Raw genomic sequence first — 141258 nt, forward strand, 5'->3', positions numbered from 1 at the left:
CTCTTCTTCTTGATTTGAGTCTCAATTTGCACCGAGAGATGTAATAACTCTTCAAAGGTTTGATAGGGCTGGCGCATTGCGCTCTTGCAATCCATCCAAGAACTGAGCCATGAGTGACTCTTCGGAGTCATCGACTTGCACTCGGTTGCGCAAGTGTTCAAATTCTTCGTTATACTCCTCCATGTTTCGTGCGCCTTGCGTGAGTCACCGAAACTTCTTCTGGAGCTCGCGGTGGTAGTATGGAGGCACGTAGCGCCTTCGCATTTCCGCCTTCAAGACCTCCCAAACAGTGATAGGTCGGTCGTGGTTGCGTCGTTGCTCGGCTTCGAGTCGATCCCACCAGGTAATAGCATGATCAGTGAATTGTGCCACCGCGTATTGGACCTTTCGCAGCTCCGGATAGGCGTGACATGAGTATAAGTGATCCATACGGCTCTCCCATTCAAGATAGGCCTCGGGGTCTGATTTGCCCGCGAACGTAGGTGGAATCATCTTGTGATTCGGCTCGTGACGTCTTGGAGCTTCGTCGTCTTGATCATCATAGCGGTGTCGTCGTCTAGGCCTCGGTTCAAAATCCTCATCGGACTGATCACTCGCCGGCTCTCGTCGTGGTCGCCTTGCGGGCAACGGATCTTCGCGGGGAGGATTCATAAGTTCAATCCTCGTGAGACAGTCGACAAGTTGCTCTAAACCGGTACGTAATGCGGCGAGGGTGACGCCAATCTCTGGAGGCGCTGGTGGAGCTTCTTCGGCCATCGTACGGACTGGTCGTTGATGACGTGGTGCGGCTTTGCGGTGAAACTTTGAATTTAAACCTCGCAAGAGAGTAAACACAAAAATAAACGCACGTGAGTCTCACTCGTTCAAGAGGACCACACAAAACTTTGTTTCACCAACAATGATTGAGGACAGCTATGACACATTCAAATCCTAAGACCAAAACAAATAAAGCAAAAGCAAAAGTAAAAGTGCAAGACGACAAGACTACTTTATGGCGGGAAGCAAAAACGCGTAAACAAGAAATCTTCCCTAACTTTATCGATCTAAAAGTAGACTCACAAGAACAGGAAAGAACAGAGATATGAACACGAAGAACAAAAACACAGACTAACAACCTAATGAAACAAAGAACAACCGCAAACATACACCAATTTAAACCAAACGAACAAACGAGTCCTAAGGAACAAAAAGGCGCGAACTTTGCTACTAAAAACTCAAAGATAGAAACTTTAAACGAAAAGAAAGTTCTGGAAAGAAACAACCTCGTAGGAGCTTTGAAGCTCTGATACCAAGCTGATGTGACCCGGAGACGCGGTCATGATACGGTTGCGGTACGGTCGCGGCTTGAGCTCTCAGTCCACTTTCAAACGGTAGAACTTTCCTTGGCCGAGGTTCTGGACTTCGGATCTAGGAGAGAATCAAACGAGGGAAACGGAGTTTAAAGGAATTCAAACGAGCCGTTTGGGAGATACGTCGAGAAGCCACGAACGGATCGGTCGGATGGTACGGATGCGGAACGAACGAACGGTCGACTACGGTGGAAACGATGGTGGAGACGATTTGAAGCGATTTAGTGGAGAACTCGAGAACTTATGAAAGAGAACTCGAGGTTGCGAAGGGGAAAGATGGAAACGAAGTGAAGAGGGAAAATACGAATGGATCGAGAGACGACACAAGAGGTTTGGCTCTCCTCTTGATACGGTCTCTAACAAGGTCGAACCCGGTTCGAGGCTTGTTAGGGTTTTCTCAAGGTTCAATCCCGGATTGAAGAAAGAGAAGAGTGAGACGAGTTTCAAGAATCTCTCTTGAAGAAAAGTTTTATTTTCATACAAGTCTAAGGAGGAACAAGGGCTTAAGGAGAGTTTAAATAGATAGGCCTAGATAGGAGCTTAAGGACACGCGGATTCATCTTGATCCGCACATCGTCCTTTTGACGTGTCCCCTTTACAAAGAGAACACATCGCCACCTTTTGACTAAAAACGCTTAGCCACAAACACTCTCCAACGTTCACAAACATAAGGATCAAAAGAGAATATTCTCAAGTTCAAAATTAAACCAAAAATAAGAGGGAAAGAGAGATAACCGCCTTCGCCTTGCGCGTGAAGCAACTTAGCCTTTAGGCGTTATGTGTTTAGCTCCATGCCTCGTTAAAACCTTCTCCGGTAAACCCATTTGGAAAAACCCGGAGGGAGGAAAAAGAGTACACTTCCTCGCTTAACGACTTGACCGTCTTCACTCTTGGGTAAGAGTGAAGACTAAGCGGACTGAGCCTTCGGAGTCTTCATGGGAGGGCTGGCTTCGGACGAATGTTCGGACAAATAGGTTCAGTCGCTGCTTGGCCGCCTTTGCTGAGCTCTTGGAACGTGTGGTGGCTCCAGGATTGATTGTTGGAGCCTTGGACGCGTCTGAAGAGGTTGCCCTGGTCGCGTCTGATGCGTCTTGGTTAGGCGTCGCGGTTGCGTCCGGCGTTTCTTGGTCTTCTTGGCCGAGGTCGCGTCCTGCGATCACATCACCTACACTCCTCAACAAAATGGTGTGGCCGAAAGAAAGAACAGACACTTGATGGAAGTTGCAAGGTCAATGATGTTTCACACCAATATCCGACGAATATATTGGGGAGATGCGGTGATGACGGCCTGCTATCTAATCAACCGGACTCCGACTAAGATCTTGGAAGATCGATCACCGTTCGAGGTACTAAACCAAATTAAACCATCACTTAATCACCTAAAAGTGTTTGGTAGTGTTTGTTTTGTTTTAGTACCAGGTGAACTAAGGAATAAACTAGAAGCCAAGAGCACCAAGTGTATGTTTCTAGGCTAATCCATCACTCAAAAAGGCTACAAATGCTTTGATCCGGCCAACAACCGCACTTTTATCTCTCGCGATGTTAAGTTCCTTGAAGATGAAGGTTACTTTGACAAGAAAGATTGGGCAGGCTTGAGAGACTTAGCGACACCTATGGATCAGTCTGCTGGTCTCAAGTTCTTACTTGATCATCGTGGCGTCTCGACCACTCAACCCTCGCCATTGTCCCAGGATACTACACCTGACTCACTTACCGGCCCCTCGACACCATTGACCGATCAGCATTCCATCCCGGCTGATGTTGTGGCTCCGGACCTGGAGGGGGAGAACAATAGGCTAGAAGAACAAGTCACTGAAGAACCAGCTTCTGTAGACCATACACAGCTTGAGCCAGCTCCAGAACCACAACCAGCTCCACAGCCAGCTCCACAACCGCGTCGGAGCACACGTGTCCGGTCACATCCGTCTACATGGAAAGACAAGCGTGTCTACTATAACAACAATGCTATAGCACATCCCATACAAGCGGTGTGTTCTCTTGCGCATTTACCAGCCGATCATCAAGTGTTCCTTGGGAAGCTAGACGCACAGCCAATACCAAACACTTATAACGAAGCGAAAGAAAGCAAAGAGTGGCTTGGAGCGATAGATGATGAGGTTGATGCTATGATACGCAATCACACTTGGGACGAGGCAGACCTACCACCAGGGAAAAAGGCGGTGAGCTCAAAATGGGTTTTCACGATCAAACACTTAAGCAATGGGGACATCGAGAGATACAAGGCACGACTTGTGGCTCGCGGCTTTACTCAAACGTATGGTCAGGATTACAAAGACACGTTTGCACCAGTGGCTAAGCTTCATACGGTGAGAGTAATCTTATCCCTAGCTACAAATCTATCTTGGGAGTTATGGCAGATGGATGTCAAGAATGCCTTCCTACAAGGAGAATTAAAGGAAGAAGTTTACATGACACCACCACCTGGCCTTGAAGACATGATTGCTCCCGGGAGAGTATTGAGACTAAGGAAAGCTATATATGGTTTAAAGCAATCACCGCGAGCCTGGTATCACAAGTTGAGCACCACACTCATAGGATACGGCTTCAAGAAGTCTCACTCCGATAACTCTCTCTTTAGTCTTCAAAGCGACAAAGGTATAGTGGTTGTTCTCATCTATGTAGATGATCTTATCATCTCGGGAGACAACCAGGAAGGTATTAAAGACATTAAAGCTCACCTAAATTCTGTGTTTGATATCAAAGATCTTGGTGAGCTTAAGTACTTTCTTGGGATTGAAGTGTGTCGTTCTCCGGAGGGCTTATTTCTTTCACAAAGAAAGTACACCCTTGATTTGCTTTGTGAAACAGAAAAGCTAGGAGCCAAACCAGTTGACACACCACTCCCTGATGGTTACCAAGTTGAACGAAAGGGGGAGAGGAACGATCCTCCATACGAGAACCCTTCTCGCTATCGCCGTCTTGTGGGTAAGTTGATCTATTTGACACTTACTCGACCTGATATTTGCTATGCTGTGAATCAGGTGAGTCAATACATGAAAGCTCCAACAACCTATCATTGGAGTATCTTGGAGAGAATCCTTCACTACCTCAAGAAGAGCCCAGGCCAAGGCATATGGATGGGAAAGAATGACAACACCGAACTTGTAGGATATTGTGACGCGGATTGGGGTGGTGATAGGACGGATAGACGGTCTACAACGGGCTACTGCACTTTCATAGGAGGAAATCTTGTGACTTGGAAGACTAAGAAGCAAAAAGTGGTGTCGATGTCAAGTGCCGAGTCCGAATATAGGGCGATGCGGAAGATGACTACTGAACTCACATGGCTTAAGGCGTTGCTAGAAGAACTAGGCATCAAGTCGTCAACACCAATTCCTATGCACTGCGACTATGAGGCCGCAATACACATAGCCACAAACTCGGTGTTCCATGAAAGAACCAAACACATCGAGTTGGACTGCCACAAGGTTCGAGAGAAGATTGAAGAGGGCGTTACACTACCATACCATACACCAAGTGTAGACCAACTCGCCGATATCTTCACCAAGGCCGCCAGTCGTCAAGTTTGTGATCACATCCACAACAAATTTGGGCTGGTGGACTTGACTCATCCTTGATCACAAGTCTCCTACCCGTGACCACCACACTCTTTTTCCCTCAAGGTAGTTTTGTCCCACGTGGTTTTCTACTTTGAGGTTTTTAATGAGGTGATGGCTTACGGGGTTCCAAGCTTAACCGTTTCACTTGGTTAAGCTTGAGGGGGAGTATTGGTCTAGGACATGAGATCAAGGTTGTCCGTACGCATGTCCGTACAAGCGTCCGTACGGTCTCGATCCTTAGGCCATAGTTCGGTCCGAGTAATAAGAAGGAGAGGCCTTAATGATATTGAAGCCCAATGAGAAGAAGGATTGAGAAGATAGCAGATTATATCTTGTCAAGAGAAGAGTCACATGTTCACCTTCGGTATGCGAGTGTTAAGCCAGTCAACCAAGGGAAGGGCACGTCGCTTTCATCATTAAGAATGATCACGACATGCCCAAGCAAGTGGCTATCTCCTTCCTTTTGTATCTAACGGCAATGTGCCTCTTTGTCTTTCTATATTAAGCCTTGTAACAACATAAGAAATAATCTAATTAAGTCTTTTGTTCTATATTCTCTCTTCTCACTTGTTTTCTCTTGATTCTCTTCATTCTCTATTATACATTCCGCAATTCTAACAGAAGGCTTCTAAGGGTTGGATTCGTCGTTGTTGGGTCAGAAATTTTTGTAAAAGAGGTGAGTGTATGACCATGGCTGATATAAGCCTGAGAATCCTTTGTTTCGCTTAATTTGTTGTGGTTTGTGGTGTTTTCTTGTATGCTTGTGGTTGGTTATTGGTTTCCATGAGTTTCCAGGGCTTTTGGGTGAGTTTCGGACGATTTGGAGGATTTGGGAAGCGGTTCTTCGACTTTCGGCTTCGAGCAGATCGTGTCTGCGGAGTCGGTGTCGATCGACACCAAGTAGGTGTCGGTTGACATTAAGGAGAAGTGTCGATCGACACTGAGGTAGTGTCGGTCGACACTGAGGTAGAGTCGGTCGACACTGAGGTAGTGTCGGTCGACACCAATCTTTTCATCAGCGGTTGATGCTTCTTTTTCCTGGTTTGTTTGTGTTTGGTTGTTAATTGTTAAACATTGGTTTTTCAGTTGCTTGTGTGTATAGCCCAGTAGATGGGAAGATTGCCTCAATAAGTATTTGTGATAATACTTACTGATGTAGCGGACTTCACAACCTTGATGGGCTTTACTAGTTGCTTGCGTGCCCATCAAGAAAGAGTCGGTGTTTGGTTTTTATCTTTTCGATTTCGTTTCTCGTTAGGATAAACTTTGGCTTTATTTGGTTTTATCTTCTTAGATTTGGATCAAGTTTTGTGAGTCGTTACACATCTCTATAAGTAGAGCTTGTGATCACCTATGTATTCCATCTTTGATTTTGAATAAGAAGACCCAAAAAAAGAGGCAATTTAAAATTGCCCAAACGATCTTGCTTGCGTAAGACCTGAGAGGAGGACTCTCACACTGCTCCAATCCACCTCTCATTCACACTTCACCGATTGCTCTGTTTTCCCATCTCGCAAAACAGAGTCTCGTTTCTCATCTCCGCTTTCCCCTCTGTCTCACCACCTTCGCTCTGCTCCTCAGAGACCCAATAGATCTGTGTGTGCGTCTCGATGGCTCCTCCACCCAAACCTACCACTACCAATAGCGAGGATAAACCTCTGCTCCTCAGCGACCCAACAGATCTCGCTTCGTTGCAAAAGAACCTGTCCTTGATGCACATCAACCTGCAACATGCGTTTCGTACCTCTATTCAGGAACTAGGCACAGTGATAGTTAACGCTATCAAGGGTACTGATACCGATCTCGTCAATCGTCAACAGCCTCAAAAACAATTGGCACACATCCCTGAGAATCAACACCTACAGTTACAGGCTCCTCGTGACAACCGTGTTCTTGACGCAAATAACACTCGACCTCGACATAACGACACACGCTGGGAGACAGGCTTCAAGATCAAACTCCCTGAGTTTCATGGGGGCATTCGGGGTGATTCCCTCCTTGACTGGATTGTTACAGTCGAAGAAATCCTGGACTTTAAAGGTGTGCCTAATGGTCGACGTGTTCCTTTAATTGCTACACGGTTTCGCGGTCATGCCGCTTCTTGGTGGCAACAACTTAAGACAACAAGATCTCGTAGTGGCAAATACCCTATTGTTACATGGGAGAAGTTGAAACACAAGCTGAAAGCCACTTTTCTTCCCCACAACTACGATCGTACGGTGTTTACTCGCCTCCAGAATCTGAAGCAGGGTTCACGAACAGTGGATGACTATGCAGAAGAGTTTTACCTACTCTTGACCCGTACAGAGATTCATGACAATGACATTCAGCGAACTTCTCGGTTCATCGGCAGTCTTCGACCACAGTTGCAGAATGCATTATCGCAGTTTGACCCCGCAACGGTCTCTGAAGCCCATCGTCGTGCTGCTTCCTTTGAACAGCAACTCAAGTCCACCACTTGTAATTCCTCCTATCGATCTAGTTCTGCGGACGTTAGTTCCCTACCGGGTGGTTCTACTCAAACAGAGAGCGTCAAACAGAGCAGTGATTGGCTGAGCAAACCAGCTGAGGATCCGACTTTACGTCGGTCGGTTCGTAATGCCCTTTATTGTTACACTTGTGGAGAACCGGGTCATCGGCAGACGGCTTGTCCTAACCAACCTAAGTGCGGTCTCTTGGCTGATACGGAAATACTAGATGATGAGGATGAGGACTTTTCTCCTGATATCTCAAGTCACGTTTCTCCTACCGACTCTAAACCTACTGTCCGGGATCAAGGCAAGATGTTAGTTTCTCGACATGTTTGCCTCACGCCTCAACAGCGTGAATCTCATTGGTTGCGTACCAATATCTTTCGCAAAAAAGAGTCTCGTTTCTCATCTCCGCTTTCCCCTCCGTCTCACCACCTTCGCTCCGCATCACTTACGCATCTTAATTGTTGTTTGTGTTGTACATATATGTGACGTGGAATCATGACGATAAGGAGGAGGATGATCTAGGTCTCGGTGGTTGTGTTATGGTTATGTTATTAATGTTGGAACCTTGGATAGAGTTATGCTAGGTTGTTGGATAGAATGGTTAGGAATGTTATTGTATTGATGATACGTTGGTTTTGTATTGTTGGTATGTTTCCGCTGTGCATATTGGTTGTTGTTAGTTATTAATGAATTGTTGTTTGGGTTGTTTAATTAAGTAGTATGGGATGTTTAATTATATATTATTATTAAAGAAAAAAACAGGTCAGGTTCTTTCAAAATCTATAAAACTTACTTTTTTTTGTTACTCTTTAATGATGTTTCATATCTTTATATCTTCATTCACAGAGATCAGACTAGCAAATTCGTGTAAAAAAACATGAGAATCTAAAAGCAAAAGGGAGTTCAGGATGAACAAATTGACTTCTAGATATTTAATAATAAGGTACCATAAATCTTATTCACCTTTTTATTTTTACATCTATATTAAGTGACTTCTGTTTTTATTTATTTTACATTCAAATTACTAATGGAGATGATTGTTTTCAACTTATCTTTCATATAGAAATTCCAGTGTTTACAAGATCATACTAATGTAAGCTAATTCCAACCTTCCTTATGATTATTTTAATTAGCCCTAGGCATTCGGGTACTCGGGTCGGGTTCGGGTAGGAACCAATCGGGTTCGGGTCTTTCGGGTAGAGGAGGTTAGGACCCATTAGGGTAAATAGAAAATATCGGTTCGGGTTCCGCTCGGATCTTACCGGTTTCTGGTCGCTTCGGGTCTAAAATTTCAGAACCTATAAATACCCGAAAAACATCGGGTATCATTCAGATTCGGGTATTTTATACCCGATTACCCAAAATTTTACCCGAAATACCCAATAAGAAAGAATCGGTATGAAATGGGAACAAGTAATTCAAAAATAATGACATTATCTAAACTATTTCTCATAAAAAGTTGGACAGGATATTGAGGTAAAGAGATGAGACTATAAAATTTGGATGGTTAAATTTAATTGTGGCTTTCAATTATCAAATAACTAAATTCAAATTCAATGCTCTATATATTTCAAAAATCGGGACATTAATTAATGGGTACCGGAAAGAAACCTGTATTTCAGAAAATAAAAATTACTAGGTACCAACCCGCACATAGTGCAGGATAAATCAATTTAAATAAAATTTTATGAGTAAAATTATTATTTGAGATTTAAGATTTATTTTGTATAAAACAAAATATGTAAGTAAATTTTTTTTTTATTGAAATTTGCGTTTACGTTCGGTAAAATACGTTTTACCCATGAAATATGTGAACTTGGAAATTTTTTTTAAGGTGGTGTAGAAATTTTGGATGTGTTTTGTGTTTCTAAAAATCAAATTCACATATTTTGGGTTTCACATCACTATACCATTAAATAGATTAAAAAATACTTTTTAAGACTAATTGATTTAATTTAAACTAATCATAAGCTTAAAAAATGCAATGAGAAAAATGTATAAAAGTGGTAAATAAATGAATATATTTTTTTATTGTTTGTGAAATGTAATTCATTTCTAATAATTAAATATGTTATAAAATTGATAATTAAATACATTTCTGGATTTTAATTGTTGATTAAATTTTTCATTTTTAAAAACTTATAGAAAAGAACATTGTCTTATATATGTCAATGATATATTTATGTAAATAATAATAAAGTGAGAGGAGAAAATTATAGATTTGTTTTTTTTATATAATAAATACAATGGCAGAGAATTGTAAATAAGTAGATGTTTTGAGGCTTATTTAATAAAAAGTGTCATGGGCTCTGTAACGCTGACACATCAGCTTTTTCTCAATTGTGCTTCTCTATTAGTATATAAAGGATTATCTAAACTATTCCTGACAAAATATGTTATTATCAGAACATATGCCGACATACTATTTACTCATGTGAATTGCGAGGAATTGGTTTTTTCAGGTAAAAAAAAATTTAAATGTTGCAATCAGACATATTAGTCACTTGATAATTATATTTAGGTCATCTGGAAATTCTATGATATGCAACAGGATGGGTGTGGACAAGTAGGTATGAACACATGTACATTTACAGTTTATTAACTATCGATTATGGTTATATACGGTTGTGGTTATTTGACGATATGATACAATTGATATTATTTGATGATATAATATGATTGATATTATTTATTTTCAATTGATATGCTCTTTTAGTGTAATCATATATCTATATATCATACTATTCATATTAAAAAATAATTATTAGTATATTTATTATATCTTAAAAATAGTTATGGTAAAAAATGTATAGTTTAACTATCCGGTTGACCAACGGTTTTGATATGATTACGGTAACTTAAGGGTTACAATTAATATAAACTTAACCATATATATATGATTAACAGTTAAAGTTTCTAAATGTTATATACGGCTACGGTCTAAAATACGGTTATGGTTTAGTTTTTATCATGCATAAGGACAATATCACTTTCTCTCATTGTCTTTTTATTTAGTTGTCTTCTTTATTGATATTTTAAAAAATAATCATTCATTTGTGTCTGTTCAAAAGTGAAACTAAACCAAATATCAAATTGCTATGCATCCAGATAAATATTTAAAGTTAATAAAAATTAAATTTATAAACAGAGAATATGGGTATTCTGTCTAAATCTATTATAATAAATATAGTTGAACATGTAATTATTTAAAAGAGAAGAGTTATGGAACGAAATTTTTTTACACATACAGAACAAGAGTAGTATCCCATTCCAAAATATATACATCTAGGTTAACTACATGAAATAAATGAAACTGAAACCAAATCCAAAATTGATTTAACACCCTCTAAACAAACCGTTAGAAATGTTTGGATTAGTTTAGAATAATATATACCTAATATTACTTATCTAAGTTATACTTTAATTTTTTCTTATATATATCACTTATGAAGGTTTGTGTAGAGGCTTACGTGAAAATTTTCTAATTTAAAAAAATTACGCAAAATAACCCTGCACCTAGTGATGTTGTAGAAGGCAGGAAAAAAAATTATTTTAAAAAATTATCTTATTATGCGTTCTTTGGCTAAAACATCTTATATTTTGAAACGGAAGGAGTATATATTTATAAATATTAGTACAACAAATAATGAGAAAAATGCACACTTTTTTTTGCTTCGGACCACCAATTCCATTGGACCGGCCCTGACTCGGTTGATCCGTCTCTGTATGCACTCGGTTCTTGATATTCTTCTTCTTTTTCTCGGTTGATCCCTTTCCGTAAGTACTCGGTTGTTGTTGTTCTTCTTTTTTTTTGTTCTTGATAGACAAGTTGAATATACCCAACAGAGCACCAACTAATGAATCAGCACCAATCTGAAAAACAATTACTTCTGGCTGATAGATTCCCATAGCCCCGTGGGTAACAGGTATGAAACAAACTCCGAAGACTGAAAAGGAGAAAATCTCTGATTTGATTTTAGTGGCAATGCTACTCGTTTTTTTTAGGGCAATTGACAAAAATGGCACAAATTTAGGTTTTTGTTCCAAAGTTAGCACTGACTCTTAAAAATGACAAAATTAGCACAACAACTAATTTATTCTGTAATATTTAATAATAATAGGAATTAGAAAAGAAATTGGGAGAACCGAAGACTCTATCTTCCTCTGGCGAGAGAGAATCGGGGAAATGTGAATCCGGCGAGAGAGAATCGGAAAAATATCCGGCGAACAAAATTGAATTTGAAGTGGAGATAAATCGTAACCTGAAATGAAGGAATCAAAGGTGACATCGAATGAAGAGCTATGGTTCAGATCTCGTCAAAGATCTTCGAGCTCTGGTTCAAGGACCAGAGAGATCTTCGAGCTCTAGTTCAGAAAAACAAGCTAGCCAAAGCTTCGCAACTCCTACTCTCTATCTCCAATTTGAATTTGGACTGTCTTCATCTCTTGTTGTTACCTATTGTTGATGATGGTATTTAGATTTTCATTCATTACTGTAGGAAAATTATTTTACAATTTAAGCTTAGTCGCAACAATTTTAGAAAACGGTAGTGATGATTTTGATTCATGAAAATGATTTTTTTTGTTTATTTTGTGGTTGATCGAGCTGCTCTGTAGCTTTTCGTTATCTAATTTGTTATATAAGATCATATCCTGCAGTTGATCAATAGAATAACTAGTTACATTTGTGGAGGAAGCTTAGATTTTCAATATGGTGCTCTCTGTTTTTAGCAATGAGGTTACTGACATGTTGATGAAACTGCTATTGAAATGGGGATAAACTTGTCTTTGATATTTGCAGGACGAGCAAGCCATGAGAGAATGGTGATGGAGAATTGTCTAAACATTTACGAGAGCTAGGTTCTTGTCTTTTGTCAATGAACCCTCATCAGATGTGACAAGGACATTAATGATTTTGTAAGTTAACAACACATGTCATTCTAAGTGCAAACACTATTTTTTTCTCTTTGTTGTATCCAAAAAGGATCACAAGACTAATAAGGACCGTAGTGGGTTTATATCTTTAGCTGCCTTCTCAATGATCTGTCCTCATGTTTTATATGATTAAAGCATCAATGAACGTGACAGCTTGTAGACTTTTCTGCTACTTTAACTTCATTAACATTGAAATGTTTCAACCATCTTGTTTTTGTATGTGTCTTTTGTGTTTACTACAAAGCATGTTAGTGTCAAATATCTATTATTCTCTCTGTGGAAATTACAGGCTTTAGCACAAGAGCTTGGACAAGGTATGGAAAGAAAGGGACCGGAGAGACTTACGAGCTATGGTTCAAAAAGACGAGCTAGCCACAGCTTCGCAACTCCCAATCTCTATATGGTGTACTTTTGATCTGCACATGTTCTGTTTTAACACATGGATTCATGACTTTTAAAAATAAAATATTCAGGAAGGACTATTTGTAATTTATGATGGTCTTCATGAAATACTTAAAAAGAAATTCAGGAGAGCTGATATATCATGGTTTTTGTGGTTTTTAACCATGATATAAGGAGTCTTTTAGTGTCTTTTCATTTGTTTCTAGATTGTTTTTTGAGTCTTTACAGGTTTTTAGCATGGAAGGAGCAAAATGGAGCAATTTGGATGTTTTGGAGCATAAATCTTGAAGAATCAATTTGGTCTCGGATGAAAGCAGGAGCATCGATCGACACCAAGATAGGAGGCATCGATCGACACTCATCTCTGCCGACTCAAGACCCAAGTTTTGGAAGTTTTACAATTCTGCCCCAAAGTCTTCCATAATTGCAACATAAGTCTCTGACGTGTTTTAGGACATATATATATATAGTTTTTAGGTTTTCCAAACCCTTAAGTTGTATTCTAGCAAGTTTTATTTTTGCTGCAACCCTGTGAGATTTTTGAGAGCTATTGGAGAGAGAGATCTGAACTGCTTTGAGAGAAGAATTCTTAAACTCCTTTCTTACTCTTTTAATCTCTATTGCTTATTATTCAGAATTATGTTTTGTTCTTCATTGAATATGTCTGAGTAGTTTGCTTGTTAGGTTTAGGGTTTTTCACAGGGATTTTATGAATTATTAGATCTGATTATTTAGGATTCTTTATCTATCTAGATCTTCATCTTAGGTTGTTCTTCATATTAATCCTTGATTGGCCATCTAGAATTAATACCCTAGGAAAATAAAATTGATATGAGAATATAATTGATTTTCCTGACAAAAACCTTTTGATGAGCAAAATTATTTCTTGCAAAGAGATTTGATTTAATAATTTTGTGAACAATCTAAACCTGTTTTAAAGCTGATTTATTACCTAGAATTTTGCAAAGAGATTTGGATTTTCTGGTTTTAAATTTAGATATTATTTGCAGTGAGAACTGATTTAATTTACAAAAGTGTTTAGAGTTCTAGATATGTTCTTAATTGCTTGAATCCTATTTATTTCCTGATTTAATATTTCATAATTTCCTGAGAAATTCCCTAGGCCTAGCTTTTTGATCTTCTGAATTTACAACAGCTTTTATTTAATATTTTGCATTGTTTATCTTAATCCAATTTAATTTGTTTAGCATAATTGGAAAACTCTATAATTTATGGTGTAGTCTTGAGTCCTTGTGGAATTCGACCCCTAAGTACTGCATTGACCTCTTAATTTGAGAGAGTAGCTCTAGGGTAAATTTGAGCATATCAAGAGCCTTCATGAAAAGGTTTAAAATGATAGAAAACGTAAAAAACGAGCTGTTAAAACTGTTAACTGGAAATGTGCTCTGATTTTAGTCTTTCTTGATGATTTGCCAGTAGTTGTGGAATTGTTCTCATAATCACTGCATCTAATGCAATACATGATGTGTTTGGCTCTTATTATTGTGGTAACAATGGTAGTTTATGTGGTAATTAACTTTGTAGAGACACATATATGGTCAGAAAGAATTGGAGCTGAAATAACACTCAGAATCAAAGACGAACGGTGCTCATACAAGATTGAAGGCTTGAGTTGCCATATGAGATTGAAGTATTTATAGTTTGAGTCTTTGTATTCACATGGTCTTTGTTTTAGCATTAGGATTTTGGTTATGAAAGATAGTTCGAATGGTTTTCACCACAAAACTTGTTTTAAAACATATTCAGGAAGGTTTTGTATTAATTATCTCGACATTTTGTTAGATAGCTATGTTTTCACCGGTAAACATATAAGAAGGATTTGAATGTAACATTCAGGAAGGATTATCATATATTTATGAATGATTTCTTGAATTTCAGGAAGACCGTCATGAAAAAAAAAACATTAGGAAGGAGTCATTGACGTTTAGGAAGAACTCCTCGAAATTTAGGAAGAATTCATTGACGTTTAGGAAGATCTTCCTAGAACATCATGTTGGATATTTCTATTTGCTACATTTATTGTAAACCACCAATATGTGCACATAATCAAATCATTATACATCACTAATGAAGTAATATGTGATACAATAAAGCAAAACACATATAAAGAGATTTAAAAGCATATTTTTAAAAAATTTAGGAAGGATTCCATAGCTTTTAGGAAGCTGTTCTTGAATTTTAGGAAGACCTTCCATAATGACGAACTCAAACTTCCACTCAAGTGCCAATTTTCCCATCTTCATCATCAACTCTCTGCTTTGTTCTTGAAATGTTTCTCATCATGTATATCATCAATCACTTGAGTTAGACCTGAAAACCTTATTCAACAACATGATCAGTCCATGAATTCAATTTTTGTTTTAACATTACTTCAAGAGATATCTTATATATCACCCCACATTTAAACTAGTTCTGCAACATTACCAGATTGATTAACCTTAAAACCCCAAGAAACACTAATTACTTTGATGAATATAGTCATAAACAATAAGTTCTGCAACTTTTTAGATCTTGAGTAAGTCCTATTTATAGACCTATTCATCTAGGTATTGAACACATAAATCTCAAATAACTTACCATACTAGTCTTTTATACTTTCAAATCCGAATACATATCCGAATATGCCCAATATATAATTACATAGTAATAATATCTTAGTAATATTTATACTTGTAATAAATTAGGTGGCTAAAAGTTTAAATTTTTGGATATTTTAAATATTCATGTATTACAACTTTTTTGAGTACATTTAGGTAAAAAAAATTTGTAATTTTTAGATATTTTAGTTTTTTTCAAATAGTTTGAATAGATCTGGACACAAAATTTTGGATTTTTGAATACTTTGGATAACCGAATCCAAACCCAAAAAATCCAATCCAAATCCGACATTTGAAAATATCAGAACGGATTTTAGAATTATAAATTCAAACCCGAAATATCCGATCCAAATCTGATCCGAATGCCCAGGCCTAATATTACCGTTACTTGTATATATATAAAATCAAGTTCTAAGTAGTTTAAAAATATAAAAAATAAGAAAATCATGTTAATAAAAAATTATGAAGAAGATATGAAGTAGATGTTTTTACATTTTTATATCAATGATTTTGTTTTCAGAAAAGTTTAGAATATGTTTTCTAACTTTATTATAAATTCTAAAAAAACTATAGAATGCATAATCTAATTTTTTTCAAAACATGTACAATGGAAGGTACAAATAGACAAACATTAAAAAAAATAAAAATCTTTTACAACTTTCCCTTATCAATTTTATTCTTACACTTACTTACTTAATAAACACATATAAAATTCGATTATGTATTTTAAAAAAGTAAATACGATTAGGATATAACGCCATAGGTCGTTAGTATTTGGATTTGATAACACTAGAGTTTGTATCACATAACATATGACTTGTAAGTCAATCTTCCAAACTGTAGTTCATGTTTAGTTGTTTTACGTTGTTGACCCAATTATTACAAGAACTAGATTATGAGCACGGGTTGAAATTTTTTTAATTTATATTATAATTTTAGAATAAAATATAATTTATATGATTATTTTTAAAAGTTTTTTGGATAAAATACTATGCAATAAATCATATGCTAAATATGAAGGTTTGAGAAAAATACTTATTTTGTAATTTTATTATTATTAATTTTGTAATTTTATGTATGAGAAATGATTATGTTTATTGTTTGTTTTTATTTTAATTTTTGAACATGCTCGGTGAAAGTTTTTTAATATGATCTGTGCTTAGGTAAGATTTTATTTTCAACTGTACAATAAGATCTCGGAAATCTTGATTAAGTGTGATAACCAAGATTTTTTTTTTAAAGCATAACAGTATATTTTTCTGTCTAACCATATATTTTTTTTTTGTCAACAACTTTAATTGATTAGCTTAAAACAGTCAATGTGAAGGAACAGCGTTTAACCGGCAAAAAAAAAAAAAAAGAAGGAACAGCGTTTACAAATAAACTCAATAGCAGTTCGGCCCGTACTTTACGAGACACCTTCTTCACCAAATCTGAGCAGTCGGTTACGAACACCACATCTCTCTTGTTTGCTTCTATCATACACTTCATTGCCCACACCAAGGCTTCCACCTCTGCGTGTAGAGCTGACAAGCTACGACGGAGGTTTGCAGCCCCCATAGTTGGCGAGGGGTCTTCATAGCGGGAACAAAACCACCCTATACCTGCAAAAAAAAAATCACTTTCCTTCCAAGAACCATCAATGAAACACCTGAAACCCGAATAACTCGTGGTGTGTACAGGACCGAGAGGGAGTGGTTGCGGCTCATGTAGAATTTCTAATTGAGCTGAAGTCCAAGCCTTTTCCTCACTCTCTGCAAGTTGTATAACATCTCTGAGATCTTTGTCCAAAGCCTCAAAAAACTTTTCGTTCCTTTCTTTCCAGATGTACCATAACAACCAAGGAAACATGGAAGTATTAGCAACCTTCGGCGTGCGCCAGAAAAGATAATCCATATTTGCATATAACGACTTCGATTGGAAAACGCCCGGAGCTGTTGGAACCTGAGAAAGTGCCCAAGTTTGGAGAGCAGGCGGGCATAGGAAAATGGCATGATTTATAGATTCCTGCGGATCGCCACACCGACTGCACCCTGGGTCACACCCTATACCTCGATTGTGTAAATTCCTCGTGACAGCTACACAACCAGAAAGGAATTGCCACATAAAATGTTTTACCTTAGGTGGACACTTGACTTTCCAAACATAAGCTTCAACGACCGAATATCCGGGCCACAAACCCCCACCAGCGGATCCTTATGAATTGTCTGGTAACCCGATTAAACCGTATATTTGCCAGTTTTGGTAAAATGCCAACCTAGAGAATCCATAGAATGAGGGGTCCTCAACAGCATAGCGCTTATCAAAGAGACATCTTCCGAGACAAAGGTAGTAGTGAGCAAGTCAATCTTCCACGAATTTGTCCCTGTGTCAATGAAGTGGTCCACTGTAAGTGACGCGTCAACATTAGAGTCTTGTTGTAAAGCTGGCCTCGGGATTAAGCTGGTATCCAGGGATCTTTTCACACTGAAATGGAAGCCCCAGACCCATCTCTTTTAATAAGCCCTTTATTTACCAGAGGTCGTGCGGAGATAATACTCCTCCATCCATAAGATGGGGAATATGATTTGATAGGTTCCAAAGGATCTGATTTACGGAAATACTGACCTATAAATACTCTCGAGAAAAGCGAGTCCGGCACCGATATTAGCCGCCATAATTGTTTGGCAAGGAGAGCAGTATTAAAATCATCTACGCTCCAAAAACTCAAACCACCATTCGTTTTGCTAGAGCAAAGCTTATTCCAGGCCATCCAATGCATTCTCCCCAAGTGACCGTTAGTATTACACCAAATGTTTGATACAGCACTTGTTAGTTTTGCCATGACTGATTTTGGGAGACGAAAACAAGACATCATGTGGGTAGGTAAAGCGGTAGCAACAGATTTAAAACTTTTATCTGACAAAAGAACACATAAAGGCTTCATACCATGGTTAATGGGTGGTCTTCAAAACTTTTATCTAAGGGGCCAAAGAGGTAATGATAAAATCTGTTGCTACCGTTTTAACTACCCACGTGATGTCTTGTCTAACCGTATGTATTTTGTAACAATACATGAAATACTAAAGATTTTATTTTGGAAATTGTATAAATCATTGGAATATTTTATTTAAGAGGATTTTTTGGGATATTCTTAAGTGTATTCATACAGCCCACAGATTGACCAATTAATCTATAACTTTTTTTTTGTAACCAACCTATATTTAATTTATAACCTATTTTGTAACCAACTTATAAAAATTATATAGCCTACAAGTGTTCTTCCATTTTATGATACATGGGATATATAAAACCACGGACGCCAATAAATCAAATTGAGGTTGTGATTTAAATTAAAATATGATTTTTATTTCATGGCATTTTGATTACAAAGAGAAACTACATGCCTTTTCATAGTCATAGGAAAAACATATAAGTAAATCAATGGATCAACAATTTTAATTAATAGCAACAACATTTTTGAGGTTGAGAGGGAGACAGTGTGGTACATCCTCCTGCCGCATACCCCGATGTCATGCAGTCCACATGGCATTTATAATCATCATATGAAGGCGTACATGTATCAAAGCACTTTAGGCCGTTGATCTTTGCTTTGATCTCTGCACATATATACACAAACTCCATATTAATCTAAGTATAACATATAACTATGACATGCCACATAACATTTTCAGAAATACATATCATTTGATCATTTCTCAAAACTATTGTATATTGCTTTAAAGATTTTATATGATCAAATTTTAACTAATAACTACTGTAATTGCAATAATTATTATACATATATCAAATTTAAAAATACCTGATGCCATAGCCTTTTGTGGAGACGACGAGATAGCCAATATAACTACAAGAAAAAGAGTCAATAAGATTTTTGTGTAACCCATTTTTATTTTGTTGAATAAACAATGGTCTGCAACTTTTTAGATCTTGAGTAAGTCCTATTTATAGACCTATTCATTTAGGTATTGAACACATAAATCCCAAATAACTTACCATACTAGTGTTTTATATTTTTATTACCATTAAGAGTTTTTTCCATATTTGTCAACATCATATATATTTTGAGTCAAAAGTTTGAATAAGCAATTAAGAAAAAATCTTGGAATTGAACACATTATTTATTATTTACTTCCAGAACAACCTCAAATTTTTTTTAAAAAAATATTTATTATCTTGCTGTCATTAGCCTTTCATTTTTGTGGATAATATATATCCCCTATATAATAAAACAGAACTACACAACCTTTTTTGTAGACTATATAATATGGGTTATAAAATTAATTATTTGATATTTGATAGGTTATACGTTATATGAGTTGTAAGTTGTAACCATTAATTAAATCTCAATTTAGAAGTCCTTTTAAAAAGTATATTCGAAAGAATATCATCAAATCTCCAAATAATATTTAATTAACTATATATAAGTAACAAAATCTCAAAACTTAATCACTCTTCCGCGGACTAAGAGTGATTTCCGATTATACTTTTTTTTATAGAATAACAAAATCCAAGCGGGGATGAAGGAGGATGTTACGAAATTTAAGAAAGTTCTCACAAAATGAAATTGGGAAATCATTGAGAAATTTTCAGTCACCAAGGTGTTAGAGCATGGGCATTTGCCTATTTTTCAGGAGTTTATGGATCCGGAAGATATTTTGGTTATTCAGAATTTGACGATTAGTAAAACTTTCAAGCTGATCTGTTGGTATGGTGAAACAATCCTTCCCTTTTTCTAATAATAATAATAATAATAATAATAATAATAATTCTCTAGTGATCTCATACCCACTAACAACCTAGCAAAATTCAACAACAGCGGATAACCAAACAATTCCATTAAACCAATAAAAATTCTAACAACAAATAATCCATTAAACCAACAAAGTCAATAACTAAATTCCAACATCCTACAATATTCTATCAACTCGATTCTAGTAACCTAACAATAGCTAGACCACAATCAATCAAGCCTCTAGAACATCCTCCTCCTCAAAGCCTTGATTCAACGATCACACTTTACCTTTACCTTCACCACAAACACAAATTGAGATGCATGAGTATTGTCATAAACACTCAGTGAGGCAATCCTCACATCTACTAGGCTATACACACAAGCAACTGAGACACCAATGTAATCAAACAACAAGCAAACACAAACAAACCGGGAAAACAAGTGTCAGATAAGGTTGGTGTCGACCGACACCAAAATGATGTCGACCGACACCAAAATGATGTCGACCGTCACTGACTGCTGGTGTCGACCGACACTGTCCATTAATGTCGATCGACACCAGCTCCGCACACACGTTCTGCTTGAAGCCGATCATCGATTCTCCATTTCTACAGACTATAACCTTTCCCTACTGCATCAGAACACAACCCAACCCAACTCGAGAAGGATCTGTATACACAACGTAAGGCTCGTTCTGCTCTGGCAGTGCTAACACCGGCGTGGTAGTCAGCATCTGCTTAAGGCTTGCAAAACTTGCATCACACTCCAGCGACCACACAAATGGAACCTCCTTCCCTGTAAGCTTGGTCATCGGATAGCCAGACTCACAAAACCCAAATGAATCTCTTGTAGTAACCCGCCAACCCCAGGAAACTCCTAATCTTAGTGGCACTCTGCGGCCTTGGCCACTCCCTGATGGCATGAATCTTCTTGGGATCCACTGAAACTCCGTCTGCAGAAACAATGTGACCCAAGAATCCCGTCTCCCGCTGCCTGAAACTGCACGTACTCAGCTTAGCAAACAACTTCTGCACCCACAGCTTCTCCAGAACTGCTCTCAAATGTATTGCATGCCCTTCAGGACTCTTGTAATATACTAGGATATCGTCGATGAAAATGATGACAGACACATCCAGAAACTTCTGAAACATGTTGTTCATAAATCTTATAAACGCTGCTAGCGCGTTCGTCAAACCGAACGGCATCACCACAAACTCGTAATGCCCATATTTGGTCATGAATGCAGTCTTCCTCACATCTGCGTCATGTATTAGGATCTGATGGTAACCCGATGCCAAGTCAATCTTGGAGAACCAAGTAGCACCCCTCAATGGATCCAGTAACTAATCAATCCTCGGGAGAATGTACTTGTTCTTCACAGTGACTCGGTTCAGACCCTAATAGTCGATACACAAGCGAAATTTCCCGTCCTTCTTCTTGACGAACAACACCGGTGCTCCCCGCAGTGAAAAACTAAGACGGATGAAACCCTTCCCAACAAATCCTCCAGCTGCTTCTTCAGCTCTGCCATGTCTTCTAGAGCCATCATGTAGGGCGCCTTAGACAATGGCGTTGTCTCTGCTTCCAACTATATTGTGAAGGGATAAGACCGAGATGGTGGTAACCCCTGCATCAACTGGAACACATCCTCAAACTCCTCCACAACCCGAATGCCTCAAACTGTAGACTGCCCTACTGACTCCAACATCGAAATCGTAACCAGGTAGGCCTCACGCCCCTTCTCGATCATCTTCCTGGCCTGCACGGCCGAGATCACGAGACTCCCCAAAGTTGGTCTCACCTCCTTGAAAACCAACTTCCCTTCTCGATGCTCGAAGACCACTCTGCCCATGTAACACTCCAAATGTACCATGTGACGATTCAACCAATCCATCCCCAAGATGACATCATACAACTCCACAAGACTGATAATCAAATTGGCTGGCCTTGACTCCCCTACAATCTGAATATCCACATCCCTTACCCGGCCAAGGACTCTCACAAGCTTGCTTCCCGTAACTCTGACAACTCCTGATCTCTCACCGGGTTTTCCTCTTATAATGGCGCTCTCAGCGCACACTCTGGGGTAATGAAGCAATGGGTTGCTCCAGAATAAAAAAAACCTGGGACGTTATCCCGCCCACCAACAAGGTCCCTACACAAACCTCATGTGCTGAGAACCTAACATTCTATCAGAGGCAAAGAAAACATAACAATCTGTACTATTGAATTTACCAAGTCTGAGTCTTAGAAGTTATACATGTGATCGCTCTTGCACTGGTGCCACCGGTCTCCACAGTCAAGTACACCCTCAGCAATGACTAGATCCGCCCCACCAACTGCACACCCAGATGCACTCCTAGCTGCCCTCTAGCCTGCACCACTGCTACTACCATCTGCTCCAACTTGGGACAACGAGGCTTGATATGCCCCGTCTCTCTTCAGTGAAAGCACACTCGGGTATCCGCTCTCTGCTCCATCACTGCCCGCTGCTCTCCCCTCAGCGGATAGTTGGCCACCTTGTGATCCGTGCTACCGCACACGTAGCATCCTGCACTCGGTCTCTGAGTAGCCTCCCACTTGCTCTTGGTTCCCTGCGCAAGCTTGCCGCCCTTGCCGGAACCGCCAAGAAGCTGAGCCTACTTTGGCTGAACCGCCTGGCTAGCTGTCCCCACATGAGCTCTCATGTCCTCCTCTATCTAAGTTGCAGCCTCAACTAAATCCGCCCAAGAGACATAACTCTGTCCTCTGCAATGGACCCGCAGGTCATCCCGAAGCACCCTCAGAAACCTCCGATCTGCGACTCCTCGGACTCCATCGCTCGACCCCCATACATCAGAATCTGACTGAACTCCACATCCAGCTCCCGCACAGTCTGAGTCCCCTGAGATAACTATATAAACTGCACCTCCAACTGTTCTAGTGCCTCACGGGGAAAAGACTTGCGGTTGAACTCCTCCACAAAATCAACCCAAGACATCTCTCACTGCACTCTCCTGGCAACCACTGACCTTCACCACAAGTGGGCATCATCTGCCAAGTAGTGGACCCCTATGTCCACCCAATAGTCCTGAGGACACCTGAAAGATTGGAAGTTGCATTTCTCTCGTCCTCCAAGCATCAGCCACTGTAGGGTCAGTACCTCCCAAGAACCACGTTGTACCGATCCTACCCATCTCCTGCAGCATAACGACATACTGTGAATGTGTCCCTCCACCCGCAGCCACTGGCTGCTGCACCCTCGCCACCATAGGCGGCACCACCTGAACCTGTGCTGGTACAACTCTCGGCAACCGCTCTAACAGTTGTGCCAACAGCTGTGCCAACAAGCCCGCCAGGTCAACACCTCTACCAGGGGCTCCACCTACTGGAACTCCCGCACCCGGAACTCCAGCAAAACCGGTCAACCTGACACCAATACCGCCCACACCAACTCCATCAGTGCCTACGGTCCTATCGGCACCACCACCGGCCTTACTCACGGACCCCACCTGGAAGTCCTGCGAGTCGCCGACGCCCTCAGCTGTCACACTCTGATCCACGGTATCACTAACCGCTGGGCCTCTGCCCCTACCACGACCATGAACATGTCCACGAACACGTCGGCGTCCACGACCAGCAACAGCTCCCCTTCTAACCATATGTATCACCAAGAGAAGAAGGCTAAGCAAACAAGAACGATCCTAGCTACACAAGGAATACAACTTACCATGGAATCACTTGCAGGCTCGAAGAGGATGTTCTAGGACCTCATGCCACACACAATTGACTAAGTCACATAATAACCTCTAGCATGAAACCCTAAACATCAACAGAAAAAGCTACAGTGAACCCTAGACCTTGAACCGTAAGGGCTCTGATACCAAAATGATTCAACTCTTTCCCTTTTTTTTAATAATGATAATGATAATAATAATAATAATTCTCTAGTGGTCTCATACCTACTAACAACCTAGCAACATTCAATAACAGCGGATAACCAAACAATTTCATTAAACCAATAAAGATTCCAATAACAAATAATCCATTAAATCAACAAAGTCAATAACCAAATTCCAACATCCTACAATGTTCTACCAACTCAATTATAGCAACCTAACAATATCTAGACCAAAATCAATCAAGCCTCTAGAACATCCTCCTCCTCATCGCCTTGATTCCACGATCACAGTTTGCCTTTACCTGCACCACAAAGACAAATTGAGATGCATGAGTATTGTCATATACACTCAGTGAGGCAATCCTCCCATTTACTGGACTATACACACAAGCATCTGAAACTTCAATGTGATCAAGCAACAAGCAACAAGCAAACACAAACAAACCTGAAAAATAAGTGTCGGATAAGGTTGGTGTTGACCGACACCAAAATGATGTCGACCGTCACTGATTTTTGTTGTGGACCGACACTGTCCATTTGTGTCAATCGACACACCTCCTTGGTGTCGACCGACACCCACCTGGTATCAGTCGACACCATGTCCACCGACACGTTCTGCTCGAAGCCGATCATCGATTCTCCGTTTCTGATCGTCTTCAATCCATCCAAAACTCGCCCAAAGGCCACATAAAACAATTGAAACCTTAAAGCATTCAAAACAAACAAGAAAAATACCAAAAACAACACCAAACAAGCAAAACAGAAGAGATCTCAGGCTTAGATCAGCCATGGTCATGCACTCACCTCTTTTGCAGAAAGATCTGACCCAAAAACGCTAAATCCACTCCTTATGAAGCTTTTCCTTTGTTCCCAGCAATAATACTCCCTTCCACAGCAACAGATCTCTCCAAACAAGCCAAGAATCTCCCCCAAAAACCATCAAACTCTCAAGCGCTTCTCTTTTCTCTCTTTTTATCTCTAAAAGTGGTGACCAACAACCCAAACTCACGACTTAGGTCGAATTTTCCATAAAATACTCGGTTTGGGGATTCCACTTAAACCAAACTGATCCAAATTGACAATTTATTTTAACCCGATCGAACCAGAAATTGCAGGTGTTGATCGATACCCACCATCAAAACACATTATTTGGTTTGCGGATGTTACATATGGTACTATTTAAAATCAGGGAAATATTCGATTAAGTCAGGATATAGACTTGCACAGGAATTGGTTGCGGATGTTGAGTATGGTCTGACATGTACAGCTCTTAGAGCTCATGCTTGAAAACTTAAGGTCGCACCAAAGGTTAAACATTTTTTTTGGCAAATTGCATATGGTTCTCTCCCTGTGTTGGATCAGTTGGCTCAACATGGTGTTTAGTGCGATACAAGTTGTAAAAGATGTGATTCGGCAGTCAAATCTATTAATCATGCGCTCTTTGAGTGTCCTCGCTCTAGGGCTGTTTGGGATTTAACTCCGGCTTGGATTACGCATGGGAGTTTTTCCTATGATTCGGTTTTGTCGAATTTGGATTTTATCTTCGGGTGTGGGTCCTCTCATCAGGGGGATCCGGACATGAACAAAAAAAATTCTAAAGAATATAGGCAGAGCCATCAGATATTATTGATCAGGCCATATGTAACAAGTTATTATGGAAAGAGGCGTTATTAGAAATTCATATTGTAAAGTCTATTTTCAAGACATACTTGTCCCAACTCGTTACAGAATGAAGGTGGAAGTGTGGAACTCTGTTTTCTTCTCCACCAGCATTAAGGAATACACTCATGCTTAAATGAAGATGATCGTCTGATCGATGATAATGTTTTCGAGACTTTTAATAACAAACTGCTAAATGAATTTCTTATAATATTTGACTGCTTTTATAATCACGCTTACGTACAATGTTGATTTCTTTACTGGTGTAGGTGTTATATGCTTATACAACCATCGTTCTTCGTTATCTACATGTATGTAAAACAACTCACAAAAAGGTGAAACTAAGTATAAATAATCCTTCACTTATAACATATTACCCTGCATTAGTTTTTTGATGGTACTTTTTATTACAAGAGAAACCACATGCTTCTCATAATTATAGACACCCATGGCAAATTAAGGGATCATCAGTTATAATTTATAACAACAACAATATGGAGGTTCAGAAGGATATAGAGTACGACATCCTCCTGTCACATAGCCCAATGCTATGCAGTCCACGCTGCATTTATAATTATCGTATGAACCTATACACTGCGAAATGCACTTTTGGCCGTTGATAGTTGCTTTGATCTCTGCACATATAGTCACAAATTCCACAGTAATCTAAGTATAAAATGCATATTTGTATATACATAAATATATTATTACAACATGCCAAATTACATTTTCAAAGATTCATGTTCTTTGATAATTTTCTTAAAATTCTCCATGGTGTAGATTGCTTTAAAAATATATATATACTAGAAGTCATCCCGTGCTACACACGGATTTAGCTTGGCAAAACGCACGGATTTAGCTTGGCAAAAATATTATTAAAATTCTGAAGTTTACATTTTCGTTGATTTAAAGCATAAACTATTTATTTGGTGGAAAAAAAACTTCATTCTTTTGTTGACTTCTAAATAATTCACAAACTCTTGTTGACTTGGTCTAATGAGGAACAACTTTAAATTGTCAAATGGAGAAATTGTGCGGGGTTATTTAGTTTTTAGTGATAACATGTTAATAACAAAACAACGTCGTTTATCAAACCTAAAACCTCCAAATCTAGGGTTTTTGATTTGGGAAAAATGGAAATCAATTTTTTATTTGGGGGGGGGGGGGGGGTTTAGGTCTGATTAAATGGCAGTATTTTGTTATTAACAGTATCTCGTTAACAGCTAATTAAACTCTTGTGATTTCTCCATTTGGCCACTTAACGTTGTGCCTCATCAGGCCAAGTCAACAAAAGTTTGTGAATTATTTAGAAGTCAACAAAAGAATGAGGTTTTTTTCACCAGATGAAGAGTTCATGATTTAAATCAACAAAAATGTAAACTTCTGGATTTTATTGACATTTTTCCCGATTTAGCTTTCATTGTTTTTGAATTTTAGTAATTTGGGAATTTAAGCTTCTTATTAGCTTACATTAAACACATGATTTTAAACATATGATATGTTGAACCAACAAACACGATAACCCTGAAGTTAAAATAAAACATGGGGGGGGGGGGGAGGGGGGGGGGGGTTTAGGTCTGATTAAATGGCAGCATTTTGTTATTAACAGTATCTCGTTAACAGCTAATTAAACTCTTTTGATTTCTCCATTTGGCCACTTAACGTTGTGCCTCATCAGGCCAAGTCAACAAAAGTTTGTGAATTATTTAGAAGTCAACAAAAGAATGAGGTTTTTTTTCACCAGATGAAGAGTTCATGATTAAAATCAACAAAAATGTAAACTTTTGGATTTTAATGACATTTTTCCCGATTTATTTTTCATTGTTTTTGAATTTTAGTAATTTAGGAATTTAAGCTTCTTATTAGCTTACATTAACAACATGATTTTAAACATATGATATGTTGAACCAACAAACACGATAACCCTGAAGTTAAAATAAAACATGGTTCAAGACCCGGCGTCCCGGCCCATAGGCCAAGCAAGTGAAGCCATTAGGGCATCAATATTTTTGGGGTATATTTTAGACCAAAAGTTTTAGGTATTTTATGTAGAGAAAAAAAAATGATAAGTTCAGTTGTTATTAGATTTCTTTTTCTTTTAAGTTCAAAAAAAAATTGTAAGTTCAAATTTTATATAAGAAAACAGTATATTTACGGATGAGCATTAGATTAATGAGTGAATGAGCATTACATTAAACTTCTTATTAATGAGTTTTAAACTTGTAGTACTGACACTACAGGAAATGTGGGTATTGATAGCACTAGAAGATAGCGTTTTGTTTGTATATGCTATGTTTGACTGAATCGTGATTTAAAGATAGCGTTTTGTATATTGTAAACGCTACAAATTATTTAAGCGGTATAATGAATGTGACGCGGACTATTTTTTGGTTCGAGATCTTTATTATCCCGCTATTGAAAATGGTAAGAGGGAAAAAACTAAAATTTTGTCTAAGGCAAAATAAAAGAAAACCCGAAAAGTCATTTCTCATTTTTTTTGCCACCATCGTATCAGTTCAGATCGAGAAGTTCTTGATCTCTTTCGATATCACTCTCACTCGATTTCTCTCAATATCACTCGCTTTCTCAGTCTCTCCCTCTAATTCACACTTTATCTCACTTGATTTCTCAGTCTCTCAACGCAATTTCTCACAATATCCCTGGAATCTTCAATAGGTATGTCTTCATTCAATCGTAGCTTATTTGTTCGTTGGAATGGAAAACGATTTTCATTTGGGGTTGTGTGAACATTGATGCGGAAGTTTGTGATTTTGGGTATCGATTCTGATTTTGGGTTTTGATTCTTAGTTTCGGTGAACATGCATGTCGAAGTTTGGCACATTTCTTGTTTCAATTTTGATTTTCTGTTTTGATTATGATTTTTGGGTTTCGATTTTATGATTGAAATTGTTCTTCATTGATCATTTTCAGAAATGGCGAAGACAAGAGGAGGAGGTCAAGTTGGTCCTCGTCGTAGTAGACGTAATCAAGGCTTGGAGGTAGAAGAGATAACAGCACAAGTAGCTCCAGCAGCAACACTAAAGGTGAATAAGAAAAGAAAAGCAAAGAAAGTGGCTAAGAGAAGCAAGAAAGTGGCTGCTCAAGATGATGAGGTAGAAGATGTTACACCGCAAGCAATGTCTGAAGGTGAGAAAGAAGATTCTGAGAAGGGTAATGACAAAGATGTAACACCGGATGCTGATCAGACTGAGAAAGCAATGTCTGATGATGAGAAAGAAGATTCTGAGAAGGATAATGAGAAAGATGTAACACCGGATGCTGATCAGACTGAGAAAGCAATGTCTGAAGATGAGATAGAAGATTGTGAGAAGGGTTTAGAGAAAGATGTAACACCGGAGGCTGATCAGACTGAGAAAGCAATGTCTGAAGATGAGAAAAAAGATTCTGAGATAGAAGCAGAAGCTTGTTTGACTGGACAAGAACAACAGGAGGATGAAGAAGAAGCTGGTAATATGGAAGAAGCTGCCAATATGGAAGAAGATGGTGTTGGCAATGGTCAAGCTAATGCGATTCCTAGCAACACTGATGAAGGAATTCAGATACCGGAGGAAAGAGTGAAAGAAAGAAAAAAAAGAGGACCAACAAAGATGCGTAAAGTGGCTGAAAATCCTAATGAAAAGGTTTCAGTTACTTTCACTGACTTTGGTGATCATGTTGGACCTGGTTCAATAACATTATCATCTTTTCTTGGTGTCCTTGTGAGGGAACACGTTCCGGTTACAATTTCTGATTGGAGGAAAGTTGATGCAGTTACTAAACAAGCAATGTGGGAAGAGATTCAGGTATACATTTATATGAAACTATTTTTTGTTGAACAGATATGAAACATGTTTGACATTTGCTTGTTGTATGTGATGCAGGGGAGGTTTAACTTGCAAGAAGAATGGCAGAGAGTTGTTATCTTGAAGCAAATGGGAAATATCTGGAGGGCTTGGAAGTCAAGGCTATTGTCAAAAGTACGAGCTGCAAAGACTGCTGCAAAGAGAATAGATTTAAAACCCAGCAACATCCCATCCGTTCAAGTGTGGAACTCTTGGGTTAGGAGCAAGACTAACTCAGCTTTCACGGTTAGTTATCTACAACAAAGTAACTTTCTTGTTTATATGTCATGTCTGATAGATTTAATCACACTGATATTTATAATGTAGGAAATAAGTAACAAGTACAGGAAGATGAGACAAAATCAGATTCCTCACACCACCAGCCGCAAAGGAATGCTTCGTTTAGCTGATGATATGGTAATAGTAATGGTCAAATATCTATATATATTGTATATATTGTTAGAATAAAATGGTATTGAGATATTTATGTACTTTATATAGAAAAAAAAGAGTAGAGACCCAAGTAAGGTGACGAGGAGTAAGGTATGGATTGCGGGACACACTCACGCTGATGGTAGACCTGTGAAGCCTCAATTTGCTGAGACTATTGTAAGAATTCTGGAACTTATTATATTGTGTATAATTAAATGTGTGTATAATTACAATCACTTGATAATGACTCTGAGTTTTCGTGTGTTTAAATGTTTGTATCAGGAACAAATACAATCACTTGATAGTCAAATGGACTCTACATCAACTGCTGATAACATAAGGGAAGATGCTGTGAGCAAGATTTTGGGAAAAGACAAACCTGGACGAGTAAGGGGGTTTGGTAGAGGGATTACGGCTACTAAGTTAGCATTTCTGCAATCTAGAGACGCAAAGATGGCAGAAATGGAAAGTGAGATTGAAGAGTTAAAGGGCATTGTCCGAGACTTAGCTGGAAAGAAGGTAATCTATTTCGTTATTGTTCGGTCAATTGGTTTGGTTTTAAGACATTTACGAATTCCTTTTCCTTATTTCAGACAAGTAATGGTGATACTGAAACATCCGCGAGTATTGGTGGATTCAAAAAAGGAGCTAGAGTACAAATATGTGATTGGATTCAATCAGGAGATGTAGTTGTTGGTGAAGGAGAATTATGTTCTGTTGAACCGATGTACAAAATTGGTAATATACCAATTGGTCCTAATGCAATGGCTGTCCTTGTTAAGTCAGCACTAAGCTCAGAAGCTTCTCTCTGGAGGCCTACAACCGATGTGCTATATCTTGAGGAAGCTGTGGGATGCAAAATACCTTGGCCAATGGACAAGGTGCTTTTGTATACGGATCCAGTCGCTTCTGAAGATGTATCCATGGTAAAGTTTTCAAATCTTCTTTTCTTGTGGTGAAGTGATATATCTCTAATCATTTTCTGTCTACATTTTAGCAAAACAAGGAAGGTGAAACTCGAAGATGCAAAATATATGATTGGACTAATGAAGACGATGAGGTTATTGCTGAAGGTGTTGTGTGCTCAACTAACTCCAAAGAGAAGGTTAACAATATACCTCTAGGTCCAAGTGCTGTTTGTATTGAAGTTGTGAAGGTTTTCAATGATAATGCTCATTTGTGGAGGCCAACTACTGAAGCTACTTTAATTGGTGATGCAATTAACGAGAAAATCGCATGGCCAGTCCTAAAGATTGACGTCACGGCTGCAACCACTACAGATGCAACACTACCTAAAGTCACGGTATGTTATTGAAATTAAGTTATTTCATTTGTTAATTTGTCTGTTGATTGATGTTGGAACTTTCATTGATGTTGGAACTTGCTTATATTATTTGGTTTGAGTTGTAGAGTCCAGGCAGCAATAGTTCCACCAGAAGTCCAAAGCAGAAGTGTTATCTTTTAGATTGCAGCAACTCTGGACGTAAGGTAGCTGAAGGAAGAGTAGTTTCAACAGATCCGAACGAGACGTGCCATCATGTACCCATAGGTCCAAATGCAAGCAAGGTCTCGGTTGAAGTGGCTAAGATTGGTAATGCAAAGGTCTGGAGGCCAAATTCAGAGATTGAATACATTTCTGATGCAATAGGTTCAGTTGTAGCATGGCCAAATGATAAAATAAAGTTTGTGTGAATGGATGGGATTTTGCAATTGTTGGAATTTTTATTTGTATTGTAATGAATTTTTATTTTGGTTAATGACTGATTAGCAATTGTTGGAATTTGTATTGTAATGAATTTTTATTTTGGTTAATGACTGATTAGCAATTGTTGGAAGAAAATTAAACCGGTTTGGCTAATTAAACCAGTACTGGAAATTTCAAAAATTAAACCGGTTTGGCTAATTAAACCAGTGCTAGAAATTTCAAAATTAAACCGGTTTGGCTAATTAAACCAGTGCTAGAAATTTCAAAATTAAACCGGTTTTGCTAATTAAACCAGTACTGGAAAATTCAAAATTAAACCGGTTTTGCTAATTAAACTAGTGCTGGAAATTTTGAAATTAAACTAGTGCTATTTATGTTTAAATTACATCGATTATGTCTAAGTTAAACATGTTTCAATTATGTCTAAATTAAACCGGTTATGTCTAAACCGGTTTGCTAAAAATTTGTATTGTTGTGCTTCCTTTGTGCTCTATACTCAAAAACATAAAATTAAAACTCTAAACCTCAAACATTATAGTTAATTTTCTAAATGCTAAAGTATAAAACATAAACACTAAACTCCAAAGTCTAAACCCTAAACCCTAACCCTAAACCTATACCCTAAACCCTAAACTAAGACTTAGTGTTGGAATACTAACTTATATTAATTGTTCTTAATTATAAAATTTATAATTATAAGAAATAATATTCTAAACATTGAAATACTTATATTGATATATTTTTTAAAAAATAATTTATTTTATATGATAAATTTTGGATTTAAAATGAAAAAAACAACTCTTAACCAATGAGAAGTAACCTCCCAGATTATAGGATGAATCTTACATCGTTAGATAACGCCGACTATGATCTCAGCCGTCCTTTCTTATTGTAGACGCGATTAATGTACACCGTTGATATGTCTCGCTAACTTTGATCTAGCCCGTTAATTGTTCTTAGCCAATAAGCAGTAACCTCCGAGATTGCAATCCTGGCATAACCTACACCGTTGATCTGTCTAGCTAACTTTGATATGAGCCGTTATTGTTCTTAACCAATGGTGACTAACCTCTGAGATCGCAAGCTTACGGAACACAACTCATCTTTAGGGTTTACCAAAACTTCCCCAACTCTTCCTTTGTGTTCACCAAATCGTTTCAGAACGGATCCATCTCCATCGTGACCAAATGGATAAGACATGGATTTCGCTGCCAAGGTATACAGTAAATTCAATTCTTTTCGTTGCCAAATGAAAATCTAAATTCTTTTCCAATTTTCGTTTCAAAAAAATCTAAATTCTTTTCGATGTAGGAATAGCATCGAGTACTTAGAAGGAGCAACGAAATTCGCCAATTCATCAGCAAGAAGATTGGGCAATCTGTCTGAAATGCTATGCCCATGTAGAGATTGCCGCAATGTATGCCATCAGTCTATAGATAAAATTGTTGAGCATCTAGTGATAAGGGGTATGGATAAGAAGTATAAAACTTCTTGTTGGAGTATTCATGGTGAAAAAAGAGCATCTACAGAAGACAGTGGTCCTCAACATGAAACAGAGGCATTTGACTTGTTTAAGACAGCATTCTCTATGGGTGAAGGTGAACCAAATCAGAGGAATGATGATGAAGCATTAGAGGCAAACGACGGTGAAGCAGCAGAGGAATCTGAGTTTAGGAAAAAGTTAAGAGAAGCTGAAACTCCATTGTACTCTGATTGTATCAAATACACAAAGGTTTCAGCAATTATGGGACTTTACAGATTCAAGGTTAAGAGTGGTGTGTCAGAGAACTACTTTGATCAGCTGTTGGATTTAATTCAGGACATGCTACCTGAAGACAATGTACTTCCGAAGAGTTTAGCTGCAATAAAAAAATTTCTGAAGATATTTGGTTTCGGATACGAAAATATTCATGCTTGCAAGAATGATTGCATACTATATAGGAAGGAGTTTGAGAAGTTAGATAGCTGTCCAAGATGCAAAGTTTCAAGATGGGAGAAGGATAAGCACAGTAATGAGATAAAGGTTGGGATTCCAGCAAAGGTCCTTAGATATTTTCCAATCAATGACAGATTTAGGAGGATGTTTAGATCAAAAAAGATGGCTGAAGATTTGCGGTGGCACTATACCAATGGCACTGAAGATGGTACAATGCGACACCCCGTTGATTCTATATCATGGGCACAAGTGAATGCTACATGGCCAGACTTTGCTGCTGAACCAAGGAATCTTCGACTTGGAATTTCTACAGATGGGGTGAACCCTTTCGGTATGCAAAACACCAATCACAGCACATGGCCAGTGTTGTTGGTGAACTATAACACGCCTCCGACTATGTCTATGAAGGCTGAAAATATAATGTTGACTTTGTTGATCCCTGGTCCAACAGCTCCTGGGAATAACATAGATGTTTACTTGGCACCACTGATAGACGATTTAAAAGATTTGTGGGCTGAGGGTATTGAAGTCTATGACTCATTTGCGAAGGAGAATTTCATGCTTAGAGCCATGCTGCTTTGGAGTATCAGTGACTATCCAGCCTTAGGAACATTGTCTGGATGTAAAGTGAAGGGGAAACAAGCCTGCAATGTATGTGGAAAAGATACACCTTCCAGATGGCTTAAGTTTAGCCGTAAGTTTGTCTATATGGGGAATAGAAAGAGACTACCGCCTGGCCATCGTTACAGATATAAAAAAGCTTGGTTTGACAACACTGTTGAGGAAGGGAATGCCAAAAGGATACAAACTGGCGCTGAAATATATGAGACACTACAGGCTTTTAGGAATGATTTTGGAAAACCTCTACACAAGGAAATTAAAAGAAAAAGAACTGAGTTGGAAGATGATGAAGTGGATCAAGAAGAAGAGTGTGAAGAATCAAATGATCTATGGCGGTGGAAGAAGAGATCAATATTCTTTGAACTACATTACTGGAAGGTAAAGTAAAGTAATTGAACTATAATCTCTTATTGTTGGATTTGAATAAGCTAGCCTAACAGTTTATTCCTTAATGTGTTAGGATTTGCCTGTTCGTCATAATATTGATGTTATGCACGTAGAAAAAAATGTGTCAGATGCTATATTGTCTATCTTGATGCAAAGTGCTAAGTCCAAAGATGGTTTGAAAGCAAGAAAAGACTTAGAAGATATTGGAATCAGAAATCACTTGCATACAGAGGTCAGGGGAAAGAAAACGTACTTACCTCCAGCAGCCTATTGGTTATCCAAGAAAGAAAAGACCATTTTCTGCCAAAGGTTATCTAAGTTTAAAGTCGCATGATCATCATGTCCTAGTACAGAACTTGTTACCAGCTGCATTACGAGGGTTGTTACATAAGGGTCCTAGGATTGCCATTAATAGATTATGCAGTTACTTCAACAGGTTGTGTCAACGCATCATCGACCCGGAGAAACTAATGACAATGGAGACAGAGTTTGTGGAAACAATGTGTCAACTGGAGCGCTTTTTCCCTCCATCCCTTTTTTATATTATGTTCCACCTTCCAATTCATCTATCAAAAGAGGCACGTTTGGGAGGACCAGTACACTTCCGCTGGATGTATCCCTTCGAAAGGTTAGATGTACTCATTTGCTTAAATATATGTATTTTCTGCAATTATGTTCAACTAATATTCATTTCTTGACTGAGTTATAGGTACATGAAAATACTTAATGGTTTTGTTAAGAATCATGCAAGGCCAGAAGCATGTATGGCGGAGGGGTATTTAGCTGGAGAATGTGTTGCATTTTGTTTAGAGTTCCTTAAAGAATCAGTACCAGTTCAAGAAACTGTTAATCGCAATGAAGATATTGAGACTGATAGAAGCATGGTTGAAGGTCGACCTCTGCATAAGGGTATAGAAGTTACCCTATCAGATAAAGATAGAGACACTGCACATCGCTATGTGCTAATGAACATGGCATCTTTGGATCCTTATATTGAGTAAGAGCTAACCCATTATGTTTCATCTACTAATTATTATTATAATTTCATTCTCAAAACTGTTGTTTAATGTAAAATCAGGATGCATTTGGAAGAATTACAAGCTAATGATGCTCGATGTGCTAAAAATGAAACTTTGTTATGGAAAAAACATACTGAGCAGTTTGCACAATGGCTTAAAATAAAGGTTTCCAGATGCAACTTGTCTTCTTGATTATTTGTTATACAGCTTGTTAAATTGATTGGTTAGCTTGTTATGTTCATGATAATGTTTTGCTTGATGACTTGTTAGCTTATCTTGTAGTTTGATGGCTGGTCTTCTTGGACCAGATTGTTAGCTTATCTTGTATCTTGATGAATGGTTAGCTTATCTTGTAGCTGGATGACTAGTTTTCTTGCCACAGATTGTTAGTTTCATGATCACGTTTTGCATAGTGACGGGTTAGCTTAGGTTGTATCTTGATGACTGGTCTTCGTGATTATCATTTCAGTACTTCAACTTGATGATCCAGGTTGGAATTTTACTGTGGCAGGTTCATTCAGACTCAACAAATAGTCATTCTAAGGAGATAAGGTGGTTGGCATTTGGACCAAGAAATGTTGCTTTAGCACATAAAGGATTTATCGTTAATGGGCAACAGTTTCACACAGATGTGGTTAAGCGGAAGACACAAAACAGTGGAGTAACTTATGAAGCATTTAGCATGTGTAGATCAAGTGCTCGAGATATGAGGCAAGTGGCTGATATGCTTACATATTATGGAGTGATAAAAGAGATTTTACTTATGGACTATCACATGTTCAAAGTGCCGCTGTTTAGATGCAATTGGGCCAACACAGGGAATGGTGTGAAGGAGGAAGATGGTTTCACTCTTGTCAACCTTCATTTGAACCAAACAGCCTATTTGAAAGATCCATTCATTCTACCTTCTCAAGCAAAACAGGTTTTCTATTCTAGGGAAGATGATAATTCAAATTGGTATGTTGTTATGAGAGCACCACCAAGAGGCTATCATGAGTTGGAAACAGAAGAGGATTTAGGTGTTGCACCTTTGCCTGTCCAAGAAGTCGATGATTTGGATGATGAAGCTTGTGATGATGATAGTGTTTATGTTATGGATGATTGTGAAGGCTTGTTAGTGGTAGATTGATAGGTGTTTGTGGTTTTTGTAAACAATGAAATTTGTTATGGTTTTCTGAACATTTAAATATATTTATATATTTTGTATTAATTTTAATTGGTTTATTTTACAAATATTTGAATAATTTAAAAAATAAATAATTCGTAATTCATTTTAATAAATAAATTTTGAATAATTTAAAAACAAACTAATAACACGAAACATTTGCTATCTTTGCTATAGGTAAAATCAAATTAATGAGTTTTAATAGCATTTGTATCATGTTATTATAAATATTAACAATTGCTCAGAAGACAACGCTATCGTTGTATAGTTAACTATAGCAAACCGGCAATCCGCTATTAAAAGTGTCCGACCTACTATAACGGGCGATCTCAGAGCGTTTTAGGAAACGCTATAATTGTAAACTCATAGCGTTTAACGGCCGCTATTCATACCCACATTTCCTGTAGTGTGATCTATTTGATTAAAATAAATTTTTTATTACTAGTTTTATGATTTTATTTGTAATAATAAAAATTATTTATTAAAAAAAAATTGGCGTAGGGCATCTAAAATTGCCGGACCGGCACATGGAGATTAGGAAAGGCATACATAAATACTCTAATAAATAAATTAAATTGTCAAACATTCTCACATAATTTGTTTTCTATGTAGTATTAATGCTAACAACAAACATGATAACGTGAAAAAGTATAAAAAATTATTCGAAAATATCTATTGAAATTTGGAAAGATATATAAAAAATAATATAATTTTATGGAAAATGAATTGGTAAGATCTATAATGAGGAATAAATGAGTAAGCAATTATCAAATTACTTACATAAAACATCTTACCATTAGATTATATAAGATTAATGGCCAAAAACTAAACTCAGGAATAAATATCCATAATTTAAAATTTGAACCAAAATTTTATTAATTTATAAGAGAATTTTGAGAATATAGAAACATCCCACAATTATTTATAAGATTGAAATCTAGAAATACATTTTTTACATAATTAGAATCCTTTATTGCCCATGAATCATAGTTAAGATTGAAACTCATAATTATAATTTCAAAATAAACTATAATCAGTTTTATCCTAGGATGAAATCACAAACTGATAAATGATGGTTTTAGATGGGAAGGATTTACAACTGGTTGTGATTGAAAAATAGAAGAAGGAAATGTTTAGAGTTTTTTTGGTTTTATGGGTCTCTAGTTAATTTGGCCCAAAACATAAATAAATTTAGTTAATTAGTATCAAAGAACAACATAATACATGTGTCAGATAGATAACATACCAAGTGTTATATTATATAAGATATGATTAAAGCTAACTAATTGAAAGTATAAAAAGTACCTGATGCCATAGCATTTTGGGAAGACATCGAAACAGCCAATACAAGTAAAAGAAAAGAAGTTACTAAGATTTTTGTGAAACCCATCATCTTCTTCTTATCTTGGTGTAAAAGTTTATTGAAGAAAAGTGGTCTGCAATTTTTTAGATTTTGAAGAATCCTTATTTATAGAATAATTAATCTTGGAATTGAAAACATAAATCCTATTATTTTATTTTCCCAAAAAATCTCAATATTTTATACCACTTTTCTGTATTTCTTACCATAAAGAGTTCTTTCATATTTGTCAACAACATCATAGTTTGGGTAAAAATATATTGAATAAAGTATTTACATAAATATCTTGGAATCAAACAAGTATCATTTGACTTCCAAAAAACAATCTCAATCCTTTTTTTTTTTTGTCTGTATATTTTGCTATAATTAGCCTTTCGTATTTGGTCAACTTTTGTTGCATTATCAATTTATTCTTACACTCACTCAACAAACACATATACAAGGATACACAATTACAACTGATCTCATGGAGCCTACAACACAGCTTATATACTGGTCCTAACTTGTTACAGAATGAAGGTCGTACTCTGTTTTCTTCTCCACCAGCATCAAGGAATATACTAAAGCTTAGATGATGATGATTGTTGATAATGTATGTTTCCGAGACTTTTGACAACAATCTGTATTTTCTATTATATCACGCTTATACACATTTTTGATTTATACAATTATCGTTCTTCGTTACGTTATCTACATGTATTGTATGTAAAACAACTCACAAAAAAAAAAAAAGGTGAAACTAAGTATGAAGAATCCTTCTCCTATGACATATTACCCCCATTGGCCTTATCTGAGAAAATGTCAATCCTCGTCAGAGTCTAATTCACAGCTTGGATCGCCTCAAATTGCTTAGAACTTGTCTCTTCTCCATGTCGACTTCCGCCTACAGATATGAGATGTGAATCTTAAAAGCCTCACAAGACAAAAGTAACTCAGAAAAGAGAGAGAGAGAGATATAACAGCAATGAATGAATGACTATAGCTCTACCGGTTCTGTGGCTTGACGCATTGATGGAGTGTCTTGAAACTGTACACTAGGTACGTGTATTAGTTGTGAAAGTTTCCGTAGCAATCCGTTCCTGTAATCAAAGGCTCAAGTTATTTTTGTGCACCAAGTAAGTTAAGTCTTATAGCTCCATAATTTAGACAAGACAAGGACGAGGAATGCCAAATAATTTTAAAAAGAAAAAAGTTGTGAATGGATACCACATTGAGGTTACCTTAGAATCTCAATATCTCTTGGTGTGTTTAAATCTTGTTTGAAGTTTGGCTTGTAAAAAAACTCGTTGACTTTGAGATCGTTCTCAAGTTGTTCCCCAACCCCAACCGCAACAGCTGTCTGCAAACAAACAAAGGACCAAGAAAAACAAACCCATCAAAAGAACTGATATGAAAAACACATAATAAAAGTTACCAAAGAGATGAGAAACAGACCTCGTAGCACCAGCAGCGGGAAACAAAGCGAGGTTCAGAACCTCCACCACCCAAGACCATGAGAGGAACATTAAAAGATCTTACGAACTGGAGGCAATCACCGTGACCCTTGATTTTCAAGTTGAACCTACCAGGCCAATTATCAGCTAATGAATCAGCACCACACTGAAGAACAACAACTTCTGGCTGATAGACTTCCATCGCCTTGGTGATAACAGGTCTGAACAAATTGCGAAGACTTTTATCCTTGAGGCAATCTTTTAACGGTGCATTCAGAGAATACAACTCTCTCCTGTCTCCGTACAACTCTCTCCTGCCTCCGTATCTTGGGAAAAACGCGAAAGTATCCCAATCAGTGTGGAAAGAAACAGTCATAACTCTATCAGTATCGTAAAATGCTTCTTCCACTCCATCCCCACGGCGATAGCCAATATCTATGTACAGAACTCTCTGTCACCAACAAAATTCAGAAAAGCAAACATCAAGATTTTGAACAACGATGCATCAAGATTCATGAATCAACGCCTAAATGTTAACATAGAAGCAGATTCCAATTTTAGACGCCTCAAGATCAAGGAAAGAGTTGTTACCTTGAAAGTCTTAAGCAACTCGAGAATCGCAAGAACAATGTCATTGACGAAGCAAAACTCAGTAGCCTGATCAAACTTGGCACGGTGCATCCCTCCGGACCAATTGATAGCGATATCAGTTTCTCGGCGGTTCAGTTTGGCGGCGGCGGTTAAAGAACAACCAGCGTAGGCACGGCAGTAATCGAAAAGGCCATGGAAGACGGGACCGTTCATCTCTCTGTCCATGTACACGTCATTGCTAAAGAAGCGCGAGCGCCTGAGGTTATGGAAGAAGGAAGGATCATTTAGAGTCATCGGCGTGATGGAGGCGAGGAAATCGATATAGTCCCGCGAGTGGAACCGCAAGAAGTCGGAAACGCCGGCGAGGATTGGGCGGTAGATTTCCATATGACGGTGGAGGCCGTGTTTGAAGATGAGGCTGTTAGCGATATGGCTCGCGTAGGGTTCCCTTGGTTGCCCGAACTCTGGCTCGAAGAAGTAACTCACCCGCCGTTTACGTCCGTCGGGACCCGTCGCTAAGCTCGCCGCGTTTTCCATTTTCTTTCTCTCTGCTTTCTCTTTGTTTTTTTCTTTTTTCTTTTTCCGCCAAGAAAAGAGAGATTTGATTTTTAGCGTTACTCTCTCTCTGTATTTTATACCTTTTTTTTAATATCTTTAAAAAATCAAATATTTTCTTTAACTTGGTCTTTGGGGACGGTTAGACTATTCGGTTAGAGGGGTTTATGCAGTTATGAATAATTTGATTCGGTTAAGATCAGTAACAGATAAATAATTATAGAAATATTAAATAATACAAAAACAGTATTGTTTGGCTTCTTTGTGTTGCAAACATCTTATAAATTGAAGGGATACTTTTATTGCAAAAATGCCTACATGCCCTCAAATGTTTTACAAGTAATTTTTATTTTTCACAATAGCCGTATAATAAAACTGCTCTTTTTCAAATTAACTTTGATTTTTATTTAAGAATATAGGGGAAAAAAAAAAGCAGTGTTTAATATCTCCTAATTGTATTTGAATATTAACTAATTTGTTTTTCTAAATATAAAAAAAGAAATATGTATCCAAGGAGACTTAACCATGTGCAACGCCACGACTAGGAAGTTGGATTAGCACTTGGAGCTTTGGATTGTGATTAGCATGCATTATATTCTTGAGGCTTTTGGATTTTGACAGCACCTTTTAGATTCCGTAATTTAGCTATGAATAGATATACTTGACTACCTTTACTATAAGATGAGCACCGGAGATCATTGTGAATCGGTGATGGAGACTTGATCCATAGAATGATATCTTCTAATGCTCAACAACGGATGCGTAAGTTTAACCAATAAAAATTTCATTCTATCGAGACTTGATCTATAGAATGATCTCTTCGCCTCTGTTTCTCCCAAACAAAACATTATACTCTTAGACCAACTGCATTGGCGTCCCAATGTGTCGTCCCACATATTAAAATTGCCAAATTTAAATCAAAATCATGTTAATAACGAAGAAACGTCTCTTATTAAGGGACGTAAATTCGTCCGTCCTCCGTTACACGTGGCGCCGTTTTATTTGCTGATGTTTTTTTGTAGGGTTAGACCAAATGTATCGACGGTTCGACTCATTTTGTTTACTCCTTCTCTCTTTCTTTATCCTCTCTTTCTGGACGGCGATTTGATTCCGAAGGATGTTTTTTCAGATCAAGCTGCCTGAAGCATAGAGAAATCTGCCGTCAATTTGCTCTCGCCGGTTGCAATAGAAAGAGGTCTGTGTGTTCGTCACATTGTATTATCTTTTTTGGGTTTTAAGGGATTTGTTTATTTGATTTTTCTCGATATGTCTCTCAGTTATGATTCGATTGTTGAGTATCTGTGTTTATGTACAAATTCCTTCTGATTTTAATTTTGATTTAGGGTTTCATAATATGTTTTTGATTTCGATTTAGGGTTACGATTTAGGGATTCGATTTAGGGATTCGATTTAGTTTTTAGGGTTTCGATTTAGTTTATTGGGGTTCGATTAAGGGTTTGGATTTATTATTTCTCTGCTTTTAGTTTCTGATTTTATGACCACAAGTAATGTTGGTTCCAATTTTTTTTTTCGGATGCAGATTTGAAAAGATAAAGTTTGTTGCTCTGGTCGGATTTCGAAAGGGATAGCAAGCGAGTCGACATGGTAAGGCAACCACATTAAACTCATTACTACTTTGTTGTGTATCCGTATTGTGTCTTGTTAAACCGAGTCTAACATTTTACTTGTTTGTTGTTTATGAGTTTCCTCAGCTTTCATCTCATGAAAGCCTCACATAAGGAGAAATCACAGAACAAGTAGCAACAATCAGAGAGACAAAAGGTAAATAATTGATTCAATTTGGCTAAAAAATGTCAATTTCTTGTTGTTTGTTGTATACTTGTGGTTTGTAGTTGTCTCATTTACTGAATTGGTAGACTTGTGTTGTTGTCTACGTAGTATATACTAGTTCATAGTATTTGATTGAAGTCAGTTTATAATTATACGAAAGTTACTGGTGATGATCTCTGTTCTAAGTAAATTATTAATGCTAATGCGATGTAACTAAAGCTACCTAGACATCAATATTTATGTCACTAAAGATACATGGACAATGTTGTTACTGTCATATATAACCAAACTCGCCACTTAAAACTCTTGTTGATGTCTAGGACTATTGTCTTTAAGACTTTAACTAAAGCTATCTAGACTTTAACTAAAGCTACTGTCAACGTTCTTATATAACCAAACTCGATTCTTAAAACTCTTGTTGAAGTCTAGACTTTAACTAAAGCTATCTATACTTTAACTCTTGATGAAGTCTAGGACTGTTGTCCTAAAACATCTTCTCTATTTATTATAGTTGATATTTGTTGTCATAAATTGTGATTAGACTTAGGTAGGTGAAGGTTAGTTCTTTATGATTTTAATTTATTACTTGATAGCATTTCACCCTTTAAACACCAAAGCAGATTTTCAATCTTTCTCAACCATCTACTTGCTCTTGTTTATTGTTCTTGGTTCTTTGGTTATTGGTTCTTTTCAATCTTTCTCAGTCATCTTCTCTCTCTCGTTTATGGTTCTTCGTTCTTAGGTTCTTGCTTCCTTTCAATCTTTATCAATCATCTACTCGCTCTCGTATATGGTTCTTGGTGTTCTTGCTTCTTTTCAATCTTTCTCAATCATCTACTCGCTTTTTCAAACAATCTTTTCAATCTTTCATAATCATCTGAAACTCTTGTTCCTATGAGTTATTATAATACATTCAGTCAGTCTGTCGTTTAACTTTAATACATTATGAATTGATTTGCTATATTTCAACATATTATGAAGTGATTTTTTATGTTAATGCAGATACTTCACATGTGCGAATGTTGATGATGGAGAGATGCATATTCACAAGTGGTGGGATGTAGCTGTCATGGAGGAGATGGGCGAGATGAACAAACAATGTCAAGTGCTGTCTGAGAAGGTGGATAGCCTCACAATCGCAAGTGACTATGACTCGCACATCAGTACTGAAACCGAGCAGAAAATAGTCATGTTAGAGAAGGTAGTGTTAGAGCTACGGAAGAGTAGAAATAGGTTTAGAAATGGTACAGAATTGATATTCGTAATTGCTATTGTTGTATGTTTAATATGTATGGTGGTGATGTCTATGAAATTGTAATAGACATCACGGGTAAAAGTTTGTGTCACGGGTAAAAGTTTGTGTAATGTCAAAAAAACTAAGTTGCTATTGTTGTATTTTAGGAATGAATACATTCTAATGACATTGTATTTTTGTGTCACGGGTAAAAGAACGCATGACACACAGCACAAAGATTGAGTGACACTGCCTTCACGGGTAAAAGAAGGCATGACACACAGCTGAGTCACAAAGCACAAAGCTTGAGTTCACGGGTAGCACAAAGCTTGAGTTCACGGGTAACACAAATGCTTGAGTTCCTATATATATGCTTATTCAACACCAAAGAAACAAAATCAAAACCTTCTTATCTTTTTCTACACTCCAATTTTTCTCAACATCAAAACAAAGAGCCCTTAAATTTTTTTTTTCATATGGCATCATCATCAAACCATTACCACTACCAAAGAGACGATGCAGATAATATGGATGGTTACTTTGATGATTATTTTGATAATTTTCTCGAAAATTCTAATATCATTCAAGAACCAATAGAGCGAACGCCACAGATTTTTATAGAGAGAAACCGGGAAGAAGGCCACATTAATCTTTGGAATGATTATTTCAGTGATACTCCAACATACCCGGAGTATTTATTCCGGCGATGGTTTCGCATGCACAGGCCATTGTTCATGCGTATTGTGTAACGTCTCTCTACAGAAGTCGAGTATTTCCGTCAATCCCAGGATGCAACCGGTCGGGCTGGTCTGTCACCTATTCAAAAATGTACTGCAGCCATTCGCCAATTGACCTATGGTACTGCCTCCGACACAGTAGACGAGTATGTACGAATTGGTGGTTCAACGGCTCGGAAATGTTTGCACGAGTTTACCGCCGGAATAATCTTGTTGTTTGGCGATGAATACCTAAGACGTCCCACACAAGACGACCTAGAGAGACTACTCTATCAAAATCAACAACGTGGATTTCCCGGGATGGTTGGGAGCATTGACTGCATGCATTGGGAGTGGAAGAATTGTCCAACAGCTTGGAAAGGGATGTACTCATGATCAACCGGAAAACCTACAATCGTGTTAGAGGCGGTAGCTTCGTATGACCTCTGGATATGGCATGCTTTTTTTGGAGCTCCAGGTACTATGAACGATCTTAATATTCTGGATCGATCAAATGTTTTTGATGACATTCTTAACGGTAATGTTCCGGAGGTCAACTACTTTGTAAACGGAAGGGAGTACAATTTGGCGTACTATCTCACCGATGGTATTTATCCCAAATGGGCCACATTTATACAATCGATCCGGCTTCCACAAGGTATGAAAAATTCTCTTTTCTCTAAAAAACAAGAAGCTGTGCGGAAAGATGTTGAGCGTGCCTTTGGAGTCTTGCAAGCTAGATTCGCAGTTATTAAAAATCCATCTCGTTTATGGGATAAATACAAAATAGCAAATGTTATGAGAGCATGCATAATACTCCATAATATGATTGTCGAGGATGAACGAGACACATACAGTTGGCGAAACATTGTTTCTGAATTTCAGGACGGAGAAGATGTGGATCAAACATATACCGTCGGTGCCGCCAGTTTGGGTTCAAATATGAGCAGTACGATTACTCGTCGAACACATATGCGGGATAAACAAGTTCATGACCAGTTAAAAAAAAGATTTGATTGAGCATATTTGGACAAACTTTGGACATCTTCCACATAATGAAGATTAATCACAAAAATTATATGCAGAGAATAAAATGTTTGTTTTAACTTATGATGTTTGTATGGTTTATGTTTTTGTTTTTAATGTTTTAATTGTATGTTATGTTTTTTCCAAGTTTTTGTAACTTTGTAATTTTCTTATATTTTTAATGTTAATGTTATATGTTTTATTTGAATTAAAACTTTAATATGATTTTACTTCTTAATTTACATAATTAATTTTTAAAATAAAAAATAATATTATTTTTTTCAGGGGACCAATTGTGAGGGACACCAATGCTCATACCAAAATTAAGAAACTCTGAAAATAAGATTAAAATATTTGAGGGACCAAATATTTGTCCCAACCAATGCTCATGGTCATATGGTTTCAGGCATTTATTATTTCTCTTCTCTGGTTAACTGATTTAGTGTATGATATAGAGAATTAGATATTTCGATATAAATAAAACAAGTTAAATTAGCAAATGTACACATGATCAATCAACACTACCAATATCTAAAGAGGCTACAATCATATTCTATTATAAATCTTAATTAGACCAAATACTCAAAAATAAATAAAAGTAACACATGGAAAAGTACATATATAGTATGAGTGATAATTAAAAAAGCTTCAAACAGGTTCCAGTTTCCAACAAAACTCAAGAATTTGACAATAGCTGGCTACGTTCCAACTTCCAAGTCTATAAGCCAGAGTTAATAAAGCTTCATGTAATATAAATTGTTCGATATTCATGCATAAGAATTAGATATACCATCAATCATATAAATAATTCTTCCACTAACTTAAGGAAAGCAAAAAAAAAAACACACGATTCATTCATTCACAATCACATGGTAAGATTTGGTGTTGAGATTGTACTTACAACGAATCAACATTAAGTCATTAACTAATAACGATAGCCAATCAATATGAGCCACATTTAAATTACTTGAAAATTACACCAACTCGGTTTCTTTGCTTAATGCAATGAAAGAAAGAATATTCGATTTGTTAAATAATAAAATTGTCCAAAACACCCTTGTTATTCGACAAATGAATCGAATATTTTTTTCAATTTCCCTATATACGAGTGACTCTGAGTCCCCACTATGACGTCATTTCCTACCTATATATACGTTCCCTTCCACCACCATAATTCTCGGTTTAAGAAAAACCAAAACACACAAACAGAGAAGAAAACATTTTGAAAAATAAAATCATCCAGAGAAGCTTCTAAAAATGGTGGCCGTATCAGAGAATCAGAAAACGAAGAACAACAACACTCTCAAGTTCCTCTGTAGTTACAGCGGCAGAATCCTCCCTCGTTCTATCGACGGAAAGCTCCGTTACGTCGGCGGTTTCACCAGAGTACTCTCCGTTCATCACTCCATCTCTTTCAGAGGTCCGTTTCAATTTTTTTCCCCAATTCCAATTTCAAGTTTCCATCTAACCTCACAAGTTGATTTGACTTCTACAGAGCTGATGGTGAAATTGGAGGAGTTTTGTGGATACGCCGTCGAATTGAAATGTCAATTACCAAACGGAGATCTCGAGACGCTAATCTCAATCAGATCAGACGAAGATCTTCTCAATATCGTTGAAGTATACGATCGTGTACACGGAGGCAAGATCCGTGCGATTTTATCGCCTCCTAAACCGATGTCTTCGCCACGATCTAGCGGAGATATGTCACCGAAATCGCCGTTATTCTCCGTCGTGGCTTCTCCTTCGCCGCCGCGGTACTGTTTAGCGTCTCCTCCGGCGGAGACTCTTCTTCTCAGTAGGTTTCGTATGAGAACAGCTGATGAATATTCTCGTTGCTGTAACTGCCGTGTTCACAACAGAGACTCTAAACTCATATGGCAATAACATCGTTGACGGAGAAAAATCAAATAATGCCTTAGAAATAAAAAAAAATAATTGTGTGTGTGTGTTGTTGTTTTATGAAGAATTATGAAAGTTAGTGAGAATTTTGCGGTGAACAAAAACGGAGAAGATGACGGTGATTTTTTTTATTCCGGCCGGTTATGAACCGTTTAACTTTGCCGTTAAGATATGTGGGGGAAAACGTACGACGTCAGTTTATTTTTTTTTTAATTGAATACGTGGTACTATACGACCGTTCCAGACGTGAAACGTGTCGTAGTCAGATGCGTGTATACGTGTGTATTTGTGTGGATCAGTGGATGTGTTTTCTCACACGTGTACCCTCTGTTAGAGTTTTTTTTCTTTTTCTTTTTTGGTTTCCTCGGCAGTGTTTTTTTGTTTTTTTTTTTGTATTTTCCTTAACGTTCCTTTTTGTTTTTTGTTCGTCAGTTTTATTAATTGTATATTAATTTAATTTAGTTTTTTTTTTTTGGTCTTACTCTAGTCAGGATGACATATATCCGACTCAGTTTTATACTTTTATGCTATTCTCGAAAGAAACACAACCATTAGAAAAAGGGAAAAATACATTCCAAGACCTTTATTTATTTTCCTATAATGACATAATTAGACAAATGACGATTGGGGAGGAGTTGGGATTTCGAAGTACGTTTCTGAAACGCGGATTTCGCTTTAACTCGGTTCGGAAAGGACCAACCCAACACAGTTAACTAAAGAACAGTTATTGGCTGTTAAACGGATTTGACCAAAGAGAGACACAACAAAAACTACGCTATACTGAGAAACGACTTGACTTGACCAAGGTCCTCATCAGAACGCAATTAAGATTAAGCTAAAACGCTTAACGAAGATGTGGTGTACTTATTTATGAGCTAGTCTTAACACTTTTTGGGGGCTAAAATTATAACGTAGAACTGAGAAGTACTTGACCAATTTATATTCAGAATGAGTGTATTGAAAGACATGTCGATGATTTTATATATGGATGTCATCCATGTTCAACATTTAGATGTTTGTTAGGTTTAAGTCAGTTTGTGCATCTAGATGTCGCTTTGTTAAAAAGTATTTTAATATTGTTCTTTTTTTTTCAAAGTGATTAGAACGATACTGGATTCCTGTACATTTTGTTAATAATTATTTATTTTATTTTGAACGGTTTCGCATTTTTAGCTGAAAAGAAAAAAATATTTGCGGTTTCAGCACCAAAACTTTATTCGATTTAAATAAATAAACAAATATATTTTGTTTAAAGCTCAGCCAATAAGCTAAAGACTGGACTGAAGCTTGAAATAGTCATTCGTTAATATCAGATTTAGAAAAGGAAAGAAATAATTGAAGGAGTAACAAACTTGAAGTGACCGTTAGACCATAGCATGAGAGACTGTTTACTGAAGAAAACTGTCAACAATAGTAATTTGTTGATGATATATCAAATTTGATTTGATTTGACTATTTCTTGAAGAATTCGAATTACTCGACGTCGTTCAATTTCATTAACCGGAGAAAGTCTCATAATCAATGTCACAACATTACTAATTAAGCGACCAATCTTCTAACCTTTTTCAGTTAAAAAAAAAACTTGGAGGACTAGAAAATGTTAAGACCAAAGTGGACACTTAGCTAACTTTGGTGTAAATAAACTGGTTAAATGTCAGTGTCAGTGTCACTCACTACAACACACAAAACTAGATACGTGCCCGAAAAAACTAAGCATCAAATAGACGGTTTCCATGTCAAAAGTTGTTTCCTTTGCATCATTTTCTAAATCCTAAATCGCTTCTTATTTTTTATTTTTCTTTCTAGATTCGCCATCTTCTGTTTGGTTAGTTTCGGGTAAAACCTGTGTGACTGGTCTAAAACTCTTTTACCAGTTCAACATGTCCCGGTTTGTTTTATAAAGATTTGTTCAAAACCATAGTTTTTCAAAGTTAAATCTGGATTCGACTACACAACACTATACAGATCATTCCTCTATTAACTGCCAAAATCTGAACCACAATGACATATTTTGTTTATCGGTCGATTATCCAAAAACAATTTATGTGTTTAGTGTTTACGTTACATAATTATTTTTTTTCGACATGTAAAACATTTTGAAAATTTTCGTGAAATGTTTTTGCAATGTATGGAGAAACAAGGAGAAGTTGATATATCAAAACCAAAAAAATAAAAATAAATAAAAAAATGTCTAAGACCACAATACCTGGCTGAAAATTGACTACAATGATTGAAGTGACATTTTATGGTATGATGACTCTTTGTGAGCTCTCTCTTCTTTCAGCTAATAATAAGACAACAAGAAGTGTGAAGAAGTAACACGTAAGCTTATCAGACTTCTGGAACAAACCTCACATGGCCGAAGCAGACAGGTTTGGAGAGATTTAATATTCGGATAAGAGGTTTATGACTTTTCATGTCGTCTAAAATTCACATTCTTTTTAGAAAAATAGCATTGCAAAATCTCACCGAATTTGATTATGATTTAAGAATCACAATTACAAGTCATGAGTATTTGAATACATTTCCATTCTAAATCAAGAAACAAAATCTCCAATCCAAGTTAAAGCTCCTTTAAACAATGGCTCTAAGTGATACTCTATAGATATAAGCAAGAAGAATGATTCTTCATTTGCTCTCCACTTACCGTCAAATTCTTACTAGAGATGTCCTAACATACCAGGGCTTGAGCAAGACCTCAATCCATAACTGCATTCTCTAATGAAAATTTCATTTAATACTGAGTTGAAGAAAACAAGAAAGTGAGAGAGGAGCTCCACAATCGCAAAATAGATAAATAAATGCAAACTGTTTATGAACAATCCCACAGCATCCTTCTATTCCATCAACAAAGCCTATAAAATCTACTTACTATAGACTGTTTCTTGATAACCCTGCAGTACGTAAAACAGAGGAATGGACATTATTCGAGAAGACAGTTTTAGAGTTTTACTCCAGAGTCCAGAGAGGTCGAATGGAAAGACTTTTAAACAGTAGAAGCCCTCTTGGTAAATGAATGCGATGACCATATCTCTGCAGAACAATTGGGTGACATAATATCTCAAGCTGCAGCACCAAAGAGTTCAGAGATTTTAGGGTGTGTTTTAAAGTGATGGGGACATATGAAGAGAAGATTTTTTGCATCGGTAAGTCTCCCTTCTCGATAGAAAGCTTCGATGACATGATAGTAAGCTGCAAAGGAAGGAGAATCCTTGGAGCTTAGCACATCCAAGAACTTCTTAGCGTCTTCCAAAGTCCCAAACTTTGCAAGGTATCCATCAAAAGCTTCTGCATATGCAGGGTAATTTTGCTTCTTCATCATCTGAAGAAGATCTAGCGCTTCTTCTCCCTTCTTGATTTCTAGCAGCTTGTCTATAAGAGTCTTGTAAGTGCTTTGCCAAGGCCTTACATTAGCATTTCTCACCATCTCCATAAGGAATTTACAGGCCCCCTCGATCCTGCTTTGGATAAGAAACCCATCTATCAAGACATCAAGCAGATCAGAGTCAATATCAAACCCTTTCTCTAACATATTGGCAAAACACGCGAAGGCCTTATCCAGTTCATTGTTTTTGCAGTGCCCTTGGATCAGAATAGTCCAAGTTTTAATGTCCGGATAGCATCCTTGTGCTTCCATTTGATCTAAGACTCCGCGTGCTTCTTCTAATCTCTTAGCTTTACAAAGCCCAAATACGAGTTGGCTGTATGTGATGTTATCCGGCTCATAACTCTTATTTCTCATAGCCTTCACAATTTCCTCAGCTTCTTCAAACCTACCTACACTGGTTAAAGACCTGTGGATTCCATCATAAACAGCCTTTGAGAGAGAACTCCCAGTTGATTCATATTTCCTCGAAACACGAAACACCAAATCCAAATCTGGGTTGGGACCAGCAGATAAAGACCTCAACAGAAGACTACAATCTTGAATAGATGGCTTGAACGGACCATCCATCATAAATTCATAAAGCTTAACTGCCTCAGTCATCAATCTAGATTTCTGAAACTGTCTTGAAACCTTTATATAAGTGTCCAGATCCATCTCGTGCCCTGCGGTCTTCATTTCATCAACAACACTCCAAAACTCCGTAACTGAATTAGGCCTAGCCAAAACCCTCAAAGCCGCGTTATAAGTAACGGTACTGTGTTGATAACCAGAAGAACTACCACCAACCCAATGGAAAAATGCCAAAGCTTTCAAAGGATGATCCCTTAGTTCCTTCAACACCCTGATAACAAAAGTATCCGACAAAACAAGTTTCATCTCCTGCAATTCCCTCTCAACCTCACAACCCCAATCAACCTTCAAAACAGCAGCAGAAACATTCTTTGCAACAACATACGTTGCGTTATCCTTAAGCATCCTCTCATAGAAATGAGCAACAGCCACAGCGTCTGCTTTTGATTCCGGCTTATTAAGCTCACTGTAAACAGTCTTATACGTATCCTCATCTAAATAAAACCCTCCTTGTTTCATCTCACTCAGAGTCATCCAAAACCGCTTCATAGATCTCTGCTGCGCTAAAATCCTCAACATAATGCTATAAAGTGGAGAACTTGGACTAAGCCCTGAGTCTCTCAAAACCCAATCGATAAAGCAATAAGCTTTATCTGGACTCTTTTCCAATTTCCTCAAAACGTAAATTGCAGTCTCGTGGGTCAAAGACATATCTGGTTTCCTCAACCCTTCCTCTACTTCCTTAGACCAATCATTCTCCATTACTAACTGAAGCATAGAATCTGGTTTCAAAGTAAAGGTGCGATATTGCCACTGAAATCGACTAGGGATTGCAAATGAATCGAGAGGCGAAGACGAGTTTGAGGAAATACCCACCTGAGCTCGGCTTAGATACGATCGAGTGGAGATCTGTGAGTAAGCGTTTCGAATAGATGACAGGATTGCCTTTGATCTGTACATGGCTACAGCTGCTACTACTGTGATTTTGTGTTTTTTGGAAGAAGGAAGACGAAGTGAAGATAGTGACAATAATAGGGTTTAAGCAAAAATGCAATTTGGGGGTTTAAGAGGGAGCCTCCTAAAACGCTGCGTATTGTTTATGCCATATTATTTTCAAATTGGGTTTCTTCTGATTGGGGCCTTTAGCCCATTTATGCCATATATTTTGAGTCCAGTCCAGGAATTGGTATGTTCGACGATTAGGTTTAGCCTCTTTGATTCTGCAACTTTTGACTCTGCAGCTGCACTTCGAGTGGTATCATACTTATCTCTGCCTTATTCCGCATTGAACGCTTTCTCCATAGTTCCAACTCCTCTTAGAGACTCAATGTATGACTACGTCACAAAGCATTGGTATGACTGGTTTGGAAAAGCTGAGGATTGCTGCTAGGTTCTGAAAAGACTGTGAGCTGTTGGAGCGGTTTATAGATTGAGATAAACTCATTGATCGAAGCTAATGACGACCCTTTGAACGAAGCTGATGATATGACCCTTTGAATGATTGGAGTTTGGATATAGATAGATATAAGGGAATGTAGCTAGAGGTACTTGTCCAAGACTCAAAGCTTACAAGGTTTGTGAACAGAGTTATCACAAAGGACTAAGAAAATCAATATCAGCATAACCTTTCGTTGGTACTTGTATAACTACTTTAGTTAGTGCACCAGTACTAATTCAGTAGTGATAGCTCTCATTTTTGAGAGACTTAAAGAAAATTCAGACTAGATAATGTTGGGTCTACCGTAAGGCAGATCCCTCCAAAAATAGGCGTATGCCACTTAGCGTGGAGAGCACACGGTATTCTTTAGTAAAAGGCGAAAGAATAGTTCGCTTTGTACTCACCACATGGCTGCGTGGTTTGAAGCTGAGGAGAGTGAAGTTAATTTATAATTACGTTTCTACTGTCAAACTTTCTCAGTCTTCCGATGTGGGAAACGCGTGAAGCTCATGCTAAGAGGCTTTCGTGGTTTCGTCCCCTTTTGGGTATTAAAGGCCCAATGTTATACTAATTGAAAAGATACCTTGGTTTTAATTGAACGTTACATATCTCAACTTCATTCTTTAATTTTGGTCCTTACATTTTTACAAACGTGAATAGATTTTTACCCCAAAAGAAAAACAAATATGATAAACAAAAACACAAAATCACTAGCCCATCTGATTATGTGGTTATCCAACCATTGCTTCAATTTTGCACTGTTACGATAAACTATAAAACTCGGTTGTAGGGCCTTTTCAGCCCCTCGGTGGTGGTCTGGAGATTACACATCTCTTAGCTAGTGTATGGCAGGTTTGGTGTCCGCCAAAAATTCAACAATTTATGTGGCAAGTCCTGTCAGGGTGTATCTCGGTTTCACATAATTTAGGTTGGTATGGTATTGCTTGTGATTTGGGTTGTGCTTGTTGCAGTGCTGAAGAGGAAACAATCAATCATGCGTTGTTTCTTTGTCCACCAGCACGCCAGGCTTGGGCATTATCTCAGGTACCGGTGGGACCATTCTCATTTCCGATGGAGTCTGTGTATGTTAATATGGATCATTTTCTGGGACCTAAGAGTCCGGCCTCCCAGGTGGCGGCTTTCCCGTGGATTTTGTGGTATATACACTACAAGAAAACACGTGTTTTGCGACTACGATCGGTGACTATACACATAGTCGTTAAATTTAGCGACCATTTACCTACTAATTTGCGACTGTTTTTTGACTAATCAAACATAGTCACTATTTAGTCGCTAATTAGCGACTAAACGATTTTGTCACTATTTTAGTCGCTAAATGGCAACTATTTTGCGACAGTTACGGCGAGTCGCAAAGCTTATTCGCAACATAGTCGTTATTTTAGCGACTATTTTACGACATTTTCGGCGGGTCGCAAAAATTAGTCGCAAAATAGTCGCTAAAAGTTGGTATAAAAACACGTTTTTAGCATTCGGAGTAGGTGTACCTATATTTGGTGACTACGTAATATAGTCACTTTTTAGTCGCTAAATATGCCTATATAAACTAAGCTCACCAATCGTTTTACTCACTCACAAGAACACAAAGCCACACAAGAAAAAAAAAACGAGATCATAGAGATTTCTAATAATGTCAGGAAGTTACAATTATAGTAATTTCCGAGAGTGGATGTACAAGAGGATCGATGAGGTGACGGGAAATTTTACAGAAGAGTTCAGAGCCGGGATGGAGCAGTTCATGCAATTTGCAAATAGCCAGCCTTTTGCACAAGAAAACGGGGGTAAGTTTTTTTGCCCTTGTAGTAGGTGCAAAAACGGGAAGCGTTTTCTAGGGACTAGAATTTGGAATCATCTTTTTAGTTATGGGTTTATGCCAGATTATTATGTTTGGTATAAGCATGGGGAAGAAATTAATATGGATATAGGAACGAGTACTGTTGATCCGACATTTATTAGTGGGTGTGAGGAAGTGGGTAATGTAGTAGAAGATAGATATGTGGATATGGTGAATGATGCATTTACTTCTAATGTGGGCTATGATGATAATTATCAATGGGATGGGGGTTATCAGAGTGTAGAAGAACCAGTACTTAACCATTCAAAAAAATTCTATGACTTGTTAGAAAGTGCAAAAAATCCAATATATGATGGTTGTCGTGAAGGTCAGTCACAATTATCTTTAGCTGCTAGAGTTATGCAAAATAAGGCAGATTATAATATGAGTGAAAAGTTAGTGGATTCAGTATGTGAAATGTTGACTGATTATTTACCGGAGGGAAACCAGGCTACGGGTTCTCATTACGAGACAGAGAAATTAATGCACAATTTAGGACTCCCATATCATACAATTGATGTTTGTATAAACAATTGTATGTTATTCTGGAAAGATGCCAAAAAGGAAGAAAAATGTTTGTTTTGTGATGCACCAAGATGGAAGCCTAAGAATGACCGACGCAGAACCAAAGTACCATACAGTCGTATGTGGTACTTACCTATTGGTGATAGACTGAAGAGAATGTATCAGAGTCACAAGACTGCAGCAGCAATGCGATGGCATGCCGAGCACCAAGCAAAGGTGGGAGAAATGAGTCATCCATCTGATGCAGCGGAGTGGAAGTATTTTCAAAAACAAAATCCTCAATTTGCTGAAGAACCACGTAACGTGTATTTGGGATTGTGTACTGATGGGTTCAATCCATTTGGGATGTCGCGTCACCATTCATTATGGCCAGTGATATTGACGCCATATAATCTACCCCCTGGTATGTGCATGGATGCTGAGTACTTGTTTTTTACAATTCTGAATTCTGGTCCAAACCATTCGCGAGCTAGTCTTGATGTCTTTCTCCAACCTCTTATTGATGAGTTAAAAGAGTTGTGGTCTACCGGAGTCGATGCATACGATGTGTCCTTGGGCCAAAATTTCAACCTAAAAGCAGTGCTGATGTGGACGATAAGCGACTTTCCTGCATATGGCATGTTATCTGGATGGACAACACATGGTAAATTATCTTGTCCAGTTTGCATGGACGATATAAAGTCTTTTTATCTACCGAATGGAAGGAAGACATGTTGGTTTGATTGTCATCGGAGATTTCTTCCTCCTGATCATCCTTTGAGGAGGAATAAAAAAGACTTCTTGAAGGGAAAAGACGCTACAAGAGATTATCCACCAGAGTCCTTGACCGGTGAGCAAGTTTATTCTGAGCGGTTGAATTGTGTAAATCCTCCAAGAACCAAGGACGTCGGTGGAAATGGTCATGAAAGGAAGATGCATGGATATGGAAAGGACCATAACTGGCACAAGGAAAGCATTTTATGGTCGCTACCGTACTGGAAGGACCTTAATCTCCGACATAATATTGATGTGATGCATACAGAGAAGAATTTTTTGGACAACATCATGTACACTCTTATGCGTGTGAAAGGTAAATCAAAAGATTCTGTCATGTCAAGGTTGGATATAGCAAAGTTTTGTTCTCGGCCACACTTACATCTTGATAGTAGGGGTAAAGCACCTTTCCCGCCCTATACATTGACAGACGAAGCTAGAACAAGCTTATTGGAATGTGTGAAATACTCGGTGAAATTCCCAGATGGCTATTCAGCAGACTTAGCTAGTTGTGTTGATATGGAAAATGGAAAGTTTTCAGGCATGAAGAGCCATGACTGCCATGTTTTCATGGAGCGGTTACTTCCATTTATCTTTGCAGAACTCCTTGACCAGAATGTCCACCTTGCGTTATCAGGTATTTTAATTAATTATTTAAAGTTCTATATATATATATGAAGTGAGTAATTGTGTTGAAGTTTGACTAAATATAATATTGTAGGGGTTGGAGCATTTTTTCGGGACTTATGCTCGAGAACTTTGCAAACAAGTCGACTTCAAATTCTAAAACAGAACATTGTTTTAATCCTCTGCAATTTGGAAAAGATATTTCCACCATCCTTTTTTGATGTGATGGAGCACCTGCCTATACATCTTCCCTACGAAGCTGAATTGGGAGGCCCTGTCCAATATAGGTGGATGTATCCTTTTGAAAGGTTTTTCAAAAAATTGAAAGGAAAAGCAAAGAACAAAAGATATGCGGCTGGATCAATTGTTGAATCATATATCAATGACGAGATTGCTTATTTCTCTGAGCACTACTTTGCTGCGAATATACGAACAAAATCAAGGTGAGCAATTAAGAGAATTTTTTTATGTGATATTTAATTTAATAGTCATACTAATTACTTTTTAATTATTTGGTCAGATTAACAAGATTTGATGAAGGTGAAGCGTTTGAATATCATGTCCCTGGAGTACCTTCTATATTTACTCAAGTTGGCCGTCCAAGTGGAGAAATGAATGAAATATGGCTTTCACGTGATGACTATCGTTGCGCACACGCATATGTTTTACGGAATTGTGACTATTTTCAGCCAATTGAGAGGTATATAATTAGTTACATATCACAAACTAGTTACATTTTTAGATATCTATTTCCACTATATTTTCTCATATACATACATTGGTGATCTTATCTTTCTATATAGTATGTTCGAGGATTATATTTCGGCAAAATATCCAGGACTTACTGAGAAAGAACTCTCCGCGAAAAGAGCTGACGAATATCATTCTTGGGTTAAAGAATATGTATGTTAAACCATTTTTCATGATATACATATTGTACTTATTGTTATTATTTAACATAGCAAGACTATATATATATATATATGAAGGTTAGTTATTGGAACGCCTCAAATCCGTTTCCTACTTGGGTTCAAGAAATTGTGCATGGACCTTTGAACAAGGCTAAAACATGGCCAATGTATTTTACAAGAGGTTATTTGTTTCATACAGAGAACCACGGTGCTGGACGAAAGACATGTAATTATGGGGTCTCTGTTAAAGGTGAAAATTATGCGGATGCATCTGACGCTGCAGATTTCTATGGAACAATAACTGATATCATAGAACTTGAATATGAGGGGATGCTTGGGTTGAACATCACACTATTTAAGTGCAAGTGGTATGACCCTGTAATTGGTAGAAGCACTCGGAGAAGTAATGGTGGCGTTGTAGACGTTCTTTCAACCAGAAAGTACAATAAAAACGAACCATTTATTCTAGGTAAGTATTTAAACGAATAATTATTTATTGTCATCATCACATTTATATATAATGTGTAACTTTTACATGTTGATTGCAAAACAGCATCCCAAGCCTCACAGGTTTGTTATATTCCGTACCCATACGTTAAGAAACCGAAGCATTTATGGCTCAATGTTCTAAAAGTGAATCCGAGGGGAAACATTGATGGAGAACCGAGTCTTTTGCAAACAGAAAATGATGATGCTGTATTGATGACCACAATTGAAGATGTCATAGTAGACAATTTGGAAAGGAGAGAACCAATAAACATTGACTACGATGTTGCAGACGCGGAAGCTGAAGATGAATTTATGTGTAATTTATCGTCTTCGGAAGATGATGAAGAAGACGACGAAGAACCCTGAAGTCATTTTGGTGCTTTAAGATATGTAAAATAAATTATGTATTTTAATAAAATCTAATGGTTATTTTAATAAACATTTGGAAGGCCTTGTTATTTTTTTAAAGATTATTGTTTTATACAATCAATATAACATTAATGTGTTTTAAAAAACAAAAAAAAATATATGACATTGGGGTTACTCAAACCCATGTCTGATGATTACAGTCAGAGTACATTAACCATCTAAACCAATTTCTCTTTTGTGTAAATTGATAAAACGTATCGGTTATATTGTGTAACACTTGTCTTATATTTTGGGCAAAACACATTTGGGCCAAAATATTTCGATCCGATCCATTAACTAAAAACCTAAACCTAACACTCGATCCATTAGAAAAACAAAACCTAAACCTAACACTCGATCTCTCCTTCTTCCTCACTTCCTCACTTCGTTTCTTCTAACCCTAATCGATTCGATCTCTCTTTCTTCCTCACATCCACATCAATCTTCCCCTAAACCCTAATCGATTCGATCTCTCCTTCTTCCTCACTTCCACATCAATCTTCCCCTAACCCTAATCAATTCGACCTCTCCTTCCACATCAATCTTCCCCTAACCCTAATCACTTCTTCCTCAGCTCATGTCGAATCCTGCGGTTAAGAAAATAAAAAGGAGAAAGGTTGCACCCAACCTTTCTCAGAGAGTTTCCACATCTAACCCAGCCGTTCATCTCACGCACCCATCCACAGCCGTGAATCGAACAAACCCATCCCCAGCCGTTCATCTCACCAACCCATCCACTGTCGTAAACGTCTCTCAGAGAGTCAGACCGTCTAACCCATCCACAGCCGTGAATCGAACCAATCCGCTACCACCGCAGTACAATTTCACCCCGACTTCTCGAATTCCTCCGCCATTCACACCATCGGAGGAAGAACGATTTATGCCCCAACAAGTACGACCACCGCATTTCCGGAACTTCCCACCGCCACAGAGCCTTTTCTAGAGCTCCGGCAATCGACTTCCTGATCCACCTGTTCCGTCGCCTGAGGTTCAGAACTATGATGCGAATCCACCGGAGGATCATATGCGGTCTCCAACGCATCACTCCCATGGAAGTCAACCATCTTCGCAAGGCAACAACTATGAGCCTCAACTCCAGGATGAAACGATGCAATCTCTAACCGCCCTCCTCACGATGCCTGGCCGTGAGACGTTTACCACAGTTCTATCTCCTACCCCACTAGAGAAGACGACTTGGTATGTTTTGCTTCTTTGTTTTCATAGTGTATAATTGTTTAAGTATACACAAACATAATATGTGACTCGTTTAATTAAGACAAAGCTTAAGTATGTTTTGCTTTCTAATATGACAAACAATTAGCATTCGATTATCTGAGTTAGTTAAGAACTTTGACTGAGCTTTCTAACTATCAAACTAACTACAATTTGTTTACATGTGTGTGTGGAGGTTTGATCGGGACAAAAAAGGCCAACTTATTCGGAAGATTACCAAGATTTTTACAAACAAATTCGATGGTCCATATATTATACTTGGTCTTGTGTGCCTCCCGATAGAAAAGAGAGATACTTCATTGAGTTTGCGGTAAGAATAGAACACTGTAACCTGTTTTATACTTATGTTTATTGCTTGTTTTCACTAACAAATTCCTTCTCTCTTTGTTATGTAGAAAACTCACACCTGGGATCCATTGATAACAGGGACCGTTCAAGAACATTTCAACACCATCTGTAACCGCCGGATGAAGGGCATGGTTAGCGATGCAAGGACGGCTTGAATAAAACCAACATGGATTGAAGGTGACCTCTGGAAAGTGATGGTTGCTAATTGGGATACTGAAGAACAACAGCAAAGGAGTTCCACCTATTCCAAGTGCCGTATGTCTGACCGTAATGGTCTTGGTCCTCACATCCACTTATCAGGGCCTAAGTCATATAGGGAAATCCAAGATGATCTGGTACTAAATCATTTCTATTTTGTTAGTTTCATTTATCAACATTTCTATATTATCTAGTACTAACAATTGTTTAATTTCTATCTTTGCAGGAAGAGGAGTTGGGAAGAGAGGTCAGTATGGGTGAAGTTTTTTTCAAAACACATACAAAGCCGGATGGTTCTTATGTTGATGGCAAGGCAGAGAAAATTCATCAAGCTTATCAGCAGAAGGTGCAAGAAAAGATGGCTGAGCTCGAGGCAGATTCAACTCTTTCAGATGGTACTTCACACCGTCGGGAGCTCACCACCGATGAATGTACTGCCATCTTTCTTGAGGTAAAGTAGCCTAACACTCGATCATACATTTGTTTTGCTCTTTAGCTCTTTACTTACTGTTTTTCTTTTTCTAAAAACAGTGCACTGAGAGGGATTCACGTGGAACTCCTTATGGTGTTGGAAGCCTCAAAGCTACTCTTGGCAAGGGCAAGGGCAACCAACCATCACAAACGGAAGCCTTTCTCACACTGCAAGAGCAACTGAAGGCAGCCCAACGCCAGATTGAAGTTCAGGCTGAAATCCAGGCGACTCTCAACGCTGAAGCTGCTGCTCGAGAAGAAAAAACTGCTCTCCTTGTGGCTGAGCAAACGCAAGAGTTGACAATGATGGCAAAGTTTATGCGCCACACTAATCCAGCCTACATGGAGTTTATAGCCTCTCAATCAGCTGAAGAGGACAATCTTCCATCATCAACTCCATGATCAACTCCACAACCTTGCATTTTGTTTCTCAACTCATGAACTAAGTTCTTGTATTAAGTTTGTATGTGTTATAAACTTGTTCTTTCTATGCTTTTGGTTTGATCTCTATTTTGAACTTGTGTTTGTGAAGGTTTTAATACAATTATGATTATGTTTTTGGAAGGTGTTTTCATTAGATTTTTCATTTACTAATTCAGTATTAAAGCAGGATTAAAATCAGGATTACAAAAACAATAAAAACCAGTAAATTTCATTATTTTATAAAACAAAGTAGTCGCTATATAGTCGTCATTTAGTCTGCAAATTGTCGTTAAATAGAGGGTAAATAGTCGTAGAATAAAACGACTAATTTCAGACTAAAGTATTGCAAGTTTTATTCATGTATATACGTCGTAACTTTGACGCAGATTAGTCGCTAAATTTAGCGACTAATACACGACTAATGCTACTATAATCGTTAAATTGTCGGCAAATTGTCGCAGTATTTGGTTACTAAGTGACGACAACGCAGCGACAAATTAACGACAACACTATATAGTCGTTAAATAGTCGCTAAATAACGACTATTTAACGACTATACGGATTAGCGACAAATTTTTACCTACAACAGTAATTAGTCGCTAAATAGTCGTATATAATCATTTAACGACTATTTAGCGACTATTTGCACAGTCGCCGTTGGCCTGTTTTCTTGTAGTGATATGGAAAGCAAGAAATGGCAGAGTTTTTGAGAATATAGATGAGCGGCCAGATGAGGTGATTCGGGTAGCAGAAGGCGAGGCGTTGACATGGCAGCAGGCTCAGGAGGAGAGTGAGGATGAGGCTCTTGTAGGTCACCCTCCTGACCCCTCCATTCGGTTGAGGGTGGGTGCAGCTTCACTTCCTAATGTCTTCTCAGGCTACCGCTGTTTCGTAGATGGATCTTGGAAAGCTGGTGATCCGTTTGCAGGCGCAGGATGGTACTGCACTCAGTTTTAGGATCCGGCACCACTCATGGAAGCTTCTAATTTCCGACGGAGCCTTTCCCCCTTGCATACTGAAGTCGAAGCTTTTATTTGGGCCATGCGGTGTATGATCGGGCATGACTTCCAGGATGTGGCTTTCTACTCAGACTGTTCAGACCTGGTGAAGATGGTGTCTTCGCCACACGACTGGCCGGCTTTCTCGACTTACTTTGACGATATTGAGATAGACAGAGAGGAAATTTCTTCTTTTTCTTTATCTTTTATTCCTAGAATTGCAAATGTAAAAGCGGATCGTTTGGCACGCTATGCGCGCACATCTCCGCATGATGTTATGTATGTAAACAATCTGCCATCCAATTGGCTCGTTTGAGCTAATATTTTGTTGACAAAAAAAAAACTATAAAACTACATATCCCCTATATATTAATAGAGAAACACTCTCATAAAAAAACTGATGTGTCGCGTTCACATATCTCCTTTACCAGTTTAATAAATGTTCTTACATCTTATTATTATTTACATAAATATGTCATTGACATATATAAGACAATGTTCTTTAATTACTATTAGTTTTAAAAAATGAAAGATTTAATAAACAATTAAAATCCAGAAATATATTTAATTAGCAATTTCATAATATATTTAATTATTATAAGTAAATTACATTTTACATATAATAAAAAAAGTATTCATTTAGTTACCACTATTATACATTTTCTCATTGCATTTTTAAACTTAGAATTAGTTTAAATTAAATTGATTAATCTAAAAAATATTATTTTATCTATTTAATAGCATAGTGATGTAGATAATAATGTGAAAGATAAAATATGTAATTTTTAGAAACACAAAAAGACATCAAAACTTTCTACACCACCTTAAAAAAAATTTCAAGTTCAAATATTTTACGGGGAAACGTATTAAACAGAAAATAAACTAAAATTTGAATAAACAAAAAAATGTACTTATATATTTTGTTTTACACAAACGAATCTTGAATCTGAAATAATTATTTTACTCATAATATTTTATTTAAATCGATTTATCCCGCACTTAGTGCGGGTTGGTATCTAGTCCTTTTTATTTTGTCTACATTATATGTATTTGATATGTAGAATATGATTGTTGAATAAATTATTTATATGTCCTGATAGGTATAATATAGGGAAAAATGTCATTAAAATCCTCAAGTCTACATTTCCGTTGATTTAAATCCCGAACTCTGCATTTGGAGGAAAAAAACACCAATTATTTGTTGACTTCCAAATAAATCGCAAACTCTCGCTAACCTAGCTTTTTGAGGCACAACATTAAGTGGTCAAACGGAGAAATTAAACAGGGTTAATTATCTGTTAATGAGATCCGTTAATAGCAAAATGACGCTGTTTATAACACCCTAAAACCCCCAAATTAAGAAATCGATTCTCAATTTCCCCAATTCACAAACCCTAATCGATCTCAATTTATCTTTTCTTCTTTAATTTCTCTTTTCTTCTTCGGTTTCTCTCTTCTTCTTCGAGTTGACGAGATGAGTTCTAGCTCAAAGAAATCGGTGGTAGCTTTGTTCGACCGTGGAGTGCCATTGAAGTGTGTTTGTGGAGCCGGTTTAACGATCTTTACATCGAGAACTGAAGAGAATCATGGTCGACCGTTCTTCCGGCGTATAACAAAAAGAGAGCTGGAATCTTCTCGTCATCGAAGATATCATGTTCGATTACGGTTAGATCGATTAGGGTTTGTGAATTGGGAAAATTGAGAATCGATTTCTCAATTTGGGGGGTTTTAGGGTGTTATAAACAGCGTCGTTTTGCTATTAATGGATCTCGTTAACAGATAATTAACTCCGTTTAATTTCTCCGTTTGACCACTTAACGCTGTGCCTCAAAAGGCTAAGTCAACGAGAGTTTGTGATTTATTTGGAAGTCAACAAATAATTGGTGTTTTTTCCCTCCAATAGCAGAATTGGAGCTTTAAATCAACGAAAATGTAGACTTGGAGATTTTAATGACATTTTTTTTTTGTGTGAATGTAAAATTGTATTCAACAAAAAGACTATGTTACAATAAATGCATCTTCAAGCTGAAAGTTTAGAAAGTGGTGCTAGAAAATCAAAAACAAAGATAAGTCGTGTCGTGTGTAGTCCACATATCTCGATTTAGGTTTATTTATCTAAGAAAGAAACCCTAGTATATATCTTGAGGCATAAGCTAATTAACCATAATATGAACCGTTCTATTCTATGTCTTCTTATTCTAAGGTGATAAAAGGAGAGCATGGACCATAAGAGAAACATTTGAGTCTATGACAGACGAGTCAGGTTCACAAGAGTCAGATGAGCACTAGTCTGGTTCAGAAGAATCGACTCTTCTGAACTAGATGATATTACCACCTTCTTCTTCACTATTAGAAAAAAAAATTATTTGACAACTATTAGATTTTTCAACAAATAGTTTCCTTTAACCTTCACAATCTCGTTACACATGACCTTTAGTACAACACTATATTACAAAACCAAAATAATAATCTTGATGAGAGTATGTAATGTTACAACAAACGAACTAACATAGTAAGTTATCACAATCTTTGAGTTGTAATCTTACCAAAGCCTCTTCACATACCTCAGGAGGAAACTCTTTCAAAAACTCAGAAACTATACGTTCTTGATCTCTTTGCATCTCTTCAATCTCCTCTCTCTGTTTCCTCAACAGAGTCTCAAGTTTCTCTACTATAAAACCAAAATAATAATCTTGATGAGAGTATGTAATGTTACAACAAACGAACTAACATAGTAAGTTATCACAATCTTTGAGTTGTAATCTTACCAAAGCCTCTTCACATACCTCAGGAGGAAACTCTTTCAAAAACTCAGAAACTATACGTTCTTGATCTCTTTGCATCTCTTCAATCTCCTCTCTCTGTTTCCTCAACAGAGTCTCAAGTTTCTCTACTATAACCCCAACATCTTGATTGATCGGTCCTTGTGATAACAAAGAAAGCTTAGAATTAGATCGTGGCGCGAAGGGCGAACGTGAATCTCCAGCTCCTGCTTTAGGAGAGGACCAGAATTTTCTCCCTGAAGGGAATCTGTCTAGATGCAGCGGAGAAGACAAACACTTGTGTAACGCTGAATCATCTCCGTTAAGACGAGAAGGAGTCCAGTCGGGGATGTGTGAATGTATCTCTAAATCGATCATTTTAGCGATCGTTGAGATGTCTTGATCATCGGTTAAGTCTAGTTCTTCGACCATTTCGATGGCGACTGAGAAAGATGTGTCTGTCTCTATGTTAAATGGGAAGTGGATATTGCGGATTTGACCTGTTTTAATAATTTTATAATTATGTCAAAACAAGATTCAATATATGAAGATAATATGAAGGTTTTAGATTTTAGTCAAAGCAAAAAAGAATTGAACCTTTGGAATCTGTGATTCGTAGTTTTAGGAAGATTGTGTTGAGGTCTTTACGTTGGCCTTCTACAGTTAAACCTACCGTAGAATCTAAGACATCATCTTCAATTCCTCTTCCATTGCAGCCATTTTCTGCATTGAGTTAAAGGTAGTAGTGTGAGTTAATTTCGTATTAGAAATCTCATATATATCAATAGAAATCATATGATCACACAGTTTCCAAAATACCAAAAATACTGTTACCTTTGTGATGAGAGCTGACGTTTTCGTTTTTGTCCTTGTAGCATTTTAGAAAAGGGTCATCAAGTAGTTCCTTGGCAGACAAGCGTTCGGAGACCTTGGCGATACATTTCTCAATGAATGCTCTCACTTGCGGATTAGTCACATTCAAAAGTGATGCTGGCTTGATTCCCTACGAAGGATTGAGAAAAAAATGGATCAACTATATGACAAAAATATCATATTCATTGATTGGACATAAGATGGAGAAATTAAAAGATCACTTACCGATGTAACTTTCCTATAAATCTGAGCAGCATTTGTACATTCGGAATACGGGTACTCGAAAGTTACCAGCTCGAGCAAACACATTCCAAACGCATATATATCAACTAGTACATTATAGTCCTCTTCATAGAGTTCCGGTGCCATAAATTCAGGTGTTCCTAAACAATTTCAAACACACAATTATAGTTTCACACAAGCATGGTTGTCTTTATAGATCAAGCTTAAAGAACTCACCAATGACGCTATGAGCTGAGCGAGCGCGGTGAAGAATGGCGGCTAGACCGAGATCACCAATTTTGACCTCACCTTGGTTGCCATTAATGAATATGTTATCACATTTAAGATCTCTATGGATCACAGGAGGATCATGACTATGAAGATAAACAAGCCCTTCTAATATCTGCCTTGACCATTTCTTCAATGCTCTTAGATCAACACACTTATGCTTCTTCCGGTACCTATAAAATAACTCAAAACATTCGAGTGGATCCACAAAAGGGTTTGTAAAACATGAAAATAATCAATAGAAAAAAAAAGAATGAGAGAGGAAATCTGACTGTCTAAGATTTCCGGAGGTGAAGACTTCGGTGATGAGATTGATGGTCATGTGTTGGTGATCGATCCAAGAAGTGTAGAATTTGATGATGCTTTTGTGTTTAAGGGTTTTGAGCAAGTGAACTTCAGAGTAAAGACGATCTAAATTCTCTGAGTTAGAGAGTCTATCGTCTAACTTAACTTGGTTCCAAGCAACTTCGATCCCTTCAAGTTGGTCAAATGCTCTGTATCTGAATAATTCTCTAATCAAAGAAAAAGTTTTTGTCTCTGAATCTTTTCATGTAATAACAAAGAACACAGATCTATGAAAAAAGGATACACTTGTTTGAATGCTCCTTTGCCTAGAACTTCTTTATACTGAAAAAAAATGAGAAACAAAAACGATTAGAATAGGAAGATTATTTACTTTGATAATATATGAAATGAAAGAAGAACAAACCCGGCCATAGCGACCAGTGGGATCGACTTCGACGAATTCTTCCTCGGAGTTTTTATCGTCTTCTCGCATTTTTCTTGGTTACTTGCAAGTGAAAACAGAGGATTTCTTGAGAAAAGAGAGACAACTTTAGTCAAAAGTATATTAAAGCAGTTTCTGTGAACTATTAGTATTAGCTGTTCTTTTGTATGTGTATTAAATGATGAATTAGATGTTGTTGGTTGAATTTTTAATATTGTTGTTCTGCCATTAAAACCAATTAGGTTAAGCTTTTTACAGCTGATCATAATGCTGTAGAGTGTTTATACTCTCTCTTCTCATCTTTCTTCTAATTTGGACACTCAGATCCACAGGACAAGACCACGTGGCAAAGGTGTGGGTCGTTGCTCTTTTCGCGCCATGTATCTGGTTTTTTTAATTTGATTTTCTTCTCATTTATTGTGTCATGTGAGTTCTAATCAATTATTTTGCTTACTGAGTCAACTTCATGGTGTTATTATGATGACTTATGAAATATTATATACCTTGGGCTTTTCCCCTTTCTAAGTCAGTCCTTTTGGTGACTATCCTAAACCGAAAATTATTTAAAAATGAGTTTGGTAATTACAAAATGGAGATTCGAACTATGATTAAATCCTAACTGTTTACCAATTGTAGCCCCTTTTTGTGGTAACGAATTCGATTTTACTGTGTGTGTCATTGTGTCAACACAACACTATATGTGGTAGCACTTCAGCTTCCGTGTTTTACTCGTTGTGAACTCAGTGACACGTAACCAAAAGAGTTTGCTCTTTCTCAGTCACAAATAAAAACAAAAAGGTCATAATCATTTGTTATGATCTACGTTATTTATGTTACTGTGTCTCATAATATACATATCTTAATAAGTCTAACATTTTTTAGACGTATTAGGACATTTAAAATTCATGGAGGATTGTTTGTTGAACAATCGGCACTTAGATTTGTTATGAATCCAAAAGAAGACACGTAAATCGTAAAAGCACCGAAAGAAAAATCTCGAACAAAGTAAACATATAAAGAAACCAGACGGCATGCATATGATACATCATACATACCTCCAAAAAAAAATTGAGTGGATAATACGTACTAGGCGTAGAGAACTTGGCTTGTATAGGTAAATAAGTCCAAAATATCACAAACTACAAACTCTTCACAAAAACTTTTTTTTTGAAGAACTTGAAGAATCCAGACATGCAAATGATGAGTATGATGTTTCTGCTATGGTCAGTAATCTTAATTCCCATCATATTTTTCATAAAACATAAGAGAGGGAAGAACAGCAACACACCTCCGTCGCCACCGGGACTTCCCTTGATCGGAAACCTTCATCAGCTAGGCCGCCACACTCACCGATCACTATGCTCTCTCAGCCACCGTTACGGTCCTCTCATGCTCCTTCACTTTGGCCGTGTCCCCGTTCTTATAGTATCTTCGGCTGAAGTGGCTAGAGACGTTTTGAAGACGCATGACCGTGTTTTCGCAAGCCGTCCACGTTCAAAAATATTCGAGAAGCTTCTTTACGATAGGCATGATGTGGCATCAGCTCCTTATGGAGAGTATTGGAGGCAAATGAAGAGTGTGTGCGTCCTCCATCTCTTCAGCAACAAAATGGTACGATCCTTTCGAGAAGTGAGAGAAGAAGAGATCAGTTTGATGATGGAAAAGATCCGGAGATCGAGTTCTTTGCCGGTGAATCTAAGCAAGATCTTGATGAGTTTAACTAACGATGTGATATGTAGAGTTGCTTTGGGACGAAAATACGGCGGTGAAACAGATTTTCAGGAGTTAATGGAGAGGCTAAGCAAGCTACTTGGGACGTTTAGTATTGGAAGTTATGTACCATGGCTTTCATGGGTTGATTGGATCCACGGTTTAGATGGTCAGCTTGATAAGACGGCTAACGATCTTGATGAGTTCTTTGAGAGAGTTGTGCAAGATCATGAAGATGGTGACCACCGAGATAGGAATGACTTTGTGGATGTATTGCTCGCCATTCAGAGAGAGAAGAGCGTCGGGTTTGAGATAGACCGTGTCAGCGTAAAGGCAATCGTCTTGGTGAGGGAAAATAATACACACTTTTGGATAATACTAATTCAGATTTTATGATGTGTTCGTATGTGTATATATAAAGGTAGTTCTTGTTTTGGTTTTCATTTTTCAGAATGTTTTTGTGGGTGGTACGGAGACATCGTATACACTTATGGAATGGGCAATGACAGAGCTTCTACGTCACCCAAAGTGTATGAACAGACTCCAAGAAGAAGTCCGTAAGATTTGTAAGGGAAAATCAAGTGTATCAGAAGAGGACATTCAAGAACTGAAATACTTAAAAGCTGTGATCAAAGAGACAATGAGGCTACATCCTCCACTTCCTTTGATGATTCCTCACGAATCAACACAAGATGTCAGATTAGGTGATTATCACATACCTGCCGGTACACAGGTTTTGATGAATGCGTGGGCTATCGGGAGAGAGGCTGCGACGTGGGGACCAGACGCGGAGAATTTTAGACCGGAGAGGCATTTAGATTTGTCTGTTGACTACCAGGGGCAGTCTTTTGAGCTGATTCCATTTGGAGCTGGAAGAAGGATTTGCCCAGCAATATCATTCGCTGTGGTGCTGAATGAGATAGTTTTGGCTAACTTACTGCATCGGTTCGATTGGAGATTACCGGCTGAATCTATAGAGAATCAAACCGGTATCGCTGAATCAACCGGTACTTCAGTTCACTGCAAGTTCCCTCTCTATGTTATTGCATCATCTACTACTTGACTAAGGCATTAACATGAAAATGCTTTGTTATATTGTTATGTCTACAATAAACAACATGTTTACTCATTTGAAACTCTTGAATAAGGCAATAAGTTTGGGTGATGATTCTGTTATGAATTTTCCAAATGAAGTAATTAGTCTCCATTCTTTAACATTTGAACGTGTGTCCTGATTTTAAGGAGATTACTGTTATATAGAAAAACTTAGGAGGCGAAGAAGCTTATTAATTACGTTGAAATAATTATAAATTACCTAAAAATAAATTTGTGGGGAAAAAGAGTTTGTGTTCCTTAGAAAAAGAACGAAGACATCCACAAGAGAATTATAAGTTTTCGAAGGCAAGGAGTTTTTTATTTTAGGGTCATAACATAATCAATCTAACTGCATTATTTATCGACTGTCTATAATTCTATATTTAGATTCGGCTCAATGGACGAATATTGTAAAAAAATTAAACAATAGACAAATAAACAGATTCAATTTTATTATATTAGATAGTTCTATTTCAGTTTTCAGAAGAACAGCTTCCTTTTTGTCATAATTTCTCAGTACCTAATTCTTGTGACATGTGTGCGGTGTGTGCCTTTGGCCGACAGCTTCTGTATGAAACATGTCTCTACGTGTGGCTTCTATCCTATTATGAACCTGCAATAGAGTACTTGGCAACATCTAGGACAATGCAAAGGCTCACGGAAGTGGTTAAGAGCTCGACTAAGGAAAAGGTGAGCTATGTTCTCTTGTGTGACTTGGTCATTACTAATCCTGCAATTAGTTGAAGATCATATATATATGACATTGCTTGGTTGATCAATCAGAATCTCAGTCGTCCTATACCAATATATTTCTGTTTCGTTTATTTGTTAGTCTGACTGTAATTTATCTTATAGGTTATCATATTGACGTTGAGGAACTAGCTTCCAAAAGGTACATTTGGTGTCCAGATGGTTGATCTTGTTAACTTACCCTTAAGTTTTATCCTAATACAGGCCTGGATCGTGTTTGTTGTCCATTAGCTTAAGTTGAAAATTCAATGAAAACAGTTCTAAGATCTCCAAAAAGAAACTCCAAAGTCCAGCAAACACCAACGGTATCTTTGTATCTGCATCAAAAATTCATCAACAAAGGATATTAACTTCAACTCCCCAACGACGACTAAGCAGCACATCTCAAATTTACAAAATTGTTGGATTTTAAGAATCTCGTACTCTTTTTTTTTTTTTTTTTTTTTTTTTTTTTCTTTTTTAAAACAAATGTTAAATTAGATTTCAAAAAGAAGATAGCATTTTTACATCAAGTGCAGTGTGTGTGTTTACATTAAGTAGAGACAGGGTGAGAAAAATTCAGTTGGAACTAAAGCGTGAAGCAAGCCAAAGTGCCAGACCATCCGCATATCTTGTATCACCACTGAGCTGTATGGCTAGGAGCTGATTGCGGACATGGCGATCGTTCTGATGTATAAGCTGAGCATGGGGGATGGGGTTGGCGCCGTGACGACGATTATTCCGCTCCTGCCAAATGGTGTAAATAACTGCCTGCAGTATATATCGCACAAGAAACTCTGTTGTACTGTCTGGCCAGCGATCCGAAAAAGAGTCAATAACAAACTGCCAATCTGTAGAGTATCGATTTGTGAAGATAGACGAAGCGACATCTTCCCATATAGCAGCAGTGAAAGCACAAGAAAAAAAGAGGTGGTTCTGTGACAAAAGGCGCAAGTGGCATCAGCTCCCCTATTCCACTGCAGTAACCGTTCCCCTGTTGAAAGCTTGTTCTGAACAGCCAACCAAACACAAAGAGAATATTTGGGAGTAGCATGACAGAACCAGACTCCATTACACCAGTTAACTGTGGCCGAATGCGTTCGAATGTTATTCCAGGTGTTTTTAGTGGAAAACCTAGACCGGAATACATCATTTCTCCCCTTCCATAGGATCATATCCGCTGCCAACTGACGTGATGCAAACTGCTTTGCTAATGCATCCTCCATTGCATTGAAGTGTACCGTACGGTGACTCCGTCGACGGCGGTTCCAAGCGTCTGCAACCGTTGCTGTGCGGCTAATCCCCATATCTATAGGTCCTCCGACCCCCCCAATCTCCACAAGTCGGCCCATACCCGACCAATCATCAAACCAAAATGATGTCCTCTCACCATCTTTGACTGTATTTTTTGTATGAAGCTTTGCCACATCCCAATATTTTAAGATCTTCCTCCACATCCAAGATCCCAACTGTGTGGCCTCCACTGCCCAGAGAGAGGAACCCTTCAAGAGAGATTGTGATGTGACCGCCGGACGCGGTCGTCTACCGAGTCGCACAGACGGACGGTCGATGCGGACGGACGGAACGAAACTCTCTCGGGCCGAGGAAACTAGATGAGGCTTTCCTCGGACAAGGCTCGGAGATTTGAATCCAGTGAGGAAACAAACGGTGGAAGTGAGAGATGAGCTGAAACGAACGAGCAGATCGAGAGATCCGGCCTTTGGTCTCGGCTTCGGTCGAGCAGTCGCGGTCGGGATACGGACGATGCGGAGATCGGTTCCCGGAGTTTGAAGGTAAACTGCGTTAACGGCTCTCGGCAACGCGGCGGTAAGAATCCTTGGTGATGCGGTAATGATTCTCGGTGATGCGATAAGGAAGGTGGAGTCAAAGCGGAAGTACAACGAACGGTAGGAACCGGACGTGATACGGTAGGGATGGACGCGAAGGTGGTTTGATGCGACGACACACGGGAGATGGCTCGGCCCGTGACACGGTCAACTAGTCGATGTCGAACCCAGTTCGAGATCGGCTAGGGTTTCTCGGTAGTCAAGTCCCGGACTTGGACTAAGGAGAGAGGTGAGACAAGAACAAGATTCTCTCTTGTGAAATTTAATTCAATACTTCAAGTCTGCCTTTTACATTGAGGGTTGATGCCTTTATATAGTGAGGCTTACAAATGGAGACTCTAAAACCCTAAAGAATGTGGCCTTGATCTAAACCACACACTTGTCCTAAAGCAAAAGCAAAAGTAAAGCAAGGGTAATGACCAAACAACGGTCATAGAAAGATCTAGACAAAATTCAAAAGGAAGGGGATAGGGTCGCCACGTCATTGGCTGGGACGTGGTGAAATAATCTTCACTTCCTTGGCTCCTAAGTCTCTCTTTAAGTGTTTCAAGATCACGAGCCAAGTGGGAACGAAGTGGAGATGCACTAGAGTCGCTGCCTCGTTAAAACCTCTTTGGTAAACCCATTGGGACAAACCCAAAGTAGGAAAAAGAGTACAGCTCCTTCTAATGGCTTAGGGGTGTCTTCACACTAGTGTGATGGTGAAGACACGCGAATCAAGCTTCCCAAAGCTGGTCAAGACTCAAGGCTCTTCATTGGTGATGCTAGCCATGAGCCATGGGGGGGGGTGAGCTTGGGTTGAAATGTCCATTGGTGACTCGTCTTTCTCCGCCTTGATGATCCTGGGGGGGGGGGGGGTGAGTGATGCCTCGTTGGTCGCCTACGCTAGCTCCTGGTCACCAGTGCAGGTTGTCCGAGAGTTTGAGAGGCGTCCGAGTGGTGGTCGGGTAGCATCCGAGGGCTGTGAGTGTTCTTGGCCGAAGGACCGATCCCGTGATCACATCAGATTGTCTCACCCATTTAACCCACAACGAGTCCTCACAAGAGAGAATGCGCCAAATAAGCTGCAAACAACTGACATCATTAGCCTCTTTTAAAGAACGCAACCCCAAGCCTCCCTCACCCTTCGATCTACAAATATCCACCCAAGCTACTTTGGCCTTATTAGTATTAAGACCCGCACCAGACCACAAATACGCTGAACAGAGCTGTTCCACCGATCTTATGCATTCCCGTGGGAGACGGAAAGCAGCCATCCAAAAATTACATACACTCCATAGGACCGTTGTGATAAGATTGAGCCGCCCCGCATAGGATAAGAAACGTGCTTGCCATGAGCAAATTTTCTTTTTAATGTGCTCGATCAGAGGGAGATAATCTGTTGAGGTTAAACGTTTAGTGACCAGGGGAAGTCCTAAATAGCGAACTGGTAGAGTACCCACTGCAAATGAGAACCGAGCTTCTATCTCTTGATGGACAGCATCCGAGAGGCCAGCTAAATAAATCGTCGTTTTTTCCAGGCTTATTCTTAACCCGGACCACCTTGCAAACTCATCGAAAACCTTCATAATACCATTGAGAGAACGCACCATACCATCAGAAAAGATCAAAAGATAATCTGCGAAGCTGAGATGAGTTAGTCCAATATTTTTACAGCGAGGATGGTACCCGAACTGACGTGAACCGGCAGCTTCCTCTAGTTTCTTAGATAGCACATCCATAACGATAACAAACAGATAATGCGAAAGAGAACAACATTTCCTTAAACCTCGTTTGCTGTTGAAAAAACCTGCAAATTCACCATTAACTTGAAAAGAGAATGAAGGTGTAGTGACGCAGAGCATTATCCAGTGGATAAATGGGTTGGGAAACTCCAAAGCCTCAAGAGTGTGCCTCAAGAAAGTCCACTGAACTGAATCAAAAGCCTTAGAAATGTCCACTTTAATAGCACAGCGCTCAGAAACAGAGTCTTTGTGATAATCCTTCACTAATTCTGTGGCAAGCAAAACATTCTCTATAAGCAACCTGTTCTTAACAAAAGCTGATTGACTACCAGCTATGAACTTGGGGAGAACTAACTTTAGCCGATTAGCAAGTATTTTCGAGATAATCTTGTATAACACATTGCAGCATGATATTGGTCGATAATCCTTCATCTCACTAGCATCTAATTTTTTAGGAATAAGAGCCAGGATGGTAGAGTTAACTCCCTTGGGCAGAAAACCTTTCTCAAAGAATGACTGCACAGCCAGAATAAACTCGCTGCCCACAAACTCCCAAGCCATTTTATAGAACTCAGCTGTGTAACCATCCGGACCAGTGACTTGTCACTTGGCATTGCAAACAAAACCTTCGTGATCTCCTGAGATTTAACCGTACGCGTAAGCATAAGCTTATCTGGTTCAGAACAGCGGAAGGATAACAGTCGTTGTAAGGTAGCCGAAGAAATCTCCTCATAATCATGTGGTACCAACTGCAAAAACTCACGGAAGAACCTCTCCGCCTCTGTTTTGATTGCATCTTCTTGTTTAGTAACCGACCCATCCGGGAGCTTGATCTCCCTTATCGAATTGTTAGCTTGTCGCTTAAGCATAGTCCGATGAAAAGTTTTGTTATTCCGGTCCCCGACCTGTAACCAATGCAATTTGGAACGCTGCTTGAGATAATTCTCCTCCAACCTTGCTACTCGCTCCCACCTTTCATAAGCCACATTCTCCTCAGCCAGTAAACTAGCTGTTGGAGTTAAAAGTGTTTGCTCCTGCTTACGACAGAGCTCCTGATAGGCTTCCTTTGCCTTCTTTACCAAGTCCCCCATACGAGTTCTAGCCAGATGTTTCAGGGCCGGTTTTAAGGTTTTTAACTTCTTTGTGAAACGGTAGAGTGTAGAGGTGGACAAATGCAAAGGTTCACTAGCTTGCCACGCGTCCCGAACCAGAGGCTTAGACTCAGGGAGAGTAGTGGTAGCATTGACAAATTTAAATGGCTTCCGACGAACACCGTGCCGTTCCATTCCTGCAGAAAACTCAATCCTACATCGCAAGTGATCAGAGCATCCCCTTGCCTCGAAAACACTATATGATTATGGGAAAGAGGGCAACCAGCATGCATTTACCAGAACTCGATCTAGCTTCTTTGAGATCATATTATGATCTTGCCGATTCGACCATGTATACAGAGGACCGTGAGCCACCATATCAGTCAAAGAGCAGTACGTCACTAGACTCTGAAAATCCCTCATACCAGAAGTGACCACAGGTTGGAGATCCTGGCGAGAGTGTTCTGAGAGATCCAAGGTTTCATTGAAATCCCCCATTATCATCCATGGTTTATTACACAGAAGTGGTGAGTCCGCATGATCACGAAGCTCCTTCCACAACTCTGTTCTTTCTGACACCGTATTCAACCCATAAACAAACGAGCAAAAAAATTCTTCGTCAAGCGCAGTCAACTTGATCGAACAAGTGATCAGCTGTTCGCTCTTGTAAAAAGGCGTAAGCACAACATCGTTCCTCCAGACTATCCAAACCCGTCCTCTCCGATTGTACTCGTAGTTTGTCATAACAGACCAATCATTCAAAAGTTTTCCGACTAACCGCGGAACATTTCTCTCACGAACTCGTGTCTCAACAAAACACCCAAACTTCATCTTATTCTCCCCCACCCATTTCTTTATAACGGAATGTTTATTTGATTTGTTTAAGCCACGGACATTCCAAAAGAAACCTGACATAATTATTGATGTTTGGGGATCTTCGTACCCGCTCCACGAGTAGAAGATATAGATACCGTTTTATGAGCCGTTTTTGATTCCCTTGGAAGAGATTGCCTCAAAGGGGGATCCTCTTTCTGCCTATGCGAACGCAGATCACCTCCCTGCGATAGAACAGACCCTGGAGCAACCACAGACTTTTCCACCTGCTCCGTTGTTGTTCCACTTCCCACCGAGGCCACCACATTTGCTCCCGGCTCCCCTCTCCTCAAAGTCACATTCACAGGGGGTGGTGGACCAACCTCATCCTCCAAATCCCCCGTATCAGTTAAAATAGCATAAGAGTTCGTCGAAGTAGAGACCACTGGTGGGACAGCGACAACAGTACGATTATGACTGCGACTTGTTTTTGTGGGAGTACTCCAACCTTCCACATCATCCTGTGTTACGTCAGTAACAACACCAGCTGAAGCAACTTCCCTGTTCTTGTCGACAACCTCTAGGGATCAAGAGGGTTGGTCTGCATTCTCTGCAATCACTGGGGCCAGAGCACCACTGACATTCGCGAATGGATTAGTAGATGGTTGTGCCAAGAGGCAAGAGTCATGCAAATGGCCCCACTTCTGACAGTTAGTGCACCGAGGGGGAAGCCAGGGGTAAGAGTATTGAACAACCGCATCCACCTCTCCCTCCTCTTCACTCACAATCACAAACTCCTGCGGTAAAACCTTCGTTAAATCAGCCTCCACTAGCACTTAGGCCTCATCAAAACTCTCACAAGCTTCTGTTTTGGGGTGTAACTTTACTGGTTCCCCACCGCACTAGCCAAGAATTCGAGACCCATCTCCGTAAATAGAGAAGGAGGTACGTCTGTTAACTTAACCCACATATTGAATGATCGCATAGCAGGTTGGACTTCTTCTGCAAACGGAGACCACTTTGAGACAATCATAGGGATACCCATTATATTCCACATACCTCTGTTCAACGCTCTTTGCCTCATGGATTCATTCTTAACCCGGAACTTTAGAGTATTGTCATCTACTTCCAAGACATCAATCATAGTGGTTTTATCCCCAAGCCTCCAGATCTTATTAACAATCATGTGAACTTTGCCTACATGAGGCGCCTTCTCGTTTAGAAATTTGCCTATCAAGAAATCTTCCCAGAGAGGTTTTGCCCCTGTTATAATCGCCTTCGGGACCACAACACGCTCACGACCATCAATAGATTCAACCACAAAAGGTTGTTTTTTGAAAACATGACGTTTAGCCACCATTGCATACGACTTCTTTACCACTAGGATATCGCTCTTCACTACAACCCCATTCAAATCAGATCCAGACTGGCTACAGAGGTTCTCTTCGCCTCTGTCCTCCGTCCTTCGTACTCACTCATGACTTTAATTGATTCTTCCTTCTTCTCCTTCTCGTCTTTATCTGCAATTAACTTCAATTAAACATAATCGTTACATAAATTTAAAGCTTATGAAAGACGAAAATAGCATAAAATTTTCTAACCTCCTCCATCGATGTCCATCTCTGAAGCTCTAAGATTCATTAAGGAACCTTCAAGATATGATATACCCCGCATTCTCCTTTCTTCCACTTGCTATTGTATGTTGTGAACTCAAAGACAAGCTCGGTGGAAATCACCGTCTCCTCTGCTTCAAATTCAAATGTGTATATATGCTCTGTTAAAAGTCGATCTATACGGCTGCCTCGTCCACGCCAAACCTTGAGATCATTCTGTTTGTCCATGATGTTAGTATATACATACATCGAACTCGGATCATAACCCGTTTCTTCATTAACCTTAACCAGCATGACACAAGCCTTAAATCTCAAGGATGTAAGATTAGGCGACTCGTTCAACTTGATTGTCAATAAACCTCCAACAGTAGATCGGTGATTGAAGCAGGCAGGCACTTGTGTACCCGGTAAGATTCCATATCCAGAAGTCGATGTGTGCATGATGAGATCTCTAGCTTCTTGGTTCAGTTTGAAGCAGTTGCTGAACTTCATAATGTTAAAGGAACAATCCAGTCTCTCAAGGGACTGACAATTTTTTGCATTCAATGCAAGATAAGAAATCTGAAAGTTGTGGGAGTGATACCAAATAATTGCAGTTGTAGAGTCCATGGACACGTAAACGAGACATTCCCTTGACCCATAGAGGAACTTGTTGTATATTTTCGTTAAAAAAATGGAGCTCTGTGATGATGTCAAGAGCATGCGGGAATTCCGTGAGGCTTTTGAAGTATGGCATTTGAAATATAGAAAAGACGGGACCACGACATGATCGACAAAGGAACTTCTTTTATCGCAGTTCCTTTGAGCTTGAGAGACCCAATGTTTGTGGAGATGTCAGGAAAACTTTTCAACTGTGAGATCAAGTGTATCAAGAGATTCCAAGTTGATGTTGGTTGGAAGAGCTTCTAGCTTTGAGCATCCTCTCATTGACAATGTAGACAATCGCTGAAGGTTCCCTATATAGGAAGGACGCTCCAACAGATTTGAGCAGTTATCTAGCTCAATATTTCCGAGATTAGTGCAATCTCCAATAGGGGTTGGGAGATTCACGATACTTGAGCATCCCCTCATATCCAATTTCTTCAGATTTGTGGCAGATCCAATAGAAGGAGGGAGCTCTAGTAGACTTGAGCAATTGTGGAGACCCAATGTCCGGAGATTAGTCGCATTTTCCATAGCTGGGAGCTCCATGACAATTCGTTAGAAACAATTCCTGGAGATTCGTGGCATTGATAGAAGAGGAGAATTTCTCAAGTCTTGAGCAATCACGAAGAATCAATTCCTCAAGTTTAGTTGTTTTCCCAATAGAGGGAAGCTCCACAAGATTTGAGAAATAAGAGAGATTTAATTTCCGGAGATTGGTCAAATTCTCAATAGTTGAAGGGATTTTCACCGAGCTTGAGCAACGAGAGAGATTTAGTTCTTGGTTGCATTCCAAACAGAAGTTGGAACCTCCACTAAACTTGAGCAATTAGAAAGATTCAATTTCTCAAGTTTAATTGCATTCCCAATAGTGGGAAACTCCACAAGATTTGAGCAATTATAGAGATCTATTTCCTGGAGATTGGTCAAATTCTCAATAGAAGAAGAAATTTTCACCAGCTTTGAACACTGAGAGAGATTTAGGTTACAAATGGTTGCACAATTGAAAAGGTTGAAGGAGTTGAAAAAAAATTATTCAACCAAGTTTCACCATTTGAATGGAAGAGGTTGCAGAAGTTGGAAAAAACTATTCAACTCATTCAACCTAAAAAGTTAAAAAAATAAACTAATCCTACAGCAGAAATGTTCAACTTGTTCAACCACTATTTTGGAGATGAATGAGTTGAATATTTTCTAACTCAATATTGTTCAACTCATTTTTTCAATTTTAAGCAACCATTTGCAGCCTTAGTTCCTGGAGACTGGTTGCGTTCCAAAAAAAAGAAACAAGGCTTGAGCAATTAGAAAGAATCAATATCTCAAGATTAGTGGCAGTTGAAAGATCGGGAAGCTCTTTCAGATCTTCAGAATCACTCAAATCCATCCCCTTGAGATTTTTAAGTTGCTGCATTGACAAATAAAAAAAATGTTAACTACACTAGAAACTTTTACGAAAACAAGTCTAATACTCTTATATACATTATAAAGAAAGTTTTGAGAATTGAAATTTTTTATCAAAATTACTTACTTTTACTCCATCCCATAGCTTCTCGAGCTTGTTGGACTGCACACTTAGTGCAACAAGAAACTCGGGATTAAAAGTAGAAGGCAAACATATGTTCTGGAAATAACTCCAAAACAGGAATCTAATCTTTTGTGAGTAATATAACAGTGAGTTCAGTCTCTCAGGCTGAGCAAGATCCTTCCTACTCTTGATTATTAAGATTTCGAGATCAGACATTCTTTCAAGTGCTTTCTCACTTATGTTCAATTCTTCCCCAATCTTAGATAACTTAAATTTAATCCCTATAAAACATCTATTATCCGGAAAAAAAACCATACAAATTATAAGTAGAAAACAGAGTTAGGTATCAAATAAACTCAATTTCTAAGGCAAAAAAGAACTTACTGTTGTATCATTACCGAGCACTTCACAAACATCTCTTCCATCAACCAAAAGCTGACATTTCAGAAGCCGACTATGAATCTATACATCCGGTTTCGTTAATAGATATGAGAGATTTTTCAGCTAAGACATGAATACCAGCTTGCGTCACATGCGGGAACTTCTTTGGGAGAACCTCTTCCAGGTCATGAGGATCTATGCCGTTGAAAAAGCTGGCTATATCTTTCGAGCTGGAATCCTCATCATCGTTGGTTGAGCATATCTTTCGTCTCTTAACAGATTCGGATTCCACATCCTGACTTGTTGGGTTTTCCTCCTAGTGGGGAAACCAATTAGATTTGGTTAACCAAACCTGGACTTGGGCCATTATATTAGTCCATGAGATTAATGTTGAGCTTTAGGTTATGAGACAGTATATAAACACTCTTAACCTAGTTATTGGTATAAGGAAAAATAGAGAGGAGAGAGTTGATTTTCGGATCTAGAGCAGAAGAGAAAAATATAATCTTTAGGGTTTGGTGTTTTGCACGTTTGGACATTCAAACGAGCTCCGATCTGGCTGATTTTTGGAGGGTAGCTTCGTGACTCAGTTTCTACATATTTGACGGTGGATATCTTGTTTCAACGGTTGGTTTGTGAGAAATCTGAGTTTTAGCGTGGCTGGTCGTGTCTGGAATTTCCAGATTTTGCAGCATCTCTCGTGAGTGTTTGTAAGATCCAACGGTGAGTACTTCTCGGTTTGAGCTGAAATTCTGCAGAGTTGTTCCTCACCTGTTTATCTAGGATTTGTACGATGGAGATCTGAATAGGTTGCCGGAATCTTAGTAAATCTAGGGTTGTTTGGAACTGCATATTTTAGCCTTTTGTTCTCTCTCTTGTGTTGTTTTCTTATTGAGATTGCTACTTGTAGCCTTAGTCTCTGGGGAGGACGTGGTTGTACTCAAATACATTGGTGATAGTGGAATTTTGAGTGGACTACGGTCCCGTGGTTTTTACTCCATGCATTGGGGAGGTTTTCCACGTATAAATTATGTGTCTTGTTTATTTTACGCTCTACCAAATTTATTATATTTTCCTCACAGGTTCACATAAGTTAGGGTGAAACTTTATTCCACTGTGCAACTGTGCGTTGTTTCCCCAACAAAGTGGTATCAGAGCTTTGGTTTAATAACTTTGGTTATTAGTTACTTTTGTGAACGATGGAAAATATGGGTAGAATGATAAGCTTGATTGGTTCTAATTATCATCTATGGAAAGGCAAGATGGAAGATTTGCTTTTCGTGAAGGAATTTCATATTCCTGTCTTTGAGGAGAAGAACCCTGAAGGTAAGATTGATGATCAGTGGAAATTGCAGCATCGCCAAGTGTGTGGTTTGATAAGGCAATGGGTAGATGATAATGTGTTGAATCATATTGAAAATGAGACTAATGCTCGTTCTTTGTGGTTGAAGCTGGAGCAACTGTTTGCTCGAAAGACCGGGAATAATAGGATGTACATAATCAAGAAGTTGATTGAGTTGAGGTATCAGGAGGGAACTCCGATGACTGATCACTTAAATGTGTTTCAGGGGCTGCTTAATAAACTTTCGGATATGGGAGTCAAGTTTGAGGATGAGATTCACGGTTTAAGGCTTCTTGGTACATTACCAGATTCTTGGGAGGTGTTTAGGATGTCTCTTTGTAACTCCGCGTTGAATGGTGCTATTTCGATGGATGTAGTGAAGAACAAGAACATCCATCGAAATAACACCATTCGACGCGGAGTTACAAAGAGACATCCTAAACACCTCCCAAGAATCTGGTAATGTACCAAGAAGGCACAAACCGTGAATCTCATCTTCAAACTTGACTCCCATATCATAAAGTTTATTAAGCAGCCCCTGAAACACATTTAAGTGATCAGTCATCGGAGTTCCCTCCTGATACCTCAACTCAATCAACTTCTTGATCATGTACATCTTATTATTTCCGGTCTTTCGAGCAAACAGTTGCTACAGCTTCAACCACAAAGAACAAGCATTAGTCTTATTTTCAATATGATTCAACACATTATCATCTACCCATTGTCTTATCAAACCACAGAGTTGGCGATGCTGCAATTTCCACTGATCATCAGTCTTATCTTCAGGTTTCTTCTCCTCAAAGACAGAACATGAAATTCCTTCACGAAAAGCAAATCTTCCATCTTGCCTTTCCATAGATGATAATTAGAACCATTCAAGCTTATCATTCTACCCATATTTTCCATCGTTCACAAAAGTAACTAATAACCAAAGTTATTAAACCAAAGCTCTGATACCACTTTGTTGGGGAAACAACGCACAGTTGCGCAGCGGATTAAAGTTTCACCCTAACTTATGTGAACCTGTGAGGAAAATATAATAATCTTGGTAGCAAAAACTTCAAAGCGTAAAATAAACACAGAATTATACGTGGAAAACCCTCTCCAATGCGAGGAGTAAAAACCACGGGACCATAGTCCACTAAAAATTCTACTATCACCAATGTATTTGAGTACAACCAAGTCCTCTCCAGAGACTAAGGCTACAAGTAGCAATCTCAATAAGAAAACAACACAAGAGAGAGAACACAAAAGGCTAAAAAATATGCAGTTCCAAACGACCCTAGATTCACTAAGATTCTGGCAACTTATTCAGATCTCCACCGTACAAATCCTAGATAAACAAGTCAGGAACAACTCTGCAAATTTCAGTTCAAACCGAGAATATCTCACCATTGGATCTTACAAACACTCAGGACAGATGCTGCTAAAAAATCTAGAAATTTCAGACACGACCAGCCACGCTAAAACTCAGATTTCTCACAAACCAACCGTTGAAACAAGATCTCTCTCGTCAAATCTGTAAAACACTGAGTCACGAAGCTACCCTCCAAAAATTAGCTAGATCGGAGCTCGTTTGAATGTCCAAACATGCAAAACACCAAACTCTAAAGGTTTTGTTTTTCTCTTATCCGAAAATCAACTCTTTCTTCTCTATTTTTCTTTTTTGCCAATAACTAGTTAAGAGTGTTTATATATAGTGTCTTATAACCTAAAGCCCAATATTAATCTCATGGACTAATATAATGGCCCAAGTCCAGATTTGGTTAACTAAACCCAATTGGTTTTCCACTAGGAGGAAAACCCAACACCATGCAGCGGAGAGAGTGATCGTAACAGACCTCAAGGCGAAAGAACGAGTGATGAACTGATGAACCACGAGAACGCCCTCTTGTGCATCCAGAGACTCCTCCTCTTGGGTGCTAAGTACGCTAGCTTCTTGCAGGCTTGATGGGAACTTTGCAATATTTTTCTTTATACATAACACACAGATTGTGTCTCCACTAGATTCCAAGAACCACCATCTGTTTATTATTTTGTCCTAGAAATTTTCCTATTGTATGATCAAATAAATTAATTCTGGGCTGTTTTTCCCCTTCTTCTGTATTTAATAATTCAATTAAAAAAAAGGCTTATTTGTTACAGACTAAGAAATAACAATTATGGGTCAAACTATTGTATGATGTGAGAGATTGAGCTTAAATAAAGTTGAGATGAAGATACCTTTGATGTAGTTTGGTAGCATGATTTAGTTAGATTAGATACATCTGATTGTTGTCTGTGCAATCCATTTTTCACAACATATTAATTAATTTGAATCTGCTCAAATATTAAAACAAACATAGGAAGGAACCCTTTTAACTTAAAGAGAAAACAAGTCTCTGAAAATACGGTGTTTATTTGGACAAACATGCTTCTTACTCTGATTCCAACTTCCAAACAAGGAGCTGGACTCTCTCTGTTTTCTTTTTTCAGCAGCTGTACTATATAAAGATTATGCAGCTACACATTGAATATTATTAGACAAATCCATGGGTTTTCACGTTCTTCTCATGACTAAGATTCTTTCTTCACCTTCTCCTCCTCGTCTCCACCTTTTGTATTTTTCTCCCAGTCTGCATTTAATTTCAATTAAACATAGCCCAATATTACACACTGATAATCATACACAAGTTCAACCTAAGTAATGCACAATTTTATTAAAGATTAAAATGGCAGAGAATTTTAATACCTCCTCCATCAATGCCATCCATCAACATGAAGGGACCTCCAAGATTTGGAGTAGCCCGCATTCTGTGATATTCCAGTCGATATTGCTTGTGTCGAACCGAAAGAAAAGCTCGGTGGAATTCACCTCCTCTACTTCAACTTCAAATGTGTAGATATGCTCTGATAAAAATATATCTACGCCATGGTAGCTTGGTTTACACTGAACCTTGTGATCAGTTTTTCTGTCCACGATGTTAATCCAGACCAACGTCGACGACTCACAAGATAGGTCTGTAACCTTAACCATCATGACACAAGCCTTAAATCTCAAGGATGTATGAAGAAGCGACTCATTCAACTTGATTGTCAATGAACCTCCAGCAGTAGCTCGGTGATTGAAGCAGGCAGGAACTTGTGTACCGGGTAATATTGCATGTTTACGGGTTGATGTGTGCATGATGAGATCTACCGCTTCTTGATTCAGTTTGAAGCAATTGCTGAATTTCAGACGGATCTCTGGATTGTTAAAGGAACAATCCAATCTCTCAAGGGACTGACAATTGTCTGCGTCTATGTAAGATAGGGAATCTGAGAGTTGGGGGAGTGATACCAGATTCTTGCAGTCGTGGAGTCTAAGTACACATAAACGCGACATTCTCTTGACCCATGGAGCAACTTGTTGTATATCTTTGTTTAACTGCAGCTCCGTGATGATGTCATGAGCATGTGGGAAATCCTTGAGGCTTTCAAAGTATGAAACATGAAAGCCAGAAAGACGAGACCACGACATGATTGACATAGGAATTTCTTTTATTGCAGTTCCTGTCAGCCTGAGATACTCAATGTTTGTGGAGATCTCAGGAAAACTTTTCAACTGCGAGCAATCTGTGAGATTAAGTGAACGGAGAGATTTCAAGTTGATGTTGGTCGGAAGAGCTTCTAGCTTTGAGCATCCACACATTGACAACGTAGACAATCGCTCAAGGTTCCCTATAGATGAAGGAAGCTCCACCAGATTTGAGCAGTTATCTAGCTCAAAATATTCGAGATTAGTGAAATCTCCCATAGAGGTTGGGAGTTTCAAGAGACTTGAGCATTCTCTGATATCCAATCTCCAAAGTTTTGTGGCAGTTACAATAGAAGGAGGGAGCTCTAGTAGACTTGTGCAATTTTTGAGCAACAGTAGCTGGAGATTAGGGGCATTCTCGATAGCGGGGAGCTCCACGACACAAGAGCAATTTGATAGATTCAGCTGCTTGAGATTAGTGGCATTGATAGAAGACGGGAGCTTCACCAGACTTGAGCAATCATAGAGATCCAAAACCTCAAGTTTAGTTGCATTTCCAATAGAGGGAAGCCCCACAAGATTTGAGCAATAAGAGAGATCTAATTTCCGGAGATTGGTCAAACTCTCAATAGAAGAAGGGACTTTCACCAGACTTGTACAATGACCAAGATCCAACTTTTGGAGATTAGTGGCATTCCCAATAGAGGAGGGGAGCTCCACCAAACTTGAACAACCTCTAAGATTTAAAATTTGTAGACGGGTGAGTTTTTCAATAGAGGAAGGGATCTCCACTAAACTTGAGCATCCTTCGAGACATAATTCTTCGAGATTAGTGGCAGTTGAAAGATCGGGAAGCTCTTTCAGATCTTTAGAATAAAACAAATTCATCCACCTGAGATTTTTAAGTTGCTGCATTGACAAATAAGAAATTGTTGATAGGACGACTGACGTATAAAGTTGGAGTTTGTTAACTAGGCTTATGGAAGCAAATTACTTACCTTAGTTCCTTCCCATAGCTTCTGAAGCTTGCTGGAACTCATATCTAGTTCGACGAGAAACTCCGGATTAAAAGTAGTAGGCAAACATAAGTTCTGGTAATAACTCCAATTTAATAATCTAATCTTTTGTGAATGATGTAAAAGTGAGTTCAGTCTCTCATCAGTCTGAGCAAGATCATCCTCCTCACCATTGATTTTTATGATTTCGAGATCAGACATTCTTTCAAGTGCTTTCTCACTTATTTTCAATTCTTCCTCACTCTTAGATAAATTAATCCCTATAAAACGTCTTTTATCCTGAAAAAGAACCATACAAAATTATAATTAGATAGGAGGGTTAGGTATGAAATAAACTCAATTTGTAGAGAAAAAAAAACTTACTGCTGTATCATTACTGAGCACGTCACAAATATCTCTTTTATCAACCAAAAGTTGACATTTATGACGCCGATTATGAACGTATTGATTACGTGAAGTTTCTATTCCAAATTGCTTAATCAGAGTATGCATAGATATACATCCGAATTGGTCAACAGATATGAGAGATTTTTCAGCTAAGACATGAAGACCAGCTTGCGTCACATGCAAGAATTTCTCTGGAAGAACCTCTTCAAGTTTATGAGGATCTACGCTGTAGAAAAAGCAGGCTATGTAAAGAAATAAATCTTTATATTCATCACATAAGGCATCATAGCTGAAGTTTATAATGCTCTCTATTTCTCCATTAAGGCTGGTCTTTAGCCTCGGTAGTATCATTTTCCACTCCTGCTTGGGCTTTCCCCGCAGAGCGGAGCCTAGCATCTTCAATCCCAAAGGGAGTTCACCAGCAAGGTATGCAACTTCCTTAGCAAGCTCATAGAAACCATCCTCTGGATGCTTTTGTCCAAAGGCATGCATACAAAAGATTTGAAAAGCCTCATCACTTGATGGGAATTTCACTTTGTAAATATGATTGATCCTATGGGCTTTCAAAACACTTAAATCTTCTGTTGTGATAATAATCCGACTTCCCGGACCAAACCATCGAGTTTCTTTCGCCAAGGCATCTAGTTGTTCTAAGTGATCCACATCATCAAGAACGAGTAACACTTTCTTGTCTTTTAACCGTTCTTTTGCCACTCCTAAATGAGAAATCGTGATTTCTTTCTGGTTGATCATCTTGGACAACATATCGTTTTGAAGTTGCAATTGTGCACTATACTCATTCAAACGAAGTCTTGGATTGCTTCCTCTGATATCAATCATGATCGCACTAAGTTGGAATCTGCTGGAGACTTGGTCAAACATAATTCTAGCAATGGTCGTCTTACCAATCCCAGGAGGCCCCCAAATCCCAATCATCCTTACTTCAGCCAAATCTAGGCTTAACAATTGTTCCATTTCTTCTATATGAGCTCTCATCCCAACTAAACCGTCGAGATCTCTTGATGGTGTGGAGCTAATCAACATGTTTGAAACATCAGTGGCTATTTTTTCGATCATGGCCGCATCATTGACCCTAACATTGGAGGATATTAACATAAATCTATCAAATAGTCTAGTCATGAGAACTTCTGATACACATCGAAAACATATGTATTTTCTTGTCTTGATATATATTTTTTTTTATAGCTACAAATGAACTCTAAAAGGAAATATTAATTAAGGAGAGTAGAAATCAAGAGAACAAACCAGTTGCGAGAATGATATCCAGCGATTTGGGCCACATCCTCCAAAGCTTTTCTCCATCTCTCAGTACGCTCTTTTGTTTTACCTTTACATGTTTTTTTAAAGGCTTTTCCAAAATCTCCAATTTGTTTCTTTACTTCAGTTGGATCAACATCATAGAAAATGGTCATGACAATCTGACCCAACACTTCCCTGCAGTTCATGATCTCTGCCAACTCATCAAGACACCAAGACGAAGAAGCATAGTTCTTGGAGAACAAGACGATCGCGATCTTTGATCCTTTGATAGCTTCTACGAGCTCAGGACCGATCGACTTACTCCTCTTTATATCATTGTCAATGAATGGGTCAATTCCCTTATTTCTGAAGGATTCCAAAATGTGACAAAGAAAGATTTTTCGTACATCTGGTCCGTGGAAGCTCGGGAAGACATGGTGTCTACAGTTTCCGGACACATAAGTTAAAGGAGATGGAAGAGATAAGGAAGAAGCAGAAGAGGAAGAAGAAGAAGGAGAAGAAGAAGAAGAAGAAGAAGAAGAAGGAGAAGAAGATTTAGTATCTTTGTTATCTTGTTGGAATCTGCATTTTCTATAAAACGTAAAGAAGCCTACAGCAGCTACTACAGAGCCAAGGAAAAAAGAAGAATTCATTGGTATGGTAGAGAGAGGATCAAGGATTCCTAGATGGATGCAAGAAGGATTCAACAAAGATGTTTCCTGGAAAATATGGTGAGATTTCGTGGAAAATGTTGCTAACGACAAAATTATTTGTAAATATAATAAGCTCCACCATATTCAACTAGTAAACTTGCTTTGATCTAACTTTTTAATATTTTTCTTCTTTCACAGTTTCGTAGATCGTGCTTGTTATAATTGAAAAAAGTCAATTTGCGCTGTAAACGAATTTTATAACAAAATTTGTTATTTCGTGGTTTAATCTCAACTAATCTCGACTTGTGTTGATTTTGCTTCCTTGGTTGTATAATCCAAACTTATATTATACTAGGAGTTGTCCCGTGCAACACACAAGCTTATCTTCATATTTGTTCTATTGGCAATTTTTTGAACTGTTTGATTTTTATCTTTATGTATTTTGCTTTTTTAATTAGATTTTTTTATTGATAAAGATAATATAAATGTTTGGGGGAAGAGTATGTATCTTAGTAATTAATCATGTATAATGGATTTTATTAATCATGTTTACTTTTTTGAATAACAAAATGTTTATAAGCTTAGACTGATTCTCTTTTAGGACATGTTGTTTTGCGATGTAAACCATTTTGCAATACATTCATGGCCAATTTTGTGATTACAAAATAGATGATTTATGTAATGTATTTGTAAACATTGAAATGATATTTAACATTAAAATAGCCGAGAGCTACCATCATTTTTGAGTTTTGAATTTATCCTATGAGTAATCTTTTATTAAAGATGATGAAGTTTAGAGATATAAAATAAGTATTATATTCTTTAATGTTGCACATTTTTCATCATCAGATTCAGATAATGTGTGATTTATTTCCTTTTAACATTTGGTAACCCCTAACATCAAAAACACATTTTCTGTCCTATCAACACAAGATGGAAAATGATACGAATCTTTCAAGCTTCAAAGTCTATTCAGTGGTTTTAAACCAAAAATAAAATAAAATAAAATAAAATAGAGATCACTTTTTGGTGATTTTATTCACTTCGACATTGTTTAAGGAAAATCCTCATCATCTTTATTTTGTTGTTATGTGAAGACATAAACGAAAGTTGAAATTGAAGTCCCATATCCAAGTTAACTGAAATCAATTACAAATCACCTTATCTAACGTTGTTTCTTCTAATGTCTTCCTTCGACATATATGTAATAGAGATCTGATCATCTATTTTAAGCTTTAGGTCTCTCTATCTGTAGTAATCTTAACAAATATCCAAGTTAGAATAATATATAAAATAAAAGAATGTATAATTAAATTTTAAACTCAAAAAATCATTTTCTAACACAATTATACCGTTGTGTGATATACTCCCTCCGTTTCAAAATATAAGATGTTTTAGAGAAGTTTTTTGTTTCACAATATAGGATGTTTTCAAGTTTCTATGCAACTTTTAGATTAGTTTAGTATTTTATATTATGCAGTATTGTTTCTGATTGGTTGAACTTGTTAAAAGTAAAGACTTCTTAATCTGCGTGCTTTAGTTAAAACATCATATATTTTGAAACGGAGGGAGTATATCTTAGGTTAAGTTGCAATATTTTGACTTTATGAATATGTCGTAGTGTACATGCACGTAGGCTCATGGTGTCTCCATACCGTAATTAACCTTTAGAACTCGTTGAGATAAAACCGAAAATGTTATTACACCTTACTTAATATGGCAATAGAAAAAAAAGCTTAAAGGAGAAAATAAGAGTAACTAAATTTTTTATTTGATTGTTTGGTCATTCCGTAAAGGTTTTCTCCTCCACCTAACCACCAGTCCAGACTACTACTTTTTACATGCTTGCATAAACTTTAGTTCCTTGTATGAGATCTTAAATCCTCCATTTTCATTTAAAAATGAATTGTGCAATGAGCAAATCATTTACGTGATCTAAAGGAAAAATGCTTCAGAGACACTAGAACTTTCCTCGAATCATAACAATAATTTGAGTACGAAATAGAATACAATCACATGAAATATACATATTAAGGAACCAGCCAGTCAGCCATTATAGTAGCAGAATTTGGCCATTTAAAATTAATGGGACAATATAGAATTTTAGATGAAGAGAAATAAGAGATTGTAATATAAATTTATGACTAAAAATTGAAACTGATTTTTTGATTAAATGTTAGCTAATTTATTGGGATTTAAAGGCGATAATGGGACGTTACTAATATTTAGCTTTCCACGGTTTATTGAATTGACGATGAAAAACATCAATTCTTAAACAATATTATTAACCATGCTCTAATTTTGAAATTGTCAAGAATACATATGGCCCTTTGGTAGCATTATATTCATTCATAGGCCCATATACATTGGTCTTAAGTTTTAGAACAATAAAACATTTACCAATTAATATTTAATAGAAAGTAGGACGTTAAAAACAAAACACTTACCCCTAACTTTCTGTGGGTTTACATGGGTTGCAATGACAACAACTATTTCATCTTTTAGGGTTAAAATTTTGGCATGGGCATCGACCGCAAGTTCTCTCCAAAGAGATATATATACGTTGTCACCACTACAACAAACACCAGAAATGTTGCACAGTTGCAGAATTACAAAGAGTAGAACGAATATGAAAGAAAAAAAACAAAACAAAACCAGTACCTTTCTAAAATGCAAGTCAATATTAAATTGAAAGTTGTCTTTGAAGGGTGGTTCTGATCTTTGTTTTCAAATGTTCGAGACGAGGATATTTGGCCAACAACATCTGGTGAGTGGGTTAATGTAGATATAAATCATATACTGAAGAACAAAGTGGAAGCTAAGAGACCAGAAATACGAACAGTACGAAATAGGTTGTTACCTGGAAGCTCCTCACCCTTGTCTACCATATCAAGCAAGTGTGAAAAATTAGAGAACCTAAAATAATCAAAACCAATAGAGCATTGTCGTTTTTTAACAGTCTTCAAAGACGTTTTCTCCGTGAAAAAAATTCTCCACTTGTGGTTGGTGCGACAATAACGGTTGGAGGATGCAACAACATCGAAATCATTGATGATGTACAACTGGCCTTTCACCAATTGATCTTGAAACTTAGGCACACAATTAGGAAGGACTGAAGCTTGTATAGCACAATCCTGAAACAAAGACAAAATAAATGTGTTAAAACGAGGTAAATCAGAGGTCAAGAGGAACAATAATAGAGATAATATACATTTTCATCACGAAGAGATATTGTTTCTTCGAAAGTCTTGAACTTCCCAAATATGGATGACCCGAACAACAATCCTATTGATACCAGTGTTGTGTGTTTCGTTGGAGGTTGAATCAAGGATAGAGTATTGTTTTAGGTTTACCCATGGTGTGAGAGAGAGAAGGTGAGTGTCGTCAAAGGTTGTTATTTAAAAAGAAATCTTAATGCAATGGTTGAGGGAGAGTAATCAGGGATTGGAATGAAATGTTAATGACCATGAAATCATAGGTGTTTGGTATTATTTTCATTACGTTATAATTGGGTGGTAAACGTAAAGATGAAAATGAAGGATATACTTCAATGGAATTCTTTAATTACCTTAAAAGATTGTAATAAGTAATACAAATAACGTAATCATAATAATGGTTCATATGATTCTAATTGGTAGTGCAGATCTAAACCCCTTTTTAAAAAATTTTAAATTTGTTTCCAAACAATTAGAAAACGATTTTGGACAGGATTAATGTTACATACAGTTCGGAACTTCAAATAGGTGCTCGGGATCTTGACACAGACATTAAACCGGAAATGATTTAGAATTTGGTGGTAGAGTAGGAGTATTAAACCAAAGAAACCCAAGGATTAGGATATTTTTGTGAAGGTACATCGGAGGTGGTAGCTGCTGGAAACGATGGTTGTGAGAAGGTGAGTACAGGTGAATTCGACATCGTTTGGTTCGTATCCTCCTGATAGTGTAAGGGCTGCCAATTATATTTGTTGAGCCTGTAATTGGTCTTATTTTATTAGGTCCAATATGAAAATGTAAAAACAATGGCCTTTAAGAATAAGAGAGGACATGTGTCAGTTATATAATAAGCCAGATGTCATGTTCTAAGCAGAAGTTAGAAAAAACCTTCTATTATTATATAAGATACACTTGTACAGGTAATTTTTTAAAGCACAAATGCTTTAACCAATAAAATTTTGCCACATAAATTTATATTCAAAATTTAAATATATCTTATTATATAAACCTTATGACAAAATTACTCATTAACAAGATCGTGACACATGTCAATTATATCATTCAGATGTTGACACATGTCAATTCATTATTAAAATTTTAAAAATAAAAAATGTAAAAAATTCAAAACCTAACTTAAAAAGGTTATAAAAATGTTAAAGTGAAGAACATATAATAGATTATTTAATGTGTTCATAAAGACAACTTGTTGGTAGTAGTTAAGACTAAAGAGTATATTTTAACAAAAATATATATTTGTGTGTACAAATAAACTTTTAGTGGTAATGTAGACAGTAGATTTGTAAATGGATATATATTAGTGTAATATAGCAAAAAAAAAAAAAAACTATTTTCTATAACTAAAAGTTTATCTCTTTACTTTTATACATTTTTTTTTACTTACGAAAAAAATTAAATATATATTCTTTGTTAAATTTCATTTAATTTTAATACTTTTGAACTCATCTACAACTATTTTCTTTAACTAAAAGTGTATCTATTTTCTCTTTCAACCAAACAATAAATTAAAAATAATTTTCTCGGTTAGTTGCCCAAGCCAGAGGGAAGGAGTTTACAAAAGAAACTTCAGAGATAAGAGAATGCGAAGCACGGGCAAGACAATCCGCCTTCGAATTTGTCGCATGCGGGATCCAAGAGATGGAGAATAGTGGAAAAAACTCCAGTGAATCAAACACATCGAGCAAGTTGGAGAAAGATGGCCAATATTCAGGGGAATGCACCATAGTAAGGAACTCAGCACGTATCCGCTCCATGGCGCACAACAACGCTTCTAACTCTGAATGCAGGGGGGAGGGGCTCCATCTTAGACACTTGGCCCCCAACAACAAGGTTCGCTCCTCACCAACGCAACACAACCAGCCCAATCATGAATGCTCATTGGTTGCTTTCCAAGAACCATCAATTTGACAACAAGGTGAAGAAACCTGGACATCCGAGGACGGAGATGGAGTCGACATGACCGCCGTAAAAGATAGCGCCTCTTCCCAGGATAACTTATCGCCCAAAGCCTAAGCAATTATATAATTCGTCTCGATCTCTAAACCTTAAAAAAAAATTTTATGGCTTTTCAGATTGCTCATAAAAATTATGGTAATTGAAAAATTGATCAGGATCACCCTGTTGTGAGACATCCCTCCAGAAAACAAAATCCAAATTTGACACTATTATGGAAACCTACAATTAAAATTTTCTTCGGGATTTACTTTAAGCTTTGTTCATATTATTTACCTTCTTTTTTTACTTTTTAATTCTCATTTAATAAAAATAAACTAAAATAAATTTTTTATCAAGATTTCATAAGAACAAGTCACTTGACCAATAAAGAAGAGTGGACGAGTCTTGAGCTTGGAGTTTCGAAGAGAGGGATTTTGAAGTTGGAAAAAAAATTATTTGTGTATTTGCGTCTGAGGTCTGACACAAAATACTAGAATAGTAATATTGCAACTCTACCATATTCACTGAATTTCTCGGAAGCCAGAATTGATGAAAGGGAAATTAGAAGATAATATGATTAATAATAATAAATCAAAACTTGTAAGACCACTTACAATGGTTTGATGTAAACTATATTACAATAGTTGGAAAAAAAATTCCCACTACAATGGTTTGTGGTAAGTGAAAAGCAACTGATGTGGCAAATTTTATGTTGATAAATATCAACACCCGTGAAAGTGGAAGGAAGAAGATAAAGGTGAGAGATGTTGTATTTTGATTGGTTGTTTGGATTTTTATGTTTTTTTATCTCAATTATATAACTTCAATTATTTCATAATATTTATAAATAAATATATCAAAACTTCTATCAAAATTTATAACTTTTCATTCTCTATAATTTGATACTACTTTCATTTGATTTGGACACAGGAAAAAAAACCCCTTCTTTAGATAAAAAAAAAGTTTAGTCTCCAATAATCTTTTGTTTTAGCTTTAAATATCTTTTTTTTTTATCTAAATGGATCCAAACAATAATCCTTTCAACACCCAAAATTCTTCTAATTATCCTTTCAACTACCCAAATCCCAACAACTATCAGTTTCAAAATCAATCTCCCAACCAACCCCAACATATACCAAATTATGGTTATCCACCAAATTTTTTCATGCCCTCAGCTGTTCTAAACTATCGTCCATATCATGGATCGATGATGTCTTATCCATCTCAAGCACCCCCTTATTCTTCTACTCCAACGGGTAATGAAACTGATTCGAATGTTGGAGCAACTGATTTTCCCGAGTTTTCTACACAAATGGCTCTTGGTGGTATTAGCGGTATTCATGAAGCCATTCCAGATGCAGAGGATTCAACTCCTGCTCGTCGGAGAAGTCCCAAATGGACCACTGAGCAAAATTTGGTTCTACTGAGTGGGTGGATTAAACTTGGAACATACAGCATTATTGGCAAAAACCAAAAAGGTGAGTCATACTAGGGTAAAATTGCTGAATATTGTAATGAATATTGCTCATTTGATCCTCCGCGTGATGGAGAAGCATGCAGAAATCACTATAACTATGTGAACAAAAGCGTGAACAAATGGGTTGGCGCTTATGATAACGCTAAACGTATGCAACAAAGCGGGTGGTCGGAGGATGGTGTATTGGCAAAAGCGCATGAATTATATTCAAGTGCTGGTAAAGGAAGTTTCAAATGTATAAAAGAATGGCTTGCTATACGTGATCAACCACGTTATGGTAGTCAGGTAGGAGGAAATACTGGTTCTGGAAGCAGTGGATCTAAAAGAGCCCATGAGAGTGATGCTAGTGACTCAAAATCTGTAGGATCTAGTGCTCGTCCAATAGGAAGAGATGCTGCTAAGAAAAAGGCTAAAAAGAAAGGTAAAGGCGCAGCCTTGGAAGTGGTCAACGAAGAGTGGAATGAATTTAAACAATTCAAGGCACAAGAGTTGGATCGGTTGGACAAAATAGCTATGATGCAAAATGAGGCAAACCAATTGATTAAAGAAAAGACTGGGGCTAAAAAGATGAAGATGTTTATCAAGCTAACTGAAAAGGAGAATCTCGATGACAAGAACAAAGAGTTGTTGCAGAAATTATGCCACGATCTATTTGGAAATTAATTATCGTAAGTGTTATCTGTATTTTGTCACTACATGCTTTAATAATTTGTGTTTGTCACTTTCTCCTTATAATTTGTGTCTGTCACTTTCTCCTTTAATAATTTGTATTGTGATGTTATGCTTTAATAATGTATGTTTGTCACTTTCTCCTTTAATAATTTGTATTGTCATATTTTGCTTTAATAATGTTATCCGTGATTTTCGGCTTTAAAAAAGAGAATCTTATCTTATCTATGACTTTTGTGTTCTAACCACTCAATTCGAATCCAAGGCTCCAACCATTCAATATGTTGGTTCCATTTTTCTATAAATTGGAACTCATTCTTTCATTGATGTACCAATACCATAAATCTCACCTTACAAAAAATCATTATGGATCCATCAGAATATTCTTTTGATATCGAAGCTTACAAGAGGCAGTCCGAAATTGAAGAGAGGTATATCATCAACCAGTTTAGGGAGCGTCGAAACAAAATATAAGAAGACTATCCACCTCGTAACAAGAGAAAATACGTCAAAAGAGATCATGCAGCAGCAAATCAAAGACTAATCGACGACTACTTTGCCAATGAACCTACATATGAGGATGCAATGTTTCGTCGGCGATTCCGGATGCGAAAACATATTTTCCTTTGGATCGTTGGAGACCTATCAAGCAGCGACAACCACTTCACCCAACGATCTGACGCAGCCAAGAAAGAAGGTATATCTCCATTAGCAAAATGTACTACGGCCATGCGAATGTTAGCATATGGTGTAGCAGCTGACGCGGTGGATGAATACATCAAAATTGGAGGAACTACTGCTTTAGAGTGCTTGCAAAGATTCTGTAAAGGAATCGTACGGCTATATGAGCAAGAGTATCTCAGAGCCCCAACTCAAGATGACCTCCAGAGAATTTTACATGTTAGTGAGATGCGAGGGTTTCCAGGGATGATTGGGAGTATTGATTTCATGCACTAGGAATGGAAAAATTGTCCTACAGCGGAAGGTCAATTTACTCGAGGAGATAAGGGAACCACCACTGTTATTCTTGAAGCAGTTGCGTCTTATGATCTATGGATCTGGCATGCTTTTTTTGGATGTCCGGGCACATTGAACATAATCAGTCCAATATTTGCAAGTACACAACAACCATTCTCGACCGAAGTGCTACCTGTATTTGCAAATCATGTGCGTGCTAGATCCGAGTTGCGTGATTCAAATGTACATCACGAATTGCAAGCAGACCTAGTCAAACACATCTGGGCACAATTTTCAATGTTCCGTGGTGAATAAGATTTTCAAGTTTGTGAGTTAAGTTTATTGTATTAATTAAGTTATGATTGTTTCCTTTACTTGTTGTGTGCTTATTGTATTGCATTTTAAATTTATGTTCACTGTATGTGTTTTAGTAATGATTATTTCTATTTCTCGTTTTTATTATTTGTAAAATTTTATGAGTGATTATTTCTATTTTTCGTTTTTATTAAGTTATGAGTGATTATTTATATTTCTCGTTTTCAAGTTTGATATTAACGGTGATTAATAATATGTAATCACAAAAAACATAAACATTAATAAAATGAAAAATATGAAATAAAAATAGTGGGGTAAGGTTTTATAATTTTATTAAACAAAACCATTGTAAAGAGTAAAAGTTATTTAGGTGTTGAATAATGATGTGGAAGAGAGAAGATGATGTGGAGTGTTAAAAGAAAAAAAGTGGGTGTTGTAAATGGGTAACCATTGTAGATAGTCTAAAGTTACTTTTAAAATAATATTGGAATTGCGTTTGCTACTTGATCTAACTTTAATAATATACTAGGATAGTACCCGCACTACTCTGGGGTTGATTTTTGTTGTGTTTTTTTTTTTTATGTTTTGTTTTTGTAGGATTTTTTTTGTATTTTGTTGGTCATTATGATTTTTTTTAATTGATATTTACTGTTCTTATTTGTTTTGGTTTTTATTACACGGCGGGTATTTTGTATTTTTGTTATTTCATACAGACACAATTTATAAACTTATAATTGATCTATGTATTACATGGAACTTTATTGTTGATTATATGGTCGCTTTTATCGGCACAACCAACCAAAGATAAATATCTTTTAAAACATTATATACTATGACTACTCATATAAATAGTTTATCACTTTCATAACCGTTCAATATTTGTTACTAAATTAAATTTTTCATTATGCAAACATCGACTACATAAAATTTTGCTTACTATGATCTCTCTACTATGAAAATAGAACTAACACATGGCAATTATGAAGTTATTTATAGGGATTTTTGCCATTTATGCCATATTTTCTTTGAATCTTTTCAAATCTGTCATATTCATAAAACCTTTTCAAATCTGTCATATTCATTAAATATGGCAGTTTTAATTTTACCAGATTGTCCTTGCAATTAAGATTTGTTTCGAGGGTCGAAAGACGGGCGCGTCGTAAAAAACATTTTACGGAATGGTGGACAACATATTTATATTGGAACTTGTCCATCAAAACAATGTGGACAACATATTTATGTTGGAACTAGTCCACCAAAACAAAGTGGACAACAAATTCATACTAGTTGTCCATCATTTGTGTAAATTCATTAAACAATTAAGTAAAAAACATTTTACGGAATGGTGGACAACATATTCATATTGAAACTTGTCCATCAAAACAAAGTGGACAACATATTTATATTGGAACTAGTCCATCAAAACAAAGTGGACAACAAATTCATACTAGTTGTCCATCATTTGTATAAATTCATTAAACAATTAAGTAATAGACCAAAACAATTCACCATTTGGGTAAATATTAAAAGTGATTTGAAAATAAAATGTATACACACGCAAACATAATGATAGACAATTTTCATATTCAAGATAGACAATACTAAAAACACCGATTTTGTCTATTGAGCTTTTAGGTTGTCCACCACTCGATTATATTTTGTCCATAATAAACGATTTTACATCTCGTCCATAACAATCGATTTTCTAGATCTAGTCCATAACAAACGATTACAGATGACAGCAAAGGCTGGTCTGCGAAAGACTATTACATGCAACAATGCGACACACACCGGAAAACACATACAGCGGAAAAGACAGACCCGCAACACACACCGGAAAAGACAGACACTGGAAAAGACAGACACCGGAAAAGACAGACCCGCGACACACACCGAAAAAGACAGACACCGGAAAAGACAGGCCCGTGACACACACCAGAAAAGACAGACACCGGAAAAGACAGACCCGCGACACACACCGGAAAAGACAGCGACACACCAGAAAAACATACACGCGTGAGAAGGTAAGAAGGTTATTTTTTTTTCACTAATGTTTGGCTGAAGGATATTATTGTAATTCGTTTCATACCCAATGCCATTGTTATGGCAGATTTCGAAAGGTGTAACCGATTATGGCACATTTAGAAAGATTTTTCACTGTTCATGGCACATTAGTTAGTTTTCTCTTATTTATATCTTATTTTATACCTCACCAAATTAATTACATTCAGTTTAGTCTATATTTCTTATTTTTCTACCAAAAAAACAAAAACCTATATATCATACTTATGCATTGATTACCTTATATATGATATATATTTTGAAAACTACCCTATGCTTTTTTTTTCTTCTAAACTATACTTTTTTCTTTTTTTGTGAAAATTTTTTAAACTCACTTTCTATAGTTGTAAAAAGACAAGTTCTGTCCGTCTTCACTTCAAAACAAAATTACATATTTAATTAAAAATTTATATTATAAATTGTATTTTCATGATTTAGATTACCATTTCAATAAGAAAAACATTTAGAAGGAAAAAACATTAGGGTAGTTTTGAAAAAGAAATATTGTAGATAGTTTATTAAAAAAATCTCCTTGGACCAACATGTTTGTCTAGAGTTTTAATAACTCATTTACATTGTAAATATTGTTAGAATGATTTTTTTTAGTTTTGGTATTAAAAATTAGTTTCATCGATTCAATTAGATCAGTTGATTAGACGGTGAGTTTAAGAGTAACCACAAAATACAACACATAAACTTCAAGAAAACAACAACATTTAGAGATAATGAATTAAAGTCCACTTAACATTTACGCTCCTGCCGAAGAATTAGAAGCATCACTCTTCAAACTTCAGAGCCGCGCTCCCTTGTACAAATCAGAGCCTCCACTATCATACTCATCCATCTCCCTTGCTATTTTACAAAAAAAAATATATATATATATATATAGAAACAACATATATAAACAGAGGAATAAGACTCATCATAATAAATTAATATACCTTCTCCAACGCTGATTTGGTCGTGGTCACGCAAATGAGAGCATATCTGCTTGAGACTTGAGGCTGAACCAGAGCTGCATATGACCATTACTGTCTTCCCATTTGAGCTGACCACTTGACTTTCGAGCTCGGAACTACCTTCACCCTTTACCTAAATTTGTGCCTTTACTAAAGGTTTATAATGCTTGATCCATGGACTCCTAAGAAACTCATGAGAACCACCACCGTGTCTTCCGTTACTCCGATGTTCAGCTTGTTTCACATTAATTTTCTTCCAGAAACCATCATGAAGAACTTTGAACTAATTGCCAAAACATATAGACAAAATAAATATTTCAATGAAAAGTGATATTACAACTTCAGCTATAATTAAAAAAAAAACAATGTCTTATATCTGTTCTTGAGACGGTTTCCTACCGCTGCTACCGAACCTCGTGGATTCGGATACATTGTCCTTCTTCCCGAGAGCACCAAGGGAACTATATAACTGATCTACAAATGAAGTTTCCAGAGATTTAAGATATAAACTATGGTTCTCATTAGTCCATTCGGTATCCATATATTCTTTCCCCGCAGAGTACTGCAACAAAGATTGATCAGAAACTCATCAGTTAATCATACAGGGTAAGATGGTTTTGTTGATTAATTGTTCACTATCAGGTGATAACAACCGAACTAAGGAAAAAAAAGTGTTCAGCTTGGAGATCACAAACCACAAAGAATTAAACTGGAAGTGAATGGAATAGCACAACAACAAAAAAATGTGCACAGAAGCGTACTGGAGACAAGAATTTAGAGAAGAGGAGATAAAAACAAACCTGAGTCATTGATTTAATCACCCCCAAGAATAGACAAAGCTTTTACCATTGAAGACTCTTTCAGTGGGACAGATTTGCCTAAAGCCGTCGTGAACATAGGCAAAGTTCCAGGTGTATCCACTGCTCGCATTTGGGGATTTGAGCTATAAGTGTTCTGCAAATCTAAAGAACAGGGAACATTCAAAAGAATTTCTCGAACTCATGTTGATAGAGCAGATCATCTTTTTCAAACTAAGTATAAACGGAGAAAGAGAAATGGGTCTGAAAAAGACAGAGCCGAGAGCCCATTGGAGTCTGTGGCCTCAAACGGAGTGTAGGGGGTTGATTCCAGCAGAGGCAAGTCTTGGGGAAGAAGAATAAGAATATTTAGTCTTAACTATCATGCCTTATTAGTTTATCGTATTTCCATAGTGATATTATTTTATTGTATTCTGCGTACGCACCAAGGTCATTTTCCTATATAAAGGAGGCCTTAGAGAATAATAAAGATTATCGATTGAAGATCATTATAGAAAAGGAGTGTTTCGGTTTCTCGAATTACCGAAGAACGGAGTTCTGTTAGTGTTCTCGAATTCACTAACTCTTTTATAGTAATCTGCAGAGGTTTCTATCAAAATGGTATCAGAGCCAGCTACGAAGCACGCTCAGACAACCATGGTTACACGCAGCATGAGTGCAAGTCTAGTGGATGTGGATGAAACAACGGAGAAGTCAGAAGAGCAAAGATTGGCGGAAGAAACAGAAGAAACTGTCGTTGAGCCATCAATGACAGAGGTGATGAGAGCCATCAGCATGCTGAATGCAAAGGTGGCTTTACTAGCACAAAAAGTTTCAGCAGAGGAAGGACAAGGAACAAAAAAACGACAAGATGAAGGAGTAGGTGTTGCGGAGGTGGCTGGAGGAGAATCTTCGGTCAAGACAGGAGAGAATCCTTCCCGGAAAGTTGATATTTCTGGATTTTTGGGGGAGAATGCAGAAGGGTGGATACTACAAGCAGAAAGGTATTTCATGTACTATCGCTCAACTGAGGAAGAAAAGAAGGAAATTGCTTTCTATAGCATGGGGGGCGAAGCCTTAATTTGGTTTCAAAGTGAGGAGTCGCAACAACCAATGTCATCATGGGACGATTTCAGGGAGAGACTTCTATTGCGTTTTGGAAGTGGGCAAGGAGGTTCCCCATATACAAGGCTAATGAATCTGAAACAGTCCGGTTTAGTAGCTGAGTATCGCAGGCAGTTTGAAGGGATAACAGCAACAGCACGAGGATTACCTCAAGAATTCTTGGAGGAAGCTTTTCTTAACGGGCTGAAACCTGAGATTGCAGAAGAAGTTAAGTTGTTTTGCTCGTCAGGGTTATCACGGCTGAAGGCAATGGCCCAGCGAATTGAGAACAAAAATTTTGCTGTTCTCTCAGGCAGGAGTTTTCAGTCGTCATCGTATTCTAGACCTTCACCACTGGTCCAAGTTCGTTCTGAAGTAAGCAAGAGCAATTCAAACCCCATCGTTAAAGACAACTCCAAATATACACCATCTTTGATTCGAAAGATGAGTTTTAAGGAGATAGAAGAGAAGAAAGCCAAAGGACTCTGTTACCGTTGTGACGCCAAATACCACCCAGGTCATCGATGCCAAGGGAAAGAGCTGCAGATATTACTTGCTGATGAAGTAGTAACGGAAGAAGATGAAGAAGGCGACGATGATGAGAAGGAAACAGCAAAGCTATCATTAAACTCCATAGCAGGATTCACATCTAAGCGAACAATGAGAATGAAAGGACTGCTACAAGGACATGAAGTAGAGGTTCTGGTTGATAGTGGTGCTACCGATAATTTTATTTCGGGACGTGTGGTGCAAAAGCTAGGGATGGAGGTTGATGAGAGTCGGACCTATGATGTATCGGTAGGAGATGGATATATATTGACAAGTCCAGGGAAGTGCAGGGCGGTGAATTTGGAAATTCAAGGAATCGAGATAAAAGAAGATTTTTTGTGGTTTGAACTTGGAAGCACCGACATAATATTAGGGTACAAGTGGTTGGAAACACTGGGAGAAACGAGAATCAATTGGAAACTGCACACCTTACGTTTCAAGCGGGGAGATCAGTGGGCTATGTTAAATGGAGATCCAAGTTTGCTCAGATCACAAGTGTCTTTAAACATCATGGTACGCACCATTAGAAAGGAGAAACAAGGCATAATTGTGGAGCTCACAAGTATGGTATCACCTGACACCAAAGAAACTACACCATCTGATGTAAGACTGCAACTTGTACTTGAGGAACATGCGGACGTATTTCGTGATTCAGCAGAGTTGCCACCGCGGCGAGACAAAGACCATGCCATCATCCTTAAGGAAGGAACACCCCCAGTCAATGTACGTCCATATAGGTATCCTTATATACAAAAAAATGCTATTGAGAAGTTGGTCGGAGAGATGCTTACTGCAGGAATTATAAGGCCAGCACTAGCCCGTTTTCAAGCCCTGTGTTACTTGTGCGTAAGAAAGACTGGGAGCTGGCGTTTTTGCGTTGATTACCGGGCTCTTAATCGGGAAACTATACCTGATCGTTTTCCTATCCCAACGATTGACGAGCTGTTAGATGAGCTACATGGCGCTGTGATTTTTTCCAAGCTAGATCTTAAGTCGGGATATCACCAAATCAGAGTTAGAGATCAAGATGTTGCAAAGACGGCCTTCCGAACTCATGAAGGACACTACGAGTTCTTGGTGATGCCATTTGGACTCACAAACGCACCGGCGACTTTCCAATCTGTCATGAACGATATCTTTCGTAACTACTTACGAAAATTCGTGTTGGTGTTTTTTGACGATATCTTGATCTACAGTAGAAGTGAGGCTGAATATGCACATCATCTCCGGGTCGTGTTAAAAGTTCTTCAAGAGCAACAATTATTTGCCAACAGAAAGAAATGTTCTTTTGGGCAGCAAAGCGTTGAGTATTTGGGGCATGTGGTGACAAGTGAGGGTGTTCAAGTCGATCAAGCAAAAATACGGGCTGTAACGGAGTGGCCGCGTCCACGGAATCTCACCAAACTTAGAGGGTTTTTGGGTCTTACGGGGTATTACCGTAAGTTTGTGTGGAGTTATGGTGGTGTGGCCTGGCCGCTGACACAACTCTTGAAGAAGGGGAATTTCCGATGGACTGAGGAAGCTGTTAAAGCTTTTGAACTGCTTAAAAAGGCTTTAACTACAACACCTGTGTTAGCTCTGCCAAATTTTTCTCGAGAGTTTGTCGTGGAGACTGATGCTTGTGGGTATGGTGTTGGGGCTGTCTTGATGCAAGATAATCGACCAATTGCTTTTATGAGTCAAGAGTTGACTTCACAAGCTAAATTGAAATCTATCTATGAGAAGGAGTTAATGGCAATTGTTATTGCTGTACAAAAATGGAGGCACTACCTATGGGGTCGAAAGTTCGTTGTTAGAACAGATCAAAAAAGCCTCAAATACATGTTGGAGCAGAGATTCACTTCCATTGAGCAACAACGGTGGATGGTCAAACTTCTACCATTTGACTTTGAAGTAGAATATAAGGTGGGAAAAACAAATTGTGCAGCTGATGGTCTGTCTCGTAATCCTCTTCCAACCCATGAATTATCTTGGCTAGTGACACGAGATGTGGATTTTTCTGAATTAGAGGGACAGGTGGCAGCAGACCCTGTTTTGTCTTCTATCGTAACAAATTTGAGTGGGGGACGTGTAGTGGAAAATTTCCATGTGGAAGAGGGGCGTCTGTTTTATGAACAGCGAATTGTTCTACCTAAGAGTTCACCTTTGGTTCACAAATTCCTGGATATGTATCATAATGGGCCAATGGGAGGACATTCTGGTGTTGAGAAAACGTATCAACGTTTGAAGCGAGAGGTATTTTGGTTTGGAATGCGAAAAGATATTGATCAGTTTGTGGCTGAATGTATTGTGTGTCAAAGGTATAAGGCATCAACGTTATCTCCAGCAGGATTATTACAGCCCTTATCCATCCCTCAACAAGTGTGGACCGAGATATCGATGGATTTTGTAGAGGGTTTACCAGTTTCAAGTCGTGTTGATACCGTGTTAGTCGTAGTGGATCGTTTGAGCAAATACGCCCATTTTTTAGCTTTACGACACCCGTTTTCAGCATTAACAGTAGCCCAAGTTTTCTTCCAAGAAGTGGTTAGGTTACATGGTATACCCGAAGCCATTGTGTCAGATCGTGGTTCCGTTTTTTTGAGCCATTTCTGGAAGGCCCTCTTTGAGATACATGGGACTAAACTACACACCAGCACCTCATACCATCCACAAACCGACGGTCAAACCGAGGTAGTGAATAGATGCTTAGAAGGCTATTTAAGGTGTTTTGCAGGTGACAAGCCACTTACATGGTCAAGTTGGCTTGGATGGGTAGAATATTGGTACAACACGTCATATCATCGGACCATTAAGATGACTCCTTTTCGAGCTCTCTATGGCAGGGATCCTCCAACGCTCCATCGTAACCAATCACGTGGCACACCAAACAACACCTTAGACAATATGTTAGAGGAGCGTGACCTCATCTTGGCTGAATTACAAGCTAACATGTCTCGGGCACAGATCAGTATGACAGAGACAGCAAACAAGAAGCGTAGAGACGTGGAGTTCAAGGAAGGTGACTTAGTGTTTTTGAAGCTGCAGCCCTACCGGATGCGTTCACTAGCCATTCGAACAAATGAAAAGTTGGCTCCTAAGTTCTTTGGACCTTACCCAGTTCTTAAACGTATTGGTAAGGTGGCTTACAAGTTAAAGCTTCCAGACCACTCCACCATTCACCCGGTATTTCATGTCTCTCTACTTAGACGTGCTCTGGGTAACACCGACGAGATTCAAGGACAGCCACTACCACCAACTTTGACTCATTACATGGAGTTACATGTTACTCCAGCCAGTATACATGGCCTTCGACAGAAGGAAGGAAGTAAGGAGTTGGAAGTGCTTGTGCAATGGAAAGAGCTGCCACCATTTGAACAAACGTGGGAATCATATGAGATCATTGAGAAGCAGTTTCCGGAGTTTCATCTTGAGGACAAGCTGAAAGTGTGGCAGGGGAGTATTGATAGAGCAGATCATCTTTTTCAAACTAAGTATAAGCGGAGAAAGAGAAATGGGTCTGAAAAAGACAGAGCCGAGAGCCCATTGGAGTCTGTGGCCTCAAACGGAGTGTAGGGAGGTTGATTCCAGCAGAGGCAAGTCTTGGAGAAGAAGAATAAGAATATTTAGTCTTAACTATCATGCCTTATTAGTTTATCGTATTTCCATAGTGATATTATTTTATTGTATTCTGCGTACGCACCAAGGTCATTTTCCTATATAAAGGAGGCCTTAGAGAATAATAAAGATTATCGATTGAAGATCATTATAGAAAAGGAGTGTTTCGGTTTCTCGAATTACCGAAGAACGGAGTTCTGTTAGTGTTCTCGAATTCACTAACTCTTTTATAGTAATCTGCAGAGGTTTCTATCACATGTCTACAAACATTATGTGATAACTGAAGAAAATTAAGAAACAACCTAAATGAATCACATTCAATGATCCGAGCCTTATCTAATGACTGATTGCTTACAATATAAACAATGTGGTGTTGAACAATGATCAATAAGAACCAGAGGTGAAGAAAGTAGATTTAATTCAATGAAATCCCCAATATAACACAATATAGAATCTCAAATCTAACAAACAAACAAATATCAGGCACAAGAAGTATTCCCCAATATAACAGACTGCAAAATCTAGATGAATCCAACAAAGACAACAAACAAATTGCAAAATTCAAGCACCAGAAGAAAGAAACCCACAATTCAATAACAAATTTATGCGTGTATGTGAACTTGTACATCGGTAGGCAAGAGATGAATTTTGAGCGCCATTTACAATAACTGTGGAATCAGAGACATCAGTGAAAATCAGAGAAAGAGATAGCAAAGACCAAGTCCGAGTCAACGTGAAGGAGGCAGCTTCCGTCGTGAGCTCAAATCGGCGACGGAGAAGATGAACAAGAATAGAAAACGACAACGAAGAAGCAGAACGACAATACACCTAGAGGTTTGCTTCTATTTTTTTTAGTACACGTATGAGTAAATTTAGATGAGCTGTATTAATGTTATAATTTGATAGGGTAGAGTTTTTACTGAGATGTCAAGACCTGCTTCAATGTTGAAACTGAGGTGTCAAGCTTTGGAGAGAAACACTCCATCTTTTATTGTATTGATATATATATATATATATATATATATATTTGATAAAATGTGAATTATATTTACCAAAAGGAACGATGTTTAGTACAAAATTTGGGGATAAACCAAGGAATAACTATGACCCAAAAAAATAAACAGCCATAGGAATTAGTGATGCTAGTAGCCATGAGAAAACCACTGAGAAAGAAGTTGTCCACAACCTTTACGGTGTAGACGAGCAAGTAGGGTGTTCCTTATACTACAGTCAATTTGAGAGAAGATTGTAGGGGCTGTGGAGGTCAATCCTTCATGAAGGCGGAGGTTCCTTTCCTTCCACAGCATGTAGATAGTTGCATGAACAGCTATACCTTTCAATGTTGATGAGAGATAAGGAGATTTAGTGAAAAGCCAAGAGATCAGGGTACTCCAATTGACAAAGGTGCATTGATGATGGCCAAGCCGAGTCATGACAATGGACCAAAATTCTTCAGTAAAGGTGCATTGGAGAAGAAGATGGTCTCGGGTTTCTACCTGAGAGTTGCAGAAGAGACATTCAGGCGCAATGTGGATTCCCCAATTGAGCAGACGAGCTTTTACAGGGAGACGATCCAAATCTGCAATCCAGAAATTGAAAGCATGTTTAGGCACAGAGTGTTTGAACCAAACGGCTTTAGCCCAAGGTTTCGTGGTATCCGTAGGTCGAAGATAATTCCAGGTTTTCTTAGTAGAGAACGGAGTGGAGGACTCATCACCCACTTCCCAAAGGTAAGTGTCGTTTCCTCTGTCAGCATGAGGAGGTAATGTGTTGAGCATCATGTTCCTGAGAGTAGCAACCAAAGTGTTCCTTGATCTACTGGATGGTAATCTCCAACCTTCACTAGTACAAGCGTCTGCAACCACAGCAGTGATGGGGATTCCTAACAGGGGAGGACCATTAGGTCCCAGAAAGTCCTGAAGAATCCTAAGAGAAGACCAATTATGGAACCAGAAACTTGCGGTGCGACCATCACCAATATCACACCGAATTAGAGACTGATCCAACGGTTTCAGCTTCAGGAGGGAACACCAAATCCAGCTGGAATTGTTATGAGGGACTGCGGTCCATTAAGTTGCTTGTTTGAGGTGATGTTCCTTCATCCATGCTACCCATAGAGAGCCGCTATTGGAGAATAGCAACCATATGAGCTTCAGGTTCAGAACTTTGTTCCACATGAGCAAATTTCGTAGGCCAAGGCCTCCTTCTGATTTAGGTAAGCAAACTGTGGCCAAGAAACTTTAGCGTGGGGCATTTGGTGTGATCGCCAGACCATAGGAAGCTATTGCAGAGTTTCTCAATCGCTTTAATACATCCTTTGGGGAGGCTGAAAGCTGTCATCCAAAAGTTGACTAACCCATAAATAACTGAGGATATTAATTGCAACCTATCAGCAAAGGATAGGCAACGAGTCGTCCAACTGTTGAACCGAGCAGAGATCTTGTCAGTGAGAGGGGAATAATCAGCTCGTCTGAGCTTCCTGGGTAGGAGAGGAAGGCCGAGATATCCAACTGGAAAGTTGCTTGTACTGAATCCAAGCTCAGCGAGAGAGTTCGCTATTTCAAGACAGATACCCGCATGATACAGCTCAGTTTTGTCCTTGTTCATTCCCAGCCCAGAAATGCTGTGGAAGGAATCAAGCGTCTCCGTTATTGCCTCCAAAGAAGAGACTTGTCCATCGAAGAAAAGCATAATGTCATCAGCAAACGCTAGATGAGTGATGCGAGGATTGACACCAAGAGGGTGATATCCAATACTTCCCTGAGCAAATTTGGCATCTAAGAGGCTAGAGAAAACTTCCATTGCCATCAAAAACAGCGGAGGGGAAAGAGCGTCTCCTTGCCTGAGACCTATTTTACCCTGAAAATATCCACATAGCTCCCCGTTCACCTTAATTGAGAAGGATGTCGTGGTTAAGCAGTTCTTGATCCAGTTAGAGAAGATTGGAGGAAAGTCTGGTGCTTCAAGAAGAACTTTAATGAAGTCCCAGCTTAAGCATTCCTCTGGGAGAGACCAAGTCCCTACTCGATCCTTGAATCATTTAAGTAGCAAGGACATTCTCTACTAGGAGACGTCCTTTGACGAAGGCGGATTGAGAGTTGCTAATCATTTCTGGAAGAAGTTATTGGAGCCTGCGAGCTAGAATCTTGGAAATAATCTTGTAGACTGCATTGCAGCAAGAAATAGGTCTAAACTCGCCAATCTTGTCTGCTCCTATTCTTTTAGGAATGAGAGTAATCGCTGTTGCATTCCACTGCTTGACGATTTGGCCAGAACTGAAGAATTCTTTGACTGCCAAAGTTAGGTCCTCACTGATAATATCCCAAGTTGCTCTAAAGAACTCCCCTGTGTAACCATCCGGCCCGGGAGATTTACTACGAGGAAGTGAGAAAGCTTCTCTTTTAATGTCTGCATCAATAATCCCAGCTTGAAACATGTCCTTTGTTGCTTGATCACATTTGAATTTGGAAAGAGATCTGATTAGAGCCTCGTCCTCAACCGATATAGTTGGAGAAGCAACACCCAACATCTCCTTGTAGAAGCTCACACAATGGTCTTGGACATCTGAAACTGCCTCAATTCTCTGCCCTGACTCAGATACCAGGTAGTAGATTTGATTGATACCTCTTCTGCTATTTATCATCCTGTGAAAGTAGGCTGAGTTACTGTCACCACTAGCCATCCACTTAATACAAGATCATTGTAGAAGAAACTTCTCTTCAGCCAAAGCCAAACTATGCCATTTCTGCTGAGCTTGTCTCTCCATTCTCGCTAAGTAGGGGGAAGGGTTTGCGAGAAAGCATGCTTGGCGAGATGCAAGAAGATCCTGAGCCTCCTGAACTCTAGCTTCTAAATTCGAGAAGTGCTCCTTATTAAAAATTTTGAGCACTTCTCGAATTTGGAAGCTAGTAATATTTTTCTTCTTTGACAAATTCGTAGAAAGGTCAAATTTCCTGAAAACAAATTTTATAAGATGATATAATAAATAGTTTTGCATAATAATGTTTTTCCTGCATTCGACCAAAAAAAAACAAGGAAAAATGATTGCCACCTACTTGAAGTATACGCCAACACATGGTCACACATACAAACAATATAAATGTCTTCTTAACTACGTGAACTATTTTCATCACATAAGAACATCCATAAACAAACATAGTTTATGAGTACAACACCATAAACTTCAACTCCGGTGTTTGGTTGGCCGAAATCCGGCATTGACTAGTGTTAACCGGCGTTGACCAGAAAAAATATTCAAAAAATATATTTTTTTCTTTTTTCCTAAAAATAATAATTTTTTTTTGTTTTTATGTATTTTTTATAAATAAATTAAAAAAAGATAAATGATTTGTATAATTTACAAAAACAAAATATAACAACAAAAAGTTATACACCAAATTGGTTATTAGATATACCACAAATATACTGTTGTGAGATTTAAGTGATTTGGTTTAGATTTTTTTTTCCAAAGATTTGGTTTAGATTTTGTGAGATTTAAGTGAGTTTTCAGATTATTTGGTGGAATGGCTTATTTTTTTTATTTTTAAGAAAAAGAATTAGCTTGTGATTTGTTGAGATTTAAGGTGATTATGATAGATTTGTGGGAAAAAAAAGTTGAGTTTATTCACATCATCGGTCCCTTTATCAAAACTGAAAACAAAACACAATTGTGACAACCCGTCCCGTTGACCCCACTAACCCACCGCTAGCTTGCCCCCATAGGCCCAAAGCTGGCCCTGCAGGGCATTGATCCTAACCCCTCACCGTGGACAGGAACTATTCATCCAAATCCACAAATAGGTTATTGGTGCGCCAGGCGTTCCTTGAACCCTAGTCTCCACCCTTTAACAGCCTTCCCACAGAACAAGCTGTCACCAATTGACCTGCACCCATCCCGTGGACCCCACTAGCCCCCCGCTAGCCCGCTAGCAGGGTCCACGGACAATCCATTGGGGCAGCTAGCGGGGGGCTAGTGGGGTCCATGGGACGGGTTGTCATAACAATCCTTGCCATGTAAAAAATTGGTGGAATGGAACAAATCACAGAAATATCTAGTGTTGGTTAATGCTATGATCTGAATCTAACCAAATGACAAAGTTTCCATTTCAAAGGCATATATAAGTTGAGTGCTTTTTGGAAGAGATTTTGGTAGACAACTAAACATACAAGTTGAGTTCCTTTTGACATTTTCTTTGAATTTTTAATTTGTGATTCATGATGGGAGAGATTTACTATACATCTGAGACTATATTGTATAATGGTAGTAAGCAAAGTCTGAGTGATCAAAGGTCAATTAAAACCCAAGGTGCACTCAACCACGATCTAGTGGTGTCGTCGTAACACTTAAGGATCAAATCCATAGAGACCAAACGATATGCTATGAAATTGTATAGATCGAATATAGCTAAGGCAAAGGAAGTTTGTTTTTCAAGTAACCAATTAAAACAGAAAAATAAAGAGTGTTTAAATTTAGAGAAAAGTATTGGGCGTTGGGAGTCTATTAGGAGTTATGATCACTAATTCAGATGATAGGTTGGGAAAGCATTAGATACCGTTCTTGAACTCAAATCTCGAATGTAAAACTAACCTACTGTCGCAGCGTTAGTTATCTATGCAAGAAATTGATTAAACTCTAAACCGTTGTTTGAATCTAGCAATCCTAGCAAGAAATAAGTTCAAGTTTGATTTTGTTTACAAGGTGCCTTAACTTCAACTTTCGTTGGCTAAGGGTCATCTTGCTCACCTATGTTCTTTTCAAGCAATTCAACAACACTTTTGATGCGTAGATGAATTAAACCTACAATCATAAACTAGGTAGCTAATTTAGTTTAAGCATTAAGAACAACAATAGATGAAGAACACAATAGATCAATCCCAAATCTAACAACCTAAGTTCAGATAATCATAAAACCCCTTTTGAAACCCGAAACCCAACAGAGAGACTACTCAGAAATTGAACAACAACAACCACAAATCAAATATGAAGAAAACATGTTTGAATTGCAAAGAGAAATAAAAGGGTTCAGAATTCTTCTCCAAAGGGTTAGAAAGGATAAGAGATTTTCTGACCAAGCTTATAAGTACTCAAAAGCTGTGTAGAATAAAACTTATCTATCTGGAGGTCGAGCCTCGTGCTTAAATAATAAATTAAAACCCTAAAAGTCGGTTTGAAACATAAAAGGAAAAGCTGCTTCGGGGACGAGACTGGTCGATCTCGAGCGAGGATCAGTCGATCCAGAATGTTTTTCTACTTTCACTCCATTTGCTTGCTAGCCTGATCAGTCTTCAACCAATTTAGCTCCAGATACATATTTTCATCTCCAAAACACTCAGTTTCCTTCCAAAGTAACCTAGAACCTGTACAGACTCACACAAGACTAAAAAGACTCTAAAAGCACACTTGGGCTTAACAAAAGACTCAAAACAAATACAAAAACTATCGTTAAAATCCTATAAAATGCAGACACATCAATTCCCCCGGACTTGAATCTTTGCTTGTCCTCAAGCAAGAACAGACAAAACTCAAGAACAAGGAAAAGGTTTGAAAGTGGAAACTCACATATTCTTGGGAACTTCTTCTTTTCACTCTTCATCACATCAAATTAAGAACTACTTTTTGTACTCTGCCCATGATTAGGACCAACACTCCCTACTCTAAACTCCACAGCCTTAGAGAACCTTCAGTCTCTCCATCGTTGTCTCTCTACATCAGATTAGTAAAAAAGTGTGGTCTTACTATGGGAGTATCGATCATTCAACTTTATTGACTCCTTCAACCTCTTATCGCCCAAGACCTCCTTCATATACTCCTTTTCCTCTCTCTTTTCTCACTTCCAAAAATTTGATTTCTCCCTAATTTTCTAGGGTATCATTTTATTTTTTTTATCAATCCTTTGCTCTTTTTCTTTTGGGACAGGTTTCCATGAATTCTGAAAGATGCAGGGGTTTACGCACATCCCTTGGCTCACTTCTTTTATTACCTATATCCTTTTTTTTTTTTTTTTACTGAGTACTGAAGGGAAGAGAGAGGGGAAGCATACTTTTCGAGGAGATGCATGTCTCGTGAGGCTTGAAGGGAGGACTCTTGTCCGATGTATACCAAGCCCCAAGGTAAGAAGTTAAATCCGGTTAAGTCTTGTCAAAGCTAGAGACAACTTCTGGTTTGACTTATTGTCCTCCTTAGCGAGTGTCTTCTGGGGCGTGTTGAGCCTGCTCATGTGTATTCCAAACTTAATTCCAAATCAGAGGTACAAAAGTAATCACAAGAGTGTTAGATCAAAGCAGAAATTCCTTGAAAAACTCATAATTTCCAAGTTTTGTTTTTTTTTTCTTTTTTTAGACTCGATAAAAACGACTCAAATGAAATAAGACCAAAGGGAAAAAACAATCAAAGAAAACATAGTTAGTAACTTGGGAACATCCCTCCTCCCGACTTACTTCACACCATCCCGGTGTGAAAACAAAACAAGAGAAAGGTATCCCTGACAAACAAATGAAATAAAGCACAAGAAAAAGTTCAAAAAGAAACCATAAACAACCCAAGAAAAAGTTCAAAGGTGGCCATCATGTCCAGGCATCCGAATGGCTCGAGGGAGAGGCTGTCGCGGAATGAGTAGTGTGGAGGTTCTCTGTAGCTGCATCATCATCATCACCTGCGGTAGCTGGATCTGTCTGTGGCTGAGCGAAACAAGAAAGTGCAAGGGTCTGAAGCCAGTCGCGTAAGAAGCAGGTTGTTCTTCCTCTGGGTGTCGTAAACCCATCTCTCAAACTCAGAGTGAGGCGCCTCCTTAGGTGTTTCAGCAACAAATTGGTTCACATCGAAAGGAGGGAACGGTGGGAGGGAATGAGATGGATGTGAAGACATAGAGTCAACTGCAGGAAGAGTGCTGCTCCGTGATCTGGTGGAAACATGTTTGCATTCCCCTGCTCAAAGGACTTTGTCAATGTCGATAAGGGCGTCAGCAGGAGGCTCAAAATCGATGTTCTGCGTTTTGCGAAGTGAAGTGCAGAAAGTCCTAGGAATCATCATGTAGCGAAGGTGACCATCCTTGTCCTGAAATCGGTAGACGAAGTTGTGACACACTAGAATTTCACTTGTGATCATATACTTGAGGTCTAGCAACTTTCTCTTTGTAACCGAAACGTGTGGTGGCAAAACGATGCCACAATACTCGATGATAGGAGTCACCAAGCTGCCGATCAGAATCCTCTTGTTCTTAGCATTAGTCATGTTCCTTCACACCTGCTCAAACTCCTTAGAAAGTAGGAATTCAAAGTTAACATCATGAGGTTGTTGGTAAATCGGGGAACTCGGATCATGGAGGAACCAATGAAGACCATAGAAGAACATCCACAACTCAGGTAACTGCAATGTGCTAGTCTCAGCCCTAGCATAAATATTGTTGCTCCAAAACTTAGCAGTGATTCGAAAGACTGGGTTGCGGATGCGAGACTGCCTGGCTCCACGAGAAACATAATTCCCAGCTCCAATCAGTTTCCAAATGTCAGTCCTGCTATCGAGCTTCTCCATCTTGCACAGCTTGTTTCTAGGGAAACAAAAGATATCATAGAGATCGAACATGGAGATGACGTAGTGCTTCTTGAGCAAGAAGAATCTGACCGAACAGTGCTCAGCCATCGTGTTAGAACAGCCTGGCAAATCCACTCGTATAGTGGCAAGAAATTCTCGTGCGAGCTGCTCATGTAAGTCCCATGCCTTTTCAGCAAAAGTATCGAATCCCATGTTTCCTTACCAACTCATCAAAGTCTGCTAGTATGGCCATCTTCTCAAAAAGCTCTCGATCAACAAAACGAGTTGGTTCCATCTTGCATTGAGCAACTAGCTTCAACCACTTGGCATCCTCATCATTCCAAACCCTTGTTAGTGGCTCGTTAGAAGGAGTGGCAGTCTCCTTACTACCGCGGCGTCGTTTAGGCATCTTCTGCAAGAGAGGAAAAATTCAATATGTGAGAATGGAATTGAAAAATTCCCTAACTATTCAACATATATTACAAGCCTATGCTAAATTCAAGCTACAACAGCCTAAATCTAGTTCCAAAATTCCCTGAGGACAGTTAATCCCACTAATTCGCTCATCAATTGGAAAGAAGAAGAGAGAATTGCAAAGATTTCAAGGTTAAACCTAGAAACCGCCAAAAATCGAACAAAAATCGGGAGGGGAAAGAACTTACCTTGTTCGATTGATCGATACAGCAAAAGGGTTGGATAAAGGATGAAAATCCGAGTGGTAGAAACCCAGAATTTAATCAAAACAAATGAGAAATCGAGAGAGGGAGCAAATCGGAGTCAGGGTCGGCGAGAGAGAAGGAAGGAAGAAGGAAAAAGAAATTAGGTTTAGTATTGGGACATTGGACACGAAACCGGGTATAGCCAGTTCAATTTAAGTCCAAAAACCGAAATACCAATTTCTTTCCTTCCTTTCTCTTTTTCTCTCGATTTACTTACCTGGTACGGAGATCGGCTGATCCGAAATTGGATTGGCCGATCCTGCGGCTGCAGAACATACCTTTGAAAGGGATTCACATCTTCTGCGTGTCGAACCTGTTCTTGAAAATAAATCTCACTACCAAACGTGATTCTCGAGTGTTTCTGCAAAGTAAACAAAAATAAAAAAAATTTCCTAAAAGAAAAACCAAACCAAAGAAAAGGGTAAGCAAATGCAAACCCTGTGGGTTGCCTCCCATTAGCGCTTGTTTAGAGTCGCGAGCCTGACTGTGTTTGCTGCTTAAGCAGCTTGGGGCTCTACCAGGGGGAGAGAGGCCTCTATCGGATCATAATCCGCAAGGTACGACTTTAGGCGTTGACCATTAACAGTAAATTCTTTTCCTTCTTGGTCCCAAAGCACAACAGCACCATAAGGCATAACCTCCTTGATTCGAAAAGGGCCGGACCAACGAGAACGCAATTTCCTGGGAAATATCTTCAGCCTTGAGTTGAAGAGTAGGACCAAATCATTTGCAACAAAGTTCCTGGGAATAATATTTTTGTCGTGTAAAGCCTTGGTCTGTTCCTTGTATATTCTGGCATTCTCATAAGCATCCATGCAAATTTCATCAAGCTCATTCAGCTGAATAAGGTGTCTTTCTATTGCCGTCTTGACGTTGAAGTTCATTTGCTTAGTTGCCCAGAGGGAGTTATATTTGAACTCAACAAGTAAGTGACATAACTTCCCGTAAACCAGCTTGAAAGGGATAGTTCCAATAGGCGTTTTATAAGCTGTCCGATACACCCATAATGCATCATCGAGCTTCAAGGACCAGTCCTTCCTAGTCGAATTGACCGTCTTTTCTAGAATGCTTTTGATCTCCCGATTTGAAATTTCGACCTGCCCACTGGTTTGTGGATGATAAGGGGTAGCAACCTTATGTGTCACGCCATGCTTCCTCAAAAGGTTCTCAAAGAATTTGTTGATTAACTGAGTTCCCTCATCGCTTATAACTCCTCTAGGGACACCAAACCGTGGGAATATTATGTGCTTGAACATTTTCAGGACCACTTTCGAATCATTGGTAGGGATTGCTAAAGCCTCAACCCATTTAGAAACGTAATCCACTGCCACAAGTATGTAGAGATTGCCATAGGAAGGTTGGAAAGGCCCCATGAATTCGATTTCCAAACTGTCAAACACCTCGATTTCCAAGATAAATTTTTGTGGCATCTCATTCCGCTTACTTATGTTGCCTCGTCGCTGGCAAGAGTCACATCGGGAGACAAAATTGTATGCATCTCGGAATAGAGTGGGCCACCAGAGGCCGGCTTGGAGCACTTTTGTCGCGGTTTTGAATGTAGCGAAGTGCCCTGCATAGTTGGAACCTTGACAGTAAAAAAAGATGCCTTGAACTTCTGATTCTGGAACACATCTTTTGTAGAGGCCGTCAGCACAATGCTAGTAAAGATAAGGTTCATCCCAGAAGTAACATCGCACATCTCGTAAGAACTTTTTCTTAGTGTATCCAGTGAAATTTGGAGGTTCTTTGGCAGCACACAAGTAGTTTGCAATATCAGCATACCCATGGGGAATCGTTACCTATTTGTTGAAGAACCTTGGCATCAGCCTTCTCCTTATAGCAGTCCATGAAAGTCGTGACCACATACACATTTTCCTCAGGTAATCAGTCATCTATGGGGATCTCTTCATCGATTCTCAGCCTAGAAAGGTGGTCTGCTACGCTTTTCTCTACTCCTTTCTTGTCCCTTATCGCAAGGTCAAATTCTTGCAAAAGCAGGATCCACCGTAACAGTCTTGGTTTGGCATCTTTTTTTTTTGTTAGCAAGTAACGTAGTGCAGCGTGATCGGTATGTACAATGACCTTGGAGCCGACCAGATAGGACCTGAATTTTTCAAACACAAAAACTATGGCGAGTAGTTCTTTTCTGTTGTGGCATACTTTGTCTGTGCCCCATCGAGTGTCCTGCTAGCGTAGTAAACAACATGTAACTTACCATCCTTGCGATGTCCCAAAACTGCTCCAACAGCAAAATTGCTTGCATCACACATAACTTCGAATGACAGGTTCCAATCGGGTGGCTGAACTATTGGAGCTGTTATCAGAGCCTGCTTGATTGTGAGGAAAGCCTCCAAGCAATCTGCAGTAAACTCAAAGGAGATGTCCTTGCATAACAGCTGGGTGAGTGGTCTAGCTATTTTAGAGAAGTTCTTTATGAACCGTCGATAAAATCCAGAATGACCAAGGAAGCTGCATATATCTTTCACTGTTTTAGGCGGCTGTAGACTGGACATCGCCTCAATCTTGGCCTTGTCAACCTCTATTCCCTTCTCAGAGATTCAATGACCAAGGACAATCCCATCAGTGACCATGAAATGGCATATCTCCCAATTCAGAACAAGGTGTTTGTCTATACAACGTTGAAGAACCTTGCATAAGTTAGACAAACACGAAGAGAAAGATGAGTCATACACCAAAAATCGTCCATATATACCTCCATAATATCCTCTATCAAGTCGGAGAAGATTGACATCATGCAACACTGAAAGGTAGTTGGGGCATTACACAACCCAAAAGGCATCCGTCGGTAAGCGAATGTACCATAAGGGCAAGTGAAAGTAGTTTTCTCCTGATCATCCAGGTGAATCAGAATCTGAAAGAAGCCAGAGTAGCCATCCAGGAGGTTCGCCAGGCGCTCAAGCATTTGATCGATAAAAGGTAGAGGGAAATGATTTTTCCTAGTGGCGGCATTGAGCTTACGATAGTCGATGCACATTCTATGGCCCTTCATTGTTCTTGTAGGGATCAATTCATTCTTCTCATTCGCAACGACCGTCACTCCTCCTTTCTTGGGTACTACATGGTCCAGACTCACCCAAATGCTGTCGGAGATTGGATAGATAACTCCGGCACCCAAAAGCTTGAGAAACTCCTTCTTTACCACCTCCTACAAGTTCGGATTCAGCCTTCGTTGATGTTCGATGGATGACTTAGAAGGGTCTTCAAGGTGAATTCAGTGTGAGCACAACTCCGGCGATATACCTGAAATATCATCTAAGGAATAGCCCAAAGCCTTCCTATATTTTCTTAGCTCGCAGAGCAAGAGTGCAGTCTCAATATTATTCATGTTAGAATTGATAATAATAGGATAAATGGAGTTTGGTCCAAGATAAGCGTACCTTAGCCCTTCAGGGAGTGGTTTCAAATCCAACTTTGGAGCCTTGAGTTCGCTCCAGTCCTCCTGGTTCTCCTTGGTCCCAGAGCAGGTTTCAAGATTGGTTGATCCATTTTCAAGAATGGTCAATCCAATGCTTTTATCGGTTATATCCATAGGAGAGGTTGGATCGGTCAGTCCAGTTTCCGGATCGGTCACTCCAGTTTGCAAATTGACGAAAAGGACTTTATGTCCCAGAACTGTGGCAGCATCGAGTGTCTTTGCTATCTTCACAGTCTCCTCAGACAAATATCACAGCTCTGGTTCCTCTTTTGTCAAAGCTACGGCTAGGTGATCATTCGAGCATACCTGCTCATAGATTTCTTCCGATATTTCCTCCTCTATAGTGAAGTGTCAATCCAGAATGTTTGACCATCGATAGTAGGCTTCTTAGCGACCTTCTCCAAATTGAATCTCACCACCAAATCGTCCATGTGCAGATCAATTTTTCCTTCACGGACGTTTATCATTGCACCCGCGGTTGCTAGGAAGGGCCTTCCTAGTAGGATCGGATCCTGGGATTCTTCGTCGAGTTTCAAAACGATGAAATCAATGGGTATGTAGCAGTTTCCAATTTGCACTGGTAAATTCTCCAACAACCCTTTTGGACGACGAGTGGAGCGATCAGCTAGGACTAGAGTCACTTGAGTGGGCTTGAAAGTATACAGTCCAAGTCGCATAGCAACGTTCAGCGGCATCAGGCTTATACTAGCTCCCAAATCGCAGAGGCAATTGTTGAACTTGAGATCTCCTATTGTGCAAGGCAGAGTAAACTATCCTGGATCTCCACATTTTTTTGGCATTCGATTTTGGAGCATTGAACTGCATTCTTGCGTGAGATACATTACTCCTTTCTCCAAACTGAGCTTATCGGTGAGGATCTCCTTCATGTACTTCTTGAGAGATGGAACCATCCTTACTGCTTCGATGAAAGGGAGTCTGACCTGAAGTTCTTCTACCACTGATTTCAGCTTTTCATATTCTCGCTTCTGTATCTTGGACTTACGACGCGTAGGGAAAGGGAGTTTGGGTACATAAGGCGATTGGGGTCTGCAAGGTTGCTCTCCCGTAGCAGTAGCTGTACCAGATATTTCAATGCCATCAGAAGCTTCGTTAGGAACCTCATCAGAGTTGCTTTCCTGTTCTTGTGTCTTGGATTGGTCAGTCTTGTTATTGGATTGGTCAGTCCCTTCTCTTTGCTTTGGTTCTTTAAGTTCCCTGCCGCTTCGAAGGGTGATGACATTCACGAATTCTTTTGGATTAGCCTCGTTTTTCCCTGGAAGTGTTCCTGGAGGCGCCTTGACTCTCGCTGCAGACTGTGCCACTTGGTTCTCCAACACTCTCATGTGAGTGTTTAATGATTCTATCCTCCCATTCAACTCAGAATACATGATGTCGATCTTGACATTCACCTCAGTGGCGTTTTTCTTTTGATTCTCCATCAAAGCATGCATCATCTCTTCCAATTTGCTCTCTTGCGGGACGGCGGCCTGCGGTAGAGCTGCTTGATAACCTTGTGAGAAGTTATTGACTTGAGGTTTCTTCTAAAAATTTGATCCTCCAAAGCCTGTCCCCTTGTTCTGGAAGCCCTGCGCAACGTTGCTCTGCTGAGGACGTGGTGGATAGACCTGATCCTGAGGATTCTCGACATTGTTGCTTCTCTATGACAGGTTAGGATGATTCCTAAAATTCTGGTTAAAGCCTCGATTCTGAAAATTTCCTTGTCCTCCTATGTAGTTCATCTCCTCCGTACCCTCAAGGTATGTCTCAGCTCCGAAATCTGCATATTCCCCGGCTTGTTCCTCGCACAAGTTAACGTTTTGATGATCCCTTTTCAGTAGGAGATTCACCTTGGCTGTGAGATCCTTAATATCATCAGTCTCGACAGCATTAACCCGCACCGTACGATCATAGTTTGTGCCGTGATTGCTATTGCTTGCCACAAGATTTTCTATCAGTGCATTGGCCTCGTTTGCGCTGTTGGTGGAGAAATCTCCTTTGCTAGCTGTGTCTAACGCCATCTGGTACTTTTGTTCGATGCCTCCCATAGAAGATGTTCATCAGGTTCTCTTGGGTTTAACCGTGGTGAGGACAGTCTCTCAGATACTCCTTGAACCTCTCCCATGCTTCGCAAAATGTCTCCATGCCTCCTTGAGAGAATGTAGTAATATTGCTTCGCAGTTTGGCTGAGTGCAATTTGGTGTAGAAGTGGTTCAGGAAAGTTGCTCTACATTGTGCCCAAGGGGTGAGCGATCCAGGATCCAGAAGATTCAGCCATCTCAGCGCCTTATCCGCTAAAGAAAACTGGAACAAAGTCAGCATCAGGTAGTCGTAGGGGACACCATTGGACCTTGTCGTACTAGTTAGTCTTTCAAAAGCTTTGATGTGATCTAGAGGACTCTCCGATGGCAAACCATGGAACACACGGTTCTGAACCAAATTGATTAGACTATGCTTAATCTCATAGTCTTGCCTCGCATGAGCGGGTGGTTGAATTGCAGATCGATTTGCAAACAGCCTGTTTCGAGCATCTTCATCTCTCAAGGTTGTTTGCATTGCTAGCGGATTTGGTGCAGCTTTCTCTTGCTGGTCCTGCCTCTGCTGTTGTTGGACGATACCCAGTTGAGGGTTGGATGGACGAGCCCCTCCTTCTTCTCCGTGAGCCATAGGGTTGGTCTGGGCTTTTGCTTTCTGGTTTTAGTGTTCAAGCTGTGCTAATTCCTTGTTTCCTAGTATATGCAAATCAGCTTTCTTGTTGCTCCTTGTGTGAATACACCTGAAATAAAGGAATAAGATCGCAAGAACTAGTTAGTAAACTAAAATTAAAGAGACCTTAGACTAAACGTGAATCTAAAATTTCAAAGGCAGCGTTTTGGTCCCCGGCAACGGCGCCAAATTGATCAAAGGTCAACTAAAACCCAAGGTGCACTCAACCACGATCTAGTGGTGTCGTCGTAACACTTCATGATCGAATCCACAGAGACCAAACGATACGCTATGAAATTGTATAGATCGTATATAGCTAAGGCAAAGGAAGTTTGTTTTTCAAGTAATCGATTAAAACAGAAAAATAAAGAGTGTTTAAATTCAGAGAAAAGTATTGGGCGTTGGGAGTCTATTAGGAGTTATGATCACTAATTCAGATGATATGTTGGGAAAGCATTAGATACTGTTATTGAACTCAAATCTCGAATGTAAAACTAACCTATTGTCGCAGCGTTAGTTATCTATGAAAGAAATTGATTAAACTCTAAACCGTCGGTTGAATCTAGCTATCCTAGCAAGCAATAAGTTCAAGTTTGATTTGTTTACAAGGTGCCTTAACTTCAAATTTCGTTGGCTAAGGGTCATCTTGCTCACCTATGTTCTTTTCAAGCAATTCAACAACATTTTTGATGCCTAGATGAATTAAACCTACAATCATAAACTAGGTAGCTAATCTAGTTTAAGCATTAAGAACAACAATAGATGAAGAACACAATAGATCAATCCCAAATCTAACAACCTAAGTTCAGATAATCATAAAACCCCTTTTGAAACCCAAAACCCAACAGAGAGACTACTCAGACATTGAACAACAGCAACCACAAATCAAATATGAAGAAAACATGTTTGAATTGCAAAGAGAAATAAAAGGGTTCAGAATTCTTCTCCAAAGGGTTAGAAAGGATAAGATATCTTCTCCCCAAGCTTGCAAGTACTCAAAAGCTGCGTAGAATAAAACTTATCTATCTAGAGGTCGAGCCTCGTGCTTAAATAATAAATTAAAACCCTAAAAGTCGGTTTGAAACATAAAAGGAAAAGCTGCTTCGGGGACGGGACTGGTTGATCTCGAGCGAGGATCAGTTGATCTCGAGCAAGGATCAGTCGATCCGGAATGTTTTTCTGCTTTCACTCCATTTGCTTGCTAGCCCGATCAGTCTTCAACCAATTTAGCTCCAGATGCATATTTTCATCCCCAAAACACTCAATTTCCTTCCAAAGTAACCTAGAACCTGTACAGACTCACACAAGACTAAAAAGACTCTAAAAGCACACTTGGGCTTAACAAAAGACTCAAAACAAATACAAAAACTATTGTTAAAATCCTATAAAATGCAGACACATCACTGAGTAATCAAAGGCTTCTCTATATATGAAATTAGCAAAGTTGGACAAACGTATTTGCAAGTCTACTTCAAATAGAGATAATGGAAGTGTGCCATTTAGGACAGCCCTTGTAAAGGTAAACAAAAGTACATGCCCTTTCTCCTTTTGCAAGTCTTCTGGGTTTACACAAACACAGCTGTACCTTCCCCTTCCCCAACTAATATAACCATTATACTACTCTTCCTCATATGAATGTATCCAAGATGTATACGCATTTTGGCTTCAGATACATTCATAATTTGCATCATAATTAAGCTTTGAATTTAAGCAACATCGTCTTGAGCTGCAAAGCACAATAGAAAGAGGAGTCATCATGATCAGTTTATACTTTCATTTCACCTGCATATTCAAATGGTCTCTTTTAAAGCATGATCTAATGCATGGTAAAATAGCAATGTCTATATCATTTTGTGAGAAAAATATAATAAACATTACACAACACTAAAGAGATAGAGTTTGTTTAGTTAAACATAAGTGAAGAGTAAAACATAAGTGAAGAGTAAAACTTAAGCTGAACGTTTGAAACTCTAACTCAATGTCTGAAATTGAAATAGAACTATCCAAACAAAGTGTATTTGTGTCTAATGTTGAGCTCAAGAAATAATTCTACATAACCAGAAAGGATTAGAATTTCTTATTAAAACACATTTGAATAATCGAATCCAAAATAAATTGCAGTTAACAAATTAATGTATTTACGACGATAAGTGGAACGGCGGCAACATGACCAAGTGTTAACACGGTAGCCAATGTTGACTGTGACCACTGAAACTGTCATTTCATGCTCTCTTATGATGCACGGTACGAAGAGTTAAGCTAGCTTCTTCTTGAAAAGAACTTCATAAGGCGAGAGTCCGTCCAAGACAGTGGTAGGTGTGTAGTTGATTAAGTGAGCAGCAGTCAGCACGCTTTCTCCCCAAAAAGAAACTGGTAGACGAGCCCAAAACAGACATGCCCGTGCAACATTGAGGAGGTGGCGATGCTTCCGTTCAACACGGCCATTTTGCTGTGGAGTGTCGATGCAAGATGTTTGATGTAGAATACCTAGTGTTCTGAAGTAAGACGATAGAAACATAAACTCGCTGCCATTATCAGTCCGTATTTGCTTGACCGATTTGCCAAACTGTCGTTCACATAGAGCAAAGACTTGTTTAAGTAGATTTGTGACTTCGGATTTCTCAAGCATGTGATAAATCCATACCGCGCGAGAGTAATAGTCAACAATAGTCAGAAAATAACGTGCACCACAAGAAGAAGGAGTTTTGTAATGCCCCCAAACATCACAATGAATTAAAGAGAAAGGTTCAAAAAATATATTAGAGCTCTCTGGAAAAACACCACGGGTTTGTTTAGCCCGAAAACAAATCTCAAAAGAGGTAGATTGAGAAGAATCAAGTGTCACATTGTCTAAAACCGGTAAAGTAGATAAGATCCTAAAAAAACGGATGTCCAAGTCGACGATGCCAAAGTTCTGATTGAGAAGCTTGTCCTGTATCAGTTCGATGTACCCTTGCCGCTATAACAGCTGTGAAATAATAAACCCCGTCACGCTCTTCCCTGCTTCAATCAGAGTTCTCAAAAAACGGTCTTGCAAGACACAAAAAGTGTCAGTAAAAATGGCAATGCAACCCATTTGTTGCAAAAGACGAGAAACCGAGATCAATGTGCAGTTGAATCCGGGAACATATAACACATCAAGTAAGTAGTAGTCACGGCTCAAAATTAGTTTTCCCGTTTCATAGCACGGGATAGCTTGCCATCGGGGAAGACGACAATAGAGGGAATGATGTCAATGACATCAGTTAACAGAGTAAGGTTGTCGGTCATGTGATGAGAAGCTCCTGTGTTAATAATAATATCACCAAATTGTGCTTTACCAGACAGTTTTTTGGAGGAGATAGTAGTACGAGGAGTTTGTAGTAGTTGAATTAGTTGAGCCATCTGATCGTTGTTCCAACCGATAGAAGGAGCAGTTGTGTTGTTGGAGATGATGCGAGAAGGATTGGATCTGCCACGGCCACGACTGCCAGAGTTGGAGAAGCATCCAACACCTTGACCTCGTTGACCAGAGGCCACATTAGTGATAGAGTTATTACGTTGCTGTTCCTGCCACCAATAGGGGTAGCCATGAAGAAGGGAAGCATTCAGAATTGTCATGTCCTTTGCGAGAGCAGTGAGAACAAAAACGATTCGGGTCACGTGAGCGAACAGCTGCTACAATTGCACCATTGGCATCCTCAAGTTTGGAGCCATCACTTTTAACAGAGCAGCCAACAGCCTCTGTTTTAGCTTCGGTGATGCGGGCAGAGTTTAGGTGTTGTTCTTCACGGATGACACGAGAGTAGACAACATTTAAGTCTGGCTAAAACTCTGCCCGCATCCATACTATTGCTTGGCTTGACTTGTATTGTTCTGATCATATATTTTCTGCTAACATCACAACCATTTGGATTGATAACCCTTTGTACTACAACTGCATAGGAAATTGATACCCTGGGTGAAAAGTACCATATCATCTACATTGCTCGGATGAAGAAAGCTGGAAAGGCAATGGTGGTGACATCTATGAATCGGAAACCTCAGAGCTGTACCGTAAGAGTTACGGAAACGATGAACCAATGTTTTCTTTCTGAAATCCTTCGAAATTCTGTCTCAAAGGGTATGATTTTATTAGTCATATTTTTCAACTAAAAAATAAAAACAAGTCTCCTAGAATCATTCAAAGTAACATTTTAAAAAAAAATTGTGATACTTTGAATAACACTAGATTTCAAGTAAGTTTTATAAATTATTGATTGAATAACAAGAGATTGTGTATTATTTAAAATGATTTACCATGAATGTCAAGTTAAATAACATAGGATTTTTAAAAATCATCAATTGAATAACAAGTGATTTTAAGAATACTGTTTTTTCTTTCATCCTACTATATTAATTGAAAAGTACAAATATGAAACTAAACTTAAAATGTGTAAAAAATTACATTCAATTGCCATTAGAAAATATAATTAATATTAATTAATGAATCAAAAAAAATAAAATGCTGACAGATCAAATATGAAAAATCTAGAAAAGTAAAAGAAATCTATTCAAATCAAAACTAATTTGTACTTGAAAAAAAAAATTAACTGCTAAGATTTTTTAAAAATACGGATAAAATTTTTTCCAAGTATTTTTTATTTTCTTCTTTAGTTTTACATTGGCATACTATTGATTTTAAATAATTATTAGTTAAAAAAAAATATTTTCTCTTTCTAATAAATTATGGACGGAAATTACAAAATATATTTTTTAAATATAAACAAATCAGAATTTCAAAAACTAAGATTTTATATCCAAGTAGTCAATATAATTATATTTAATAAATATTTTGAAGATTTTGTTAAGATTTCAAATTATGATTCTCCTATCATCTTTATTTTATTTTATTTACAAATTGTTTGGAATATTCATATAATACTTATGATTAATAAAATACAGATTTTTTTTGCATATGTTGTGATTTGAAATTTTAAAAACAAAAATATATTACTCAATCTATGAAAATAAAATTTGTGTTTTAATTTTCACATTGGCGGGTTGGTAAAACTAAATTTATATAGCTGATAAATTAATAAATTTTATTCGCTCACAATTATAAAATTAAAAACACTACTATATATTTCACAAAATAATGATGCAAATACAACAAACAAACAATATAAAATTGTAATCTACGTCAAAAATAAAATACTATAATATTCTAAAATAATTAGTATTTTTAAAATATATATATATATATATATATATATATATATATATATTTACAAAACAATTAAAAATAAATATTACCTCAAACAAAATATCTTTTTTTTTAAAATATAACAATAACTCTGATTATTTTATTATAATTTTTTTTTAAATGTTCACCTGTGCTTCCGTGCTTTAAGCACGGGATATCTCCTAGTTGTTAGTAATCGACTAGTGAGAATAAATAGCTGAATCTTTCTTTTATGTGTGCATGATGGCTTCTTGATTCAGTTTGAGGAGTTGGTGAAATGGAGACGAATCTCTAGATTGTTAAAAGGAACAACCGAATATCTCAAGTGATACCAGATTGTTGCAGTTGTTGAGTCTAAGTACCCGAAAATTAGACATTCCCTTGACCCATGGAGGAATTTCTTTTATTGAAGTTCATATAAGAAGTTTGTGAAGCTCTTAGGAAAAACTTGAGATCCAGCATTGTCAAGCTCCACAAATTTTTAAGATTTCGTAAAGAGCAAGGAAGCTCCACCAGACTTGAGCAATATGAAAAATATAATCTCTCGAGATTGGTCACATTCCCCATAGAAGAAGGGATTTTCACCAGTCTTCATGCTCATCAACATGAAGGAACCTTCAAGCTTTGGAGTAGCCCGCATTTTCTGATCTTCCAGTTGTCTTTGCTTGTTGTGAACGCAAAGCAAAGCTCGGTGGAAGTCACCTCCTCTGTTTACACTTCAAATGTGTAGATATGCTCTGTTAAGATATCTACGCTATGGATATTTTGTTTACACTGAACCTGAACTTTGTGATCATTTTTCTTGTCCACGAAGTCAATCCAGATCTTGACGTATCATAAGATTCTTTTGTACCCATAACCAGCATGACACAGGCCTTAAATCTCAAGGATGTAGTAAGAGGCAACTCATTCGACTTGATCTTCAAGGAACCCCCAGCAGTAAGCTCGGTGATTGAAGCAGGGAGGCACTTGTGTACCGGGTAGTTATTATTATATAACAGGATCTTGACTCTTGAGACAAAACATTGGAAGACGTAAACTGAAATTGTATTAAGTAATGTTTCATTATTTATAGTGAATAAAATCTGAAACGTTACATCAGTACTGAAAACAAGAACTAAACAAACTTGGGTCTTAAGGAAAAAAGGAAAAGAAAACCAGAGTCTGCAAAATTATAACCACTGAACCAGTAATTAGGTAAACTCTGATTAGCTAATCTCAAACCAAATAAACACGAAAACTTTAGTGATGGGGCTGGGGTCTGAAAGTGCTTAACCACTTTGTGAGGCGGTCCATAGCTGACAAATCCATCTTTTTGGGAAAATTGGTGAAAGTAACGGCTTTCGGTAATGGTCCGACCACAACTCGAAGCTTAAGCCCATCCGCGCAGTGACCCGTCTCTGAGCTAATGAAATAGTGAACTCCTGGTTTGGTGAGCGTAACGAGATCATGTCCCGTCTTGTGCACGGCTACGCGAGAAGTCGGGTCAAAGGTTATGAATTCAAGGTCACCGCTAATCTCTAAGACGTCGTTTACTTCGTTGTCGTATTCGAAAGTAGACTATGTCCTTCATGAAACAGTTTATCTTCACTCCACTTGTTATAGTAGTCACTATCTTCAGGAACGCTCCATGCTTTAAAGTCACTGACCCTGTAGGTTTTCCAGGAAGGAAGGATCTTGCTCGGTAGTGGTGGAGGAATAGGACGTGACGGGTCATGTACGACAAGAACGTCGAGCCTCTGTCCAAGTGTGCATTGAGATTGATTTGAGCTGATGAAGTAGTGATCTCCTGGTTCCGTGAAGGTTACCACATCATGTCCTGTCCGGTAGACGGCTTTAGGAGAAAAAGTATCGCAAAATTCTAATTCTAAAGCGCCCCAAACTTGAGTAACGTCGTTGATGGAGGGATCATATTTGAAGGCCAAAGAGTTTCCTACGTAAAACACCTTTTCCTTGGCCCATTCCTAATAGAAGCCTTCTTTGGCAATCCATCCAGCCGAGTCCCCAACGGTGTAGATAGTAGCTGAACAAGAACCAAAGAGAACCGTGAAGGTTGTTAAACCAGCAGCAAGAAGCTGTAGATCTTCATTGTTTTGGCCATGATTAAGTGAACAAATTGGAAGGGAATGAAGGAAGATTGCAAGATCTGAAGCAGAGAGAGAGTTGTTTGTAAACAAGTCAAGACATTTCGCAGTGATAATGGGACTGAATTCATGTGTCTCACGTCCTACTTTCAACAGCAAGGGATTATACATCAAACTTCCTACGTGGATACTCCACGGCAAAACGGCCGGGTAGAGCGTAAACACCTGATATGCTCAAATTTACCCTAGAGCTACTCTCTCAAATTAAGAGATTACTGCAGTATTTAAGGGTCGAATTCCACAAGGACTCAAGTCTACACAATAAATTATAGAGTTTTATAATTAAGCTAAACAGATTAATTTGAATTAAAATAAAAGCAATGCAAAATATTAAATAAAACTGTTATAAATTCAGAACATCAAAAAGCTAGGCCTAGGAAATTTCTCAGGAAATTATGAAATATTAAATCATGAAATAAATAGGATTCAAGCAATTAAGAACAGATCTAGAACTCTAAATACTTTTGTAAATTAAATCAGTTCTCACTGCAAATAATATCTAAATTTAAAACCTGAAAATCCAAATCTCTTTGTAAAATTCTAGGTTAAAAATCAGCAATAAAATCAGGTTTAGATTGTTCACAAAATTATTAAATCAAATCTCTTTGCAGGAAATAATTTTGCTCATCAAAAGGTTTTAACAGAAAAATCAATTATATTCTCATATCAATTTATTTTCCTAAAGTATTAATTCTAGGTGATCAATCAAGAATTAATATGAGGAACAACCTAAGATGAAGATTTAGATAAATAATAAATCCTAAATAATCAGATCTAATAATTCATAAAATCCCTGTGAAAAACCCTAAACCTAACAAGCAAATTACTCAGACATAATCATTGAAGAACATAATCATTGAAGAACAAAACATCTTTCTGAATAATAAGCAATTGAGATTATAAAGAGTAAAAGGGAGTTCAATAATTCTTCTCTACAAAGCAGATCTGATCTCTTTCTCTCCAAAAGCTCCCAAAATTCTCTCAGGGTTGCAGGAAAAATATAACTTGATAGAATAAAACTTAAGGGTTTGCAAAAACCTAAAAACTATATATATATGTCCTAAAACACGTCAGGGACTAGTCTTGCAAATATGGAAAACTTTGGGCAACTTTTGTAAATTTTTCAAAACTTGGGTCTTGAGTCGGCAGAGATGAGTGTCGATCGATGCCTCCTATCTTGGTGTCGGTTGATGCTCCTGCTTTGATCCGAGACCAAATTGATTCTTCAAGATTTATGCTCCAAAACATCCAAATTGCTCCATTTTGCTCCTTTCATGCTAAAAACCTGTAAAGACTAAAAACAATCTAGAAACAAATGAAAAGACACTAAAAAACTCCTTATATCATGGTTAAAAACCACAAAAACAAGGATATATCAACCGTCACATCCTTAATGTGGCCCGTGCTTGCCTCTTTCAAGGACATTTACCAACTACCTTTTGGGGTGAGAGCATTCTCACTGCTACACATCTTATCAATCGGACTCCATCATCAGTTTTAGAGGGTAAAACACGATATGAAATGCTCTTTGGTTTGCCACCTTCGTATGCCATGATCCGTGTATTCGGTTGCTTATGTTATGCTCACCACCGCTCTCGCGACAAGGACAAGTTTGGAACTCGCAGTCGGAGGTGTATCATGGTTGGTTATCCGTTTGGTAAGAAGGCCTGGCGGTTGTATGATCTTGACACATAACAGTTTTTCACAAGTAGAGATGTGCGCTTTCAGGAGGATGTCTTTCCTTTCGTTAGGATTGAGAACTCCTCACCGTCGGTTATACCATCAGGTCCTCTCACTGGTGACCTGTTTCTCGAAGAACCTACCAACGTCCCTGACCATGCACCTTCAGGTTCATTATCTACTATTCCTCCCGTCAACAACATTGTTCCTAAACCCACACCTACTATTGCTCCTCCACCAGCTGTTGTTGATGCCTCGAAGAACCTACCAACGTCCCTGACCATGCACCTTCAGGTTCATTATCTACTATTCCTCCCGTCAACAACATTGTTCCTAAACCCACACCTACTATTGCTCCTCCACCAGCTGCTGTTGATGCCTCGCCATTGACACCTAAACAACCAGTGCATCCCCCGCCTTTGGCTCCTCCTTGTGATATTGATTTTACTCCTTCGTTGTCATCGGATTCGCCTACGATCGATCTTGTGCCTCTTGTTGAGTCACCACCATCACCGGGTCTTCCTGAACTTCTTGGCAAGGGTCTTCGTACCAAGAACCCGTCTGTGTTGTTTAAGGATTATGTGGTCACTCGTAATGTACACTCTCCCTCACACGTTCTCTCGCCTGGTCTCTCCACCAAAGAATCCTCGTCAACGGTCTCCGGTAAGGTTTTGTATGTTATTGCTGATTGCTTACATGAGTCGGTTTTTCAGCAAACCACATTGCTTTTCTTGCCGCGATCTTGGACAGCAATGAACCTAAGCACTTTAAGGATGCAGTTCTCATCAAGGAATGGTGTGATGCTATGCAGAAGGAAATTGATGCTCTTGAAGCTAATCATACATGGGATGTTACTGATATCCCTCCTAGGAAGAAAGCTATCAGCAGCAAATGGGTATATAAATTAAAATTTCACTCCGACGGAACTCTCGAGCGCCACAAAGCTTGTTTGGTGGTGATGGGGAACCATCAAAAAGAAGGTACGGATTTTAAAGAAACATTCGCTCTCGTTGCTAAGATGACCACGTTTCGGTCTCTTTTAGCTTTTGCGGCTGCCAAGGACTGGGAAGTGCACCAAATGGACGTCCACAACGCCTTCTTACATGGTGATCTGGATGAGGAGGTGTATATGAAACTTCCTCCGGGGTTCAAGTCAGCGGATCCAAACAAAGTCTGTCGTCTTCGGAAATCTTTGTACGGCCTTAAACAGGCTCTGCGCTGTTGGTTTTCGAAGTTGTCTACTGCTCTTCGGGAACTTGGCTTCACTCAGAGCTATCAGGATTATTCTTTATTCTCCTTAGGCCGAGGAACACTAATACTTCATGTTTTTGTGTATGTGGATGATTTTGTCGTTGCAGGAAATGATCTTCAGGCGATCAACAAGTTCAAGGTTCAGCTCAACAAATTTTTTCATATGAAGGATTTGGGCAAACTTAAATATTTTCTCGGTATTGAGGTTTCTCGGGGACCGGATGGTTTTTGTCTCTCCCAATGCAAGTATGCTTTTGACATCATCTCTGAAGCTGGTCTCTTGGGTGCCAAACCGTCACCGGTTTCTATTGAGCTGAATCACAAGCTTGCTTCGATTAAGGGTCTTGTGTTTGATAATCCGGAGCAGTATCGCCTTCTGGTGGGCCCGTTCATTTACTTGACCATCACCATACCAGATTTGAGTTATGTTGTGCACATCCTTTCTCAGTTTATGAAAGCACCTCTCGTTGCTCATTGGGAAGCAGCCTTGCATCTTGTTCGCTATCTCAAAGGTTCTCCTGCTCAAGGTATATTTCTTCGCTCTAACAGTGAGCTTCATCTCAGTGCATATTGCGACTCCGACTACAACGGCTGTCCTTTAACTCGTCGGTCTCTCTCCGCTTACGTCGTTTACTTAGGTGACTCACCCATTTCTTGGAAAACCAAGAAACAGAAAACGGTCTCCTCTTCCTCTGCTGAAGCGGAGTACCGCGCTATGGCCTATACTCTAAAAGATATCAAATGGCTGAAGGCTCTTATGCGGACCTTGGGTGTTGATCATTCTCACCCTATCGAACTTCATTGTGATAGTCAAGCTGCTATCTACATCGCTGCTAATCCTGTCTTCCATGAGCGTACCAAAAACATTGAGTCTGATTGCCATCAAGTACGAGATGCTGTTCAGGCCAAGCTCATTGCAACACAACACATTTCTACATCGGACCAGGTGGCCGATCTCTTGACCAAAGCATTGCCCGGACCTACCTTTGCAAGACTGATGTCCACGTTTGGCGTTCGACATTACGTACCACCAACGTGACGGGGGTATTACGATATACTCGAATATGTATAGAATATTTACTTAGATATGACTCTATCATAAACTCTGTATGTATAAATAGCAAAGCTATGTGAATGAATAAAAACAACAACTTCAGAAAATATTTCATTATCCACAGTCTAAAAACACAAGCGTGGAGTGACGAGGTAAGACGAGTTAGATACAAAGCCTGAAGACTGCTTTTTATTTAGCCGTCATGTGGAACTTGAATTTCTTAATTCTCTGCTAAATCTGCAGTGAGAACAAATCTGGTTATATAAGTGATTCCGACAACATTAGATCTTTTTTTTAGGTACATGATCGTAACTAAACCCGTTATATTTTGAATTTGTAAGGATTTGCTGGATACATATTGAAACAACTAGAAGAAGGGCTAAAAGAAAAGATCAGGAAATTAAGTTCCTTTGACAAGTAAAAGCAAAACCCTTAAGCACCTTTTAAATCTTGTTGGATGCAGATACTCAGGGTCCTCTTCACGTCACGATCCTGGACACGTCGAGTGATCCAAGATCACTGGCAGTGGCATGTTTTTACTCTCACAGTTCATAGAGTACCATGCAGCCGGGAGAGTGATCGTAACAGACCTGAAGGCGAAAGAAGGAGTGATGAAACTGATGAACCACGAGAACGCCGAGGTCACCAAGAACGCCCTCTTGTGCATACAGAGGCTCCTCTTGGGTGCTAAGTACGCTAGCTTCTTGTTGGATGTTTCTTTACACATATGGGAAAGTAACCAAACACACATTCCAAGAACCATCATCTCTTTATTATTTTGCCGTCCAAATTTTCATATTGTATGATCAAAATAAACTATTTCTGGGCTGTGTTTTTTTTCTTCTCTTTTTTTGTATATTATTTATTCAATAAAATGGCTTATTTGTCGCAAACAGACAATTTAGGGCCAAACTGTTGTATGATGTGAGAGATTGAGTTTAAATAAAGATGAGATGAAGATACCTTTGATGTAGTTTGGTAACATGGTTTAGTTACATAAGATGCATCTGCTTTTTACTCTACAACAACAAGACTATAGCTCCTTTGCTGACATTTTAGTGTTCAATTCCAAGACGAAATTCAAAGTCTCTACAGCTCCCCAGTATTGGATTTTAAGAATCTTGTACTTACTCATGACTTTAATTGATTCTTCCTTCTTCTCCTTCTCGTCTTTATCTGCATTAATTTCGATTAAACATAATCGTTATATAAATTTAAAGCTTATTATTGAAGACGAAAATATCATAAAATTTTCTAACCTCCTCCATCGATGTCCATCTCTGAAGCTCTTAAGATTCATTAACACTAATTAATTAAGGAACCTTCAAGATATGATATACCCCGCATTCTCCTATCTTCCACTTGCTATTGTCTGTTGTGAACTCAAAGACAAGCTCGGTGGAAATCACCTCCTCTGCTTCAACTTCAAATGTGTATATATGCTCTGTTAAAAGTCGATCTATTATATGGCTGCCTCGTGTACACCGAACCTTGAGATCATTCTGTTTGTCCATAATGTTAGTATATACATACATGGAACGCGGATCATAACCCGTTTCTTCATTAACCTTAACCAGCATAACACAAGCCTTAAATTTCAAGGATGCAGGAAGAAGCGACTCATTCAACTTGATCGTCAATAAACCTCCAGCAGTAGCAGTAGCTCGGTGATTGAAGCAGTCAGGCACTTGTGTACCGGGTAACATCGCATAACTATAAGAAGCCGATGTGTGCATGATGAGATCTCTGGCTTCTTGGTTCAGTTTGAAGCAGTTGCTGAACTTGAGAATATTAAAAAAACAATCCAGTCTCTCAAGGGACTGACAATTGTCTGCAACTATGCTAGATAAGGAATCTGGAAGTTGTGGGAGAGATACAAAATGATTGCAGTCGTGGAGTCCAAGGACACGTAAACGAGACATTCCCTTGACCCATGGAGGAACTTGTTGTATATCTTGTTCGTTAAGAAAAAGCAGCTCTGTGATGATGTCAAGAGCATGCGGGAATTCCTTGAGGCTTTCGGAGTATGACATACGAAAGTCAGAAAGACGAGACCACGACATGATCGACTTAGGAACTTCTTTTATTGCAGTTCCTGTGAGATTGAGTTCCTTAATGTTTGTGGAGATCTCAGGAAAACTTTTCAACTGCGAGCAATCTGTGAGATCAAGATAATAGAGAGATTCCAAGTTGATTTTGGTTGGAAGAGCCTCGAGCTTTGAGCATCCGCACATCGTCAACACAGACAATCGCTGAAGGTTGCCTATAGAGGAAGGAAGCTCCATCAGATTTGAGCAGTTATGTAGCTCAAAATAATAGAGATTAGTGCAATCTCCAATAGAGGTGGGCAGAGTCCCGATACTCGAGCATCTGCTCATCTTCAATTTTTTCAGATTCGTGGCAGTTCCAATAGAAGGAGGGAGCTCTCGTAGGCTTGATCAGTTACTAAGCTCCAACCACAGTAGATTAGTTGCATTCTCGATAGCTGTGAGTTGCAGCAGACTTGAGCAATTATTGAGATCCAATCTCCGGAGATTAGTCGCATTCTCCATAGCGGGGAGTTCCAGCAGACTTGAGCAGTTAGATGGATCAAAATCTTCGAGATTAGTGCAATTTCCAATAGAGGTTGGGAGATTCACGAGACTTGAGCACCCACTGATATTCAGTTTCTTCAAATTTCTAGCAGTTCCAATAGACGGAGGGAGCTCTACTAGACTTGAGCAATTTTTGAGCTCCAATATCTGTAGATTAAACGCATTCTCCATAGCTGGGAGCTCCACGAGACAGGAACAACTTGTTAGAAGCAATTCCTTGAGATTAGTGGCATTGATAGAAGACGGGAGTTTCACAAGACTTGAGCAATAACTAAGATCCAAAACCTCAAGTTTAGTTGCATTCCCAATAGCAGGAAGCTCCACAAGATTTGAGCAATCAGAGAGATTTAATACCCGGAGATTGGTCAAATTCTCAATAGAAGAAGGAAGCTCCGCTAAACTTGAGTAAAACTGGAGATCTAAATCTTCCAGTTTAGTGGCTGTTGAAAGATCCGGAAGCTCTTTCAGCTCTTTAGAACGGGACAGATCCATCCACCTGAGGTTTTTAAGTTGCTGCATTGACTCTCATAAGAAAAATGTTGATTATAAACTACAGATATTGGGACTTTTACAGAAACAAATTCTGAAAATACTGAAAGTTTTTTTTAATCAAAATTACTTACTTTATGAGTTCCTTCCCATAGCTTCTCAAGCTTGCTGGAACTCATATGTAGTTCGACGAGAAACTCCGGATTAAAAGTAGATGGCAAACATGTATTTTGGAAATAACTCCAATCCAGTATTCTAATCTTTTGTGAATGATATATCAACGAGTGCAGTCTCTCAGGCTCAGCAAGATCCTTCCTACCATTGATTCTTACGATTTCGAGATCAGACATTCTTTCAAGAGCTTTCTCATTTATATTCAATTCTTCCTCAGTTTTAGATAAATCAAAATTTATCCCTATAAACCTTGTATTTTGCTGAAAAAGAACCCAAACAAAAAAATTATAAGTAGATAACAGAGTTAGTTATCAAAATAAACTCAGATTTGTACGGCAAAAAAAAACAACTTACTGTTGTATCATGACTGAGCACTTGACGAATATCTCTTCCATCAACCAAAAGCTGGCATTTCAGAAGCCGATTATGAACGAATTGCTTACGAGAAGTTTCTCTTCCGAATTGTTCTAGCAGAGTATGCATATCTATACATCCGGTTTTGTCTATAGATATGAGAGATTTCTCAGCTAAGATATGAATACCAACTTGCGTCACATGCGATAACTTCTTCGAAAGAACCTCTTCCACACTATGATGATATCCGCCATTGAAAAAGCAGGCTATATAAAGAAATAAATCTTTATATTCATCACATAAGGCATCATAACTGAACTTTATAATGCTCTCTATTTTGCCATTAAGGCTGGTTTGTAACATTGGTAGTATCCTTTTCCACTCCTGCTTAGACATTCCTTTCAAAGCGGATCCTAGCACCTTCAATCCCAAAGGGAGTTCACCAGCAAGTTTTGTAACTTCCCAAGCAAGCTCATAGAAGCCATCATCTGGGTGCTTGTGTCCAAAGGCATGCATACAAAAAATTTGATAAGCCTCAACACTTGATGGAAAATTCACTTTGTAAATATGATTGATGCCATGGGCTTTTAAAACTCTTAGATCTTCTGTCGTGATAATAATCCGACTTCCAGGACCAAACCATAGAATTTCTTTCGCCAAGGCATCTAGTTGCCCTAAGTCATCCACATCATCAAGAACTAGTAACACTTTCTTGTCTTTCAATCGTTCTTGTGCCACTCCTAAATGAGAAACAATAATATCTTTCTGATTGATAATCTGAGACAACATTTGGCTTTGTAGTTGCAGTTGTGCACTATACTCATCCAAACAAGGTCTCGGATAGCATCCTTTGATATTGACTACGATTGCACTAAGTTGGAATCTGTTGGAGACTTGGTTAAACAAAACTCTAGCGATAGTTGTCTTACCAATCCCAGGCGGTCCCCAAATCCCGATCATCCTTACTTCGTCCAAATCTAGGCGTAACAATTGTTCCATCCTTTCCATATGAGTTCTCATCCCAACTAAACCATCGAAATCTCTTGATGGTGTGGAGCTATTCAACATGTTTGAAACATCATTGGCTATTTTTTCGATCATGGCCGCTTCATTGCTCCTATCATTAGAGGATATCAATATAGAATCGTTACTTAGCATAGTCATGGAAAATTCTCTCATACATACACATCCGAGACAAATGTATATTCATGTCCTGATATTTTTTTAAAGCTACAAATAGATATATAGTTTCAACTCTTTAAGTAAATATATTGATTAAGGAAAGGAGAGTAGGAATCAAGAGGACAAACCAGCTGCGAGAATGCTCTCCGGCTATCTTGGCCACATCCTCCAAAGCTTTTCTCCATCTCTCAGTACGCTCTTTTGTTTTACCTTTACAAGTTCTTCTGAAGGCTTTTCCAAAACCACCGGTCTATTTCTTTATGTCAGTTGGATCCACTTCATAGAAAATAGTCATGACTATCTGACCCGACACTTCCCTGCACTTCATGATCTCTGCTAATTCATCGAGACACCACGAAGAAGAAGCATAGTTCTTGGAGAGCAAGACGATAGCAATCTTCGATCCTCGGATAGCTTCTACGAGCTCAGGACCGATGGACTTACTCCTCTCTATATTATTATCAATGAATGAGTCAATTCCCTTTCTTCTGAACGATTGCAGGATGTGACTAAGAATGGTTGTTCGGACATCTGCTCCGTGGAAGCTCGGGAAGACGTGGTGTTTCCAGATTCGAGACACTGAAGTTGGAGGAGATGGAAGAGGTAAAGAAGAAGATATAGTAGTATCTTTGTTACCTTGTTGGAATCTGAATTTCGTAAAAACTGCGGCTGTGACTGAGTCAAGGCGAAAAGACGAATACATTACTATGGTAAAGAGCGTATCAAGAAGAATTAAGATGGATGGAGGAAGGATTTTAGCAGTGAAAGGGATACATATATACCGTTGACGACTCTGTTGGCACAGAAACTCAAAGGATGTTTCCAAGATAACTCATTCGGAGGACTTGGAATCAATCTGTAAAGCACATATATGTGGCTAGTTCTATATGTTTTCATGTGCGTGTATGAAAGAGCATAATAGTAAAGAATACACAAACTTTGTTAACGGGGTTCGGATAACCTACATCCCCGGGACCTAGTCCAGAATTCATTGATTAGAAGTAGAACTTCAACAATACCATCAAAAGATCTCTATCTTATAGATGGGGCAACGCCACACACCTTGTGTGCATCTCTCCTAATACCCTAAGACGCGCACCTCTTCATGAAACGCTCTCTTGGTATTTATAACAATTGTTCAACCCTAGAATTGACAACTTTCCTATTCTAAACCGGTAAACTAACATATTTAGATAACTCCTAAATAGAATTAATCCTAATTCCATAACTCGGTAGGATTGGTATAGCTTGCACCTCAAGTTATCTTCAAGCTTATGCCAACATTCTCCCTCTTAAACTTGAACTCATTTTCTTCCAAATCTCTCACGCCAATGAGATCCCTCTGATCCAATGATACAATAATATTTATGTGTACATGAGCTATAGAACCTTCACCTCTTCTCTTAATGTCAATTTTCGTCTGGCCCATTAAAGCCCATTTGTTTTGTGTTTGTCAAACCCAACAACAATCTCCACTTTTTGACAAAAACAAACACTCATCGACAACAACGACATCTGAAAAAACCAACTTCTTCTCTTCCTCTGTTCGTGAAGTCTAACGTCACCATATGGCCTCCTCCTCCGGCGAACTCTGTCTCTTTATCCGGCGAGTATCTCTGTTCTCGCCTGCAACCAATTTTATTTTTCCTTTTCTTTTCTTTCACCGAGTTCTTCTCATTCTCGACATGGAGAAGATGAAGCTTCTTAATTCCCCATGGTATAGTCCGAATTGGAGGCCAAATCTGGTCACCCCTGCATCTTCTCAGGCAAAGCAAAACTTCAGCCTCCACTTGTCTTACGACGGCTCCCATTTCGGCGAATCAAGAGACATATCATCATATCTCAACTTTGTCTCTTGTTCGATGAACCATGAATCACCACCATTTTCGCCGGCAATCTCCTTCGGCTGCGATCTCCACCGGTGAAGCTCTCCTCTTACCTCTTCGGTGATTTAATTTTTAGAACATGAGACATCAACTTTGTCTCTTATTCATGCCTCTTCTCCCAAGCTGTTCCGTTTCCACCGGCAAATCATGCCGTCGCCGTCACCGTCCAGCTCAGGTACCCTCTAATCTCTCCCTTCCTCGTTGTGTTGTCAGCAACAATTAGAGATTAGTTCTTCTAATTTCCAGAGATTTTGAAACTCTCAATATCAAAACTCAAAAATATTTCAGGCCAAGTGTTTCATCTCTTCTCCGATGAAACTTTCAGGTGAGTCCAAACAGCAATTCCTCTGCAAATCTCAGGTACATCTAATCTCTCTCTTGTCTCTTCCTGACACTTAGTGATTAGAATCTTCTGAGAATTGCCAGAAATATTGAAACTTAAAGTTTCAATTTTGAATCCATTTTAGGTGATGAGCTCCACCTTGTCGTCACTAGCAAACTTCATTGCTTCTTCCATGTGATCTAGTTCAAGCAATTTCGACGACCCTTGGGTAAGAAGTTATCTCACCAATTGCTTTCACCCTTACCTCCTCCATCACAATTTCTGAAATTTTATTGAGAAACCTCAATTCTCCTTTTATATTTTGTTTCTCCATGGACACAGTTTCTCCACCTGAAACATGCATCCCTTTCTTGGTTTTAAATAGTGCGCCTGTGGCGCGCAATTGCGCATGGCGCAGTAAGTTTTGAAGAAAAGGGCAACCAAACTTGGATGCGTGGCGAGATCTATGATGCGCGCGCCATATGTGAGCCTCGTCGATGCGCGAGGCAATCATGGCGATCGCATCATTGGTTGATGCAAAAACTCTTCAAAACCTGCAACAAAAAACTTTGTGATTTTAGGGTTGTTAGGAAGAGAACAACTAGATGCAATAGGATAAACCATTTTGACAAACCGAGCTGGTTAAAACATTATTCAATTAAAGAGATTTGGTAGTTTCCCAATTTGAAGATGTTTAATTCCCAGTTCTCTTTAATAAATCACCATATATGAACAAAGCTTGAAGGATAAAACTATATGTAGATAATCTGTTAATGGAGCGCCACAAATCCAAAAGGCGCGCGCCTTAGTGCGCCATGGCGCATGGCTCATTGATGGACCCTTTGTGCCATGGTGCGCTTTGCGCCATTTAAAACCAAGATCCCTTTTAACCCAGTTTCACAAATCTTCAAAAAAGATTACAGCCTTGAATCACCTCTGCTTGATCAGTTCCTCCAACCTCAAGGTCTTAGGTGATTCTCTGCCAAGTTCTCTTTGGAGCATTCATAAGCTGCTCCACCTGAAACCAAACACCCTTATCAGGGCTCCAAAACTTTCAAGGTAACTTCTTCACAGCCTCTTGTGACAGTTCATTCAATGACTTATGATCTTCAAGTTTTTTTTTTTTTACAGATACTAACCACCTTTTTCTTTGTCTAATCTGTCCTGCAAGATCATGTCACAAACTCTATGACTGCCTTTAATAAGCACTACAGCCTTCACCTGTTAAGACGATCTCTGGTAAGCCTTCTCTCCCTGGATCATCTTCTTTCAATTTTTAGAGACTCCATGAAACTCTAACTTCAGTTTCATGTCTACTCTCACAGCAGCTCCTCTGTTGAACATCCCATGTTCTTCTTTCTCCTTGATGATTTCAGGTTCCCTCCTGACCATGAATCATCCTTCGATCTCTAGCTGCTGGAATTATACCCTTGAGCCACCAAAATCCTAACTTGGATTTTCTGAATCTTCATCACAGAACCTCCACCTGGAATCAGAATCTGCAACTGATTCTCCACTGGTAACCAACTTCTCTGATCCTGAGTCACCCTATCATGACTCTATACTTCCAAAAAATTCAAGAACTCAACTAAGTCTTTTTTTCTTGAATTTTTCCCAACAGCTCCACCTGGAATCTAATTCTCTTCACCATAATTCCAGGTGCCTACAGAGCTACAGGTAATTCCCTTAACCTCCTTACTTACCT

General features: G+C 38.3%; 14 protein-coding genes, 2 long non-coding RNA genes, 2 other non-coding genes and 7 pseudogenes across 25 annotated transcripts; 11 read left to right on the forward strand and 14 right to left on the reverse strand.

The window, feature by feature from the left end:
* Positions 1 to 18688: 18688 nt before the first annotated feature.
* LOC104773857 (defensin-like protein 50) lies at positions 18689 to 19300 on the reverse strand. Its single transcript, XM_010498528.3, has 2 exons — positions 19165 to 19300; positions 18689 to 18961 (listed from the first exon to the last, which is right to left on the reverse strand). The coding sequence occupies exons 1-2, from the start codon at positions 19247 to 19249 to the stop codon at positions 18804 to 18806; spliced, it is 243 nt and encodes an 80-aa protein (XP_010496830.1). The 5' UTR covers positions 19250 to 19300; the 3' UTR covers positions 18689 to 18803.
* A 9269-nt stretch (positions 19301 to 28569) lies between these two features.
* On the forward strand, positions 28570 to 31602 carry LOC147938704 (uncharacterized). The gene is made up of 9 exons (XM_087467603.1): positions 28570 to 28783; positions 28877 to 29439; positions 29518 to 29724; positions 29806 to 29895; positions 29980 to 30087; positions 30193 to 30405; positions 30504 to 30836; positions 30908 to 31213; positions 31321 to 31602. Exons 1-9 carry the CDS (start codon positions 28570 to 28572, stop codon positions 31600 to 31602), a joined length of 2316 nt encoding a protein of 771 aa, XP_087323729.1.
* A 1200-nt stretch (positions 31603 to 32802) lies between these two features.
* Positions 32803 to 35560, forward strand: LOC104708014 (uncharacterized). The gene is given in 5 exon segments (XM_087465731.1): positions 32803 to 32831; positions 32927 to 34584; positions 34688 to 34868; positions 34996 to 35187; positions 35269 to 35560. Coding segments are annotated over 5 exon segments (2352 nt in total).
* A 77-nt stretch (positions 35561 to 35637) lies between these two features.
* On the forward strand, positions 35638 to 36743 carry LOC104715409 (uncharacterized). The gene is made up of 2 exons (XM_087464152.1): positions 35638 to 35743; positions 36090 to 36743. Exons 1-2 carry the CDS (start codon positions 35639 to 35641, stop codon positions 36705 to 36707), a joined length of 723 nt encoding a protein of 240 aa, XP_087320278.1. The 5' UTR covers position 35638; the 3' UTR covers positions 36708 to 36743.
* Positions 36744 to 38755: 2012 nt separating this feature from the next.
* Positions 38756 to 40724, reverse strand: LOC104715410 (histone deacetylase 7-like). Its single transcript, XM_010432818.3, has 5 exons — positions 40128 to 40724; positions 39538 to 39987; positions 39324 to 39442; positions 39092 to 39182; positions 38756 to 38986 (listed from the first exon to the last, which is right to left on the reverse strand). Exons 1-5 carry the CDS (start codon positions 40662 to 40664, stop codon positions 38927 to 38929), a joined length of 1257 nt encoding a protein of 418 aa, XP_010431120.1. The 5' UTR covers positions 40665 to 40724; the 3' UTR covers positions 38756 to 38926.
* An 885-nt stretch (positions 40725 to 41609) lies between these two features.
* LOC104711319 (uncharacterized) lies at positions 41610 to 43912 on the forward strand. Of its 2 annotated transcripts, none has more exons than XR_755254.3 (4): positions 41610 to 41877; positions 42223 to 42287; positions 42395 to 42464; positions 43476 to 43912. It is a non-coding gene; the product is annotated as an uncharacterized LOC104711319 (long non-coding RNA). The 2 variants fall into 2 exon arrangements; XR_015566988.1 differs by having other exon boundaries at positions 41726 to 41877; positions 42386 to 42464.
* A 181-nt stretch (positions 43913 to 44093) lies between these two features.
* Positions 44094 to 45657, forward strand: LOC147938705 (uncharacterized; annotated as a pseudogene). The gene is made up of 2 exons (XR_015566987.1): positions 44094 to 45081; positions 45309 to 45657. The product of XR_015566987.1 is annotated as an uncharacterized LOC147938705 (transcript).
* Positions 45658 to 46583: 926 nt separating this feature from the next.
* Positions 46584 to 47455, forward strand: LOC104711318 (RAF-like serine/threonine-protein kinase 24). Its single transcript, XM_010428010.3, has 2 exons — positions 46584 to 46869; positions 46945 to 47455. The coding sequence occupies exons 1-2, from the start codon at positions 46707 to 46709 to the stop codon at positions 47334 to 47336; spliced, it is 555 nt and encodes a 184-aa protein (XP_010426312.1). The 5' UTR covers positions 46584 to 46706; the 3' UTR covers positions 47337 to 47455.
* A 2610-nt stretch (positions 47456 to 50065) lies between these two features.
* On the reverse strand, positions 50066 to 52369 carry LOC104711317 (pentatricopeptide repeat-containing protein At3g48250, chloroplastic pseudogene; annotated as a pseudogene). The gene has a single exon (XR_015566328.1). The product of XR_015566328.1 is annotated as a pentatricopeptide repeat-containing protein At3g48250, chloroplastic pseudogene (transcript).
* Positions 52370 to 53044: 675 nt separating this feature from the next.
* On the reverse strand, positions 53045 to 53160 carry LOC147938706 (U5 spliceosomal RNA). Its single transcript, XR_015567664.1, has one exon. It is a non-coding gene; the product is annotated as a U5 spliceosomal RNA (small nuclear RNA).
* Positions 53161 to 54395: 1235 nt separating this feature from the next.
* Positions 54396 to 56951, forward strand: LOC147938707 (uncharacterized). Its single transcript, XM_087464110.1, has 2 exons — positions 54396 to 56514; positions 56599 to 56951. Exons 1-2 carry the CDS (start codon positions 54396 to 54398, stop codon positions 56949 to 56951), a joined length of 2472 nt encoding a protein of 823 aa, XP_087320236.1.
* Positions 56952 to 64364: 7413 nt separating this feature from the next.
* On the reverse strand, positions 64365 to 67138 carry LOC104711320 (putative serine/threonine-protein kinase WNK3). 3 transcript variants are annotated; one of them, XM_087466053.1, is made up of 9 exons: positions 66838 to 67138; positions 66718 to 66755; positions 66401 to 66628; positions 66078 to 66301; positions 65844 to 66001; positions 65580 to 65748; positions 65343 to 65468; positions 64752 to 65245; positions 64365 to 64654 (listed from the first exon to the last, which is right to left on the reverse strand). In XM_087466053.1, the coding sequence occupies exons 1-9, from the start codon at positions 66904 to 66906 to the stop codon at positions 64652 to 64654; spliced, it is 1509 nt and encodes a 502-aa protein (XP_087322179.1). In that variant the 5' UTR covers positions 66907 to 67138; the 3' UTR covers positions 64365 to 64651. The 3 variants fall into 3 exon arrangements, with proteins under 3 accessions (XP_087322179.1, XP_087322180.1, XP_087322178.1); XM_087466054.1 differs by having other exon boundaries at positions 64770 to 65245; positions 66838 to 67100; XM_087466052.1 differs by lacking the exon at positions 64365 to 64654 and having other exon boundaries at positions 64661 to 65245; positions 66838 to 67100.
* A 639-nt stretch (positions 67139 to 67777) lies between these two features.
* On the forward strand, positions 67778 to 69741 carry LOC104715411 (cytochrome P450 71A26-like). The gene is made up of 2 exons (XM_087466055.1): positions 67778 to 68910; positions 69017 to 69741. Exons 1-2 carry the CDS (start codon positions 68047 to 68049, stop codon positions 69626 to 69628), a joined length of 1476 nt encoding a protein of 491 aa, XP_087322181.1. The 5' UTR covers positions 67778 to 68046; the 3' UTR covers positions 69629 to 69741.
* A 7533-nt stretch (positions 69742 to 77274) lies between these two features.
* Positions 77275 to 80392, reverse strand: LOC147938708 (putative disease resistance protein RPP1; annotated as a pseudogene).
* Positions 80393 to 83697: 3305 nt separating this feature from the next.
* On the reverse strand, positions 83698 to 88373 carry LOC104711321 (putative disease resistance protein RPP1). Its single transcript, XM_010428013.3, has 5 exons — positions 87533 to 88373; positions 86243 to 87359; positions 85862 to 86158; positions 84099 to 85772; positions 83698 to 83982 (listed from the first exon to the last, which is right to left on the reverse strand). The coding sequence occupies exons 1-4, from the start codon at positions 88177 to 88179 to the stop codon at positions 84120 to 84122; spliced, it is 3714 nt and encodes a 1237-aa protein (XP_010426315.2). The 5' UTR covers positions 88180 to 88373; the 3' UTR covers positions 83698 to 83982; positions 84099 to 84119.
* Positions 88374 to 94305: 5932 nt separating this feature from the next.
* On the forward strand, positions 94306 to 95642 carry LOC104711322 (uncharacterized; annotated as a pseudogene).
* A 580-nt stretch (positions 95643 to 96222) lies between these two features.
* LOC147938709 (uncharacterized) lies at positions 96223 to 96765 on the forward strand. Its single transcript, XM_087465732.1, has 2 exons — positions 96223 to 96393; positions 96451 to 96765. Exons 1-2 carry the CDS (start codon positions 96223 to 96225, stop codon positions 96763 to 96765), a joined length of 486 nt encoding a protein of 161 aa, XP_087321858.1.
* Positions 96766 to 99451: 2686 nt separating this feature from the next.
* On the reverse strand, positions 99452 to 100063 carry LOC147938710 (uncharacterized). The gene is made up of 2 exons (XR_015567028.1): positions 99768 to 100063; positions 99452 to 99678 (listed from the first exon to the last, which is right to left on the reverse strand). It is a non-coding gene; the product is annotated as an uncharacterized LOC147938710 (long non-coding RNA).
* A 6911-nt stretch (positions 100064 to 106974) lies between these two features.
* LOC147938711 (uncharacterized) lies at positions 106975 to 108634 on the reverse strand. The gene is made up of 2 exons (XM_087465733.1): positions 108200 to 108634; positions 106975 to 107847 (listed from the first exon to the last, which is right to left on the reverse strand). The coding sequence occupies exons 1-2, from the start codon at positions 108632 to 108634 to the stop codon at positions 106975 to 106977; spliced, it is 1308 nt and encodes a 435-aa protein (XP_087321859.1).
* A 10221-nt stretch (positions 108635 to 118855) lies between these two features.
* Positions 118856 to 119212, reverse strand: LOC147938712 (uncharacterized). Its single transcript, XM_087465734.1, has one exon. It carries the CDS (start codon positions 119210 to 119212, stop codon positions 118856 to 118858), a length of 357 nt encoding a protein of 118 aa, XP_087321860.1.
* A 75-nt stretch (positions 119213 to 119287) lies between these two features.
* On the reverse strand, positions 119288 to 119971 carry LOC104715413 (uncharacterized). Its single transcript, XM_010432822.2, has one exon. The coding sequence runs from the start codon at positions 119969 to 119971 to the stop codon at positions 119288 to 119290; it is 684 nt and encodes a 227-aa protein (XP_010431124.2).
* Positions 119972 to 120591: 620 nt separating this feature from the next.
* On the forward strand, positions 120592 to 120698 carry LOC147938713 (small nucleolar RNA R71). Its single transcript, XR_015567644.1, has one exon. It is a non-coding gene; the product is annotated as a small nucleolar RNA R71 (small nucleolar RNA).
* Positions 120699 to 127613: 6915 nt separating this feature from the next.
* LOC109126445 (blue copper protein-like) lies at positions 127614 to 128524 on the reverse strand (annotated as a pseudogene).
* A 4965-nt stretch (positions 128525 to 133489) lies between these two features.
* LOC147938714 (putative disease resistance protein RPP1 pseudogene) lies at positions 133490 to 134930 on the reverse strand (annotated as a pseudogene). The gene is made up of 2 exons (XR_015567027.1): positions 133812 to 134930; positions 133490 to 133728 (listed from the first exon to the last, which is right to left on the reverse strand). The product of XR_015567027.1 is annotated as a putative disease resistance protein RPP1 pseudogene (transcript).
* Positions 133490 to 139156, reverse strand: LOC104715414 (putative disease resistance protein RPP1; annotated as a pseudogene). Its single transcript, XR_015566254.1, has 8 exons — positions 138875 to 139156; positions 138311 to 138321; positions 138128 to 138201; positions 137474 to 138020; positions 136164 to 137280; positions 135770 to 136069; positions 133812 to 135668; positions 133490 to 133728 (listed from the first exon to the last, which is right to left on the reverse strand). The product of XR_015566254.1 is annotated as a putative disease resistance protein RPP1 (transcript).
* Between the last annotated feature and the right edge of the window lie 2102 nt (positions 139157 to 141258).

Source organism: Camelina sativa, chromosome 9 (assembly GCF_030686135.1).
Source record: "Camelina sativa cultivar CO46 ecotype springtype chromosome 9, ASM3068613v1".
In the NCBI taxonomy this organism is placed as follows: Eukaryota; Viridiplantae; Streptophyta; class Magnoliopsida; order Brassicales; family Brassicaceae; genus Camelina; species Camelina sativa.

What these genes read in the sequence shown, in the direction of transcription:
- LOC147938709 (XM_087465732.1), top strand. Translation starts at nt 96,223, where the DNA reads ATGCGAATGTTAGCATATGGTGTAGCAGCTGACGCGGTGGATGAATAC. An exon ending in ACCTCCAGAGAATTTTACAT is followed by an intron (nt 96,394 to 96,450) that starts GTTAGTGAGATG and finishes TTCATGCACTAG; the next exon opens with GAATGGAAAAATTGTCCTAC.
- LOC147938711 (XM_087465733.1), bottom strand. Translation starts at nt 108,634, where the DNA reads ATGGAAGTTTTCTCTAGCCTCTTAGATGCCAAATTTGCTCAGGGAAGT. An exon ending in GGTTGCAATTAATATCCTCA is followed by an intron (nt 107,848 to 108,199) that starts GTTATTTATGGG and finishes TCCCTCCTGAAG; the next exon opens with CTGAAACCGTTGGATCAGTC.
- LOC104715411 (XM_087466055.1), top strand. Translation starts at nt 68,047, where the DNA reads ATGCAAATGATGAGTATGATGTTTCTGCTATGGTCAGTAATCTTAATT. An exon ending in GCGTAAAGGCAATCGTCTTG is followed by an intron (nt 68,911 to 69,016) that starts GTGAGGGAAAAT and finishes TTCATTTTTCAG; the next exon opens with AATGTTTTTGTGGGTGGTAC.
- LOC147938712 (XM_087465734.1), bottom strand. Translation starts at nt 119,212, where the DNA reads ATGCCGCTGAACGTTGCTATGCGACTTGGACTGTATACTTTCAAGCCC.
- LOC104711320 (XM_087466052.1), bottom strand. Translation starts at nt 66,906, where the DNA reads ATGCGAGAAGACGATAAAAACTCCGAGGAAGAATTCGTCGAAGTCGAT. An exon ending in ACCTCCGGAAATCTTAGACA is followed by an intron (nt 66,302 to 66,400) that starts GTCAGATTTCCT and finishes GTTATTTTATAG; the next exon opens with GTACCGGAAGAAGCATAAGT. An exon ending in CTCAGCTCATAGCGTCATTG is followed by an intron (nt 66,002 to 66,077) that starts GTGAGTTCTTTA and finishes GAAATTGTTTAG; the next exon opens with GAACACCTGAATTTATGGCA.
- LOC147938707 (XM_087464110.1), top strand. Translation starts at nt 54,396, where the DNA reads ATGTCAGGAAGTTACAATTATAGTAATTTCCGAGAGTGGATGTACAAG. An exon ending in TGTCCACCTTGCGTTATCAG is followed by an intron (nt 56,515 to 56,598) that starts GTATTTTAATTA and finishes ATAATATTGTAG; the next exon opens with GGGTTGGAGCATTTTTTCGG.
- LOC104715413 (XM_010432822.2), bottom strand. Translation starts at nt 119,971, where the DNA reads ATGATGCATGCTTTGATGGAGAATCAAAAGAAAAACGCCACTGAGGTG.
- LOC104711318 (XM_010428010.3), top strand. Translation starts at nt 46,707, where the DNA reads ATGGTGGCCGTATCAGAGAATCAGAAAACGAAGAACAACAACACTCTC. An exon ending in TCACTCCATCTCTTTCAGAG is followed by an intron (nt 46,870 to 46,944) that starts GTCCGTTTCAAT and finishes TGACTTCTACAG; the next exon opens with AGCTGATGGTGAAATTGGAG.
- LOC104711321 (XM_010428013.3), bottom strand. Translation starts at nt 88,179, where the DNA reads ATGAATTCTTCTTTTTTCCTTGGCTCTGTAGTAGCTGCTGTAGGCTTC. An exon ending in GGATATCATTCTCGCAACTG is followed by an intron (nt 87,360 to 87,532) that starts GTTTGTTCTCTT and finishes CTCCAATGTTAG; the next exon opens with GGTCAATGATGCGGCCATGA. An exon ending in TGCTCAGTAATGATACAGCA is followed by an intron (nt 86,159 to 86,242) that starts GTAAGTTTTTTT and finishes GTTCTTTTTCAG; the next exon opens with GATAAAAGACGTTTTATAGG.
- LOC104715409 (XM_087464152.1), top strand. Translation starts at nt 35,639, where the DNA reads ATGCATTTGGAAGAATTACAAGCTAATGATGCTCGATGTGCTAAAAAT. An exon ending in CACAATGGCTTAAAATAAAG is followed by an intron (nt 35,744 to 36,089) that starts GTTTCCAGATGC and finishes TTACTGTGGCAG; the next exon opens with GTTCATTCAGACTCAACAAA.
- LOC104715410 (XM_010432818.3), bottom strand. Translation starts at nt 40,664, where the DNA reads ATGGAAAACGCGGCGAGCTTAGCGACGGGTCCCGACGGACGTAAACGG. An exon ending in CCCGCTGCTGGTGCTACGAG is followed by an intron (nt 39,443 to 39,537) that starts GTCTGTTTCTCA and finishes GTTTGTTTGCAG; the next exon opens with ACAGCTGTTGCGGTTGGGGT. An exon ending in AGAGATATTGAGATTCTAAG is followed by an intron (nt 39,183 to 39,323) that starts GTAACCTCAATG and finishes CTTTGATTACAG; the next exon opens with GAACGGATTGCTACGGAAAC.
- LOC147938704 (XM_087467603.1), top strand. Translation starts at nt 28,570, where the DNA reads ATGGCGAAGACAAGAGGAGGAGGTCAAGTTGGTCCTCGTCGTAGTAGA. An exon ending in AGACTAACTCAGCTTTCACG is followed by an intron (nt 29,725 to 29,805) that starts GTTAGTTATCTA and finishes TTTATAATGTAG; the next exon opens with GAAATAAGTAACAAGTACAG. An exon ending in TTGAAGAGTTAAAGGGCATT is followed by an intron (nt 30,406 to 30,503) that starts GTCCGAGACTTA and finishes TCCTTATTTCAG; the next exon opens with ACAAGTAATGGTGATACTGA.
- LOC104773857 (XM_010498528.3), bottom strand. Translation starts at nt 19,249, where the DNA reads ATGGGTTACACAAAAATCTTATTGACTCTTTTTCTTGTAGTTATATTG. An exon ending in ACAAAAGGCTATGGCATCAG is followed by an intron (nt 18,962 to 19,164) that starts GTATTTTTAAAT and finishes ATATATGTGCAG; the next exon opens with AGATCAAAGCAAAGATCAAC.